This window comes from Moschus berezovskii, chromosome 10, assembly GCF_049115385.1.
Source record: "Moschus berezovskii isolate FMDL1 chromosome 10, NW_MosBer_1.0, whole genome shotgun sequence".
Classification (NCBI taxonomy): Eukaryota; Metazoa; Chordata; class Mammalia; order Artiodactyla; family Moschidae; genus Moschus; species Moschus berezovskii.
Window position 1 is genome coordinate 35367257 of NC_142469.1, and position 144179 is coordinate 35511435.

Here is a 144179-nt window from a genome sequence, read left to right on the forward strand (position 1 = left end):
CAGATTGATTCTATTCTTTGCAGCCAAAGATGGAGAAGCTGTATACAGTTAGCAAAAACAAGACCAGGAGCTGACTGTGGCTCAGATCATGAACTCCTTATTGCCAAATTCAGACTTAAATTGAAGAAAGTAGGGAAAACCACTAGACCATTCAGGTATGACCTAAATCAAATCCCTTATGATTATACAGTGGAAGTGAGAAATAGATTTAAGGGACTAGATCTGATAGATAGAGTGCCTGATGAACTCTGGACGGAGGTTCGTGACATTGTACAGGAGACAGGGACCAAGACCATCCCCATAGAAAAGAAATGCAAAAAAGCAAAATGGCTGTCTGAGGAGGCATTACAAATAGCTGTGAAAAGAAGAGACGCGAACAGCAAAGGAGAAAAGGAAAGATATAAGCATCTGAATGCAGAGTTCCAAAGAATAGCAAGGAGAGATAAGAAAGACTTCCTCAGTGATGAATGCAAAGAAATAGAGGAAAACAACAGAATAGAAAAAGCAAGAGAGCTCTTCAAAAAAATTAGAGATTCCAAGGGAACATTTCATGCAAAGATGGGCTCGATAAAGGACAGAGATGTTAGGGACCTAACAGAAGCAGAAGATATTAAGAAGAGGTGGCAAGAATACACAGAAGAACTGTACAAAAAAGATCTTCACGAGCAAGATAGTCATGATAACATGATCACTGACCTAGAGCCAGACATCTTGGAATGTGAAGTCAAGTGGGCCTTAGAAAGCATCACTACAAACAAAGCTAGTGGAGGGGATGGAATTCCAGTTGAGCTATTTCAAATCTTGAAAGACGATGCTGTGAAAGTGCTGCACTCAATATGCCAGCAGATTTGGAAAATTCAGCAGTGGCCACAGGACTGGAAAAGGTCAGTCTTCATTCCAATCCCAAAGAAAGGCAATGTCAAAGAATGCTCAAACTACCACACAGTTGCACTCATCTCACACGCTAGTAAAGTCATGGTCAAAATTCTCCAAGCCAGGCTTCAGCAATATGTGAACCGTGAACTTCCAGATGTTCAAGCAGGTTTTACAAAAGGCAAAGGCACCAGAGATCAAATTGCCAACATTCGCTGGATCATGGAGAAAGCAAGAGAGTTCTAGAAAAACATCTATTTCTGCTTCATTGACTATGTCAAAGCCTTTGACTGTGTAGATCACAATAAACTGTGGAACATTCTGAAAGAGATGAGAATACCAGACCACCTGACCTGCCTCTTGAGAAACCTGTATGCAGGTCAGGAAGCAACAGTCAGTACTGTACATGGGACAACCGACTGGTTCCAAATAGGAAAAGGAGTATGTCAAGGCTGTATATTGTCACCTTGCTTATTTAACTTATATGCAGAGTATATCATGAGGAACGCTGGGCTGGAAGAAGCACAAGCTGGAATCAAGATTGCCAGAAGAAATATCAATAACCTCAGATATGCAGATGACACTACCCTTATGGCAGAAAGTGAAGAGGAACTCAAAAGCTTCTTGATGAAAGTGAAAGAGGAGAGTGAAAATGTTGGCTTGAAGCTCAACATTCAGAAAACAAAGATCATGGCATCTGGTCCCCTCACTTCATGGGAAACAGATGGGAAAACTGTGGAAACAGTGTCAGACTTTATTTTTTTGGGCTCCAAAATCACTGCAGATGCTGATTGCAGCCAGGAAATTAAAAGATGTTTACTCCTTGGAAGGAAAGTTATGAACAACCTTGATAATATATTAAAAAGCAGAGACATTACTTTGCCAACAAAGGTCCGTCTAGTCAAGGCTATGGTTTTTCCCGTGGTCATGTATGGATGTGAGAGTTGGACTGTGAAGAAAGCTGATTGCTGAAGAATTGATGCTTTTGAACTGTGGTGCTGGAGAAGACTCTTGAGAGTCCCTTGGACTGCAAGGAGATCCAACCAGTCCATTCTAAGGGAGATCGATCCTGGGTGTTCATTGAAAGGACTGATGCTAAAGCTGAAACTGCAATACTTTGGCCACCTCATGCAACAAGTTGACTCACTGGAAAAGACTCTGAAGCTGGGAAAGGTTGGGGGCGGGAGGAGAAGGGGACGACAGAGAATGAGATGGCTGGATGGCATCATCGACTCTGTGGACATGAGGTTGAGTGAACTCAGGGTCTTGGTGATGGATAGGGAGGCCTTGCGTCCTGTGATTCATGGGGTCGCGGAGAGTCGGACACGACTGAGTGACTGAACTGAACTGAACTGATATTAACCACAGATTTATTCCCAATCATGAAAAAATTAATTATCATTTATTTATCATTCTTTCTTATCTTGGAGTAAAGCCCATGCAAGGATAACTCTGCCTTGGGCCAGCTTGATATTAAAATCCTTCCCTATGATTTGGCATTCTATAGCATCAGCTTTCTTTGTTTTAGTTGTCACAGACTTTTAATAAAAGTAAAGCTTTTAATTATAATTTCCCTCTAGACTGGTTTCCTTTTTTGGATAGAAGAGACATGAAATGTAGTGAGTCAGTAGCTGGGCCTCCCCTCCCACTGTTTTGTTATTGTTGTTATTGAAACAAATTTGATTTTAACTTTTGGGAAAGGGAATTGACAGGACCTCTTCTAATTCTCCCTTATTTTTTCTCTCAGGTTTACTTTTTTTGCTTGCTGTTTGTATAGTGAAATTAATGTTGAATTTTTCATCTTCTTTAGACACTATTTGCAACATCTTTTCTGATATAATTTGAAGTTATGAAAAGAAATTTACAGAGCAGTTTTTATTTTTCACACACAAATATTTTTTAGCCAATTATGAGGAAATTACTGCTTTGAATTTTTTTATGTTTGCTCTATTTTTCCATATTCAAGATATGATTTTAAGTCATGAAAAGAAAATGGCTGGTCCTTTTGAAAGCCATTGTATCAACAAAATAGTTAAATTGCAGAAAAAGCTAAAATTGTTCAGTTAACAATAGAAAGAAATGTTCAATACTAACAGGCTGTTAGTAAGATAATGAACTCAGTAGTGTAGACAGTGTAATGGAAGCTACATGTTACAAAGGTGCAATTTCATTTTAACTGGCAAGTGGAATTTACAGGTAACTTGTTCACAGCTGAAAGTTAAGATTCATGACATTGGGATTGAGAAAGTTGGATACTAAGAAGGTTTCTAATGCTAAGAACTCTTTCCTTGTGGATATGTAGTGGGTTTAAATGTAAAATGAATATTTTTGTTTTGTCTAATCTTTTAAGGTTAAACCTTGAAACAAGAAAAGAAAAAGAATGGCTTGAGTACTGTATGAAAAGTATAGCTGAAGATTAGCTTTAAGGGTATTCTGGAAGAAAAGACAGAAAATTAAATCCCAGAAAGTTTGACCCACAGAGATCTGTGGACTCCTTTTGAGTAGAGTTGACTTCACCCCACGATTCCCCCATGAACATGCCTTCTCTCTCTCTCATTCTCCCAAGAGAACAAGAAGGAAGAGAGTGGCTGCATGTTCTCATTACTCAGATTCTGAGAGTATGAGACAGAGGGCCAGCGAGACGTGTTGTACATACCTTACCTGGAGAACAGTGGTCTGCTGCATCCAAACTAAGGATGCCTTGGATTAGAGAACACACCACTTTCCAAAACCTGGGAGCTAAACTCCATTTAAGATGGAAACCAACAAAGTCTTTGGTCTGTGAACATACAGAGGAAAAAAGCATCACATTAAGGCTCCATCTGTTAGAGCGAGGAAGTTTAGGTAGAACAAACTGTGTACATCCAGTTAAATAAAGAAAAGATATTAGAATGACTTCTGTGTTTCCGATCCAAGTAGAATTAAAAGGTCTTTTAGGAACCTGAAACATAATTCCTTAAGAAACAACTAAATGAAATAGTTCAAGGTAAAGACAATTTTGAGTTCTGAAAAATCAAGTGCAAAACATATGATGACAAATATAGTGGAAAAGATAAGAAATCTGGATGGCAGATCCAGGATATCAGTGTTATGAAAAGAAGGAAATAAAAGCAAAAGTAAAAACGATCATATGAAGGTGTCAAATCCCAGAAACTTGAAAAATCAATACAATTGTATTTGATAAGAGTTTAATAGACATAGAAGAAGAGTTCATGAACTGGGAGCCTTCAGATAAGCAGTGGGATGAAGCTCAGAGGCATGTTGCTATAGGACAGCGTATACAGTGGAAATGTGAAGCCTCTTTAATCTTTGTAATGATTGGTTGTAGCATTAGGGTTTTTCCAATGACAGGAGTTTGGCTAAAAGGTTATGACATTTATGGAAAACAATTGAGGTGCTGTTTATAATTTTCAGAGGCATTTACAAGAAATAATACACATTAATTTTTGCTTATGTTGCAGGATAAGCTAAATTAGGTTTCTCCACTGATTTTGTGTGTTCAAGGAATTTTCAAGTTGGGTCTCCATTTTATATTTTATTTCAATGGAGATGATGATTAAACACATAATTAAGGTACTTTTCCCTATGCCAAATAAAATTCTAAGCCTGCGGTTTGAATGTGCATAGACATATATTGTTATATTCCTAAAGTACAATCATCATGATCACCTTCTTCCTATAAGCTGTAGAGGATTAAAAATATTTCTATAAATTATTTGGCATTCTCCTATTAAATAATGGAACCTAATTTCCCTCCTCCTGAATATAGGAATGTAGCCTGGCCTTAGAAACTTGCTGCTAATTATTAGCATGAGTTGAGAATGGCATTCATGGTACATGGTGAAAGGCACACACCTCTTTCTTGACCTCTCTGTCTCTTTCCTTGCCTTTCAGAACTTGTGCTTTTGAAAGTAAGCAATTCAGCTACCCTGAAGCAACCATTCTAAAGAGACCATATTGAAAATCTACACAAGAGAAAGATAACTAAAGAGGGACTTTATTCTAGACTCCAGTTGTTTGAGCTTTCTATTTATCAACACACCAACATCAGTAGGTGGGTGAATAAGTCTTTGGATGACTCCAACACTTTGCATGAAATCAGACTTCTCAACTTTTGGAAAAACTCAAATATTTTATTGTCCTCAGCTTCATTTTCTCTCACTCAAGGCATCAATCACCATTCTAAATGCTTCCCAATCATCAGGAAACATAGACTTTACCTCTGACAATTGTTATCTCTCTATTATACCCCTAGTCAGTGATTCAGTAAGACCAAGTTTGCTTGTTAAGCTATTCAAAGCTAGTTATTTTCTTGGGTGAAACATTAGTTGACATCTTAGTAATTCACCCTGTTGAATTTGAGTAGAATCAATGAATCTAATTTGTTCAGAAGGATGCTCTGCAGATACTTATGAACTGCATTAGAAGTTTTGGCATTTAGGGATGGTGTTTTCTATTGTTTTCTAATTCCCTGCAGAATATAATACGGTGGCACTTCAATGAATTGGAACATAGGAAGCATGGTAATTAGAAAATATCATTTTGAATTTAACATTTACTAAATGTTTTTCATTATTTTTTATTATCTTGATTTTAATTATAATTTTAATAAAAATGTATTTAATTTCTCCTCGATGTCTGAGGATACTATATAAATATCCTAAGAATTACTGCTCTTAATCTTAGAATTGAATGTGTACTGACTGCAAGATAGCCTTAAAAGTTACCTGTAGTATATTATTGCATTTCCCAGGTGGCTCAGTGGTAAAGCTTTTGCCTGCCAAGCAGGAGACATGGGTTCTATCCCTGTGTTGGGAAGTTCTCCTGGAGAAGGAAATGGCAACCCACTCCAGTATTCCTGCCTGGAGAATTCCATGGACAGAGGAACCTGGCAGGCTACAGTCCATGGATTCACAAAGGAGTCAGACACAAATTAGCAACAAAACATCTGCGGAGCAATATATTATTATCATTGGTTTGCAAAATATTTTTCTTTTAAATGAGGATAAGAATCCTGCAGAAATTACAGAAAGAATATTATGTGATTGGTTCAAAAATAGAGACTTCTGAGAAATGTTCTTAATAGGCTTTTTGTTGGTTTGTGACTCCTGAGAGATCCTAGAACCAGAGAAACTAAATTGATTTGGTAACCTTTTCTAAAAACGGGGCTTTGTTTTTGTATTTATTTATATTTTTCTTAAAATCATATAAAAAAACATATAAATAAATGCAAAAACAAAGCCCCGTTTTTAGAAAAGGTTACCAAATCAATTTAGTTTCTCTGGTTCTAGGATCTCTCAGGAGAAATCAAATTTTTTTTGTTTTGTTTTGCCAAGTTGTGCCTTTCCTTCTGGAATTGTAAGTGAACACAATGATAGTACCTGTTTACGCTGTGAAGCGGATATTGTTACAGACGATAGACCAGAGGCTTTCTCACTTGTTAAGCTCAATAATGCATTGTGAATGTATGATCTACGGAGAAACCCCTGTAGTTTTTACCTGCTGATGCTGTCTGTCTGTTGTAGAATAAATCTTGAATGGTTTTTTTTTTCACCAAAAAAAAAAAAAACAGTCTTTTTGTTTTCAGAAGAGACAGACCATTCTTACAAAATTGGGACTGCTCAACCCTCCTATTTTAATTCAAGGACTGGTAAGTGGTTGTCTCCCATTACTGAGCAGATGTGCTGGACTCTGTCAAGACATAGAAGGACTGGGAACAGCTGACAAAGGTAAGACAAAGGGTGCAGAGACAGCATGGTGAAGATGTATGACTCTTCTGTGCTTGTGGAAAACAATGCAAAAGGTTAAGGTTAAATAATTTGACTGGGGTTAAACAATCATGGTAATACTTAGTTTTAAAAGGAAGAGAACCGAGTCTTAAGGACAGGAATGACACCTTTAATAACCAAAGGTGACAGAAAAAATGTACAGAATCAGACTGAACTGTCAGTAAAGATGACTCCCATTGAGTAGAAAAGAGGTGAGCGATGGATAACAGACCAGAATCTGCAGAATTTATTGGAAAATAAAATTGTTCCATGTTTATAACCTGGTGAGTCAAGATTGTTCAGTCAAACTGAATATATTTATTTTCACCCTGTCTCTGGTGATTTGTCATTTTGTCCTAAAAATATGTCAAAACAACACTAATTAATTGTAGTCTGATAAGTTGGTTCTCTTCCCTAGAGGTTTTCTTGGTCATTAAATAGGGAAATGGCATCTTCAATATATAGGTTAATTGTTCTCATCACTCCTGAAATAAACTAAGAACAAGTGAGGCGGTGGTGGGGGATTACAATGCCAACAAACATAAAAATACTGCAGTGGGGAAAGAGTTTAAATTTGTAAAAGAAAAAGGGGGAATTAGACAAACATTATCGGTCCATATTTGTGTGTGTGTGTGTGTGTATGTGAGCCTGATATTTTAAAGCTATCTTCAAGATAAATGAGCTAAGTGAAAAACAGGTGTTTAGGACGTATTTATCAGCTAATATGGCAACAAATGACTCAATTTAAAACCTAACGTGAAAAGATGTATGTGTCTAAATTAGTAGTATCAGTTCAGTTCAGTCGCTCAGTCGTGTCCTATTCTTTGCGACCCCATGAATCACAGCACGCCAGGCCTCCCTGTCCATCACCAACTCCCGGAGTTCACTCAAACTCATGTCCATCGAGTCAGTGATGCCATCCAGCCATCTCATTCTCTGTCGTCCCCGTCTCCTCCCACCCCCAACCCCTCCTAGCATCAGACTCTTTTCCAGTATAGTACATCTATATTCTAGACCAGTTCTTTAGTATTTCACTATTTTTAAAATCTGAATTCAATACACATTTTTGAACCCATAAAAAAATTTATACTAGTACTATAAATCTTTGAAGGCTCAGGACATGTGATTTCAAGCCTTCTATTATGATGTCCCCATGAATTTACTCATTTCTGTTATTCCAGATATTTTTCAGGTAAAACTGCTTTCTAGCAAGATTTTTTAGCTAGATATTTTTAGCGATTATATTATTTTAGTATAAGATGTTCTCTATCAAATTCCCACCTGATAGCTAGTTTCACAAATCCTACCCTGGAAATGATTATTCATGTAAGGCACTAGTCATTAAAAAGGAGCAACTGAAACTGTTTCTGAATTCCATTATATCTTTTGGTGTACACTAATTTCTAAGTTATGAATTTCTTAGTGATATATACTTTTATATAAAAATGATTTTAAAAACCAAGTAAAAAACATAAAGATATAATGATTTACTGAAGGATAATGACTTGTACCTCATTCTTGGTAGGAAGAATCTGTACCTTAGAAATTAATTAAGTGTATACTAGTAATACTTATTATTTTCAAGATTAATTTCTACCAATATAGCACTTTATCTGAAAGATAACAAACATTATCTGCAGTATAAAGACATGTTCAAAAAAGGCCTCAAACGAATTCATTTTGGCTATTCTCTGGTCGCTTGATTTAAGTTCAATAAAGCTAATGAGAAAAATGAAACAATTTTCATAAATAATCAGAAATAACTCTCCAGAGTTCATTGAAATAAAACTATGCAACTTTGGGAGACCATACAAAATGAGATATTTTATGAATACTTTCTAAAAACTAATTTTCAAAATGGAGCAACTTGTATTTTTTTTTACATAATTCTAACTAGAATTGGGGATGAAGATAATGAGAACCAATATGATAATAAACATAATTGAGCTCTCAATATGACAGTACTGTATAGACAGTACAGTAAGTACTTTGCATGTATTTGAACATTCAATTTTGACTCCAGTTTGATTCCTGGGTCGGGAATATCCACTGGAGAAGGGATAGGCTACCTACTTCAGTATTCTTGGGTTTCCCTTGTGGCTCAGTTGGTAAAAGAATCTGCCTGCAATGTGGCAAACCTGGGTTCGATCCCTGGGTTGGAAAGATTCCCCTGGAGAAGGGAAAGGCTACCCACTCCAGTATTCTGGCCTGGAGAATTCCATGGACCATATGGTCCAAAGAGTGTGAAAGTGAAAGTCGCTCAGTTGTGTCTGACTCTTTGCGACCCCATGGACTATGCAGCCCACGGAATTCTCCAGGCCAGAATACTGGAGTGGGTAGTCTTTCCCTTCTACAATCGATCTTCCCAACCCAGGGATTGAACCCAAGTCTCCCACATTGCAGGTGGATTCTTTTGTCAGCTGAGCCACGAGGTAAATATAGAGATATGACAGAGCATATTTGTATTGGTTTATGAGAGCTAGTAGTTAAATTTCCAGAAATTTTATTATCTAGTTGATATCAAGTTGTAATAGCTTGAAAGTGGTCATAATGGAATAATTTATACTATGGAAATCAGTAAGCACTGCAAAGTATGATTACCCTTCCCATCCTCTACCCCAAGGGCCAGCTGTTAAATGTTTGCCAACACACCACTGGATAGATACTGTTGCTATTTCTAGTTTGCAAATGAGAAGACTGAGGCATAGAGAGGTTAAGTTTCTCAAAGACTCAACACTGAAACCACATGGTCCCCAGGTGATGCAGTGGTCCAGAATCTGCCTACCAATACAAGAGACACAAGAGACATAGGTTTGATTCCTTGGGTTGGGAAGATCCCCTGGAGTAGGAAATTGCAACCCACTCCAGTATTCTTGCCTGGAAAATTCCATGGACAGAGAAGCCTGGCGGGCTACAGTCCATGGGGTTGCAGAGAGTCAGACACAACTGAGCATGCATGCCATGCCACCCCTCTGTGTCTCAATCTTCTTGTGTGGTCTGATAGCCTTTATAAGGATATCAGCTTTAATAAGTATAAAACAGGAAATTCAGAGAAAAGATCCAGTCAGTTTAGTCTGTAGCTGACTCGTTCCACAGAAGCCTATTTTTCTATTCAGTATGATAGCTGTTGTTTCCAACACAAGATGGAAGACTTTCTGCCACTTAGGCTAAGATTCCACTGAAAAGTTTGTTGATTCATTTCATGGCTGAGCTGTCTACACAGGATTTCCTTCTCACTGTCAAGGTTCAGGGCATTATCCCCTCTCTGCTGAATGACGACAACGCCCTTCTCTAGGCTTACGTCCTCAAATCCATTCTTTTCCCTGAAGATAGAGGACCTTTCAAAACACAAATGCATTTCTGTCAGATGATTTTAAATACTTTAAGAGATTTTCCATTGTTCTCAGGATGAAGTCCAAATTTTGGGGGCACTGAGATTCTGTCTCCCACTTACCATCCCATTTTATTTCTTACAGTCCTATTTGCTATTATATGCACTTCAGTTCAGTCACTCAATCATGTCTGACTCCTTGCAACACCATGAACTGCAGCACACCAGGCCTCCCTGTCCATCAGCAACTCCCGGAATTCACCCAAACCTATGTCCATTGAGTCGGTGATGCCATCCAGCCATCTCATCCTCTGTCGTCTCCTTCTCCTCCTGCCCCTGGTCCCTCCCAGCATCAGGGTCTTTTCCAATGAGTCAACTCTTTGCATGAGGTGGCCAAAGTGTTGGAGTTTCAGCTTTAGCATCAGTCCTTCCAGTGAATACCCAGGACTGATCTCCTTTAGGATGAACTGGTTGGATCTCCTACACTTCATAATTCTTCTGATGTCTGCTTTTGCCGCTGCACCTCTTACTGTATCTCATGTTTCAGTAGCAGTTCTTAAGCTTTCCTAGTTTTCCAGGTAACACAGGAATTAGGATCATGGGAGCATTTTCTGCATATTAAAAATATAACTTGACAGGTCTTACACATTTTGTATATATATCATATAATTCATTTTCATTTAAAGTCATTTTCTTCTGTTGTATAATGATGTGATGATTTGACAAATAGTAGCCAGAACTTTTTCATTCATAAGTATTGATTCCTGTTTAGGTAATTTGCATTTATATATACTTGGTTCTTCCTCCCTGTCGACCCTCTACACCTCAATAAATTGAATTTCAGACAAATGTGGAAACATGCAATTCTAGGGGAAAATTATTTCCTCTTTCCTATGACTGCATTTCATTTTTAATATTGAAGCAAAAAAGTGGACCTTTGAGGCCAAGGTCCATTTTAACATTTCAACGTGACTAACCCTATTGTTCAGCAAATATCTATGGAATCAAATAAAAGCCTAAACTCCCATTCAGTCAGCTGGAGATTGTGTTAGCCTCTTCAATACGCTCAGTTTTTTACATTGCTGTCTAAAATGTCCAGATGTCTGAATGCTCCTATCTTAATAAATAGATGAAAAGAGATTAAAAGGAATTAATTTAAAAATTCATAGAAAATACCTACATGGCTGAAACATCTAATAAAAGTAAATACAGTGAGGCCATAGTTACTCCAGTTTGGTCACATTCACTGGTGAGAAATCTGATGTGCTGAGAAAAGGACCTGAAAGAATGGACATGCAAATGTGAGTCCTGACTATACCTGGGTTATGGGACTCTCAGGGATAGTAGTTTGCTTGGTGCTTTGCAAGAGCAGATATATTTACTGGTTTGTCATGTGTAAACGACTATAAGATGGGAGAAATCTAACTCACAAATACACAAAAAACAGTATTTTCAATTAAAGGAAAAATGAAAAAATTAGAAGACTGATTCCTCAGGTTAGTGCCCAATGCAATTTATATTAATCAGGCTTAAGCAATAAGTTAAACCTTTAACTCCAGTGCAAAGACTTTCTCTTAACTTTATAATTGTGGAATATAAGGATGTTAAAGAATCTTTGAAACATTTACCACTACTTACTTCAAGGTAGGAAATGTGAGTCTTGAGGACAGGGGACTGAAACACTGAGCTTAATGGTGGGAAAGGGAAAAAAGAAAAATGAAAGATGAGAAAAAAAAATACTTAGGATTGTTGGCAAGATTTATCCAGGCAGTACTCAGCCTGGAAGATAATTTCTCCCTCTAAATTCAAGAAAGTCTTTAATATTCCTTCCATTTCATCTGCAGAACAAAAGGTATTTGAAAAAGTTATTCAAAGACTGAAAGGATTTTTCAGAGCACATTTGAATCTAAGGTGGGTTTTGCATATCTTGAGATTTTGCCTTGCTGCAGGTGAACTAGCAAAATAGGAAAAGAACAGCTAAAGCCATAAAATACAGTTGATAAAATGCTATTCAAGATATAAAGTCTTTATATTTTAAAGAGTAGATATGAAGCAGTTTCCAAAAGTCTTTACAATTAGCATATCATTTTTGATATTGCCGTAGGGCAGTGTGATCCAACATAGAAAGGAGAAATGGGCAAGAAGGATTAGAGGGAGTATGGAGCCAGCACATAAAAAGAAAGATCTTGATTATTCTTGAGCCTTCACCATGACTGAAATTTGGCAAATGGTAAATTCTATTTAGGAAGTATTGACATATACATATATTTTTATTTTTGTATACACACACATATGTGTGTGTTTGTGCATAAGTGTATATATATAGAGAGATGATACTTATGCCTACGTCTAGAGACCTGTTTGGCTGTCAGTTCCCTCTGTTGCCAGAATAGCAGGCCAGTGTGCTCAATTTTATGATAGCTTGCTTATGCAACAAGTTTGTGGTAAAAGGTGATTTAGTGTTGAACCAAGACCATAATGGAAGTAAGGTTTCAAAAAGAATAATTTTGAGGTATTTAAGATGCAACAGAAATAGAATTGAATTACTGCTTCAGTGTGAATGCTGAAGATGCCTCCATGATTTACATATTCCATGTTTTAGAAGTGAATGATCTAGTAGATATTTGTCCCACATATTTATAAACCTGCCATTCTGAAATAATGATGAAATAGGTCCCAGAGAATAGGCAATGAGCTTATCATTCTAGATTGAATAGATGAATGTCCCTATTAAAGCATCAGGTTCTAGGATTGCTCTAAAATTATATCTTCATAAAATTATTAGTGAGACAGACGATATAAAGCAAAATTGACTGTCTCTATTCCTTAATTTTCTTCTGCGATTTCTGAATCTTGAGTTTACTTCTTAGCACTCTGAGTGCCAGAAATCATAGAATATACATGGAACACTGGAATATGGGGGTACGCCATATTCTCAATCCAAGGATCAAACCGAGGTCTCCTGCATTGTAGGCTGATTCTTTACCAGCTGAGCCACAAGAGAAGCCCAGAATTTACAAGGAGCACTGGAATATGGGAGTATGCCATATTTTTCTGTGACTGTCCAATGATCAGTAACAATATTATTTTTGTGGACCGAGAAGAAGCGGTTATTTTTCAATGTATTTTAAAACAGAATCTTCAGGTGAATAAGAGAATTATTATCCTTTTAAAATTGAGTCCACCTGTGTGTTAACATAATATAAACTCAAATTAAATGTGAACTATGATAGATATAAATGGTAAATATTTGGCTTGGTGAAGAAATTGCCATCAGTTCAGTTCAGTCACTCAGTCGTGTCCGACTCTTTGCGACCCCATGAATCACAGCACACCAGGCCTCCCTGTCCATCACCCACTCCCTGAGTTCACTCAAACCCATGTCCATCGAGTCGGTAATGCCATCCAGCCATCTCATTCTCCGTTGTCCCCTTCTCCACCCGCCCCCAATCCCTCCCAGCATCAGACTCTTTTCCAGTGAGTCAACTCGTTGCATGAGGTGGCCGGAGTATTGGAGTTTCAGCTTTAGCATCAGTCCTTCCAATGAACATCCAGGATTGATCTCCTCTAGAATGGACTGGTTGGATCTCCTTGCAGTCCAAGGGACTCTCAAGAGTCTTCTCCAGCACCACAGTTCAAAAGCATCAATTCTTCGGCGATCAGCTTTCTTCACAGTCCAACTCTCACATCCATACATGACCATGGGAAAAACCATAGCTTTGACTAGACGGACCTTTGTTGGCAAAGTAATATCTCTGCTTTTTATTATGCTGTCTATGTTGGTCATAACTTTCCTTCCAAGGAGTAAGCATCTTTTAATTTCCTGGCTGCAATCAGCATCTGCAGTGATTTTGGAGCCCCCAGAAATAAAGTCAGCCACTGTTTCCACTGTTTCCCCACCACTTGCTATGAAGTGATGGTACCAGATGCCATGATCTTAGTTTTCTGAATGTTGAGTTTTAAGCCAACTTTTTCACTCTCCTCTTTCACTTTCATCGAGACTCTTTAGCTCCTCTTCGTTTTCTGCCATAAGGATGGTGTCATCTGCATATCTGAGGTTACTGATATTTCTCCCAGCAATCTTGATTCCAGCTTGTGCTTCATCCAGCCCAGGATTCCTCATGATGTACTCTGCATATAAGTTAAATAAGCAGGGTGACAATATACAGCCTTGACGTACTCCTTTTCCTATTTGGAACCAGTCTGTTGTTCCATGTCCAGTTCTAACTGTTGCTTCCTGACCTGCATACAGGTTTCTCAAGAGGCAGGTCAGGTGGTCTGGTATTCCCATCTCTTTCATAATTTTCCACAGTATATTGTGATAGAATTACCTTATTTAAACAAATAGTCGACTGTTTAATCTGTGTTTATAGTATAACTTGTATGAAACAAGGAAAAATTGATTTATCAATATAAAAATAGGTTTGTATCCTTTTTTTGTGAAGTTCATCTATCTATTTTCTTTATGGGAAAGTACTCAACAGAATGGTAAATTGTTATTTTGTATTAAAATGATTAACATTTTATGGACTAAAATTTTATTAGCAGAGTTTAAAAAGGAAATTGTAGCTTAGGTTTAGTGGCCCAAATATTTTCTTTCTAATTGCTTCAAATCAAGCCAATAAAATAAAATTAGTAAAAAAGTTATGACATTTTCACAGCAACAGCAGATTTCTCAACAGCCCTAACTTTAATCTAGAAAACACACAAGCAAAATAGCATCTAGCACTCTTAAGCAATCAAGTCCTTATTAATCAAGACTGGAAAGATCACAGATATTTTAAGTCTATAGTTTAAAGGAATTTGATAAAGATTATATTAATAAAAAATAAACTAGGAATAATATGGGGGGAAATGCAATGAAACAATAAAAATAAGTAATGCTGCACTATGATAAACTAATTGATGTTTCCCTTGGCTATAATAATGTATAACTTAACTGTTATCTCTCCAAAGTCTATTCTTTGCTCTAATAACATCTCTTGTACGAAACTTTTTCTCTTTTCTTCAGCCTTCATCTCTCACTGTAAAGCCACAAAATAAAAATGCTAATGATGCACTACTGTGTATATTTGGAGAAGGAAATGGCAACCCACTCCAGTATTATTCCCTGGAGAATCCCATATAGAGAGGAACCTGGTGGGCTACAGTCCTTGGGGTTGCAAAGAGTCGAATATGACTGAAATGACTTAGCATGCAAGAATGCATTGTGTATAGTTCACTGTTTGAATTTTAGTGCTTTGTCCCAACCAGGTTTTAAACTCCTGCAGAACAAGGATGAAACTATTTATCATTCTTCTCCTCTGGGCTCATCAGAGTATTGAGCAAGAAATTGGTACTCAGTGAATCCTGTTGACTGTCATCTTTAATATAAAAGATTCATCAAAAATAATTGTTTTCTGATGCTAAAATACCACTGTCCTGTAACTCAGGAGGATAATATAAAGTTAGGAAGTAAAATATTAGAAGCAGATGAACTCTGAGTAGGGGATTTCTAAGGTAAAGCTTTACCAGATGTTCATGTATTAAAATAGGAAATGTTAATCAGGAAAATAACTTTCAAAGAGTATAGCAGGTGTTGAGATAAACCCCTGAGGGTTGACAGTAAGCAGTAAAAAAATGAAGCACATCTAGTAAGAAAAGCAAAAGATATCACTATAGAATATGCCCAAATTCAGATTAACAAATTAAATTTCTCAAAATAGCACTCTCAACAATCACTTTCTTTAAAAAACGAGCAGGTGTAACATGAGTCAAATTTCCTTGCCCCTATGATTTTAGTTTATGTCTGTCTACACGAATTGGGTAATTTATCTAATTAGCCCAAAATGAAGATTTTATTGTAGCCATTCTAGAGATTTTTTAAAAATTATATTCCATTAAATAAGACTATTTACCATCATTCATACTTTTTCCTGTCAGTTACTAAATAGCTTGGTTATATTCTTTGAACAGTCTTTACTACCATGCATTACTTTCTATTTCTACAGCCTTAACAATGGCTAGGACCTCTTTCTTGTTAACTTAAACTGCTGTCATTTCTTTGCACCCTATGTCACATAGTTTTTGCTGTCAATGATATTTCCAATTTATCTGCTTACAATAGAATTTTCATCCTGCTAATCCTGCTAGAACATATGTGACTCTTTCTTACCTACTGCATTCCTGTACTTTGACTTAGCTTGCAAAGATCTTGATAACATGGTACTATACTTGACTGTTGCAACTTCATTTTTCAACAGCGCTAAGGCGGTCCCTATCAGATAACCAATGACATTTTTCACAGAATTAGAACAAGGGTTTTTTTTTTTTTTTTTACAATTTGTATGGAAACGCAAAAGACCATTAATAGCCAAAGAAGCGATCTTGAGAAAGAAAAATGGAGCTGATGGAATCAGACTCCCTGACCTCAAACTATTTATAGTCATTGAAACAGTATGGTACTGGCACACACACACACAAAAAAAAACCCAGAAATATAGATCAGTGGAACAGGATAAAAAGTTCAGCGATAAACCTATACACCTATGGACTCGCAAGCTAGAATCAAGGTTGCCAGGAGAATTATCAACAACCTCAGACACACAGATAATACCACCCTAATGGCAGAAAGAGAAGAGGACCTAAAGAGCCTCTTGATGGGGGTGGAGTGAAAATACTCGCTTAAAACTCAGCATTCAAAAAATGGACATCTTGGCATCCAGTCCCATCACTTCATGGTAAATACATAGAGAAAAAGTGGAAACAATGACAGATTTTACTTTCCAGGGCTCCAAAATCACTGCATGGTGACTGGAGCCACACAATTAAAAAGACACTAGCTCCTTGGAAGAAAAGGCATGACAAACCTTGATAGCATATTAAAAAATGAGACCACTTTGCCAGCAAAAGTCCGTATAGGTAAAGCTATGGTTTTTCCAGTAGTCATGTATGGATGTGAGAGTTGGACCACAGAGAAGGTTGAGCGCCAAAGAACTGATGCTTTTGAATTGTAGTGTTGGAGAAGACTCTTGAGAGTCTCTTGGACAGCAAGAAAATCAAACTAGTCAATTGTAAAAGAAATCAACCCTGAATGTTCACTGGAAGAACTAATGCTTAAGCTAAAGCTCCCATACTTTGGCCACCTGTGAGAACTGACTCATTGGGAAAGATCTTGATGTTGGGAAAGACTGAAGGTGGGGGGAGAAAGGGGTGACAGAGGATGAGATGGCTAGATGGTGTCACTGACTCAATGGACATGAGTTTGAACAAACTCTGTGAGATAGTGAAGAACAGGGAAGCCTGGTATGCTATAGTTCATGGGGGTCACAAAGAGTTGGACACAGCTTAGAGACTGAACAACAAGATTAGTCACCTAATCTATGACCAAGGAGGAAAGAATATACAATGGGGAAAGACCGTCTCTTCAATAAATAGTGCTGGGAAAACTGGACAAGTAAATGTAAATGAATAAAATTAGAACACTCCCTAACACCATACACAAAAATAAACTCAAATGGATTAGAGACCTAAATGTACCACTTGATACTATAAAACTCTTAGAGGAAAATGTAGGCAGAATACTCTTTGACATAAATCGCAGCAAGTTCTTCTTTGACCCACCTCCTGGAGTAATGGAAATAAAAACAAAAATAAACAAATGAGATCTAATTAAGCTTAAAAAAATTTTCACAGCAAAGAAAACTATTAACAAATGAAAAGACAACCCTCAGAATGAGAGAAAATAATTGTTAGTGAAGCAACTGACAAAGAATTAATCTCCAAAATATGCAAGGAGCTCATGAAGTTCAGTATCTGAAACTAAACAACCCAATAAAAAAAAATGGGTGGAGGACCTAAACAGAAAATTTTCCAAGAAGACATTCAGATGGTCAACAACACACAAAAAGATACTCAGCATCACTCATTATTAGAGAAATGCAATCAAAATTGCAATAAGGTATCACCTCATATCAATCATAATGGCCATCATCAAAAAATCTACAAACAGTAAATGCTGGAGAGTGTGTGGAGAGAAGGGAACTCTCCTACACTGTTGGTGGGAATGTAAAATGGTGCAACCATTATGGAAAATAGGGTGGAGATTCCTTATAAAACTAAAAATAAAGCTACCACATGATCCAACAATCCCACTTCTGACCATATATCCAAAGAAAACTATAATTTGAAAAGATACATACACCTCAGTGTTCATTGCAGTACTGTTTACAATAACCAGGACTGTTGGCTAGAATGATGGTAACCATGGAAACAACCTAAATGTTCATCAACAGAGGAATGGATAAAGAAGATGTGGTGTGTATGCGTGTGTGTACAATGGAATATTCAGTTCAATTCAGTTCAGTTCAGTCGCTCAGTCATGTCCGACTCTCCGCGACCCCATGAATCACAGCACGCAAGGCCTCCCTGTCCATCACCAACTCCCAGAGTTCACTCAAACTCATTTCCACAGAGTCGGTGATGCCATCCAGCCATCTCATTCTCTGTCGTCCCCTTCTCCTCCCGCCCCCAACCTTTCCCAGCATCAGAGTCTTTTCCAGTGAGTCAACTCATCTCATGAGGTGGCCAAAGTATTGGAGTTTCAGCTTTAGCATCAGTCCTTCCAATGAACATCCAGGATCGATCTCCCTTAGAATGGACTGTTTGGACCTCCTTGCAGTCCAAGGGACTCTCAAGAGTCTTCTCCAGCACCACAGTTCAAAAGCATCAATTCTTCGGTGATCAGCTTTCTTCACAGTCCAACTCTCACATCCATACATGACCACGGGAAAAACCATAGCCTTGACCAGACGGACCTTGGTTGGCAAAGTAATGTCTCTGCTTTTTAATATATTATCAAGGTTGATCATAACTTTCCTTCCAAGGAGTAAGCGTCTTTTAATTTCCTGGCTGCAATCAGCATCTGCAGTGATTTTGGAGCCCAAAAAAATAAAGTCTGACACTGTTTCCACTGTTTTTCCATCTATTTCCCATGAAGTGATGGGACCAGATGCCAGGATCTTTGTTTTCTGAATGTTGAGCTTAAGCCAACCTTTTCACTCTCCTCTTTCACTTTCATCAAGAGGCTTTTGAGTTCCTCTTCACTTTCTGCCATTGGGTAGTGTCATCTACATATCTGAGGTTATTGATATTTCTCCTGGCAATCTTGATTCCAGCCTGTGCTTCTTCCAGCCCAGCGTTCCTCATGATGTACTCTGCATATAAGTTAAATAAACAAGGTGACAATATACAGCCTTGACGCACTCCTTTTCCTATTTGGAACCAGTCGGTTCCATGTACAGTTCTAACTGTTGCTTCCTGACCTGCATACAGGTTTCTCAAGAGGCAGGTCAGGTGGTCTGGGATTCCCATCTCTTTCAGAATGTTCCACAGTTTATTGTGATCCACACAGTCAAAGGCTTTGGCATAGTCAATGAAGCAGAAATAGATGTTTTTCTGGACTCTCTTGCTTTCTCCATGATCCAGCGGATGTTGGCAATTTGATCTCTGGTGCCTCTGCCTTTTCTAAAACCTGCCTGAACATCTGGGAGTTCACGGTTCACATATTGCTGAAGCCTGGCTTGGAGAATTTTGAGCATGACTTTACTAGCGTGTGAGATGATTGCAATTGTGTGGAAATTTGAGCATTCTTTGGCATTCCCTTTCTTTGGGATTGGAATGAAGACTGACCTCTTCCAGTCCTGTGGCCAGTACTGAGTTTTCCAAATGTGCTGGCATACTGAGTGCAGCACTTTCACAGCATCATGTTTCAAGATTTGAAATAGCTCATCTGGAATTCCATCACCTCCACTAGCTTTGTTCGTAGTGACGCTTTCTAAGGCCCACTTGACTTCACATTCCAAGATGTCTGGCTGTAGGTCAGTGATCGCGTTATCATGACTATCTTGGTCGTGAAGATCTTTCTTGTACAGTTCTTCTGTGTATTCTTGCCACCTCTTCTTAATATCTTCTGCTTCTGTTAGGTCCATATGATTTCTGTCCTTTATTACTCAGCCATAAAAATGAATTAATGTCATTTATAGAAAGACAAATGGACCTAGAGATTGTTATACTAAATGAAGTAAATCAGACATAGGAGGACAAATATCACTTATATGTGGAATCTATACAAAGAGTATAGATGAACTTATCTACAAAACAGAAACAGAGCTATACATGTAAAAAACAAACATGATTACCAATGAGTAAGGGGTTGCTGCTGCTGCTGCGAAGTCACTTCAGTTGTGTCCGACTCTGTGTGACCCCATAGACGGAAGCCCACCAGGCTCCCCCATCCCTGGGATTCTCCAGGCAAGAACACTGGAGTGGGTTGCCATTTCCTTCTCCAATGTGTGAAAGTGAAAAGTGAAAGTGAAGTCGCTCAGTCTCGTGGAACTGACATACACATTACTGTATATAAAATGGATAACTAATAGAGACATGCTATATGGCACGAAGAAATCTACTTGGTGCTCTGTGATGGCCTATGTGGGAGGGGAATCTGGAAGGGGGTGAATGTATGTGTGTATATGGCTGATTCACTTTGCTGTACGCCTGAGGCTGGCACAACATTGGGAGTCAAGTATACTCAAAATTAATAACACAGAAAAATCTGTAACTGATAGAACCACCAACTTGGTTGATAATTACATGAGCTCTCATGTTCATTTACTATATTCAGTATAGTAGAGAAATCTGTCTCTTGGTAGCTCAAATAAGAAGGATTTTGAAAAAATAGGACTGAATACCTATATTCAGACATCATCTATATATTTATATATATATGCACAGATACTTGAATATGCATTTACATCAATATATACATTTTATAGATATCTTTAGTTGAGTATTATATCATTGAACTCATACAGTTTTTAGTAAATTTGCATAGTTATGAATCCAATTTTATGTTCCATTTTTAAAAATACCTTTATTATTCCATATACCTCATAACAATTTGCAGTAAATCTCTATTTCCACTCTCAGGCAATCACTGATTTACTTTCTATCTGTATAGATTTCTCTTTTCTGAATATTTTCTAAATGCAATCATACAATTTGTGAATTTTGCACCTGAGAATTCATATAAAATAATGTTTTTGAGATTCATAAACATTATAGTATGTAATAATAAGTTTTGGTGAGTATGCAGAGAAGCTGGTACCTTCATATGTTTCCAGTGGGAATGTAAACTGGTAAAGCCACTTTGAAAAACACATTTTGACACTTTCTTAAAAGCTTAAAAACATGAAATTATCATATAAATGATTTCACTTCTGTGTAACTACTCTAGAGGAATATAAACAAACGTCCATACAAAGACTTATGTTTAAATATCCATAGCAGCATTTTTTATAATAATCAAAAGTAGAAAACAAATACCCATCAATGGCAAGTAGAGAAACAAATGTGGTATATTCATAAAATGAAATACTACTCAGCAATAAAATGAATATGTAGTTTAAAATCTACTTTTAAAATCTGCTGCCACAATCAGATCCTAAAAGTAGCATCCTAAAAGATCATGATCCTAAAATCGTGAATTATTTATTTTATTGATATTTATCCTGTAATGACACCCTTTTAGTTCTATCAAGTACACATATTTTATAGCCACATCCAGATATTTAAAAGACTTTATTAATTTAGAAATGGAAAACTACAAGCTTAAATTTATCACTAATTTTTCAGTAAGAAAAGAAGGTACTGGAGATTCATTTAGGCTTCTGTGGGAAAGTGAAGTCCAAAAAGTGAAACTTCTCTTATTTCTGAGTGTATAGGCGTAATAGCTAATATGAAAGTCTACAACCCTGTATTTTCATGTGGTGATACCATTATGCTGTTATTTCAGAGGAGAGCTTCTTACACCTGGCCACACATCAGAATCTCCTGGGGTGTTTATATATAGTATAATTTCTAGGGCCTCACCCCAGAGAAACTGGAGCGAGTTGAACATGGAGGCCAGCAAGCTGTGATGCTAATGATCACCACAGGTGATTCCAATTTAGGCAGTCTGTGGCATGTGCGAGCCACTGTTCTAAATGAAAAACCAGCAGATATGTGTTTCCAGTGAGGACTGACATCATGTAAAATTCCAACCACAAGACTCAGTCAAAAGCTATTTAAATTAGTCTACACAGAGTATGAAGGAAAGCTGATTACCTCCTAAAGGGTTTCTAATTATTTTTAAGCATCGTATACAGTGTATACTTGTAGAAGAAAAAGAATTGCATAGCAATTCAGGTTTATGAATTTTCTGCACAATAAGAGCTAATTACAGTTTTCCTGTTTTGGAAAGAAATACACTTGCAGACAAAGCTTCATTTTGAAAAAGTGTACTTTAATCAATGCAATCAGTCAAGTCAACAGATATTAATCGAATACCTTCTTTACACAGGAGATTGTGGAACATGATCAGAATAATATATTTTCATAGACTTTTAGAGAATTTTAGTCCCTTTATTGTTCAAAGGCATATATCCAAATAAATGTAATACTAAATAAATGTAAATTCTGCTGTGTTTGGAGTAATGAACACTTATTGAGTTCTTTGCCTATGATAGTAATCACTGTACCTGGGCATTTTTAACTTAAAAATGATGCTGCAGACATCAATTTTATTTTAACTTTATAAGTGAGGAAACAGAGATTTCCAGATAGTAAATGATGGAGTAAGGTGGGGGCAACTAGGTTTCCCTAGCTTCAGTACTTAAAGCACTCCTCTATATACAGAATATTTCAAAGTCCAAAGTAAATTCAGATTATAGTTCCTTAATAGGGGACAGAGAATAATGAGGAAAGAAGATAGGCTCCCTAAACTGAAATTTGCATTATTTGTAAAAGTAGAAGACATTTAAGAAAAAGAATGTTGAGAGTAAAGACATCCAGATAAGAAAACATTGGATGGATTTGACATGTTGGTTTAAAGAATGTTTAGAATAGATTTAGGAGAAAAAAGAGCCAAGTAAATATTTGATTGAACCTTAAATGCTGGCTAAGTAATTTGAAGTTTAATCTGAACTAATATTGGAAGCCATTTTCATTTTAACTTGGGGAACAAAATAATATACTTAAATAAAATTACTGGGCTTCTGTAGGCTCCAATCTGGATACTGGATGGATGATGAACTAACAGTGGGCCAGAGATTAAAAGATGGGCACAATCACTATTCTAATGAACTTGATATTATAAGAAGTAAAATACAAAAGAGTAAACAAGAAAAATGATCATGAATTATACTTAAAAGAAAAACAAAGTGTTGATATAGAAAGTAACTTAGAGAAGAAGAATAGTACATGCATTTCATTTTATTTGTATTGGAATATAGTTGTTTTACAATGCTGTGATAATTTTTGGTGTATAGTAAATGATTCAATCATATATTTTTCAGATTATTTTCCATTATAAATTATTAGAAGATATTGGATGATATTGAATATAGTTTCCTGTTCTATGCACCAGGACCTTGTTGTTTATCTATTTTATATATAGTAGTATATATCCCAAACTACTAATATATCCCTCCCCTCTGCCTTTCTCCTCTGGTAATGATAAGTTTACCATAAGTTTTCTATGTCTACATAGAATAATAGTAGAAGCTATAGTACAGAGTTTTTTAAGGATTTAGTGGAATAATATACATTTGACAAATTGCCTTTTGCTTTAGTAAAAGATTGGTAGTAAATGTTAACTAAGACTCAATGCTATATATTGATAATAGGAAGATAAAACATGGATAAGTTTTATTTCTTTTATGGATAAAATAATTATATATGCTTCCCTTTTGAGAGTATCAGGGCACTGAGTAAATACTTTTTCTTAGCAAAGTATGTGTCATGGTGCATAGCCCCAAATGGCTTTTTAGTCCCATTCTGGGAAACTCCAAACTGATTGTATCTTATATAAAAAGTGATCTGACAAGTATTTTCAAACCCAAATCTCAAAGTTTTCTGAAATACTATCCCTGTTGTTAAAATTTGAGGCTCACTTAATCATATTTTTCTTGCTTTAAGGAAATCTTAGTTTTATTTCTAGAAAAGCAGAAGAAGAGAACACATCTATGTATAAGCAAGGTGGTGGTATAGACAAGCAAGAGTCAGCCCTAGGTTTGCAACCTCTGTTTCCTAATCTTGTCATAGACTGGTGTCTCTTCTTTCCATAAGACAGAACCATCAGAGCCAGAGAGAAGGACACAGAATCATCACCACTAAATAGAAAGAATTTCCATTCTATTTTTTGACTTTCTAACTCAACTAGCACTAAATGAATATCTTGTGACCTAGGGCTCTGAGGAGGGACTAGAAACTGCACTGAATCAGATGTGGTTATCATTTGGATGAGTTGGAAGCAACAAGTTCCAGAAGCTGGTATTAGAAGAACAGCAACTGATATCCATAGCTGTTGTAACCCTCCATGGAGAAGTTCCTAGGAGAGCGGGAGAATTGTTCTTGGTGTCAGTTGCAAGTCTTAGGGGAAAGTTAGCTGATTGAAAAGTACAGGACTCAGGTTAACTTCAGTTCTTTTCCTTTTGAATACTGCCGTCTCCCTCTTTTTTCTCAGAGCAATCCCATTTATGCGGATCTATACCCTCAAGACCTCATGTCTAGTTAGAGTTGCCAAATTCTCCCTAACTTTGACTTTCTTGGTTGTTTAAACCTACAAAAGAAAGTAAAAAGCATAATTCAAAATTTCTTCTATTTCTTTAATCAGACATTGAGTATCTTCTATATGACCAGCACTGTTCTAGATTTAAGTGTTATTACAGAAGTAAAAATAAACAAAAATTCTTATCCTAATCAAAATTACATGCAAGGAAGGAACAGTACAGAGAATTAACAGGATAAATCTTTAAAACATATGATGTGAGTTAAAGAATAAGCGGGTGGGATCCATGAAGTTTGTAGGTAGTTAGTGGGTTTTTTTTTTTGAAATTTAGAGAGGGAAATCTGGAACAGCCTCATTGAGAAGAAGATTTTGAATTAAAGCTTGAATGGGAAGATGGGACAAGGATAATCCAGGCAGAGGAAACAGTGAGTGCAAAAATCTTGCAGAGGGAGTTTTCATGGTGTGGCCAGTCTGTGTGATTGGGGAAGAGTGAGGGGAAGACATTTTAGGAAAAAAGTCAGAGTGGTAAGTGACGTGAAGCTTTGTGGGTTGCTTGTCTTAATCTGTCTGGGCTGCTATAACAAGATATCACAGATTGGGTGGCTTAGAAACAACAGAAATTTATTTCTCACAGTCCTGTAGGCTGGAAGTCCAAGATGAGCGTGCTGGCATGATGGGATTCTGGTAAAGGGCCTGTTTCAGGTTGCAGATTGCTGACTTCTCACTGTATACTCACTTAGTGAAAGGGGGAAGCTAGCTTTCTTTTATAAGGCAGCAATGCCATTTATGGAGGAGCTACTCTCATAACTTAAGCATCTTTCAAAGGCCCTGCCTCCTAATATCATCATCTTGAGGGTTATGATGATGCATTTTGATGGGATACAATAATGCCATAAAAAGTTTGGCTTTTCCTTATGAGTCATTTGAAACTATCATTCCTGATTCCCATAGAGAAAAGATAAAACAGTAAAAACAGCAAATCTTTCAGAATCATCCCTTTATTGTCACTGTCCTTGTCAGTCTCCTGATTCCTAAGAGGTCTCCTCTTGTCCTATTTCTTGCTGAAGGATATGAAATAGAAACAAATCAGTAAATGTCAGTTCCTGTTCATTTAGGTATTCATGGCTCAGATGTGAAATATATAATATTGAAGTCCCTTGGATCAAGCGATTCCAATGCTGTCAATGTGTCCAATGACAAGATATTTTCTTATATTGTATATTTTGTTCTGTGGGATGGAAGCTGAAGCTTGAATTTCTTCATTGATTCTAACCCAGTTTTAGCTTTCCTCTACTGCCAGGCCTTTAGCTGTGTTATATAGTGGACAGATATAGGTGATAATTTTTTCAAGGTAGTGTATTCTGATGAGTATATTTCAGGTGGTTATTACATATTGATCTTCTGTCTGAAATTTTTTAATAGGCATAAGCTCTTTGCCAAGATATAATCTTTACACAAGACCTTCATGCTAATTAAGGGCAGTCCAAGTTTAAATACTGTATCTCTGTGAACTCTACCTTTGTGTGGCAATCAAATGCAACAAAACAGCTGCTCACAACAGCAGCATTTCCAAAGGTTTATGAGAGCCTTAATTTATGGAATTTTATTTTAAAAATTGCATTGTGTATGGAGACTATAAAGTCTGTTTCCAATATCCCAGTGGAAACATATAGTCACTGAGGTCTGAAATATCTTAATCTCAAAGAGCCATAAAATGCCTACAGCACCGGGACCTCCTGAAACAATACAGAGGCAAGAATTTCTGATATAATGAAAGTCATAATATTGACTTCAATAGAAAGTTTGAAAGAAGAACATAACAATTTTATGTCCTAGTTACTAGAACACCAAATTCAATGGGAAATCTTAGGTAATGCAGCCACAATTAAAATATAAATAAGATTTTCTTGAAGAAAATATACTTTTGAAAGAGTTTAATTTGGAAATATGGATTTTGTGGGAAAACTAAGCTATGTTGTATATTGAATTCACTAAATAGGCATTTTATATTAATGTAATGTTTTCAAGAGAAGATAGGGCATATTAAAGAACTGACAGTCTTCTAGTATTTATTTTTATTCATAACTACAACAGGATGGTAAATGAACTAAAGGCAAATGAAACTCTGTAGCTGAAGGTAAAATCATATAGCATCTAGCATAATGTGGGTAGAGAACTCCTCAGTTTATGAACTCCCTATGATTATGCTCTCATCTTTAAAAACAGGAAAAGATGAATAAATACATAAAACATTGGTGAGAAAATTAATTCATGTATTCAAGGTACCTGGAAAATTGTCTAGTAAATATGGTATAAGTAGATATTAATTAGTATTGTGATTATAGTGTTCATTTTGCAATTAATAAGTGGATTTTATACTATTTTTAGGTTCAGAGAAAGAGTTTATCAGTAATCTTTCATTGGCAGGCAGTATTTTATTATGTCTGATCCAAAGATTTCCAAACCTAAATGAAAATGAGAAACATTTAAGGGACTATTAAAATACACTGATGCCTAGATTCACCCCAAGTTGTTTGAAACAGAATCTTGGGGGCAGAGATTAGTGTCTGATTTTCCCAGTTGAATGTTAGGTGGTGAGGATTGAGAATCATTGGCCTAAACTATGTTGTTCTTCCTCCTGATTAAGTCCATTTTGTTCCACTTCAGTCATTAGTGGATGTAAATATTAATGATTTATCAACTTTTATAGAATACCCTTATACATATTTAAAACCCACTATATGAGTAGTCTCTCAGTTACCCCTGTATTCCTAATTAATATCATACTAAAATCTAAGACCTGCATGAGAACTATGAGATTATTTTCTAAATATTTTCATTGGACAAATGAGGACACTGAGGCTAAACGACATGAAATGTCTTGACTGTGGCCTCTGTGAACCAGTCACCTTGCTGTAAACTCAGGGGCACACCTGCCTTTACTCTCTGCTATTCTTTTCACTATATCACCTGAACTTGTTTATCATTTCTAAATGTTCTATTTTCTAATCCTTTTCAAAATTCAGCATCTGTGCTGAGCTTTAGATGAATAGTATAGTTAGAGAATTACCATGCTGTTTCTCTAATCCATGCAGTACATTTCCTTTCTTATCAGTCCTGCTGATTCAGATGACAGTCTGGACTGATCATCACATCGCTACTGTGTAGTCTTCCTTTTGTGTATAATTTCCACTTCTTTCTTCTTTAAATGTTACATTTCATTTCACCTTGTTGTATTTTTTCTACACATTGCTCTATACTTGGGAACTCACACCAAGTGTTATTTGATATTATAATCAATGATCTCTATAATTCCTATGCTAAACAATAAAGATCAGTTAATATTTTTTGATATCTAAATTTATGAAGTCATGTCATATGAAATATATTAGGTTTTAGCTTCTTATTTAAACCAATGGTCTTTCTATAAACCAGAGATTTAATAAAAACCTCTACTCATCATGGACTCTGAAGTACACATGAGATTTAACTTCTTTTAGAATTTAAAATCCTTTTTTTTTAAATGGAAAATTAACTTTATATTGTTTCACACTGTAATTTCAGTAATACTATATAATCTACCTCTGGTGATCAAAATAGTACCTGAAAATCCTATGTTTATTAAATCAAAGATACCAGAAGTACCTATGTACTTGTATAGTTGTTTCAGTGAAATTAAATACTAATAACATTTCTTGAAATAAGTTCACAACTTATATAAGTCAAAAGAATCTAAAATGTTTACATGATAATACTGGGTTTTTTGGCCAAATATTTATAGGTAAATAAAATACAATTTAAGGAATTAAAATTAATATTTAAAAAATATAATTACTTCAGGTTACTACTTCTGTAATTTAGAAGACAAAATTTTTGACTTTATTATTCAGAAAAATGAATGTCAGGATGCAGAGCAAATTCAACTATAAATCTATGATTTAGATTTGTGTACAAAAATTGAAGGTTTCAGAAAATAATTTATCAGTACTGATCAGTTCAGTTCAGTTCAGTTGCTCAGTCGTGTCCGACTCTCTGTGACCCCATGAATCACAGCACGCCAGGCCTCCTTGTCCATCACCAACTCCTGGAGTTCACTCAAACTCATGTCCATCGAGTCAGTGATGCCATTCAGCCATCTCATTCTCTGTCATCCCTGTCTCCTCCTGCCCCCAATCTCTCCCATCATCAACTCTTTTCCAGTGAGTCAAGTTGTTCCATGAGATAGCAGAAGTATTGGAGTTTCAACTTTAGCATCAGTCCTTAAAATGAACACCCAGGATTGATCTCCTCTAGAATAGACTGGTTGGATCTCCTTGCAGTCCAAGCAACTCTCAAGAGTCTTCTCCAACACCACAGTTCAAAAGCATCAATTCTTCTGCGATCAGTTTTCTTCACAGTCCAACTCTCACATCCATACATGACCACTGGAAAAACCATAGCCTTGACCAGATGGACCTTTGTTGGCAAAGTAATGTCTCTGCTTTTTAATATACTATCAAGGTTGGTCATAACTTTCCTTCCAAGGAGTAAGCGTCTTTTAATTTCATGGCTGCAATCAGCATCTGCAGTGATTTTGGAGCCCAAAAAAATAAAGTCTGACAGTGTTTCCACTGTTTCCCCATCTATTTCCCATGAAGTGATGGGACCAGATGCCACGATCTTTGTTTTCTGAATGTTGAGCTTCAAGCCAACCTTTTCACTCTCCTCTTTCACTTTCATCAAGAGGCTTCTTAGTTCCTTTTCACTTTCTGCCATAATGGTGGTGTCATCTGCATATCTGAGGTGATTGATATTACTCCCGGCAATCTTGATTCCAGCTTGTACTTCTTCCAGCCCAGCGTTCCTCATGATGTACTCTGCACATAATTTAAATAAGCAGGGTGACAATATACAAGCTTGATGTACTCCTTTTCCTATTTGGAACCAGTCTGTTGTTCCATGTCCAGTTCTAACTATTGCTTCCTGACCTGCATACAGGTTTCTCATGAGGCAGGTCAGGTGGTCTGGTATTCTCATCTTTTTGCAGAATTTTCCACAGTTTGTTGTGATCCACAGAGTCAAAGGCTTTGACATAATCAGTGAAGCAGAAATAGATGTTTTTCTGGAACTCTTGCTTTCTCCATGATCCAGCGGATGTTGGCTATTTGATCTCTGGTTCCTCTGCCTTTTCTAAAACCTGCTTGAACATCTGGAAGTTCACGGTTCATATATTGCTGAAGTCTGGCTTGGAGAATTTTGTGCATGACTTTACTAGCGTGTAAGATGAGTGCTATTGTGTGGTAGCTTGAGCATTGTTTGGCATTGACTTTCTTTGGAATTGGAATGATGACTGACGTTTTCCAGTCCTGTGGCCACTGCTGAGTTTTCCATATTTGCTGGCATATTGAGGGCAGCACTTTCACAGCATCATCTTTCAGGATTTGAAATAGCTCAACTGGAATTCACAGAAAGAAGCAGGGCAAGGCTAATAGAGTTTTGCCAAGAGAACGCACTGGTCATAGCAAACACCCTCTTCCAACAACACGAGAAGACTCTACACATGGACATCACCAGATGGTCAATACCAAAATCAGATTGATTATATTCTTTCCAACCAATGATGGAGAAGCTCTATACAGTTAGCAAAAACAAGACCAGGAGCTGACTGTGGCTCAGATCATGAACTCCTTATTGCCAAATTCAGACTGAAATTAAAAAAGTAGGGAAAACTACTAGACCATTCAGATATGACCTAAATCAAATCCCTTATGATTATACAGTGGAAGTGAGAAATAGATTTAAGGGACTAGATCTGATAGATAAGAGTGCCTGATGAACTCTGGACGGAGGTTTGTGACATTGTACAGGAGACAGGGACCAAGACCATCCCCATGGAAAAGAAATGCAAAAAAGCAAAATGGCTATCTGAGGAGGCTTTACAAATAGCTGTGAAAAGAAGAGAAGCGAAAAGCAAAGGAGAAAAGGAAAGATATAAGCATCTGAATGCAGAGTTCCAAAGAATAGCAAGGAGAGATAAGAAAGCCTTCCTCAGTGATCAATGCAAAGAAATAGAGGAAAACAACAGAATAGGAAACACAAGAGATCTCTTCAAGAAAATTAGAGATTCCAAGGGAACATTTCATGCAAAGATGGGCTCGATAAAGGACAGAAATGGTATGGACCTAACAGAAGCAGAAGATATTTAGAAGAGGTAGCAAGAATACACAGAAGAACTGTACAAAAAGATCTTCACAACCGAGATAATCACAATGGCATGATCACTGACCTAGAGCCAGACATCTTGGAATGTGAAGTCAAGTGGGCCTTAGGAAGCATCACTACGAACAAAGCTAGTGGAGATGATGGAATTCCAGTTGAGCTATTTCAAATCAGTATTGATAGGCCTTGCTAATTAAAGGAGTAAAGAAGCCCTACCTTAAGGATAGGTTCCTCTGATATCCACAAAACACAGAGGATAGAGAGAAGAGAACTTGTAGGAAAATAAAAAAATGAGAAGGCCAGGAAAAAGTGATCATTCCCATCAGAATCAGAAGACTGTAAAATACAAGAATGAAATGTGAAGCACAGAGCCTGTCAAAGAAGGCAGAGAGAGAAATCAGGAGATGAAGGCAAAAAGAATTTTGAGGAAATCCTAGACAGCCTAGGTAAAAGTCATTCACTCGTTTACATAAAGCACTTTATGATCATGTTTAAAAAAAAAAATCAGTATAAGAAGTATTATGACTCTGAAATATGAAATATTGAATGGATTTTATGGCTTTAATTTTTTTATTAAGTATATTCCATGTTCAGAAGAGTACATAAATCAGTGTAAAGCTTGATGGAGTTTCACAAATTGAACAAACCTTTATAACAAGGACTTTGCTAAAAACATAAGACACTACCAGTATTCTTGAATGCCTCCTTTTTCCCCCTTTTAGTTCCTCCCCATCCCCAAGCTAACCACTCTCCAGCCTCTCACATCATGATTCAGTTCTGTTTGAACTTTATGTAAATGGAATTCTCTTTTGTGTTTTTCTTCTGATTCTTAACATTATGAGAGTTGCTTATATTACCTGAATAATTTGTATTGTCTGAATAGTACTATTTTGAACATCCTAGATATTTTGTTAGGGGGGTTATATTATAGGAAGCGAAGTTAGATAGCACATTAAAAAGCAGAGATATTACTTTGTCAACAAAGGTCCATCTAGTCAAGGCTATGGTTTTTCCAGTGGTCATGTATGGATGTGAGAGTTGGACTGCGAAGAAAGCTGAACGCTGAAGAGTTGATGCTTTTGAACTGTGGTGATGGAGAAGACTCTTGAGAGTCCCTTGGACTGCAAGGAGATCCAACCAGTCCATTCTAAAGGAGATCAGTCCTGGGTGTTCATTGGAAGGACTGATGCTAAAGCTGAAGCTCCAATACTTTGCCCACCTCATGCGAAATGTTGACTCATTGGAAAAGACCCTGATGCTGGGAGGGATTGGGGGCAGGAGCAGAAGGGGATGACAGAGGATGAGATGGTTGGATGGCATCACCAACTTGATGGACATGAGTTTGGGTGAACTCTCGGAGTTGGTGATGCAGCCTGGCATGCTGTGATTCATGGGGTCGCAAAGAGTCAGACACGACTGAGCGACTGAACTGAACTGATATAGGAAGCGAAGTGAAGTGTAAATCAGTTGTTTCTGACTCTTCACAGCCCCATGGACTGTAGTCTGCCAGGCTCCTCTGTCCATGGAATTCTCCAGACAAGAATTTTGGAGTGGGTTGCCATACCCTTCTCCAGGGGATCTTCCTGACTCAGAGATGAAACCTAGGTCTCCTGCATTGTAGGCGGATTCTTTACCATCTGGTCACCAGGAAGCTGATCTTATATGCTTATATATGTATATATATCTTTTCACATATATATATATATATATATATACAAGAAAATTATCAGCTTGTAGTGATGAATATATTCAGATTTAATAGATAATGATAGTTCTAGTTGCTCCATATCTTCAGCAATAATATTGGTACTGTATTCATTCATTCATTATTCATTCACTAATCTTTGAAATTTTAGTCATTCTGTTGGTAGCGGTAACCCATTATGGAGTTAATTTGCATTTTTCTGATGACTAATGAAATTGGGTTCTGCTTTGTTTTGTTTCTGGTAATTTTATTAATCATTGTTCAATTCTCATTTTTAGATTGTATTTCAACTTTTTTCTATTGATTATGAGTTCTTTTTTTTTTAATGTATTCTGGAAACAACTTTCTCACAAGGTTTTACCCTATGAACTGTCTTTTTACCCTCTTGGTGATATATTTTGATGAACAGAAGTTCTTAATCTTAATATAGTTAACTTTATCCATGATAATAGTTTTTGTGTCCTGTCTTAGAAATCTTTGCCTTATTTGCTCTTATGATAGTCACTTATGTTTTTTTCTAAAATTTTATTTTTATTTTTTTGCCTTTCATATATTCCTTTCTATCCCTTTGGATTTGAATGTTCAAATGGCATGTGGTAGGAGTTTTAGGATTTAGTTTCTCTGAATGTATATCTAATTGTACCAATAACTATTTATTGAAGATATCATCAATTCCCCACTTCATTGCAGCATACATATGTCCTAAATCCTTGAATTGTTTTTGAACTTCATATTCTGTGCCATTTGCCTTTTTGTTTGTACTTGTAATGATTCCACATTGGTATAATTACTGTAGTTTTACAGTAGATCTAGATATTTGATGCTGTAAGTCCTCCAGTTTTTCCTTTCTTAAGATTACATCATGTATTATCTTCTTAACCTTTTGTATTTTCACATAAACTATGTGAAATTTTCACTAAATTAACTTGCTGGGATTTTAAAATACAATTGTGGTGATTCCAAAGATTGATTTGGAGATAATTAATTATGTCCAAATTAATCTTTGGAAACAGCACAATTGTATTTAAAATATGGAGATAATTAACATACTTAATGGGCTTCCCAGGTAGCAAATGGTAAAGAACCCACCTATCAATGCAAGAGACATGAGAGACTCAAGTTTGATCCCTGGGTCAGGATGATCCCCTGGAATAGGAAATGGCAACCTACTCTAGTATTCTTGCCTGGAGAATCCCCATGAATAGAGGAGCCTGGCAGGCTACAGTCCATAGGGTTGCAAAGAGTCTGACACAATTGAAGCAACTTAGTACGCATACACAACATACTTAATATTGAGTCTTTCAATTTACAAACATGACACCTCTCTCCATTTATTTATTTAGCTGCTGGCCCCATCAGGTAGGGGGATTACCCCTACTGCAGAGAGTTGCCTTGCCCAAGGTTATGATATCCTTTGCAGAGGCGGTATATGGCTAATAAGTGATCAGTGTGGGACTATAAAGGCCTGTTCATATCAGCCATCTCTGGGGTAATATCTGCTCCCTATGGAGTCAATCGAGGCTGTCGCTGTATTTACATTATAGCTGGACTTCTTTCTTTGCTTAATTTTGCTTCCCGCCTTGGTCATTATTGTAGGGCATCATGTTGCATGGAGTTTTGGCAGCCACTTTGTGATTGTAAAGAAGAGAGGGACAAACGGGGTGGTGGGGTTTGGAGGAGGGAAGGCAAGAGGAGGAGGAGACAGAGAGATAAAGAATGAATATGAATGAGAGCTGCAGAGTCCTAACACACTGAGCCACCGAGTTAATCATTGGTGCCATCTACTCCAGAAAGCCTGGTGGGTTAGATCCAGTAATTAACCCCTACTGTTTAAGCCATTTTAGTCATTCCATTACTTGTACTAGAACACTGTCTAAATGAACACTAACTTCTACGTCAGTCTTATTTCCAACTTCTACATTTAGGTCTTAAGGGGGAAACTTCCATAATTCTAACTGAAATTGTTCTTCCAGTTGAGTTTGCTTTTAAATAAAATTGGAATACTATGGTTTATTTTTTATTGAATTATTGACTAAGATTCCATGTCTACATTTTTTAGCTTTTATTTGTATATAAATTTAAAGTCATTTTAACAGAGAATGTTCTTTTAAATGTTAGTGTATTACTTTTTATTTTCAATAAGAGAAAGTTCCTTACTATCCAAATTCAGATCTAAAATTTATTAAGCATATACTCCTCTCTTTTTCACTAGTCCAGACTGCAAAATATTTGTCCAAGTTTGAAGAACAGTGATAATAGCAATTTGATCTTTGTTTATTTTGCTATTCAACAGGCAATGTAAAAGATATACAGGAAGTCAAGATTTCTATCACAGCGAGGCTCTCTATGGAAGGTAGTCTCAAAACAGTGGCCTATGAGTGAGGAATCTCTCAGATTAAGAGAGGGTTACACTTAGGCTTAATGCATTTTTACATTTACACATTTGTTAGCAGGAATGGAGTGGGGGAAAGCTACCAATATTCAGTGGTCTACTATCTTACTATATAAAGTTTTTTTCTACATCTTAAAGACATACTTCTTCATTTTATTTCTTACTGCATCGTCACTTAGCATTCCAGGTTTAATGCAGTTTGACTCACTGGAAAAGACTCTGATGCTGGGAAAGGTTGGGGGCGGGAGGAGAAGGGGACGACGGAGAATGAGATGGCTGGATGGCATCACCGACTCTGTGGACATGAGTTTGAGTGTACTCCGGGAGTTGGTGATGGACAGGGAGGCCTGGCGTGCTGTGATTCATGGGGTCGCGGAGAGTCGGACACGACTGAGCGACTGAACTGAACTGAACTGAACTGAATGTCCTGGAATGTGGCCAGTGATATTTCCTCTGTTAGGGAAAAATCCAGTAAGAAAAAGAAAATGTAACTTCTGCTTTGTAAAATGTAAGCTGGTGTCAATTGTAGATAATTTTGAGAGTGTCAGCCCCTCTGGTCTTTCCTATGCTGTTGTTCTTTGTGTATGAACCATCCCTTAAAATTTCATAGGCCATTGAAGAGCCAGGTTAAGAAAGCATTCTAGTTTTGCTTTTTAGTGTGCTTAGTTTTCTTCTACTATGAACTTTAAATGATATAGTCTTTTTTTCCCTCCTACTTTCATTTCACTAACAGATTCTTTCTTTTTGATCAAAGTATTACAGGGTGATAACATTATAAACCATTTAAGAATGTATTATATTCACTTAACTAATATTCAAGAAGATTTCTAAATGTTTAGACATTGCTAAGCAATGTTTTCGTCTCAGTTTAATTTAAATATTAAAAATCAAATAGCATTTTTAATAATGCTCACAGTGCCTGGCATTATGTAATATGCTATGGTTATGGTATAACAATGGGGGGTGGGAAACAATTATGGGAATATACTTCCAGGGAAAAAAAACAACCAAAATTGAAAAATTAAAGTAGGAAAAAAATCAACAAATATCACTAAAGTACAGAATACATCTATATTTTTATAAACACAATTAGTATTGCAATCTATGGAGTATCTTTTAAGGGCATTCAAAATATTATGATGCTGCTTTTGAGCTGTTTACAGAAGCTAAAGCTATTTGAAATACTAATCTCCATAGTGTCGAATTTATCTCTAAGATAGACCATAATTATTGAATAAACATAAAGTGGAAAGCAGTGAACAAATAGTTAATGTAGTTGAATAATGCCACTTTATTTGACATCGAGATGTGACTATATTGTGGCAGGCCATGCACAGGCTTGTGGGTGCACTTGGAGGCCTATGTGAGGGGTGAGCATTGAGAGGGGTAGAAATCTGTTGCAGCATGGTTCAACTAGGAGAGAGAATGCGCTGGCATAAGACCCTTTAAAGGGAAAAGTTAAAGTGAGACAGTCTCGAGGCAGAACACTTAAAAGGTACACACTTGCTGACCTAAAGGGATCTGAGTAAGACTATTTTTTGATAGAAAGAGCATAATAACAACATGCATTCTAGTAGCTGAGAGGTATACTAGTTAACACATGTTTTGGTTTTCTGAGTTTATAGGACCCATCTTAAAGTCTATAAAGACTCTGATTTTCTTCATGACTTGGAAATCTTGCACAAAGACGATTTTTTAAAAACCCATAAAATCAACCATATGCATATGCTGGTTCATGCAATAGAAATTCTTGATATAAGGATTTATCTCTCCTCAGAAATTTTGTGGAAGAACACTTAAACACAGCAGCTGTAAATACCTCATTTCCACTGTGAAACCCACACCAATACTCTTCCCTTCTAGTTCCTGCTGTGATTGTCAGTTGTTCAGTTCCTTTTGCTGTGCTGTGCTTAGTTGCTCAGTCATGTCTGACTCTTTGTGATTCCATGAACTGTAGACCACCAAGCTCTTCTCAGTTCCTTTTAAGTAATACTAATTACAGAGCAAAATTTGCAAATAACAATGTTAGAGGGTTTAATTTTTTTTTCTGGAATTTAATAACTAGAGTTCTAAAATTTAATAATTTTTTAAAATTTTATTTTCTTTTGTCATTGAAAAATATATAATGCCTTATTTTGCTGTAACAATGGGAAATTACAGTTCAGAAAGATAAATTATAAATACCCCCACTGGCAAAATTTCCTTAGAGTTTACAACTGTATTCATCTGTATAGCTGTGATTGAGACTAAGTTAGAATGGTAGCTTGTCTAAGTGTTGATGATTTGTGTCAAGGGCCTTATGCGGCAGGGAATTTCAAGTGGTTTTGTTACTCCCAGAGTTGTATTTGTGGTTGTTTCTCCCAGATTGTAGTTTCCTGGGACCTTCAATTAATGTGATAGGTTTTGGGGCCACAGACACATAGGGCATATAAATAAGAAATTTGCCCTTTTATTTTAGGTTATTTCATACCTTTTTTTTTTTTTTTTACCTCAGCTCACATTATTTCATCTCTCTCACCCCTAGCTGAAGATCTTGAGCTGCCTTATCTTTTGACTATAAAACTAGTCAATCCAGCAATATCTGCATCTTTAGTCTTTTGTTTGTTCTCCTTTTATGGGTGGATGTTCCTGTCCCTTACAAAGACCAGCCTATATACTTGCGCTCTGAGTCTGAATCTCTTTCACCTTTTGGAAAACTTTGTTTCTGCATAATTCACCTTCTCTCTGTTCTCTCATGAGTTTCTCTGTCCCTACGTAAACATGAAAGCACATTATTTTCTCATTTTATGTAAAAAAAAAAAAACAATCTCTTCCTGCCTCCTCTTCTGCTTATTCCACTGTATTCTCCTTCATGGTTGGTCAAGATTACAAATTAGAATATTATTAACATTACCCCAGTAATTACAGATGTACTATTTCTCATGTCCATTCCTTGGTCTCCCTACCACTGGGACAGCAGGAAAGGAAACTATCAGGAAACCACTTGCTATTTCTTGAGTCCACAAATCACTATCTAGATAACAGAAGAACATGATGATTACTGCCCATTCACATCATTTTTTGAAAATCTGTCAGTGATTGGTTACTGATATGTATTATTCAAATCATAACAGACAGCAAAGCATGTAGCTGTATTGCCTCCTTTTCTCTCAATGAAACCCATATGACATTTTACAAAAATGGAAGGTGCAGCAAAAAAGAAAAACTGATAATGCTCGAAATATAATTTGAATAGAAAATAAATAGAATGATAGAATAAAAAGCTGACTCTGGGAATGTTGACATTACCTCCACGCAACAGACTCTAGATATAAAGGCATATCTTAGTGAAGGTGAACTTATTGACATAAATTGTTTTGAAAAGTATGAGGATGTCCCAGAGGAAGTAAGGCTGAAGAAACTTCACATTAATAAGTCTCACAGAAGTAAAATTGAGATGAAATTAAGTTAAATTGTATTACATTTCACAACCTGTAAAAATGGCATAAGTGAATCATAGTTATTATTATATTTAGTACATTTTACTTGCCTTATAAAGAATTTAAACCTATTGGCAATTGTTACATTTAATATATCTTATTCTCAAGTCAGAGGAAAATTAAGAAATTATAAAAATACAAAATAACTAGAAAACATAATGCACAGGCTTTTACAAATAATCAAAAACAATTATTTATATTTTTTATATAATACACCAAGAAAAAAGAAAAAATTTCTGAAATGAAAAAGTTATGATTAATATTTTACATATGTAGTAAATATGGGCACATATGTTACCTGTGTTGTTATAATTGTCAAATGCAAATGACCAAAACATATGTTTATAACTAGGCAAAATGAAAGATATAGCCTTATTACAGTGACAATGGCATTGTCTATATAAAATTAATATAATCAGTTAAGACACTTCAATCAAACATACTTCTAAGAAAAATTGATCAGTGTCTTTAGTTGATTTCAGCTCTTGCTTTGCTAATAGGAGTCACTACTTTCAACTTTATTAAGCCTCCCTTTATGAATGGTCAACTGGAAGAGTGTGTTATTTTCAGAAAACATTATAAATAAGTAAATTATGTGATGATTTAAATAATTTCTACAGACATTTATTTATTTTGGATTAATTTACTACTGGCAATGTAGAAATTCAGAATGAAAATTTCCTCTTGAATGTTTTCAGTGGGTTGCTCCATAATTACCCATAATCTTGTTATAATGCAAAAAAAAAAACTAATATAAATACATCTCTTATTAAATGTAAGGGTCGTGATACTTCCTAAATATATCTCAGCACCCCATCTCATATAACACCTTCGTAGATACTTAGTTTCAAGCTAAAGACATAACAACCCCCTCTTGTTTTTTTTCTTCTCTTTCTAAAGTCATTCCATACAGAACTCATTGCAGTAGCTGCTGTGCCACAGGTTTCTATGCAGAGAGTGCAATGGCTCAAAAAAATATTTAAAGGCACAGCTGTTATTAGTGTCTTTGGAATGCTTAATTTATATCTGTTAATTTGACAACTTATAAACAGCTTCTGTTTTTCTATAAACTAGGCCACCATATTTAGCAACACAACAAATGTGCCCAGAATTATGAGCCAACAGTGCAAAATGTTTATATTTTTATCTTCTTTCATAACAGACAGACATACTAGTTTAAAGAATCATTGATGACCAAAGAAGAGATCCTCAAGGATTTTCACTGATCCAGTATAAACACAATGCATTTTATTTCACTTTATATTTTTAATCAAATGTGGTAAAGATTTTATTCAGCCATAGGGAGGGATATTTTTTTAATTGTATGGTGATTAAATACTAGTACTATTAGTAGTACTGCTAACTAGTAGTACTTACAAGTTTTTTTTTAAGGAATAGGAAAATCTAATGAGTAAACACTATGATTGATTCTATTAACTTGTTGAATTTTGTTAAAGATTCATTTAGTCTTTGAAGGCTATCACTTAAATAATTTTCACTCAAGAATTGTGCTAGGAGTTGCAAACAGTGTAAAAATCTTATTTTCTTGAATAACTAACAATTGTGTCCAGAAAGTAAAATTAAAAAATTAATTATAGCCAAGTGTATAATTTGCTTATCTCATATTGTATGTTGGTGCTATATAAGTGGAAATAATTTTTGTCATTAAGGAAACTATCAGAATAGAAAGGAACAGAAGAGGTTAAAAACAGCTAAAGTAATTGTGAAACCCCTAAAATTATTAGTATAAGCACATCTATATAAAATGCTGTGTGAGAGAAGTGGAGTCACTGAATAGCATAGACTAATGGAAGCATGAACTAGCAATGCAAACAAAATTAAACATCAAAGTCAGGGGGGAAACATTACAACAACAATGAGATATCCATATATACCATTAGAATGACTAAAATTTAAAAGATTGACCATACCAAGTGTTGGTGGTGTTGCAGAGGAGCTGACACCCCCACACACTGTTGGTGGGAATGTGGACTTGTACAACCACTTTAACAGATATACGACCACCATACCATCGAGCCATTTCACTTCTCATTTTCTACTCAAGGAAAATTGAAACATTACACTGAATTAAAGAAGCCAGACTAAAACTGGCTTATATTATATAATTCTATTTACATAAGGTTCTACAAAATATAATCTATTTTTTGTTGATACATAATAAATCACCACAAACTTAGTAGCATAAAACAACACATTAATACATTTGTTATCTCAGTTTCCATGTATCAGGAGTTCTAATATGGCTTAACTTGATCCTCTGCTGAGGGTATCACAAAATTGTAAACAAGGGATCAGTGTAGTCAGTGGCTCCTCTGGGGTTAGGGATCCTTTTCCAAGCTCACATGGTTGATGGCCAAATTTATTTCCTTATAGCTGTGAGACTGAAACTCTTCTATCTGGCCACTCTCAGATCTTAGAGCTCTCATCCTCTCCACCCTACCCCACCCCAAGTTTCTCATCATGTGGCCCTCTTAAAACACAACAGGAAACAGCTCACTTCTTCAAAGCTAGCAGAAGTCACTCTAGTCTGCTAAGATGGATAGTCTTACAAAACACAAAGTAATTAAGGGAGTGATTATCTTATCATCTTTTCTATATGTTATTGGCTAGAAGCAAGTCACAGGTTCTGCTCCCTTGCCAGGAGACAAGATTATAAAGAGGGTCACTCAGTAAGTTCATTTTAGTATCCTGTCCATCACATCTATCCTGAAAAGAAAAGTAAATCAGCTGTTGCCTTATGATGGTTAGTAAATGGGAAAGGTCAAAAGGGAGGCATTCTGAAGTCACATAAGGAAACTTTTGGAGGCAATGAACATATGTGTTATCTTGATCATGGTGATGATTTCATAAGTCAGGGTGCCAAATACAACAAATTTATGTCAAGCCAAGCTTACCAAATTTAAGCATATTTGTTGTATGAGAGTTATACTTGCCAATTATATCCCAAACTGTTCACAAATAAATATGTGCATTCTCTTATTTTTAGAAAAAGAAAATAATAGATAAACCAGGAACTAATTATATGTTCACACTATGCAGGATAGATGGGAATGAGGTAGAGGACATTGAGATGACAGTGAGACTTCTCTGTGCACAAGTTTCCATACATTTTTTTCTTTTATATTATAATGATATTTTAAATAGTTAAAAGTAGAATTAAATAAGATAAAATTATTTGCAAGCAGAAATAAATATGAACTAATTCAAATATCTTTTCAACCTGGTATTTTGATTGGATACACTATTTTATAGAACAAAAATGTACAAAAGTAATGAGTTTAACTTAGTAGGTTAGTTTTTATTTTTATTACAGATATAATTTCAAAACACATTTTGGTATCATAGGATGCAGCAGTGTGTAAAATTATTGATATTTAACCATTTTCAGTGCAAAGTTTAGTGCATCAAGTACATTCACATTGTTGTGCAGCCATCACAATCATCCATCTCCAGAACTTTTTCATCTTCCCAAACTAAAACTCCGTTGCTGTTGTTCAGTCACTAAGTCATGGCTGACTCTTTGCGACCCTGTGAACAGCAGTGTGCCAGGCTTCCCCATCCTTTATTTCTCCTGGAGTTTGCTTAGACTCATGTCCATTGAGTCAGTAATGCTATCTAGTCATCAAAGAGCCAAGTCATTGGAAAAGACCCTGATGCAGGGAAAGATTGAGGGTGAGAGGAGAAGAGAATGGCAGAGGATGAGATGAAACTCCATACTCATTGAATAACTACTCTTCATTCTACACTATCACCACCCACTGGCAACACTATTATAGTGTATATCTCTGTGAATTTAACTAACTCTGCTGCTGTTGCTGCTAAGTCGCTTCAGTTGTGTCCGACTCTGTGCGACCCCATAGACGGCAGCCCACCAGGCTCCCCACCCCTGGGATTCTCCAGGTAAGAACACTGGAGTGGGTTGGCATTTCCTTCTCCAATGCATGAAAGTGAAAAGTGAAAGTGAAGCTGCTCATTCGTGTCCGACTCTTAGCGACCCCATGGACTCCATGGGAGTTTCCAGGCAAGAGTACTAGAGTGAGTTGCCATTGCTTTCTCCTTGTAACTAACTCTAGGTACCTCATATAAGTTAAATCATACAGCATTTCTCCTTTTGTGACCAGTTTGCTTTATTTAGTGTAATGACTTTGAGGTTCATCCTCATATTGTAGAATGTGTCAGAATTTTCTTTCTTGTTAAGGCCGAATAATATTCGCATATATATATATAGGCATACTAAGTCGCATCAGTTGTGTTCGACTCTGTGAGAAACTATGGACTGTAGCCCAATATATAAATATATTGAGTTGGCCAAAAAGTTCGCTCAGGTTTTTCTGTAACATCATGTGGAAAAACTTGAATGAACTTTTTGGCCAACTCAATATATAACTTTAAAAAATCCATTCATTAATTGATTGATACTTGGGTTGCGTCCACATTTTGGCTATTGTGAATAATACTGCTTTGAACACAGGGGTTTGAGTCTCTACTTTCTGTTCATTTGAGTATTTTCCAGAAGTGGAATGGCTGCATCATATCATAATCCTCTCTTTAATTTTTGATGAACCACCATCCCATTTTCCACAGTGGCTGTCCCATTTTACATTCCTATCAGGAGCAGCACAAGAGTTCCAGTTTCTCAGCATCCTCGTCAATACTTGTCCATTCGTTCATTCTTTCTCTCTTTGATAATAGCCACCCTAATGGGTGTGACATAATATCTCAATTTGGTTTTGATTGCATTGCAGGTGGATTCTTTATTGTCTTAGCCACCAGGGATGACCCAATGATTAGTGATGGTTAGCTTCTTTTCATGTACTTATTTTGGAGAAGGAAATGGCAACCCACTCCAGTATTCTTGCCTGGAAAACCATATGGAGAGAGGAGCCTGGAGGCTTATAGTCCATAGGGTGGTAAAGAGTCAGACACGACTTAGCAACTGAACAACAGCATGCACTTATTTGCCATTTCTATATCTTCTCTGGAGAAATAACTATTGTTAATTTTGATGTTGTCTAATTTATCTATCTTTGATTTCATTGCCTGTGCTTTTGGTATTATATCCAGGAATGCATTGCCAAATCTAATGTCATGAAGCTTTCCCCCTATGCTTTCTTATAAGTGTTTCATTGTGGCATTGAATTTTTATTGTAGATATCATTATGAATCTGTGACTATGTGTGTCACATTGGTTAATCATAAAGAAATGATACTTTAGAGCATGTAGCCTTAATACTAAAATTTAATTAACAAATAACATTCTCCACTGAAAGGATACTGAAACTTGGTCAAGTGGCTAATTATGGATATGGGCAAGGAAAGCCAATGGTGATTCATGGTCATCTTATTCCAGAAACAAGGGATTTCTAAAGCAGATGGTCCCATAAAAAAGGGACAAAAGATTCAGCTTGAAGGGGCCACCACAAGGACAATGAGTCTATGAAGATGAAGGAAGTGTAAAAAAAAGTTGTAAGGAAATGATGTACAGGAAGATTCAGCTTGAAGGGGCCACCACAAGGACAATGAGTCTATGAAGATGAAGGAAGTGTAAAAAAAAGTTGTAAGGAAATGATGTACAGGAAGATATTAGTTAATATACATAGATGGCATCACCGACTCTGTGGACATGAGTTTGAGTGAACTCCGGGAGTTGGTGATGGACAGGGAGGCCTGGCGTGCTGTGATTCATGGGGTCGCGGAGAGTCAGACACGACTGAGAGACTGAACTGAACTGAACTGAAAGATCAAATGTGAAATTCATCATTTTGCAACCCCCAAATAATACTTGCTTAATGAAATGTTTATCAATATTTGTAAACATCTTGAGTAGGAAACAAAGCAGTCCTGCAAAATGTTGACACTTAATTACAAATGGTTACACAAACAGTGATACTTCCTGATGTGTCACAGTAAGAAGTACAGGTCATCATCTGAATAGTGTTCTCTCTATTAATGTTGGAATGATGCTTCCCTGGGGTCTCAGAGAGTAAAGACTCTGCCTGCAATGCAGCGAACATGGGTTTGATCCCTGAGTTAGGAAGATCCACTGGAGAAGGAAATAGCAACCCACTCAAGTATTCTTGCCTGGAAAATCCCATGGACAGGGGAACCTGTTGGGCTACTGTCCATGGGGTCACAAAGAGTTAGACACGACTGAATGACTAACAGTTTTAGAATGTTCGAATGAGGAAAAATTGGACAAGGTAAAATATAAGGCATTATAAAAGATAAATTGTCACAAATACAATAGTATAGGAAAAAATGAAAACATGATTATTCAAGATTAAAAGAAATTAAATATGCTAACAACTAAATTCAATGAGTGAAGTTTCATTCATCATGGATCTAAGGAAAAGATACTTACAAAAGAGATTTTTGGAGGAATAACTGGAGAAATTTAAATACGAGCTACATAGGAGATATTATTGAATGAATGTTAATTTTCTTAGGTGTGAAAATGACAATATATCAAGTGAGAGAATGTCCTTATTTTTATGTGTTGCACACTGAAGTATTATATTTTGCACAACTTTTGGATGGCTACTCAAAAACAAAGAGGTTAGATATACAGATAAGGCAAATGTTATGAGTACAAAAGTGTTTTGTGCTATTCTTCCAAGTTTTTTGACATTTTTTTTCTTCACTGAAGTAAGTTGATTTACAATGTGTTCATTTCTGATATATAGCAGAGTAATTCAGTTATGCATATTTATGCATTCTTTTTTATATTATTTTCCATTAAGGTTTATCACAGGATGTTGAATAAATGAATATAGTTCTCTTTGAATATTTTAAAACTGATCCAAAGTTGCATAAAAAGAAAGGGTGCAGACTAATTCTAGCCCACCAGACCTGTTACTCCATTGGTATGAGAACTTGGGAAAGCTATTGAACCTCTTTATGCCTCTGGACATCTCTAAAATACAGATAATAATAAAACTTACCCCAACAGGTGTTGGCAGAGATATAAATGACATACTACATTAAAACACATGGAATACTGCTTGGCACATAGTGAGTTCTCAGGAAATGTCCATTCATATTATTATACTTACTAATAATATTATTTGCAGATTGGGTTTTATTAGTGGAGAATTTATGGGTAAATGAGGCTTGAAAGTTACTTTTCTGAAATCAGCCTTTCATACTATAAATATGGATGGCTACCAATAGCACAGCTACAGAAGAAAATATAACAGCACAGAATCGATTTTACATATAAGTCTATAAATAAGTGACAGTATCTCATATAGGATTGCCAATGAAAGATTAAATCATTTCCAACCAGCCAGCTAAGTACTCCTCATAATCTTAATGTGAAATTTAATAATACAAGTGGCAAAAACCATTGCCATCGCCTTATCAGAATCTGTCAAGTGTAGAAGACTCTGTCAGCAACGGAAGAAACTACTTGCAGAAATAACCCTACCAGAGACCTTGAAGCCGAAGGGTAATTAAAGTTGGACTCTGAGCCACCTGTGAAAAGTCTTTTTCTTTTAATTAATGACTGCATTACTACCTCATCCTGCCGTGGCATGGGACCCCAGCGGAATTAGCACCACTATAAACTGCATTAAGATACATTTCCATCATCACTATGGCTAACACATAGTTAGTTTAACTTTACGAGGCAGTAAATACACACCATAATATTGTTGTGTATCAACATCGACATTTTCATTGCATAGCAAGGAAGCAGTTCACAAAACAAGTATTTAAAACAGGCTTGGAGGAACTTCATTTCCAAAGATGCTGATCATTAAGGAAGCCTCATGCTGTATACCACCTATTTTTTCAATTGCACAGATTCCAGGCAATTTAAATTTATGTCGCTGTAAAATTTGTCTATGCAAAATAAGGCTTTTTAGTATCGAAGGGTAAAATAGGTAATCTGGGATTTCTCTGTACATTTCATTTTTAGTGGTTCCATTTGATTGAAAACCATTCACTTTAGCACAGAAGTCTTCAGCATTATCGCTATGTATATAATTTAGGATTATGTTTGTCAGAATGTATTTTTTGTTGTTTTTTGTTATTTGGTTGTTTGATTTTATTTTTTTTGCTCCTTTCAAGCACATTTTATCCAACCAGTTCATGCAAATCTGGCATATATCTCTATCACTTTAGTTTGATTAAACTCAATATTATTTTTGAATTTCAAGATTAACTGACATTTAAGATCTAATGTTTTACTTGAAACTAAAACTTAGAATGATATTCTATAAAAGAAAAATTACAATGTACAGTCAGTTCATGATTGTCTTGAACATGTGAATTTGATCCTTCAGACTTGATATATTATAAATCAATTTAAGCATTACTGAATTTTCACTTGTTTATATGTCATTTCATTCAGAAAAAAACACTGGATGAATGCAGAAACCTTAGCTCAGATGAGCTGAGCTTTATATGAGTGCACAAAATGCACACACATGCATCTCAAACATCTTTCAGATACCTCAGTTTGCACCAAAAAGATGTGTATGTGTGTGTGTGTGTGTTGCTTGTTTAAGATGAAAAAGATTAGAGCATGTATGGATGCTTGTTTGAATGACAACAGTAAAGATTAAAAAGAAGTTGGAGAAAGAGAAGAGACATCCATTAGGGCATAGAAATTCAGAAAAATGACAAGGTACAGGATTCAGATCGTTCACACTGGAGTAATTAATCTATTGGAGGAAGGCGTTCAGTTCATTGTAATAGGAAAGGAGGCTGGGTAGGATTCAAGATGACTTGTCAGCTTGATGGGAAATGTGGTGGTATAGCTTGTTTTACATTTTTTACTATCTTTGTGGAATAAAAGTCAAATTTGTCTGTAAAAAAAAGTGACGAAGGGAGGGATCTGACTTTTGAAGATAGTGGAACAGATCTGAAACATTAAAAGTGATGGTTTGTAAGAGTGTATATACATATATGTGTGTATATATATAATTATACATCATTTTGAATGATACATATATATGTAAAATTCTAAATGATGATAATATATATTTATAAAAATTTTCCATGTCATTAAATATTATCTTCTAACATTATTTTTAAGGGCTGCATAAAATTCACTAACTGAAACTTTATTAGTGATATAAGTTGCCCTCCAGATTTTCCTGTTATAGACAGTTGAACATCTCTACCTTTATTCTCTCCTGGATTTTCCAGGCAAGAATACTGGAATGGGTTGCCATTTCCTTCTTCAGGGGATCTTCCTGACCCAGGGATCAAACCTTGGTCTCCCGCACTTCAGGCAGACTCTACCATCTGAGCCACCAGGGAAGTCCTAAACTTTATTCTCATTTGAAATGATCTATTTAGAATAAATTCCTAGAAGTAGAAATGCTGAGTCAAATATAATGTTAAAATTTGTATTTCTAAGTAAATATTATGTGTGCTTATTTTTTAAAAACATTCTAAAAGTATATTAAGACAGTATTTTAGGGTTTATAATGAAAACCAGTAATTCATTGCCCTCATACTCTATCTGAACTCACAGTTCCTAAGCTATAAAAAGACTTTACCTCTTTTTATTTTATTATTTTCTTCTCCATTGCTATATTATATTATACCTCTCTGTATTGATCTGTATTGACATTGCAATTTGGACATTACTTTTTGTTTCTTATAGAGAATAAGTATTCTCACTGGCTTTCTGCCAGTCCACATGTACTTATATATACATATATATTTATACAACTTCTTAAATCAATATTTAATGTTTATGCTGTTAATACAATAGCATATTGCTTTTAGTAACATATATTGTATACTACGTTTACATTTTCTGTAGTCACCTTTTTGCCCTATAATTAATTTAATGACCGCAATGCTAATTTTCCCAACGAACCTTCAAGATTCCCAATATGATCAAATATGTCATATTAGCTTGCTCACCTCCTCCTTTTTCTTCATTTTCTCCTTCTTTTTCTTTCCTTCTTGGAGGTTTTGCTTTCAGCAGCTTCCCACCCTGATTTGTTCTTCAGTGGATGATCTCTTAAGACTGCTTCACAACGAAAGACGTGGGACTTAGCATTCCATAGATTGCCTTTGTCTTTTTCTTCAGTTGGGAAAAAAGTCCTCTAGTTGCTTCCAGAGAAATGGTGCATGGGAAGAAACTATTTTGAGTCCTTTTATATATATAAAGATATAGATTCAGTTGACAGTTTGATTGACCCTTAGATGTGATTGACAGTTTATTTGTCAACATAATGCTTCATTTTAAAAAATAGATTTGGGTGTTGCTCTGGTGAAATCAGATAGCATTCTGAATACCAATACTTTGCATGTTACCTTTTTTCTCTGGCAGATTTTTGGATACTTATTTCACCTGAAATTTGTTTTCTTTTTTTTTTTTTTTGAAATTTCATGTTCTTATCTTTTTACATATATTGGGCTAAGCCACAGTAATTCCTTATAATGTGGTTGCTTGTTCCCTAAATTCCAATTTTTAAAATTATGGACATTGAATTGTTTTTGAACAATTTCCTCCCTTAATTTTCACAATGTCTCCTAATTATGAAATATGTATGTGTGTTTATCTGCTTAGATTCTGCTTTTCATGAGTTTTCAACTTTATCTTTCAAATCTTTGAATATAATTTTTATTTTAGCCTCTTGAATTTTCCTTTTTCTGCCCTGAATGCATTTTCTATTATTTTTTGTTTTATTTTCCTTCTTAAATTTTCTGAATTTCCTCCAAATATCTTCCTTTCTTTGTTGTAATCATTTTGATTTTTTTTTTAACTTTTATTTTACTTTGGAGTATAGCCAATTAATAATGTTGTGATAGATTCAGGTACACAGCAAATCTACTCAACCACTGTTGCTGAATTCGTATCTATTTGTCAAGGACTGCAGCATGCCATACTTTCCTGTCCTTCACCATCTCCCAGAGCTTGCTCATATTCATGTTCATCGAGTTGTGATGTCATCCAGCCATCTTGTCTTCTGTCTTTCAGTCTTTCCCAGCATCAGGGTCTTTTCTAATGCATCAGCTCTTCACATCAGGTGGCCAAAATATTGAGCTTCAGCTTCAGCATTAGTCCTTCCAATGAATATTCAGGGTTGATTTCCTTTTGGATTGACTGGATTGATCTCCTTCCAGTCCAAGGGACTCTCAAGAATCTTATCCAACACCACAGATCAAAAGGATCGATTTTTCAGTGCTCAGCTTTCTTTATGGTCCAACTCTCACATCCATACATAACTACTGGAAAAACCATAGCTTTGACTAGATGAACCTTTGTTGACAAAGTAATGTCTCTGCTTTTTAATGTGCTGTCTAGGTTGGCGGTCATAGCTTTTATTCCAAGGAGCAAATGTCTTTTGATTTCATGGCTTCATTTGCCATCTGCAGTGATTCTGGAGCCTAAAAAAATAAATCTGTCAGTGTTTCCATTGTTCCCATCTATGTGCCATGAAAAAAAAGCCTCTTGATGAAAGTGAAAGAGGAGAGTGAAAAGGTTGGCTTGAAGCTCAACATTCAGAAAACAAAGATCATGGCATCTGGTCCCATCACTTCATGGGAAATAGATGGGGAAACAGTGGAAGCAGTGTTAGACTTCATTTTTTTGGGCTCCAAAATCACTGCGGATGCTGATTGCAGCCATGAAATTAAAAGACGCTTACTCCTTGGAAGGAAAGTTATGACCAACCTAGATAGCATATTAAAAAGCAGAGACATTACTTTGCCAACGAAGGTCCGTCTGGTCAAGGCTATGGTTTTTCCCGTGGTCATGTATGGATGTGAGAGTTGGACTGTGAAGAAAGCTGATAGCAGAAGAATTGATGCTTTTGAACTGTGGTGTTGGAGAAGACTCTTGAGAGTCCCTTGGACTACAAGGAGATTCAACCAGTCCATTCTAGAGGAGATCAATCCTGGATGTTCATTGGAAGGACTGATGCTAAAGCTGAAACTCCAATACTTTGTCTACCTCATGCAACGAGTTGACTCACTGGAAAAGACTCTGATGCTGGTAGCGATTAGGGGTGGGAGGAGACAGGGACGACAGAGAATGAGATGGCTGGATGGCATCACTGACTCTGTGGACATGAGTTTGAGTGAACTCCGGGAGTTGGTGATGGACAGGGAGGCCTGGCTTGCTGTGATTCATGAGGTCGCAAAGAGTCAGACACAACTGAGCAACTGAACTGAACTGAATGGGACCAGATGCCATGATCTTAGTGTTTTGAATGTTGAGTTTTAAGTCAGCTTTTTCACTCTCTTCTTTTACCTTCATCAAGAGGTTCTTTAGTTTCTCTTCACTTTCTGCTATAAGGGTTGTGAAATCTGCATATATGAGGTTATTGATATTTCTCCCAGCAATCTTGATTCCAGCTTGTGCTTCATCCAGCCTGGCATTTCACATGATGTACTCTGGATATAAATTGAATAAGCAGGGTGACAATATACAGCCTTGACGTACTCCTTTCCCAATTTGAAACCAGTCTGTTGTTCCATGTCTGGTTCTGACTGTTGCTTCTTGACCTGCATACAGATTTCTCATGAGGCAGGTCAGGTGGTCTGGTATTCCCATCTCCTCAAGAATTTTCCACAGTATGTCGTGATCCACACAGTCAAAGGCTTTAACATAATCAATGAAGCAGATTTTTTTAAATTATTTTGCTTTTTCTATTATCCAACATATGCTGGCAATTTGATCTCTGGTTCCTCTACCTTTTCTAAATCCAGCTTGAACATCTGAAAGTTCTCAGCTCACGTACTTTGAAGCCTAACCTGGAGAATTTTGAGCATTACTTTGCTAGCGTATGGAATGAGTGCATTTGTGCAGTAGTTCGAACATTCTTTGTCATTGCCTTTCTTTGGGATTGAAATGAAAACTGATCTTTTCCAGTCCTGTGGCCCCTGCTGAGTTTTCCAAAATTGCTGGCCCAACTATATTTATGCATGTATCTGTTCTCTCCCAAACTCCCCTCCCATCCAGGCTGCCACATACCATTAAGCAAAGTTCCTTGTGCTATACAGTAAGACATTGTCAGTAATCCATTTTAAATATAGCCATGTGTACATGTCTATTGCAAACGCCTTATGTATCCATTTCCCCCATCCTTCCCCACTTGGCAACCTTAAGTTCATTCTCTACTTGAGTCTGTTTCTGTTTTGTAAATAAATTCCTTTATATCATTTCTTTTTATATTGCACATGTAATGATTGTTTTTGATTACTATCTTTAAAATTAGAAGTTTCCTTACAGTATCAAGTCAGTTTTAGTTGTCTGTCACATTTGAGTACAAGGCCCTAGCAACATGACTGGGGTTTATTGACTGAAGATATCTCAACATGCAATCTCTTGTTCAGTTGATGCAAATTTGGAGGCAGAGTCTGTTTCCTGATATTCAGTTATTGAGTAGATTCTATATAATTGCGTCATTTTGTACTGTTTTTTTTTTTAATCATTCCATATTTTTGTTCTGTTTTTATTATTTTGGGGAGCTAATTGAAGACTTTTTAGCATTTAATTTCCCGTTAAGCTTTTTAACATATATTTATTTGTATTACTTTTATTGGCTGCTCTATTGATCAAAATATGCTTTCATATCTTTCCAAAGTTATGTTAGATTTAATTTTGTACTACTACATATAAAATTTAAGAATATTATGACTTTATATATTGTCCTTAAAAACATCTTTTAGGCTGAAATATTATTACTATAAACCTCATATTATGACTATATGTTTTTCTTAAATTCATAGATTTTTTTTTAAAGAAATCAAGAGAGTAATTGTTTCTATTTCTTTATACATTTACCATTTCTGGTGCTCTCCATTCCTTTCTAAGAATCTGAGTTTTCATTTGGTCTTATTTCATTTTGTCCTAAAAATTTCCTTCAAATTTCTTATGATATAGCTCTGCTGACAACAAATTCTACTGGGCTTTGTAGTCCCTCATTTTTATTTTTTTAACTTTCTGGCCATGCTGGGTAGCATGGAGTATCTTAGTAGCCCAACCAGAGATCAAATCTATGTCTCTTAGAGTGGAAGCTTGGAGTCTTAACCTCTGGACCACCAGAGAAGTCCCTTTGTAGCCACATTTTTGAGGATGCCTTCACTGAATACAGAATTCAATTTTGACAGCTTGTTTTTGTTTTAAATTCAGCACTTTTAAGTAAATATTCCATTGCAGTCTGAAGTTCTTTGTATAATTTTTTTTCACTTGACATAACATCATTTTCTTCTGGACCGCTTTCAAGCTTTTCACTTTGTTTTTTGGTATGATGTCACTCAGTATGGCTTTCTTTCAATTTATCCATTCTTGGTTCAGTTCAGTTCAGTCGCTCAGTTGTGTCCGACTCTCTGCGACCCCATGAATCACAGCACGCCAGGCCTCCCTGTCCATCACCAACTCCCGGAGTTCACTCAAACTCATGTCCATCAAGTCGGTGATGCCATCCAGCCATCTCATTCTCGGTCGTCCCCTTCTCCTCCCACCCCCAACCTTTCCCAGCATCAGAGTCTTTTCCAGTGAGTCAACTCGTCGCATGAGGTGGCCAAAGTATTGCAGTTTCAGCTTTAGCATCAGTCCTTCCAATGAACACCCAGGATCAATCTCCCTGAGAATGGACTGGTTGGATCTCCTTGTGGTACAAGGGATGCTTAAGAGTCTTCTCCAACACCACAGTTCAAAAGCATCGATTCTTCAGTGATCAGCTTTCTTCACAGTCCAACTCTCACATCCATACATGACCACGGGAAAAACCATAGCCTTGACCAGACGGACCTTCGTTGGCAAAGTAATGTCTCTGCTTTTTAATATATTATCAAGGTTGGTCATAACTTTCCTTCCAAGGAGTAAGCGTCTTTTAATTTCCTGGCTGCAATCAGCATCTGCAGTGATTTTGGAGCCCAAAAAAATAAAGTCTGACACTGTTTCCACTGTTTTTCCATCTATTTCCCATGAAGTGATGGGACCAGATGCCATGATCTTTGTTTTCTGAATGTTGAGCTTCAAGCCAACCTTTTCACTCTCCTCTTTCACTTTCATCAAGAGACTTTCTAGTTCCTCTTCACTTTCTGCCATAAGGGTAGTATCATCTACATATCTGAGATTATTGATATTTCTCCCAGCAATCTTGATTCCAGCTTGTGCTTCTTCCAGCCCAGCGTTCCTCATGATGTACTCTGCATACTTGTATGTAAATGGTACTTTAATTTTCTTTCACCAAGTTTGGGATACTATCCGCTATTGTTCTTTTAGATATTTTTTCTGCCTTACTTTCTCTTTTATCATCCGCTAGAACTCTAATGTTTAAGTTAAAATAATTGATATTTTTAATGAGCTACCAAGACTCTGTTCATTTATTCTGTGGTTTTCTCTTTTTTCACATTTTAAAATTTCTATTGATTTCTTATCAAAGTATGTGACTCTTTCTTCTATCTCCAATGTTTTGTTAAACCCATTCAGTATATTTATATATTATATATATTTTTATCCATCCTAGAATTCCTATTTAGTCCTTTTTATAGTTTCTCGAAGGTGATTCCTCAGATTCCTTATCTATTCACTTGTTTTGCATGTGATTTCCTTTATGTTCCTGTTCATTCTTACAATAGCATCATTAGAACCACTCTACTACTTCAAAAATCTCATCTTAATCATCTCTAAGTCTCCTTAAATTGTACATTTTTATTTAGGTCATATTTCTTACTTCTCTTTAATTGTCTCTTGGATTTTTATCTCAGACATTGTGAATTATACATAGAAAGATCCTATATTCTCTTGTGTTTCTCTAAATATTGTTGTGATTTAAAATTTTTGTTTGGTTGGCAGTTAAGTTAGTTGAAGTCAAACTCTAAATTCTCTCTCTCTCTTGGCATCAGCTGAAACTTCTCTTGGCTCTTCAAGCTTTAGTGGGATGCTTTGAGTTCACCTCATTAACATTTAATTCAGGAATTTGATCTAGTTTTTTTCAGAACTCATAAACAGTCTATGAGATTGTCTCTTTGTGGCTATCTCTTATTATGGATGTCCTAATCCCCAGCTTCTCAGTTGTCCTGAAACTGTGTTTTCTGATTCATCAACCAATAGCTTCATGGCATTCTCTGAGTTTTGGCTGCCCCATAAGATACTGACTGGAGAGTATCTCCAAAAAGCCATGAAATTAGAAAAATCATTCTGTTCCATGTCTTCCAATTATCAATTGCCTTATACTTTTTTCTTTGTCTTTGTTCATGTTCCAGTACTTTCACATACTTGATTTTTAAAATTTTATCCAGAGTTATAATTATTTTCTAAAGAAGGGTTGACATGATATGAACTACTTCACCATTATCAGGAGTGAAACTTTCCCATTTTATGTGTGGCATCATCTCTACTCAATAGTTCAATCTCCAAACCTAAAAACTGTGCTTACCCTTTGGGTCTTGACCACCATCTCATAAAATCTGCTAGAAAATTATGTTGTCTCTGTCTCCAAAATATGTGTCAACTTTGACATATTAGGGCTTCCCTGGTAGCTCAACTGGTAAAGAATTCACCTGCAATTCAGGAGACTCTGGTTCAATTCCTGGGTCAGGAAGATCCCCTGGAGAAGGGATAGGCTACCCACTCCAGTGTTCTTGGGCTCCCCTGGTGACTCAGCTGGTAAAGAATCCACCTGCAATGTGGGAGATCTAGATTAGTTCCCTGGGTTGGGAAGATTCCCTGGAGAAGGGAATGGGGTTCACTGCAGTATCCTGGCCTGGAGAATTCCGTGGACTGTATAGTCCGTGAGGTCACAAAGAGTCAGACACGACTGAGCATCTTTCACTTTGACACTGTTATTTTCCTATTGTCTCTCCAGGCCAAACCACTATCATCTATTCTTTTGACAGACACAGTAGATTCTCAGTTGGTTTCAGTGATTGCCCAATACAGTTCGGTCATGTCTGTTAGCCAGAATGAAATTTTAAAAATCAAAAATTATATCGTCTTTCTGCTTACACCCTGCATTAATTTGCCATTGACATTTGAATAAAGCCCAGTTTCTACATCATACTTTTCAAGTCTTTATAGAATCAGCACTTAGCCATGTCTTTGATCAAAAGTCTTCTCTCCCCAACCTTCATTTTTGTTCCTCACATTAAGCCAATTTACACCTTCCCAGGACCTTTGTTTTTTGTCTACTTTACCTGGAACACTGTTCCACCAGATACTTACATAGCTGACTATCATTATTCCTCTCTTTGATTTTGGAGAAAAACTGAGCATGTTGGGGAAGTAGTTTTCTCCCATTTCCCTGTTTTATTTTTTCCTTCAAAGCAGAAATAATTTTCTGCCTTTATTTATTCACTTGTTTGTATTTGTAGATATGCTTATATTTACATATTAATTATTACTTTTGCACAACTGTATCACCAACACATTGACACAGCTTTGACACATGATTGGTACTTAACAGAGATTTGGTTATCAGTCACAAAACTGGTTTTAAGGCAATTTATAATTCTCATGAATTCTATTTAAACTGTAATTATCTTGGCATTTCTCCTTGAGAAAATCATAAAAGAATAAATTCTACAGGGTAAATAAAGAATCCAAAGACACATCAATCCTTTTTCCAAGTGGAAAAAAAATAATTAGGCATAATATAATTGCCTTACCTAGCTGGTAATCTGAAAGCAAATCATCAATATTAAATAAATTGATAATTTTATTTGTTCTTCACAGAGATTAGTGTGTTCCCAAGATTTGTCTCATCAGACATTAAAATGTGTTGAGAGTACTTTACAGTGACTGTGATAAATGTATTTACATTTCTACCTTGGTGATTTGATAGTGGTACTTGCCTGAACACATGCACATATATTTTGGTAATACAAAAATAATCAGTTACATTTATTGTGCTACCTTGTTGAGAATACTTCTTGAGAATATTTCCTTCAACTATTTTCATGTTATGAGTAGCTCAGTTCAGTCGCTCAGTCGTGTCCAACTCTTTGCGAACCCATGAACCACAGCACTCAGGCCTCCCTGTCCATCACCGACTCCCGGAATCCACCCAAACTCATGTCCATTGTGTCAGTTATGCCATCCAACCATCTCATCCTTTGTTGTCCCCTTCGCCTCCTGCCCTCAATCTTTCCCAGCATCAGGGTCTTGTCAAATGAGTCAGTTCTCCGCATCAGGTGGCCAAAGTGTTGGAGTTTCAGCTTCAACACCAGTCCTTCCAATGAACACCCAGGACTGATCTCCTTTAGGATGGACTGGTTGGATCTCCTTGCAATCCAAGGGACTCTGAAGAGTCTTCTCTAACACCACAGTTCAAAAGCATCAATTCTTAGGCACTCAGCTTTCTTTATAGTTCAACGCTCACATCCATACATGACCACTGGAAAAACCATAGCCTATGTGACAAGTTGACTCACTGGAAAAGACTCTGATGCTGGGAAAGGTTGGGGGCGGGAGGAGAAGGGGACGACAGAGAATGAGATGGCTGGATGGCATCACTGACTCTGTGGACAGGAGTTTGAGTGAACTCTGGGAGTTGGTGATGGACAGGGAGGCCTGGCGTGCTGTGATTCATGGGGTTGCAGAGAGTCGGACACGACTGAGCGACTGAACTGAACTGAACTGAACTGACTAGACAAACCTTTGCTGACAAAGTAATATCTCTTCGTTTTAATATGCTGTCTAGATTGGCCATAACTTTCCTTCCAAGGAGCAAGTGTCTTTTCATTTCATGGCTGCAATCACCATCCTCAGTGATTTTGGGTCCCAGAAAAAGAAAGTCAGCCACTGTTTTCACTGTTTCCCCATCTATTTGCCATGAAGTGATGGGACAGGATGCCATGATCTTAGTTTTCTGAATGTTGAACTTTAAGCCAACTTTTTCACTCTCCTCTTTCACTTTCATCAAGAGGCTCTTTAGTTCTTCTTCACTATCTGCCATAAGGGTGGTGTCATCTGCATATATGAGGTTATTGATATTTCTCCCAGCAATCTTGATTCCAGCTTGTGCTTCATCCAGCCCAGAATTTCTCATAATGTACTTTGCATATAAGTTAAATAAGCAAGGTGACAATATACAGCCTTGACGTACTCCTTTTCCTATTTGGAACCAGTCTGTTGTTCCATGTCCAGTTCTAACTGTTGCTTCCTGACCTGCATACAGGTTTCTCAAGAGGCAGGTCAGGTGGTCTGGTATTCCCATCTCTTTCAGAATTTTCCACAATTTATTGTGATCCACACAGTCAAAGGCTTTGGCATAGTAAATAAAGCAGAAATAGATGTTTATCAGAACTCTCTTGCTTTTTTGATGATCCAGCAGATGTTAGCAATTTGATCTCTGGTTCCTCTGCCTTTTCTAAAACCAACTTGAACATCTGGAAGTTCATGGTTCATGTATTGCTGAAGCCTGGCTTGGAGAATTTTGAGCATCTTTACTAGTGTGTGAGATGAATGCAATTGTGTGTTAGTTTGAGCATTCTCTGGCATTGCCTTTCTTTGGGATTGGGATGAAAACTGACCTTTCTCAGTCCTGTGGCCACTGCTGAGTTTTCCAAATTTGCTGGCATATTGAGTGCAGCACTTTCACAGCATCATCTTTTAGGATTTGAAATAGCTCAACTGGAATTCCATCACCTCCATTAGCTTTGTTTGTAGTGACGCTTCCTAAGGCCCATCTGACTTCATATTCCAGGATGTCCGGCTCTAGGTAAGTGTGAATGATCACACCTTCATGATTATCTGGGTCATGAAGATCTTTTTTGTACAGTTCTTCTGTGTTTTTGTCACCTCTTCTTAATATCTTCTGCTTCTGTTAGGTCAATACCATTTCTGTCCTTCATCAAACCTATCTTTGCATGAAATATTCCCTTGATATCTCTAGAAACTTTTTTTGCCTAGTTTTTAAATTTTTCAAGTTTTTTTTTTTTTTTGTACTTTAGAGAAAGCTCAGTTTAATGGCAGTTTGACAGCTTTTCTCCTGGTGACAAAATGAAATTGATCAGATGTACACCAGAGCTTTTAGATTCTGAAACATTCAGTGAAACTACAGGGAATTCTGCTTGAATACTATATGATTTATCAAAACTACTGCATGTAACAGCCAGATTGTTCGTACTAAAACTCCCAGCTTCCTAGATGACATATTTCTTCTTATTTTTCCAAAATGGTTTATAATGCCTCCAATGTGAGGTTTTTGTCTCTTGAGTATTTGTTTATATTATTCTCTGTGCAGATGCGAAAAGGACTGAAGGCAGGATCTTCAGACTCAGAAATCAGGTGGTTCAGTTCCACATAGTTCAGGTCTCTAGTAATTTCTCTTAGACTATGATAGGCATACACAGTTGTTACCCAGAGAGATAGAGGTAAAGAAAAACTATCCAGTTTTATCTGGTGATTTGCATTTGGCCATATTACTAGAGGATTGTATAAACTCACACAAATAACCTGTTTCATTCATGTAAGCTTTCCAGTTCTAGCATAATATGCATTTCATATTTCAATAATAAAAAGAGAAAGTGCTAACTGGATTAGAAACACTTTTGTCATTAGATACTCTTAACATCATTTTTAAACACTGTAGTTTCTGTGAAATTTTTGTGAACAAAGTATTATTGATGTGAAGTTGACAACAGTGTAGAAAGTTTTACAGGGTGTTTTTAATGACTTTACTGTTGTTGTTCAGCTGTTGTGTCTGACTCTTTGCAGACTGATGGACTGTAGCACACCAGGCTCTTCTGTCCTCCACAATCTCCTGGCGTTTGCTCAAATTCATGTGCACTGAGTTGATGATGCTATCTAACCATCTCACCCTCTGCCACCCCCTTCTCCCTTTTGCCTTCAATCTTTCCCAGCATCCCAGGATCTTTTCCAATGAGTTGGCCCTTCACATCAGGTGGCCAAAGTACTGGGGCTTCATCTTCAGCAACAGTCTTTCCAAGGCTTATTCAGTGTTGATTTCCTATGGATTGATTAGTTTGATCTCGTTGCTGTCCAAGGGACTCTCAAGAGTCTTCTCCAGCATGACAGTTTGAAAACATGTTTTTCAGCACTCAACCTTCTTTATGGTCCAACTCTCACATCCTTACATGGCTACTGGAAAAACTGTAGCTTTGGCTACACACAACTTTGTCGGCAATATGATATCTCTGATTTTTAATATGCTGTCTAGGTTTGTCATAGCTTTTCTTCCAAGGAGCAAGCATCTTTTAATTTCATGACTGCAGTCATACTCTGCAGTGATTTTAGAGACCAATAAAATAAAATCTGTCACTGCTTCCACTTTTTCCCATATATTTGCCATGATGTGATGTGGCCAGATGCCATAATCTTAGTTTTTTGAATGTTGAGTTTTAAGCCAGGTTTTTCACTCTCCTCTTTCACCCTCATTAAGAGACTCTTTAATTCCTCTTCACTTTCTGACATTAGAGTGGTATCTTCTGCATATATGAGGTTGTTGACGTTTCTCCTAGCAGTCTGGATTCCAGCTGGTGCTTCATCCAGCCAAGCATTTTGCATGATGTACTCTGTATATAAGTTGAATAATCAGGGTGACAATATACAGCTTTGATGTACTCCTTTCCAAATTTGGACCAGTCCAGTGTTCCATATCCAGTTCTAGCTATTGCATCTTGACCTGCATACAGGTTTCTTAGGAGACAGGTAAGGTGGTCTGGTAATCCCATCTCTTTAAGACTTTTACCTTTCTAATAAACACAGCATTTGAAACAGAAGGAAGATCTATTAGTTATGAAGATTTCCTCCACTTACACTGTCATCTTAGTATTTTCCCTTCCCATTATGCTGACAGAATTACCACATTAACACTACAGTCTGCATTATGGGGACACAATTATGGCATTCTATCAGTAGACCATAAAGAAATCCTTCTATTGGTAAAAATATTTACTTAAAGATGATACATCAATTGTCACATCATCGAAAGGACATGTTGTTCTATTGGTAAAAATATTTACTTACAAATTTAATTTCTTTACTACCTTATGTATAAAAAATCTACAAATTACTTCTAAATCTAATGTTTTTTACTGGTGTTTCACTGGGTGATTGTCTCCATCACAAGAATAATGATAATTTCACTTCATTATTTATAACTTTATAGTGCCATTTGTATACAGTTTAAAGATGATACATCAATTGTCACATCATCAAAAGAACATATTGTTATATTTTTTCCTCACCAATATCTCCTACTCTCCTCTAGAGAAATATTTAGTCACACTCAAATACAATAATCATGGATTCTATTGCATTGTGGTCCTTAGAGAAAGTATTGAAAGTATCTGATTTTTAAAAAAAATGATCCAGAGAGAGATAGTTTGAACTTTCCAATTTGAAAGTAAATAAAAAAGTGTCTCTTTTTTTTCCCCCAAAAAAGATAATCCTTAGTCATTAAACCGTGGTTCGTACAGTTGGGGTGCAACAATTCTTAAAAATCCAGATACACCACCTAAAGTGAAGATAGGTTAAGAGAGACTTCTTTCCTGTGATGATGGTAGCTTAATTTATTCAGTTTTCTATGTCTACAACTGCACTGAAAATGCTCTCTGTAGATGTTTTAGGTTGACAGAATTTCAGAAAAATAAATTTGAGAACATTTCACAGTTCATTAGGTGCCTATACTGGAAATTTCTCTCTTACTTTGGTCAGCCATCATGCAGCCCATGTTCTGGTAGATCAAACTGTGATCTAAACACAGATAAAACCACAACATGGTGACTATTACTCTTGATTTTTTTCTCATGTTGTTGGTATGGTGCTGATCATAATGCAATGTACCTTTTAAGACTGTGGGTTTTAAGTAAAAATTCACATAATTGGAAAATTACCTAGGAGTAAATGTGATTTGGGAAAACATGGTTTTATTGTAATGCAATATCTTTACAGTCAAAACTAAGAAATACAATTTTTTTTAAATATTTTTAATTTTATTAAGGTTTAGTGAACATTCTAAAGACATGCACATATTATAAATTCCTTTACTAATATTGACAATTGGATGCTCTGGAAGTTTCAGAATGGAATGTATTTGTTGTGGTCTAAATTGCTTCTAAATTATTCTATCCATTTCCAAGGCCTCTTATTAAAAAAGTATTTATCTTATTCTGAAAACAGTGGATGAGCAGAAATAGGATACTGCTGACTCTAGACTAGTTTTCTTTATAATTGCATTTACCACAAATATATGTAGTGTTTAGTACTTAACTAACTGTAATGTTGGGTATGTGGGTATACAGAGGTTCAAAAGACACGACTCTTAAACTCTAGGAGTTATAATTCAATGAGAGAGATACACATTTTAAAAACTTAATTTTAACATTATAATAATGGCCCTTACATAATATATGTGAAGGAAACACTTATTTCAGCAGAGGAAATGTACACAAATTTATTCAAGAATAACAGGTGAACTCTGAACTGGAAATCTAGGGAATAATAGACTGGAGGCATGGATAACTTAGCTGGAGAATACAATTTGGGTGAAGATTCCATGCATAGGAGATATTCAGGCAATCCATGCATAAGAGATGTGACTAACAAATACATCTGATAAGCAAGGTGTTATAGGAAACTAAGTTGGAAGGATAAATATAAATTTATGAAAGGCTTTAAATGCCATGCATTCCCTTTACATTGCAGACAGACTGAACTTTTCGGAGGCAGAGATTAATGATGTGATCACGTATCTCTTTTAGAACACTAATACTGAAATAGTTGGTCAAAGGAATTGTAGAGGGGAGAAACCATAGATGAGAAGACAAAGCTATGGTTTACAAGATATATCCTAAAACTCTGCTACAGTAGTAGAAATATGGGGCAATATATAAATAATAAGAAGAGTTTGATGATATAGGTAGAAGAATTTGGTGACTAAGAAAATCTAGCAGTGAAGGAAAGAGGGAAGAAAACAAAATAAGGATTATTTTTGAGCCAATGTACCTGGAAGGAAGGACATATTTACTGAGGTGAAAATTGGAAGTTGGATGTTATTCCTGAGAGTAGGGCCAGGGAAAAATACATCCTTGCTCGGAGTGACCATGTTTTTTTTTTTTTTTTTTTTAAAGATGACCATATAGCATGTACACAGACAACTCCAAATATAGGTTATCTGAGTGCTGATTTGAGGTTTATATATGAATCTTGCTCATTGGGTTCTTTATATATTCTAGATACAAATTCTATAAGATATAGTTTTCAATTTTCTTTCTTCAGTCTGTGTTTTTATCTTTCACTCTAATTTTTTTTAATTTCATTAACAATATCTTTTGAGAAGCATTAACTTTTAATTCTGACGAAGTCTCATTTATCTTTTTGTGTTTTTCTTTTATGAATTGTGTTTTGGTGTTGTCTTTGTGAAACCTTTCCCTAACCTAAAATTATAAAGCTTTCCTTCTATGTTTTTTCTATTATAGTTTTAGGTTTTACATTTACAGCTACAATCCATTAACAGTTACAAACAGTGTGAGGTATGGGTCTATGTTATATTTTTGCATATGAATATACAATAATTCCATTGTCATTTATTGAAAAGACAATGCTTTCTCTAGAATTGCTTCTGTATCTTTTAAGAAATTTACTTGTCCGTGTATGTGTAATTCTCCTTCTGGGCTCTCTATTCTGTTTGATCTATTTCTCAATCTTTATAGATGATACTGCATTCCTTCAAATAAGTAACCTTATATATAGCTTTGAAGTCAACCACTGTGAGCCATTCGACCTTTTTTTTTTTTAAGATGTTTTGGCTCTTCTAGGACTTTTGAATTTCCAGAAAAATTTTAGAAGCAGCCTGGCAATTTCTACAAAAAGCTTGCTGAGTTTTTGTTGTTGTTAACTAGGAGGAGATGCTTACTGGGTACCACGACAGATTATATATTTTTGACGAGAATGCGTCTTTCTTTGTGACAATGTGATCAGTAGGACCTCATAAAGTCTGGTTGTCTGATGCCTAGTGATCCATTGAGATAGAGCTCAAAGTTCAGTGGTTATCAGCCCTGTTCCTCCAATGTAAAGTTATATTTTCCTCTTTTAAACATTAAGTAGTAAAGAGATAAGACCTCAGCACTAAGGAAAAATTTCATTTCCCATCAGTGTTTCCTTTATTGGTTTAACCTTTAACAATGTTATTTTGAGTCAACAAAGAAGGCTAAAATTAACAGGTTAGTTTCATTTTGCTTTTTGATTATTTTTGACCTTCATCTTTCCCTCGTGAGGACTACAATTTATATGTTAAAGTCAAAAATAATAAGAGATTTTAAGTTATACTTATGAGGGTTGCACACTGACTTTGTCACTCTCCCAGTAGTGTTACAATGAACAAGTTACTTGGCATATCTAATCTTTAGTGTCTATATCAGGAGAATATATGAAAATATCATCTGATTAGGAGAATATCATTTGATTCCTTTTGTTGTTAGAGGACTAATTAAATGATCACTTTAAATTAATAATAGTAGCAATCTCATTCAAAACAAATATATAAAAATAAGTATGACTTCTCAAATCCTTACCAAAATCCTATGAGTTCAGTTCAGTTCAGTCGCTCAGCTGTGTCCGACTCTTAGCAACCCGATGAACCACAGCACACCAGGCCTCCCTGTCCATCACCAACTCCCGGAGTTCACTCAAACTCATGTCCATCGAGCCGGTGATGCCATCCAGCCACCTCATTCTCTGTCGTCCCCGTCTCCTCCTACCCCCAATCGTTCCCAGCATCAGAGTCTTTTCCAGTGAGTCAACTCGTCACATGAGGTGACCAAAGTATTGCAGTTTCAGCTTTAGCATAAGTCCTTCCAATGAACATCCAGGATTGATCTCCTCTAGAATGGACTGGTTGGATCTCCTTGCAGTATAAGGGACTCTCAAGAGTCTTCTCCAACACCACAGTTCAAAAGCATCGATTCTTCGGCGATCAGCTTTCTTCACAGTCCAACTCTCACATCCATACATGACCACGGGAAAGACCATAGCCTTGACTAGACGGACCTTGGTTGGCAAAGTAATGTCTCTGCTTTTTAATATGCTATCTAGTCTGGTCATAACTTTCCTTCCAAGGAGTAAGGGTCTTTTAATTTCATGGCTGCACTCAGCATCCGCAGTGATTTTGGAGCCCAAAAAAATAAAGTCTGACACTGTTTCGACTGTTTCCCCATCTATTTCCCAAGAAGTGATGGGACCAGATGCCATGATCTTCGTTTTCTGAATGTTAAGCTTCAAGCCAACTTTTTCACTCTCCTCTTTCACTTTCCTCAAGAGGCCTTTGAGTTCCTCTTCACTTTCTGCCATAAGGGTGGTGTCATCTGCATATCTGAGAGTATTGATATTTCTCCCAGCAATCTTGATTCCAGCTTGTGCTTCTTCCAGCCCAGCATTCCTCATGATGTACTCTGCATATAAGTTAAATAAGCAGGGTAACAAGATACAACCTTGACGTACTCCTTTTCCTATTTGGAACCAGTCTGTTGTTCCATGTCCACTTCTAACTGTTGCTTCCTGACCTGCATACAGGTTTCTCAAGAGGCAGGTCAGGTGGTCTGGGATTCCCATCTCTTTCAGAATTTTCCACAGTTTATTGTGATCCACACAGTCAAAGGCCTTGGCATAGTCAATGAAGCAGAAATAGATGTTTTTCTGGAACTCTCTTGCTTTCATAATCCAGCAGATGTTAGCAATTTGATCTCTGGTGCCTCTGCCTTTTCTAAAACCTGCTTGAACATCTGGGAGTTCACGGTTCACATGTTGCTGAAGCCTAGCTTGGAGAATTTTGAGCATGACTTTACTAGCGTGTGCGATGAGTGCAATTGTGCGGTAGTTTGAGCATTCTTTGGCATTGCCTTTCTTTGGGATTGGAATGAAGACTGATCTTTTCCAGTCCTGTGGCCATTGCTGAGTTTTCCAAATTTGCTGGCATATTGAGTGCAGCACTTTCACAGCATCATCTTTCAGGATTTGAAATAGCTCAATTGGAATTCCATCACCTCCACTAGCTTTCTTTGTAGTGATGCTCTCTAAGGCCCACTTGACTTCACATTCCAAGATGTCTGGTTCCAGGTGAGTGATCACACCATCGTGATTATCTTGTCGTGAAGATCTTTTTTGTACAGTTCTTCTGTGTATTCTTGCCACCTCTTAATATCTTCTGCTTCTGTTAGGTCCATACCATTTCTGTCCTTTATCGAGCCCATCTTTGCATGAAATGTTCCCTTGATATCTCTAATTTTCTTGAAAAGATCTCTTGTTTTTCCTATTCTGTTGTTTCCCTCTATTTCTTTGCATTGATCGCTGAGGAAGGCTTTCTTATCTCTCCTTGCTATTCCTTGGAACTCTGCATTCAGATGCTTACATCTTTCCTTTCCTCCTTTGCTTTTTGCTTCTCTTCTTTTCACAGCTATTTGTAAGGCCTCCTCAGACAGCCATTTTGCTTTTTTGCATTTCTTTTCCATGGGGATGGTCTTGGTCCCTGTCTCCTGTACAATGTCACGAACCTCCGTCCAGAGTTCATCAGGCACTCTATCTATCAGATCTAGACCCTTAAATCTATTTCTTACTTCCACTGTATAATCATAAGGGATTTGATTTAGGTCATATCTGAAAGGTCTAGTTGTTTTCCCTACTTTCTTTAATTTAAGTCTGAATTTGGCAATAAGGAGTTCATGATCTGATCCACAGTCAGCTCCTGGTCTTGTTTTTGCTAACTGTATAGAGCTTCTCCATCTTTGGCTGCAATGAATATAATCACATGATAGGATAGTGAATGAGGAATTCCCTACTTCGGTAGGTGCCCAGTATGCTACTGGAGATCAGTGGGGAAATAACTCCAGAAAGAATGAAGGGATGGAGCCAAAGCAAAATAAATACCCAGTTGTGGATGTGACTGATGCTAGAAGCAAGGTCGATGCTATAAAGAGCAATATTGCATAGGAACCTGGAATGTTAGGTCCATGAATCAATCAAATTTGAAGTGGTCAAACAGGAGATGGCAAGAGTGAACATCGACATTCTAGGAATCAGTGAACTAAAATGGACTGGAATGGGTGAATTTAACTCAGATGACCATTATATGTACTACTGTGGGCAGGAATCCCTTAGAAGAAATGGAGTAGCCATCATGGTCAACAAAAGAGTCCGAAATGCAGTACTTGGATGCAATCTTAAAAACGACAGAATGATTTCTGTTCGTTTCCAAGGCAAACCATTCAATATTACAGTAATCCAAGTCTATGCCCCAACCAGTAATGCTGAAGAAGCTGAAGTTGAACAGTTCTATGAAGACCTACAAGACCTTTTAGAACTAACACCCAAAAAACATGTCCTTTTCATTATAGGGGACTGGAATACAAAAGTAGGAAGTCAAGAAACACCTGGAGTAACAGGCAAATTTGGCCTTGGAGCACGGAATGAAGCAGGGCAAAGGCTAATAGAGTTTTGCCAAGAGAACGCACTGGTCATAGCAAACACCCTCTTCCAACAACACAAGAGAAGACTCTACACATGGACATCACCAGATGGTCAATACTGAAAATCCTATGAAGGCAGGCCTTAATAAGCCTATTTTGCCAAACAGAGGCTCAGAGAGATTAAACAACTTGATGAACAATACATAGCTGCTAAAGTGCTGTGCTGGAGTTCAAGGCAAATTCAGTGCCAGGGAGAATGCTATTTCCTTTCTTTAATGTTGTCTGTAATGGCCACTTATGAGGCTGAGCTTCCCTCACAGGGTCTAGAGTTTGGACCTAAAATATGGTCATGTAGTCTATTGCCTTAATTGTTTCTGGGAAATTCGGGCTGGAGGAGAGGAAATGTCATGGTACCTGGACAGTGGAACATTGGGTGTTTGTCACTGATTTATATTTTATTATAAAATCACTTGAAGTTTTGAGATTTCTTTCTGTCAAAGGAGTAATATTTTGCCCTTTATACTTCAGGGACCTGTAACTGTTCACTAGGTAATACACTATAATGTAGGGCTTCCCTTATAGCTCTTTGCAAATTTATGATCGTGTCATTTTAATTCATATACCTACTTTGAAACTTATGTCCTTACAAAATTCAGGTGATATCTGTAATAATGGGAGACTGCAGCTATACTCCGGATAAGGCAATGGCACCCCACTCCAGTACTCTTACCTAGAAAATCCCATGGATGGAGGAGCCTGGTAGGCTGCAGTCCGTGGGGTCGCTAAGGGTCGGACAGACTGAGCGACTTCACTTTTACTTTTCACTTTCACACATTGGAGAAGGAAATGGCAACCCACTCCGGTGTTCTCGCCTGGAGAATCCCAGGGATGGGGTATCCTGGTGGGCTGCCCTCTATGGGGTCACACAGAGTCGGACACGACCAAAGTGACTTAGCAGCAGCATCAACTATACTCATGTAATATGTTCCATAGGACACTTGCAGTAATAGCGTCATCAGATATCTTGTGACCTTGACATCATGATTTATCAGTTAATGGGAAATTGAAATTAATGTTATTTCTTTAGTACAGGTCGTCCTGACTCCTTTACATTTCCATGTGACCTCAGAATATGCAGGATATACTTGTTCACTTAGCCATTTTTGTTTTGATATTTCCTTTTAGGTATCTTTTCTTAGAGAGATTTCTTTATTTGTAATTCTCAAGTTTTGTTTGTGAAGTTTTCATTCACAGTTACTAAACAACAAAAGGTAAATCGAAAATGACTATATATGTAAAGTTTAAATATAAATAACCATTGATAATTTGGTCTCTTGAATAGATAGCCATATCTTCTTAACACGTATGTGTGGCCTGACTGCTCTTCCTGAGTAGTACAGAAGAAAGAATGAGGAGAGGGAAGAAGAAAGAAAGGCTGCTGGTATGCCTAAGCTATTTAATTTGTGACTTATAAGATGGTTCATGTTATATTAGAATGTACTTAATATTTTACAGGTGAATAAAAAATGTTACCATAAATCTTACCACATACCCAGACCTCCTCTTAAAATAAAATTGCAGCTCCCATCATTTTACATTTGTAATTTACTTTCTATGTTTTCTAAAAAAATTTGGATTTGTGATTCAGTTCTTTCTTACTCACAGTGTGGCATATAGGCCAGTCAACATAATCATACACACTAAATTAAACTTTTAATTTTGGATTAAGTTCAAGATAGAGATAGCTAATCTGAAGATGACGTGCTTTTCAAGTAGATCAATTGTATAGTAGTTTTAGTCACTCAATTGTGTCCAACTCACTGCTACCTCATGGACTGTAACCTGTTAGGCTCCTCTGTCCATGGAATTCTCCAGGTAAGAATACTGGAGTGGCTTGCCATTTCCTTCTCCAGGGGATTTTCCTGACCCAGGGATTGAATGTGAGCCTCTCACATTGCAATCATAGGGCAGAATATACATTTGAAAATCAAATAATATGTAAATTTGGAAAAGTACAGATAATAGAAAATACAAGAAATAGTAAAATGAAAAAGTGCTATTTAATCATCTAATTCGAAATTTTGAGAAAACCACTGCGAAAGTGAAAGGTGGCTTTAGGAGAAAAAAGGAAACATTTTGTAAATGGCAATGTGTTAATCCCAGGATGAATGCTGGGACTTGCTTCATTTCAAAAGTACTTATCAACTATATGAATTGAAAAGGTAATTTTTTTTTATGATTAGAACTCCGCTAAACACCAATACTGTAGGGAAAAAAACACAAATAAGAACCGATAAGAGAGAAATAATTTTTTTTGAGACACAAATAGTTCTAGACATAGAGGTCGACAGCTTGTGAAAGAAAATCATTTGGGCTCTCAACGAGTGCCACAGATTTGCTTCAAACATTTTCCTTTTATGCGTATATGGCTCATCTTCTAACATTTATATAGTCCATCCAAATAGAAAGTAAACTATCTCCTTTCCTCCAAGAACATTTTATAAGAAAGAGTAAAACACAGAAAATGCTATCTCAAATAAATCCATGAACAAAATCTTCTAATATTACACGGTTTGATTGACTGACTCTGTAAATTGTTTGAGCAAATATCCTAAAATTTCTTCTGTATTTCTGTACTTCAGTACTTCTATAATTATGGAAAATTGATAAGAATAATACCATGGCTTATTGAAGTTATGGTTTACCCAAATAATAAAAATGAAGGAAGCATACTTCATGTTCTATGAGGTAGCATATTGCCTTCACTATCTTATTACTTGGATAAACCTTACTTTAATCAGTCAGTATATGAGCATATTACTCACTGGATCTTTTTATCCCCAAGGGAAAAATATTGGGATTGCCAGAAAGTGTATCTGAGTTTTTCTTTAACATCTTATGGGAAAACCAGAACGAACTTTTTGGCCAACCCAACATTACTCTACCAGCACTCTATTTAGATTATTGCAATAAGTAAAACATCTGACTGCTTATAAAAAAGGTTCAACAGCTACTGTCATGAAATTCAAAGTCCCACACAGTCTAAACTTAGACTTCTGTCCCAAATTATGTTCTACATCCACATATTCCATCTTTATCCCTTGTTCTCTTCTTCCCATATACATTTCTAGTCCGCTAGAAGACACTATAGCTTTCTCACTGTACCTTTCACAGAAATGTACTTCTCCCCACAGTCTCCTATAGAAATCCTTATCCTTCAGTTCAGTTCAGTTGCTCAGTTGTGTCTGACTCTTTGTGACCCCATGAATCGCAGCATGCCAGGCCTCCCTGTCCATCACCAAGTCCCGGAGTTCACTCAGACTCATGAACATCAAGTCGGTGATGCCATCCAGCCATCTCATTCTCTGTCGTCCCCTTCTCCTCCTGCCCCCAATCCCTCCCAGCATCAGGGTCTTTTCCAGTGAGTCAACTCTTCCCACAAGGTGGCCAAAGTATTGGAGTTTCAGTTTGAGCATCAGTCCTTCCAATGAACACCCAGGACTGATCTCCCTTAGAACGGACTGGTTGGATCTCCTTGCAGTCCAAGGGACTCTCAAGAGTCTTCTCCAACACCACAGTTCAAAAGCATCAATTCTTCGATGATCAGCTTTCTTCACAGTCCAACTCTCACATCCATACATGACCACTGGAAAAACCATAGCCTTGACTAGATGGACTTTTGTTGGCAAAGTAATGTCTCTGCTTTTTAATATGCTATCTAGGTTGGTCATAACTTTCCTTCCAAGGAGTGTCTTTTAATTTCATGGCTGCAATCACGATCTGCAGTGATTTTGGAGCCCAAAAAAATAAAGTCTGACACTGTTTCCACATTTCCCCATCTATTTGCCATGAAGTGATGGGACCAGATGCCATGATCTTTGTTTTCTGAATGTTGAGCTTTAAGCCAACTTTTTCAATCTCCTCTTTCACTTTCATCAAGAGGCCTTTGAGTTCCTCTTCACTTTCTGCCATAAGGGTGGTGTCATCTGCATATCTGAGGTTATTGATATTTCTCCCAGCAATCTTGTTTCCAGCTTGTGCTTCCTCCAGCCCAGCGTTTCTCATGGTGTACTCTTCATATAAGTTAAATAAGCAGGGTGACAATATACAGCCTTGACATAATCCTTTTCCTATTTGGAACCAGTCTGTTGTTCCATGTCCAGTTCTAACTGTTGCTTCCTGACCTGCATATAGGTTTCTCAAGATCCTCACTCAAATTTAACTGCCTTTGTGCTATTACCTCAGTGCAATCTTTTCTTTCATATTTCTGTTTCAGAGTCCTTTGCACTTGTACCAGAGTGCTTTAATGTGGTCTTTCTGTATTTGGTTACTTATGCTTGTTTCCATTAGTATAATAGAATGGGCACCATTTGAGGGTAGAGAATATCATTTGTGTGAATCTCTCTCCAGTATTTAGCTCAATGCCTGGACCATAGGAGACAGTCAATAACTGAATTTATTGTTACATATAATTATTCAGATGTTGAATATTTAGTCTTCAAGAAATCCTCTTTCTCAGCATGACAGTTCTGTTTTACACCTTTCTCTAATGGAAACATCTTCATTTGAAAATATGTTAAAAGAACTGAGAAGAATCCCAATGATGAGCAAGAAACATGTTGTTGTTCAGTCACTAAGTTGTGTCCGACTCTTTGCGACACCGTGGACTGTAGCACAGCAGGCTGCTCTGTCCTCCACTATCTCCTGGAGTTTGCTCAAGTTCATGTTCATTGAGTTAGTGAAAATATAGAAGACTGCAAAGAAAAGTTTATTTGGAGTCTTAGGAATTGCAATTCAGGAGACAGATAGGTAAAACCAAAAGAATATTTCAGGGAAGATAAAGAGTAAGGGACTTAAAAAGGCAAAAATCATAAGCTTGTTAAAGCTGTCTGACAAGAATTCTGATTGACTCTGACACAAGAAAAGAAATATTTGTCTTTAAGGGATGGATTGTCAGGAATTATTTCGGGTAAAGGTCCAATAAATACCTGGAGTTTCTGAAACATTGGGCAGACAGATGTTCTGGATGCCTGCATTAATACAAAAAATGGTCAAAGGTCAGATTTCATCCAGACTGATGTGGAGTCACACTGTCTCAACAGCCTCCTGGCTCCATTTTAGAGGACTCTCTTAGCAATATAAACTCTATTTTGATTTTCTTTCACACCATGAAAATAATAATAATTTTAGTTACATTCACAAATAAAATGTTTAATTAAAGATTAGATTTGACAAGTTATAGAATGAAAAATCAGATTATCTATAAAGTACATATAATTCTGGGTTATAATTTAGTCTTGCTGGAAGAGAGTTGCCTTTGTTTACAGCTCCTAGGAGGTAACCTGCTTTTAGCTCATGGGAAGTAACCCAAATGATAGGAGTATCTTTGTTATTCCCATTGTTCATCAAGGGGCCACACCTGCTCAAAAGATGACTCATAGTGGGGCCATACACAATCAATAGTCTTAGGCAGGTGGCTATTCCAAAATCACCCATCATGTGTTTAGAGATGTTGGGATTTGTGCCATGTGAAGTTAACCTAGGTCTTCTGGAGGAGTTGAAGGTGTGGTTCTAGAGATTGAGTCCAGCCTCATGAATCAGTCACTCAATACAGGTTCCAGACATAAGCATGGACATCTAGAAATTCTTGAGTTGGTAATAATTCATACGTATTATCACGTACACATGTGGTTTCTTGACAAAAGCTTCATGTTTGGAATCCTCCCAGATTCTAGCCTATGAATCTCTTCCAATGTCTGATTCTAATTTATGTCTTTTTCCTGTGATCAATGTTTCCTTAACACTCAATTTGGCAAACTACAGGTAAATTCTGTAACAACAGAGCATCTCTAAATTTTAAAGATACTAGATTTTATCGTTTGTTCCCCCTATTCTGCTCTTTTCTTAGGACCTTGTTCTCTGATTTATCTGTTGATACACACACATGTCCATCTCACTAATGTTCATTTCCTTATCAAATGCCTAACTCAAAGTAGGGTCAATAAATGTTTACTAAAATGAATGAATTATCGAATATCTGAAATGGCACAATTTTAAATCAACTTAATCAAGACTGCTGCACTTAGGCTCTATCATTAGCATAGGATGTTGAGATCTTGTGAATTTCACTCCCAAAATGCTCTCTCTTAAATAAATAAAATTATTTTGTGTAATACTACTATAGGGATAATTATCATCTTTTAATTAAGAGGACACTGATTTGGGATTTAGAATAATAGGGAATATACTGAGCTCTGTTTAGCTGTGCAGCTTTGAGGAAATTACTTTTCTCATTTAAATTCTTGTTTCCTTATCTGGAGAAAGAGGAATTAAGCTTTAGTTTCCTGTTGTTATAATATATAATCTTTTTAAAATTTGAGAGATATTAATATTCCATTTCATTTCTCCTAATTACTAACAGAGTAATTATAATATATGCACTAATGAATATGTATCTTTAATGTATGTATGTATGTACAAACATTTAATGCATATGCATTTATACAAAAATAATTTATTTCTTGTGTATGTTCAGTTGCTCAATCGTGTCCTACTCTTTGGGGCTCTGGGCTGTAGCCAGCCAGGCTCCTCTGTCTTTGGGATTTCCCAGGCAAGAATACTGGAGTGAGTTGCCATTTCCTCCTCCAGGGATCTTCCCAACCCAGGGATTGAGCCCTCATCTTCTGTGTCTCCTGCTTTGGCAGGCAGGTTCTTTAACACTGAGCTAAGAAGCCCTGGTTTATTTCTTGGTATTGTTTAAATACTGTAGTGAGGGTAGGTAATGGGTGGAATATTTATCAGATCTGATTAAGGGTGATTAAACATAACTTTTCTGATGACCTCTTTAAAAAGTATATGAAACTTGAGGGAAAATTTCTCCACCCAAAAAAAAAATATATGACTAAGGCCTTTTATTAAAGACAAATTAAATTCAGCTGTAGATGAATTAAAGATCCTAGTAATGTAAACTTTGAATATATTTGAGAGCAGAACACCTAGTTTCTATTCCTATGGGTTATAATACCTATTCACTTACTTGTTCATAAGTTTATTTATTCATACATTCAACAAAAATATATCAAGCATCTGTTGTACCTCAGGTGTTATGCTAGGTAGTGAGGTTACAGAGATAAATTAGATAGTCTCTAGCTTCAGGAAGTAACCAAGTTGCAGCTCACTTTGTTGACTAGTATTATGTTTAGATACGTAAAGGATAGTCTGCACAAATGCAAATAAACCCACTTTAGAATCTGTAACCTCTGTGAGCAGTTTTTGGGAGGAAAGACTGAGAGGAAATGTACAGAATAACAAAGTTGACTTCCCAACGCAAGACCCAGAAATAGAGTCTCTTTAAGGTTGTTGAAACCTTTAGTCATTAATAAATATTACATATGTGGACAGTATCTGTAGGAGACCAAGTTAAAATGCAAGTATATTGCTTATGTATATATAATATACGAGAGTAGTTCTCCAAATGACCTTTAGTAAAATCTAATGAATTAAGCTAATTTACCAGCTGAGTTTTAGACCCTGAATGTATGCTGTAGGATGGATAAGCTCCAGCCAAGGAGCAAATAAAAGCACAGACAGAGACTATCTGAAGCAGATGTGAGGCAGTGGAGCTGCCTGAGTGGGCATGTGGGACGGCAATGACCCCCCAAAACATCTACTTCTCTTTACCTAAGGCCTCCCCTCACGACTGGTATCAATCTGTATAGTTAGGGAAGTGAATGACACATAGCAGAAACAAATGTTGAATTTTAATAGCATTCGATTTTTTCACCTTCTCTCTTAGAGATACCTGGATTCTAGTTTCTAAGTTAAATATGTATGACACTTTTTTTTTTAAACAAACCCTATTTGGTCAGTAGTGATGCTCATGTTGTGTGAGTCATGCTAAGTCTCTTCAGTAATGTCCAGCTCTTTGTAACTCTCTGGACTGAGCCCACCAGGCTTATCTGTCCATGGGATTCTCCAGGCAAGATTACTGGAGTGAGCTGCCATGCTTTTCAACAAGTTGAAAGTCGGTATATGACAAAATGTTTTCTAGAATTTTATATGTATTATAGCACTCCAAGCCCAAAACACATAGCTAAAGACTTTGAAAAATATTTGAGTTATGTGAAAAGATTTGGCTAACTGTTATTTGAATGGCCATGAAGTCAAATATTAGCAAATTACAAAACATATATGGAAAATTTTTTTTAAAGAAGGAAAGAAAAGTATAGGGTGTAAAGGGTAACCAGATACATACTTTTCAAAAGCTTTGTGAAAGTTTTAAAGTTGTTATCAAATGTTCCACAAATATAATTACATAACGAGAATATATTAACAATATTTCAGTTCAGTTCAGTCGCTCAGTCGTGTCCGACTCTTTGTGACCCCATGAATCACAGCACACCAGGCCTCCCTGTCCATCACCAACTCCCAGAGTTCACTCAAACTCATGTCCATAGAGTCAGTGATGCCATCCAGCCATCTCATTCTCTGTAGTCCCCTTCTCCTCCTGCCCCCAATCCTTCCCATCAGAGTCTTTTCCAGTGAGTCAACTCATCGCGTGAGGTGGCCAAAGTATTGCAGTTTCAACTTTAGCATCAGTCCTTAAAATGAACACCCAGGATTGATCTCCTCTAGAACGGACTGGTTGGATCTCCTTGCAGTCCAAGGGACTCTCAAGAGTCTTCTCCAGCACCACAGTTCAAAAGCATCAATTCTTCAGCAATCAGCTTTCTTCACAGTCCAACTCTCACATCCATACATGACCACGGGAAAAACCATATCCTTGACTAGACAGACCTTTGCTGGCAAAGTAATGTTTCTGCTTTTTAATATACTATCTAGGTTGGTCATAATTTTCCTTCCAAGGAGTAAGCGTCTTTTAATTTCATGGCTGCAATCAGCATCTGCAGTGATAAACTATAAATGTTTTTATAAGAAGATGACACAAGAAGATAAGCCCTCTTTTATCTCATTTAATATGTAGTATGGGAGCATAAATACCCTGACTTGCTTTGGACTAGGAAATGCTGAAGGGAAAAAAGTCAGTTTCTTCCCTAGCGCAGAAAGGATTTTCAATTGTCTCAACATGAATCAGTCATCTGTAACTGCTTGGGGGTTAAAGACAGGTTTACCCAAATCCAGAAATATTCACTCCTTGATTAGAGGAAATAATCACGCTTTGGTTGCCTTTACTGAACCAAATATTTAGAAGCAGCTCCATGATCACAGAACATAATTCCTTTTATTTACCACACAGAAATATATATGGTATACTGGAAAATGGAATGGCTACCCACTCCAGTATTCTTACCTGGAGAATTCTATGGACAGAGGAGCCTGGCGGGCTACAGTTGGACATGACTGAGCAGCTAACACTCACTTTCATACCAAATAATATTCAAGTCATTAGTCCCTTTTTTTATAGCACAATAAAATTTAAAGTTTGTCGCTTTTGAAATTTTTTTAAAAAGTATTTTATTATTTATTTTTGGCTATGCTGGGTCTTCATTGCTGTGCAGGCTTTTCTCTAGTTGTGGAAGCTAGTTAGAGCTACACTCTAGTAAATGGTGCATGGGCTTCTCTTTGCAGTGCCTTCTCTTGTTGTAGAACATGGCACCAGGGTTCTTGAGCTTCTGTAGTTGCAGGACATGGGTTCAGTAGACGTAGCTCCTGGGCTCTAGAGCACAGGCTTAACGGTTGTGGTAAGAGGGAGTAGTTGCTCTGCAGCACATGGAATCTTCCCAGACCAGAGATCCAAGCCATGTCTTTTGCATTGGCAGGCAGATTCTTTACCACTGAACCACCAGAGAAAGTCTGAAGTTTGTTTTTCTAAAACTATAGGTTTTAGAAATTTGACAAAATAGAAAGTACTTGATAATTATTTTCATCATCTAGATTCCAGATACACACAATGTATTTCAATAATTTTATTTCTCTAGTTGGACTAATTAAATAAGAAGTAAAAACTTTATATAGTCATTGAATTGGATTCCATTAGGCTACAAAATAAAAACTTGCAAATAAAAATTGAGAGAACTTGACATCTCAGATATTTTTGTTGACATGTATAATGATAAGTTTTATTCTAAAACATCTTCTGTTTTGATTTTAATATTGATATTATTATGTGAAATCTAGAGAAACAGGATGTTAAGAGATTTCATTACCCGCTATTACTGAGTGAGCTGCTGCTGCTGCTGCTGCTAAGTCACTTCAGTCGTGTCCGACTCTGTGCGACCCCATAGAGGGCAGCCCACGAGGCTCCCCCTTCCCTGGGATTCTCCAGGCAAGAACACTGGAGTGGGTGAGCTAAGACAAGTCATTTAAACTCTCTGAATTTATCTATGAAAATGTCTACCTGACAGGTTTATTATGAGTAGCATAAGAAATAAATAAATGGAAAATAACTTAAAAATATAACAAAACAGAAACAGACTTACATATACAGAGAACAAACTAATGGTTGCCACAGAGTAGTGGGGATGGACAAAATGGGTAAAGGGGGTTGAGAGGTACAATCTACAAGTTACATATTAATAATAAGTCACAGGAATGTGACAGGGAATATAGTCAGTAATGTTATAATAACCTTGGTGCATAATCTGTAAATCATTGAACCAGTGTGTTGTACTCTTGAAAATAATATAATATTGTATTATACTGAAACTTCAATAAAAACAAACAAAAAACACTCAATTGAAGAGTTTCTGTAGAAATTAAGATGATAAACTCCAGGCAGGCCATGTTCCTGTTCTAATTTGATGGAAGAATGTTACGTACATACCTGTCTATGCCTGTTGAACAAACGTTAACTATTTATTCTGTCAGTCACGATTTGACAAGAATTCTGTCTTAGAAAATTCAAGTTTAATCTCTCTGCTGAGCTCCTGTTCACTGACATATCTCCATAATTTACAGTGCTTTTAATGTTGCTTTCTGCCTTCCTTTTTACTGGAAATGAAATAAATAGAAATGCAATAAATATCTAAAAGGTACGATAAGGAAAAAAGGATAAAATGGTAACATACTATCAGGCAAATGCAGAGTCTGAGTTAGCAACGTCTTTTAAGTCGAAGTAACTATGTAAGTGGCTATGAGATTTCCTCTGAACTGGAGGGAGAGGCTGTGGTTGAAATAGTAAAGATCCTAGGCATCAAGGCAGCCAGCTCTTACCCATCCACTCACAAATAGCCTGAGGCTCTCCAATATGTGTTAAATACCCACAGAGGGGTGGAGTCTAAGCTGCTTAGGCAGGTCCCATTGAGACTTCCTTAGCGTTCTAACAATTCAAAGACATTTCCAAAAGTACCTTTTGCATGAAACAGGCACAGTGGAAAAACGTAAGATATATCAGTTCAGTTCAGTTAAGTTCAGTTGCTCAGTCGTGTCCGACTCTTTGCGACCCCATGAATCACAGCACGCCAGGCCTCCCTGTCCATCACCAACTCCCGGAGTTCACTCAATCTCATGTCCACAGAGTCGGTGATGCCATCCAGCCATCTCATTCTCGGTCGTCCCCTTCTCCTCTCGCCCCCAATCCCTCCCAGCATCAGAGTCTTTTCCAGTGAGTCAATTCGTCGCATGAGGTGGCCAAAGTATTGCAGTTTTAGCTTTAGCATCAGTTCTTCCAATGAACACCCAGGATTGATCTCCTCTAGAATGGACTGGTTGGATCTCCTTGCAGTCCAAGGGACCCTCAAGAGTCTTCAGCACCACAGTTCAAAAGCATCAATTCTTCGGTGATCAGCTTTCTTCACAGTCCAACTTTCACATCCATACATGACCATGGGAAAAACCATAGCCTTGACTAGACGGACCTTTGGTGGCAAAGTAGTGTCTCTGCTTTTTAATATATTATCAAGGTTGGTAATAACTTTCCTTCCAAGGAGTAAGCGTCTTTTAATTTCATGGCTGCAATCAGCATCTGCAGTGATTTTGGAGCCCAAAAAAATAAAGTCTGACACTGTTTCCACTGTTTTTCCATCTATTTCCCATGAAGTGATGGGACCAGATGCCATGATCTTTGTTTTCTGAATGTTGAACTTCAAGCCAACCTTTTCACTCTCCTCTTTCACTTTCATCAAGAGGCTTTTGAGTTCCTCTTCACTTTCTGCCATAAGGGTAGTGTTATCTGCATATCTGAGGTTATTAATATTTCTCCCAGCAATCTTGATTCCAGTTTGTGCTTCTTCCAGCCCAGCGTTCCTCATGATGTACTCTGCATAGAAGTTAAAAAAGCAGGGTGACAATATACAGCCTTGACGCACTCCTTTTCCTATTTGGAACCAGTCTGTTGTTCCATGTACAGTTCTGACTGTTGCTTCCTGACCTGCATACAGGTTTCTCAAGAGGCAGGTCAGGTGGTCTGGTATTCTCATCTCTTTCAGAATTTTCCACAGTTTATTGTGATCCACACAGTCAGAGGCTTTGGCATAGTCAATGAAGCAGAAATAGATGTTTTTCTGGAACTCTCTTGCTTTCTCCATGATCCAGAGGATGTTGGCAATTTGGTGGTGCCTCTGCCTTTTCTAAAACCTGCTTGAACATCTGGAAGTTCACGGTTCACATATTGCTGAAGCCTGGCTTGGAGAATTTTGAGCATGACTTGACTAGCGTGTGAGATGAGTGCAATTGTACGGTAATTTGAACATTCTTTGGCATTGCCTTTCTTTGGGATTGGAATGAAGACTGACCTTTTCCAGTCCTGTGGCCACTGCTGAGTTTTCCAAATTACTGGCATATTGAGTGCAACACTTTCACAGCATCATCTTTCAAGATTTGAAATAGCTCAACTAGACTTCCATCACCTCCACTAGCTTTGTTTGTAGTGATGCTTTCTAAGGCCCACTTGACTTCACATTCCAAGATGTCTGGCTCTAGGTTAGTGATCACATTATCGTGACTATCTTGCTCGTGAAGATCTTTTTTGTACAGTTCTTCTGTATCTTGCCATCTCTTCTTAATATCTTCTGCTTCTGTTAGGTCCATACCATTTCTGTCCTTTATCGAGCCCATCTTTGCATGAAATGTTCCCTTGGAATCTCTAATTTTCTTGAAGAGATCTCTTGTGTTTCCTATTCTGATGTTTTCCTCTATTTCTTTGCATTGATCGTTAAGGAAGGCTTTCTTATCTTTCCTTGCTATTCTTTGGAACTCTGCATTAAGATGCTTATATCTTTCCTTTTCTCCTTTGCTTTTCGCTTCTCTTCTTTTCACAGCTATTTGTAAAGCCTCCTCAGACAGCCATTTTGCTTTTTTGCATTTCTTTTCCATGGGGATGGTCTTGGTCCCTGTCTCCTGTACAATGTCACGAACCTCCATCCAGAGTTCATCAGGCACTCTATCAGATCTAGTCCCTTAAATCTGTTTCTCACTTCCATTGTATAATCTTAAGGGATTTGATTTAGGTCATATCTGAATGGTCTAGTGGTTTTCTCTACTTTGTTCAATTTAAGTCTGAATTTGGCAATAAGGAGTTCATGATCTGAGCCACAGTCAGCTCCTGGTCTTGTTTTTGCTAACTGTATACAGCTTCTCCATCTTTAGCTGCAAAGGATATAAGGGCACCCAGACGCGAGAGATGCCGGCCCTGGCGCAACCGACCACGCAAAGAGGCACGGCGGTGAGGAGCTACCCAACGGCTGAGGCCAGGGCCGGCAGCCCAGAGGAGCTACCCCACGTCCAATAGGCGTTGGCTGTGTGGGCGCAGGAGGGCCAGAGGAGCTACTCCACGTTCAAGGTCACGAGGGGCGGCCTTGAGGAGATACCCCTCATCCAAGGTAAGGTTCAGCGGCTGCGCTTTCTTGGAGCAGCTGTGAAGAGATATCCCACGCCAAAGGTAAGAGGAACCCAAATAAGACGGTAGGTATTACGAGGGGGCATCAGAGGGCAGACACACTGAAATCATAATCACAGGAAACTAGTCGATCTGATCACATAGACCACAGCCGAATGTGGTCCACTGGAGAAGGGAATGGCAAACCACTTCAGTATACTTGCCTTGAGAACCCCATGAACAGTATTAAAGGGCAAAATGATAGGATACTGAATGAGGAATTCCCCAGGTCGGTAGGTGCCCAGTATGCTACTGGAGATCAGTGGAGAAATAACTCTAGAAGGAATGAACGGATGGAGCACAAGCAAAACCAATACCCAGTTGTAAGATATATATATATATATAAATACATATTTTTTTCTTTTTTTTGTGGGGAAAATTTTAGAGTAGGCTGAGGTAAGTTATTAGAATAAAAATATATTATTCTTTAATTTTCAAGGAAAAAAGAATGTAGGAAAAGTACAACAGTTGGACAAACTGCAGAATCTGCCTGAATCTGCATGTAGAATACAGAATATGCTCATCCATGTACAGAGTAAAAGTACACAGTCTCTAACCACTGTGTCAGACTCCTATATGTTTGAATGTTGACATCAATATATGTCCATGCCCCTATATTCATGTTCCCACCCAGGAGTCCCAGTCCGCTGCCTAGTGATGGTCCTTATAACCAGGAGCTGGAAGGAGCTCTTTCCTGCCCTGAGTGAACTGGATCTGCTGAAACGGGAAAAGCAAAGCTCTACTCAGTCCCAGATCTGAACCCATCTGCAAGACAGAGCCCACAGACTTCCCAAGAAGCCCAGGTCAGTGTATTTACATACACTCACTTCCCTTTTTCTAGCTCAGGATTTCTAGTTTGTCCTCCCTAAACTAGACCATCAAAGATGAAGGGGAAGGGGAGTACCACAATTGTCTGATTGTTGGCAGAACCCAGTCTGGGATCCATCATTTGATGATTTTGAGAACCAACTTTATGTTTTCCAGGGTAGAAGGTTGTGGTCTTTCTCTCCACACACCACACCCTAGCCTTTAGGTACTCACACTTGCATTCTCTGGCCTTGGGGCTCACTCTTGGAGTAATCCTCTCAATCTACTAGCCAGTTACATAACCAGACACACCATCCCTAAAACAACAAACAAAAATACACTTGTAAGATTGAGTAAAAATGTCTCTAGGTGCTTTGTCTTTGTGATTTGCGGGTATTCTGTAGTGAAGGGCACAGAAGGAGCCCTTCTTGTCCAGATCTAAGGTCAGTGGTATTGCAGCAAAGCATTCATCTTAGTTTCATTTTGTTTTTTTGCCTTGTCTTATAATGCTGATTTATTTTCAAGAAGCCTTGTCATGAAAATGAAGAATGTATTTGGTCCCCTGAAAAAAGTTGCTTTATTCTAAACATTCTCTTACAAGGCAAGCCTGCAGATTTAATGCCCTTGCTTTTTGTTATTTGAGGTCAACAAGAAACTGCTATAAGAAAGTGGGACTAAGCAATGTCAAACTGTTATCAAATCCTAATTCCATGTTTGAGTTTGGAGATCTTAGATAACAAATGGTAATAGAAAGGAAACTATCCTGTCCATTTATAATAGTGAGTATTCTAAATACAGCATTTTAATATCATTGCTCATCTTTTCCCCTTGTTTCTACCAGTACAGAAGAAAGACTTATAAAGAAGGAAATATTTGTGAACACCTACCATAATTTTTATAATAAGTTATTTTTAGAGCTTTTACCACTATTTCATAACAGAATTTATTTCCATAAAATTTATAGTTTCACATAAATATAAGGGAAAAGGTAAGTAGAATGCTCTTTCTTGAGCTTTTTGTTCCTAAATTCTATTACTTCATGGTGAATTTCGCTGTATTTTAGTTTTGACAATTTTGTTTTTTTTTATTGTGAAAAGGACATTTAACATGAGATCTACTCTCACCAATTTTTTAAATGCACAATACCCAATTGTTAAATATAGGTACAGTGTGGTATAGCAGATTTCTAGAGTTTATTCGTGTTGCATAACTGAAACTTTATATCTTTAGAACAACGCCCCATTTCTTCTTCCCACTTGCCCCTGTAGAGGAGCAACATACTCTGTTTCTATGAGTTTGACTATTTAAGATACCTCACCTAAGTAGAACAATGATGTATTTGTTCTTCTGTGATTGACTTACTTCATTTAGTATACTGTCTTCCAGGTTCATCCATGTTGTTGCAAATGGCAGGCTCTCCTTTTTTAAAGGCTGAGTAATATTCCATTCTGTGTATATGTATATATATATATACATATATGCAATTTTGTATTAATCCATTCATCCTTCAAAGGACATTTAAGTAACTTCCAAATCTTGGCTCTTGTGAATAATGCTGTAATGAATGTGGGTATGCAGATATCTCTTTGAGATCCTGATTTTGACTCCTTTGTATATATACCCAGAAGTAAGATTTCAGGATGATATGGCAGTTCTGTTTCTCGTTATTGAGTAACTTCTATACTGTTTTCTATAGCGGCTTGATTATTTTATATTTCCACCAAAAATGTACAATGGTTTCCTTTTCTCCACATCCTTTTCAGTATTTGCTATGCTTAGATTTTTCAATAAGAGACATCCTGTCAGGTATGAGATGATATATCATTGTAGCTTTGATGTCCATTTCTTTGATGAGTAGTGATGTTTAGCATCTTTCATATACCTCTTGGCTATTTGTGTGTCTTTGGAGAAATATCTGCTTAACTTTTTCACCCATTATTAAATTAGTTTTTTAATTTCTTTCTATTATTGAGTTTTTGGAGTTCCTTATATGTTCTGCATGGTGGTGGTGGTTTAGTCACTAAGTCATATCTGACTTGCACCCCATGGACTGTAGCCTGCCAGGCTCCTCTGTCCATGGGATTTCCCAGGCGAGAATACTGGATTGGGTTGCCTTTTCCTTCTCTGGGAATCTTCCTAGATGAGGGGTCAAACCTACATCTCCTGCATTGCGGGTAGCCTCCTGCATTACAGGCAGATTCTTTACCTCTGAGCTACCTGGGAAGCCCATGTTTTGCATAGGAAGCCCTGATTAGATATATGGTGCACAAATATTTTCTCCCATTCTCTTAATTATGTTGATCATTTCCTTTGTTGTGCAGAAGATTTTTGTTTTTTTGTAGTCCTACCTGTCCATATTTGCTTTTATTGCCAGTGCTTTTGTTGTCATAGCCGAAACATCATTGCCAAGATCAACGTCATAAAGTTTCCCTCTCACATTTTCTTCTGTGAGTCTTACAGTTTCAAGTCTTGAGTTTAATCTTTAACCCATTTTGAATTAATTTTTATGTCTGGTGTATAATATGGGTCGAATTTCATTCTTTTTCATGTGACTGTCCAGTTTTAACAGCACCTTTTGTTGTAGAGACTGTCCTTTCCTTATTGTATGTTTTTGGCACCTTGTGGAAGATCAGTTAGCGATATATGTGTGGGTTTGGTTCTGGGTTCTTTATTCTGTTCCATTGGTCTAAATGTCTATTTTTATGCAAATGCTATGCTGCTTTAATTACTGTAGCTTTGTAATAAAATTTGAGATTGGGAATAACAAAGTTGGAGGCACCATACTTCCTGATTTCAAGATAAGATTTATAATTTATGTAGGCAAATATACAAATTCTCTGGGATTTACTAACACTGAGAAGGTCTACAGAGTTTTAAACTAAATATTGGAAAGAGTAGAATAGAATAGCAGTTGTTTTCAAAATAGTCATTCTAAGTTCAACCTTTTTTCTTATCACCAATTTCTCAAGATTTCCCAAATGTATAATGAAACAAATGGTGGACTTTATAAATTTACTCTTTATGTGCTCTTTTCATAGTAAGTTGTGTTTATTCTAAGACTGTGGTGTTAGGGACTTCCTTGGTAGTCCCATGGTTAAGACCCTGCTTCCAAGGCAGGGGGCATGGGTTCAATCTCTGGGGGTACCTAAGATCCCACATACTGTGTGGTATGGCCAAAAAATTTTTAAAAACATAAGCATGTTTAAAGTATCTTTTATAAACAGTGCTGCAATGAACATTGGAGTACATGTGCTTCTTTCAATTCTGATTTCCTTGGTGTGTATGCCCAGGAGTGCGATTGCTGGATCATATGGCAGTTCTATTTCCAATTTTTTGAGGAATCTCCACACTGTTCTCCATAGTGGCTGTACTAGTTTGCATTCCCACCAACAGTGTAAGAGGATTCCCTTCTCTCCACACCCTCTCCAGCATTTATTGCATGTAGACTTTTGGATAGCAGCCATTCTGACTGGTGTGAAATGGTATCTCATTGTGGTTTTGATTTGCATTTCTCTGATTATGAGGGATGTTGAGCATTTTTTCATGTGTTTGTTAGCCATCTGTATGTCTTCTTTGGAGAAATGTCTGTTTAGTTCTTTGGCCCATTTTTTGATTGGGTTGTTTATTTTTCTGGAATTGAGCTTCAGGAGCTGCTTGTATATTTTGGAGATTAATCCTTTATCAGCTGTTTCATTTGCTATTAATTTCTCCCATTCTGAAGGCTGCCTTTTCACCTTGCTTATAGTTTCCTTTGCTGTGCAGAAGCTTTTGATTTTAATTAGGTCCCACCTGTTTATAATAGCGAGGACATGGAAGCAACCTAGATGTCCATCTGCAGATGAATGGATAAGAAAGCTTTAGTACATACACAATGGAGTATTTTTCAGCCATCAAAAAGAATACATTTGAATCAGTTCTAATGAGGTGGATGAAATTGGAGCCTATTATACAGAGTGAAGTAAGCCAGAAAAAAAAAACATCAATACAGTATGCTGCTGCTCGTCGCATGAGGTGGCCAAAGTATTGGAGTTTCAGCTTCAGCATCAGTCCTTCCAATGAACACCCAGGACTGATCTCCTTTAGAATGGACTGGTTGGATCTCCTTGCAGTCCAAGGGACTCTCAAGAGTCTTCTCCAACACCACAGTTCAAAAGCATCAATTCTTCAGTGCTCAGCTTTCTTCACAGTCCAACTCTCACATCCATACATGACCACGGGAAAAACCATAGCCTTGACTAGATGGACCTTTGTTGGCAAAGTAATGTCTCTGCTTTTTAATATGCTATCAAGGTTGGCCATAACTTTCCTTCCAAGGAGTACGCGTCTTTTAATTTCCTGGCTGCAATCAGCATCTGCTGTGATTTTGGAGCCCAAAAAAATAAAGTCTGACAGTGTTTCCACTGTTTCCCCATCTATTTCCCATGAAGTGACGGGACCAGATGCCATGATCTTTGTTTTCTGAATGTTGAGCTTCAAGCCAACCTTTTCACTCTCCTCTTTCACTTTCATCAAGAGGCCTTTGAGTTCCTCTTCACTTTCTGCCATAAGGGTGGTGTCATCTGCATATCTGAGGTGTGGCAAAACCAACCAATATATTATTGTAAAGTAATTAGCCTCCAATAAAAAAAAAGGAAAAAAAAATAAAGTATCTTTTAAAAAATGACTGAGGTTTTCCTTTGGGGCAATGCATAAATGGGAAGGCTCTATCCCATATATTGGGTTATGTTAATGGTTTATAGCCACATTAATCTCATTAATCTTTAAGTTGAGTTCTGAATTTTGTCATTTGGAAGTAAATGCTCTCTAGAGAGATCATCATCAAGAAATAACAGCAATTGTTAGAACTGAAGGCTGTTTTCTGAAGCAATGAAGCACCTTTCATTATGAACAATCTAAAAATTGTAGACTATTTCATATTTACCTGTTGACACATGTTAATAAGTGTAATTTGAGCAATAGGAGGCCTTTAAACGTATACATTTAACTGAAATCTTGACCACAATATACAATGTTATATGAATATAGTGTTTTAAATAAATCTTTCTACAATTTAAACCTGTCATTTTCTCGGGTTTATATTTGTTGTTATATAAGTTGCTCCTATCTTGTTAACATGAGTCAGTTCCTCTGCCTGCTAACTGCCAGTATTAGAACTTGAGTGTTCGGGTCTTTTTGTTTGTTTGTTTTTTTAAGGCACCAGTTTATGTCATTGTAAAACTGAGTATACATATGTACTATAGTAATGAGTATTTCTTTCTATAAATATGTGCTGTGTCTCGGAGATCTTTCCATTTACCCCAAAGTATTCACTTATCTGAGGTGATTACCTTTCTTCCTTTACAGATCTACCCTACCATCTTCTGCTTTCAAATTCAGATTATCTTTTTCAGTTTTCATAATCAGAGACAAAAAAACACTTTAGCTTTCTGTTGCAATTCCACTTTTTCATTTTATTTTTCTGGCAATGACTAACATTTATTAAAATGTCTATCTGCAGTTCTTTCACTTTCTACTGATAAGAATATATATGTATTAAAACAGTTATGGAAAAACCACAAAAATTTCCCCCAAGTTTGAAATTAATTGTTAAACAGTTTATAAGTTAATTAAACATTTTTAAATGTATTGATATGAAGATTCCGTTTCAGTGTTCCTGACATTGTTTTGCTCTCTCCTTTGGCACATCATTCTACTAAAATTCTTCCATGTATCTTTCTTTGTTTCTAAATTTGGTCCAAGCTTTTCACTGAAATCCTGAGATTTCTTTATCAAAACTACATATTAATGCTCTGAATTTTTTTCATAATTTCTGTGGAAAACTTTTTTACACTTAATCAAAAGTGACCACTGACCATCATGTTCCTATATGACTCTATATGAGCAACAGTGTTGTCTCATGAGGATGCTCTAGGTTCTAACAAATAAATTTAAAGATGTACTATTTATAGCTAATTCCTTCTTTTAGCCTCATCTTTATCCCACTGAGATTATGGATCATCTTTGCAGAACCTCTGTAGATTTTTAGTTTCTTCCCCCATGTAGCATATAGAATTTGTTATAGTCATTTTGCCCGACTCTGAATTCCATTTTGCAGTTGTAAACTGATCAGCAATATGCATCTTAGAATTCTGTTGTTTTTGATTAAACAGATAAACACATCGAGTGTGACAGAAATTAAATTATGAGAAATGTATTTTTTTTCTTTTCTAGGTTCATCATAAGGAAATGTAGTAGTTCATAAAATAGAAAAAGCAAGAAAAAGTTCAGCGCTTTGAGCTTAATGTAGTGATTGAAATGGAAAGCCATGTAAAACCTCCAAGGATGTGTTCTTCCAAGAAAGGCAGAGAATTGTGGAGACACTTTACATGATGGGATGTATAAGTAGGGCCCTGGAGGTCCAGATGTGAAAGCAAACTACTGGAGTTAAGCACTTAGCTGAAAATTGCTTTCTGCCATCTGAGCTGGAAGCAATCAGAAGCCAGGAATGAAGGATTAAAGTGAAATACTTTAGATGTATACTTGGCTTCTAAAAGTTGGAATTTTATTTTTCTTCTTTTAATGCCCAGGCTAACACCTGACTCTCTTCACAATATGCAGAATTAAAGTATTCCCATGATAACTTACTTTTAAAAATCAGGAAAAAAGAATGTATTAACACTAAAAAGCAACTCTCCAGAACTTTTTGGGCTGCTGTAGAATATATAGGGTAATGCTGGAAAATTTTTATTTGAAGGATCATACCCCTAAAAGATTTCTGGGAATATTTGTTCCCAAATGGTGATAGATAAGAAAAAATGAGGCGTGGAAAAGGGAATTAACATCCCTGATATCAGAGGCTCTTTCATTAATCTTCTGTCATTGCCTTTAATTCTGTGGCCATCCTATTCAGATAATATTATTAGGGGAGAAAAACAATCACTGGATCAGATGTCCCGGTTATCATTAAGGTTGTGATTTATAGTTTGAAAACAAGTCATTTTACTCTTAAATAACTGTGACCAGATGATATTGATTTAAATAATTTCACCTTATCAACGATTTGTCCTTGTTCAGTCATTCAGTTGTGTCTGACTCTTTGCAACAGCATGGACTGCAGCATGCCAGGCTTCCCTTTCCCTCACCAACTCCTGGAGTTTACTCAAACTCATGTCCATTGAGTTGGTGATGCCCTCCAACCATCTTAACCTCTGTTTTCCCCTTCTCCTCCTGCCTCCAATCTTTCCCAGCATCAGGGTCTTTTCTAATGCATTGGCTCTTTGAACCTGATGGCCAAGGTATTGGAGCTTCAGCATCAGTCCTTCCAATGAATATTCAGGACTGATTTCCTTTAGAATAGACTGGGTTTGATCTCCTTGAATTCCAAGGGCCTCTCAAGAATCTTCTCCAACACCGCAGGTCAAAAGCATCAATTCTTTGGCACTCAGTCTTCTTTATGGTCCATAGCTTTGACTAGACAGACCTTTGTTGGCAAAGTAATGTCTCTGCTTTTTAACATGCTGTCTATGTTGGTCATAGTTTTCCTTCCAAGGAGCAAGTATCTTTTAATTTTATGGCTGCAGTCACCATCTGCAGTGATTTTGGAACCCAAGAAAATAAAGTCTGTCACTCTTTCCATTGTTTCCCCATCTGTTTGCCATGAAGTGATGGGACTGGATGCCATGATCTTCATTTTTTGAATGTTGAGCTTTAAGCTGGTTATCATTCTTTTTTATCAGTTTTTTCACTCTCCTCTTTCACTTTCATCAAGAAGCTCTTTATTTGCTCTTCACTTTCTGCCATAAGGGTGGTGTCATCTGTATATCTGAGCTTGTTGATGTTTCTCCTGGCAATCTTGATTCTAGCTTCTGCTTCATCTAGCCTGGCATTTCTCATGATGTACTCTGCATATAAGTTAAATAAGCAGGGTGACAATATATAGCCTTGACTTACTCCTTTCCCAGTTTTTAACCTATCAACAATAGATTCTTTCTCCTGAAGCTTTTAGTTTTTCAGATCTCATTTTATCTTGTCAATATACAATAAAAAATCTACATAATTGGACAGTTGAAATTCTCTTATTAATGCTTTGTTGTATGTATTAGACTTTCCAAAGACATCTGTCACTAATTTATAATAGGAATGAGTATCATTTAGTGGACATTAATGGAAAGCACTTTGCTAACATTTTCTAATTTGTTTCAATAATCAAATGAAGTGGGCATGATATTTTCCAGTTTCCTGGTGAGGACACTGAGGCTTAGAGAGATGATGTACAATAACTTATTTATGGCCACACAGTATTGGTAAGCCTCTATCTTTTGGGAACCCTGTACTCCTTTCTTTTAAGGGATACTATACTACTGTTCCATGTGATTTGGATGAAATTGTCATTGAAATGATCCAAGTCTCCCACTGTGGAGCTGTGCACAAGACCCTACCTAGACCATTGGAGCCTTTTGAGGAGAACATGCATGCATACATACTAGGAGAGGAAAGTCTTTCCTTCCAAAGTTGCTCATGCTAAGAAATATGTGAGCTCTGGGGTTACTGGGGTCTCTCTCTCTCATATATATGACTTGAGGAGAGAAATAGCCAACTGAGAAAGTAGAGCCAAGAACAGGAAAAAAAAGAAAATCCTGATAATAGCATTTTAATCCTTGGCATACATCCCATTACCAACCTGAGACATCAGAGTCAAATGTAAATAAAAGCGAAGTCCTAACAGTATCTTAATATATCTCAGCCAAAGTATTATTTTATAGTCACATGGGAGTAAATGCCTAAGTATGGCAGTGGTTTACTTCACCTCACAGTGTGGTTGACTATAAACTCAGCTCTGGTCCTCCTCACTTACCCTATCATGCTGATTCTACTGTGCCTCCACTATACCAGACCTACTCTTGACACAGGGACTTTGCACTGCCTATTCACTGCATGAGATAATCTTTTGCAGGAAGTCTCATTGCTCACTCTCTAGACATCATCATATTCAGATATCATCTTCTCTGTTGGCTTTCCCTAACAACCATCCTTAATTCTCTCTAGCCTCTACCATTAACCCCTTTTCTGTTTTATTTTTCCTCAAACACTTATCATCATGTCTTAACATACCTATTGATCCCTTCCTCACCACCATCTAGTGTAATGCAAGCTTTAAGAGGGCATAGAAGTTTTTTCTCTGATAAACCCTCAGCATCTGGTACATTGCCTGAAACATAGTGTGTGCTCACTAAAAAATTGCAGAATGAATAAATGGTAGTCAGTAAATTCTGTTTTAAAATCGTTTCCAAGGCAAACCATTCAATATTACAGTAATCCAGGCCTATGCCCCAACCAGTAATGCTGAAGAAGCTGAAGTTAATCGGTTCTATGAAGACCTACAAGACCTTTTAGAACTAACACCCAAAAAAGATGTCCTTTTCATTATACGGGACTGGAATGCAAAAGTAGGAAGTCAAGAAACACCTGGAGTAACTGGCAAATTTCGCCTTGGAGTACAGAATGAAGCAGGGCAAAGGCTAATAGAGTTTTGTCAAGAGAACACACTGGTCATAGCAAAGACCCTCTTCCAACAACACAAGAGAAGACTCTACACATGGACATCACCAGATGGTCAACACCGAAATCAGATTGATTATGTTCTTTGCAGCCAAAGATGGAGAAGCTGTATACAGTTAGCGAAAACAAGACCAGGAGCTGACTGTGGCTCTGATCATGAACTCCTTATTGCCAAATTCAGACTTAAATTGAAGAAAGTAGGGAAAACCACTAGACCATTCAGATATGACCTCAATCAAATCCCTTATGATTATACAGTGGAAGTGAGAAATAGATTTAAGGGACTAGATCTGATTGATAGAGTGCCTGATGAACTCTGGACAGAGGTTCCTGACATTGTACAGGAGACAGGGACCAAGACCATCCCCATGGAAAAGAAATGCAAAAGAGCGAAATGGCTGTCTGAGGAGGCCTTACAAATAGCTGTAAAAAGAAGAGAGGCGAAAAGCAAAGGAGAAAAAGAAAGATATAAGCATCTGAATGCAGAGTTCCAAAGAATAGCAAGGAGAGATAAGAAAGACTTCCTCAGTGATCAATGCAAAGAAATAGAGGAAAACAACAGAATAGGAAAAACAAGAGACCTCTTCAAGAAAATTAGAGATTCCAAGGGAACATTTCATGCAAAGATGGGCTCGATAAAGGACAGAAATGGTATGGACCTAACAGAAGCAGAAGATATTAAGAAGATGTGGCAGGAATACACAGAAGAACTGTACAAAAAAGATCTTCACGACCAAGATAGTCACTATAACGTGATCACTGACCTGGAGCTTGACATCTTGGAATTTGAAGTCAAGTGGGCCTTAGAAAGCATCACTACTAACAAAGCTAGTGGAGGTGATGGAATTCCAGTTGAGCTATTTCAAGTCTTGAAAGATGATGCTGTGAAAGTGCTGCCCTCAATATGCCAGCAGATTTGGAAAACTCAGCAGTGGCCACAGGACTGGAAGAGGTCAGTCTTCATTCCAATCCCAAAGAAAGGCAATGCCAAAGAATGCTCAAACTACCACACAATTGCACTCATCTCACATGCTAGTAAAGTCATGCTCAAAATTCTCCAAGCCAGGCTTCAGCAGTATGTAAACCGTGAACTCCCAGATGTTCAAGCAGGTTTTAGGAAAGGCAGAGGCACCAGAGATCAAATTGCCAACATCCGCTGGATCATGGAGAAAGCAAGAGAGTTCCAGAAAAACATCTATTTCTGCTTCATTGACTATGCCAAAGCCTTTGACTGTGTGGATCACAATAAACTGTGGAACATTCTGAAAGAGATGGGAATCCCAGACCACCTGACCTGCCTCTTGAGAAACCTGTATGCAGGTCAGGAAGCAACAGTTAGAAGTGGACATGGAACAACAGACTGGTTCCAAATAGGAAAAGGTGTACGTCAAGGTTGTATATTGTCACCTTGCTTATTTAACTTATATGCAGAGTACATCATGAGGAACGCTGGGCTGGAAGAAGCACAAGCTGGAATCAAGATTGCCAGGAGAAATATCAATAACCTCAGATATGCAGATGACACTACCCTTATGGCAGAAAGTGAAGAGGAACTCAAAAGCCTCTTGATGAAAGTGAAAGAGGAGAGTGAAAAGGTTGGCTTGAAGCTCAACATTCAGAAAACAAAGATAATGGCATCTGGTCCCATCACTTCATGGGAAATAGATGGAAAAACAGTGGAAACAGTGTCAGACTTTGTTTTTTTGGGCTCCAAAATCACTGCAGATGCTGATTGCAGCCATGAAATTAAAAGACGCTTGCTCCTTGGAAGGAAAGTTATTACCAACCTTGATAGTATATTAAAAAGCAGAGACATTACTTTGCCAACCAAGGTCCATCTAGTCAAGGCTATGGTTTTTCCCGTGGTCATGTATGGATGTGAGAGTTGGACTGTGAAGAAAGCTGATCGCTGAAGAATCGATGCTTTTGAACTGTGGTGTTGGTGAAGACTCTTGAGAGTCCCTTATACTGCAAGGAGATCCAACCAGTCCATTCTAAAGGAGATCGATCCTGGGTGTTCATTGGAGGGACTGATGCTAAAGCTGAAACTGCAATACTTTGGCCACCTAATGCAACGAGTTGACTCACTGGAAAAGACTCTGATGCTGGGAAAGGTTGGGGGCGGGAGGAGAAGAGGACGACGGAGAATGAGATGGCTGGATGGCATCACCAACTCTGTGGACATGAGTTTGAGTGAACTCCGGGAGTTGGTGATGGACAGGGAGGCCTGGTGTGCTGTGATTCATGGGGTTGCGGAGAGTTGGACACAACTGAGCAACTGATCTGATCTGATCTGATCTGAAATTCTGTTTTGACTGAGAGTAGGGTAGGTTGGTTAAGATGGCTTGAAAAGGATTCCTGTCATTTGCAGCTTAAAGATTCCTGACTATAAATAGGTGTGAGTGGTGGATCCAGGATTCAAAAAAATGTTTGATTATAAGATTATATTTTTCTCTACCAATGCTAATAATTTTTGAAAATGTATTTGTTAAATGAACTGAACAAATTGGGGTTACTTGGAAGCCTTAAAAAGCTAGAGAGCATTTAAATATAATTACATATTTATTATTGCTGATAACATGAGGGCTGTTATACCATAAAGATTACACATAATATGTACTTATTTATTGACTAAAATGCTGCTGAAAAATGAAATAATTGCTTAAAAATACATTAATGTTTTCCTAAAGCAAGTTCTCCTTGAGAGTTCTAAGCTTATGATAAATAAACAATATTTATAGGCATGAGAATATTGGCTTCAGTAAGAGCAAACTGTGAGTTGTTCCTCTTGAAATTATTTAGAGAACTTGTGTGTTGAGAACAGAAAAGGAAAATATTGTGAATGTTAAGTAATAATTTTTTTCCCATTGGAGCTTTGAAGAAGTGATAAAGAAAATAAACCTAGAGGTTAGAAGTATCCCCTAGGGGTCTAAAGGAGCTATTTGGGAATGGGGCTCCCAGCAGACATTCTAGGATGAAATTACTCATCAGGGATCATCTAAAGTCTCTATATTTTGAGTGCTGACAAGGAAGACTGTCTTGGTCTGCTTTTTATTTCTAAAAAAAAAAAAAAAATCTGGATCCTGGAAGTCTAAGATCATGGTTCCAGCATAGTCAGGTAAGGACTCTCTTTCAGGGTGCAGACTTTTCATTTTATCTTCACATGGTAGAAGGAGGAAGGATCTCTTTAGAACCTCTTTTATAAGATGCTAATTCGATTCATGAGGGTTCCACCTCTGAAAATCCCACTTACTGTGTTTCAATACAGAAACCTTAGGGAGACATAAACGTTCAGGCCATAGCAAAGATGGAAAGATGTGATGCCCCATGCTCCTAACATCTAAGCTACTTTAATATCTGAAGATGTGGTAGAAGCTGTAATGGAGAAGCTATCCTGTAAGAAGGCCCCAGAAAATACAGAGAAGCAGGAGTCAATAATTCAAGCAAAATGAAGTTGATATTAACTTCAGCTTGCTAATTTTCTTTTTTAAAAAATGGAGTGGGTATTAAAATATTACAAAAATGCATATGAAAAATTTCACTTCATTTCCCATTCCCATTTGTTCTAAAAAGTCTTAAACCTGTCTTATTTAACTCTCAGTAGTTTTAAATAAGCAAATCAAGGTGGCTCAAGGGGACAGAGAAGAGGGCTATTACTATAATGCTACCTGATTATGCCTTGGAATCCCAGAATCCAGAGGAGGAACATTCCCAGGGCCCAGGATGAAAAGGTGATAGGATCCGGGAAATGATTAGGAACAGGGGATAGCCAAAATGTTTTTACTTCTTTCCCATATTTTCTCTTTCAACACACTGGCTTTCTCCTCTGCTTTTCATCTTCACAGTACAATATAGCTGTCTTACAGCTCCCCAAACTACATGTTAAACTTGTAGCCACAAGCAAAGAATAACCATCTGTTTGAATCATTTTCCCAAGTTTAATGGAAATTAATCCCCTGTAGCTGAGAAAATGGCATTGCAAAGTACATGAGTGACTGTCAGAAATTCAGAGCAAAGAATGCATGGGTAGTCATCATGGCAAAATATTTCAGATTTTCTTTAATAGGGCGTTTCAGCCACCTGATCCTTCCTGATTCGTCAGGTCTACTTACTGTAGCAATGCTCCTTGGAACAGAAGACACTTAATAGTGACATCTTTTCAACTGAAGCAATAGAAATTTCAATTCATAGAGTGAGTTGAGAAAAGAACGATCAAAATTGAAGTTTTCATTGAGTAATTTATCTTGAAACTATAAGACAAAGACTTTTTTCAAAACCGCACATGTGTTAAATATAGATAATATTACTTTCACTTGATGAGGTAATATTTTTATGTGTAACATGTTAGGCACTCGGTTAAAGAATATGCCTGTGTTTTAACTAAAGTATTTTAAGTACTTATTAATAATAATGGCTATTTATGTGTAGTATATGGAATTGGAGAAGGAAATGGCAACCCACTCCAGTGTCCTTGCCTGGAGAATCCCAGGGACGGGGAGCCTGGTGGGCTTCCATCTATGGGGACGCACAGAGTCGGACACGACAGAAGTGACTTAGCAGCAGCAGCAGCAGAAGTGCTTAACCCACATTCCAGAATGTGAATTTTGAAAGCTGTCTATCTAGCTATGGGAAAAAAAAACTTACCAGAAGCTAAGGGTCTTTTTAAGTTGCACTAACATACATTACCTATACGTGTCATATATTGAGACACAATTCCCTTACTCAACTACTGGTTCTGACTGTGCATTACCATACAGAACTTAGTACTCTGTTCCTCTCTGATTTTTCATGTTAAAGATCTGTTTGTTGTTGTTGTTTTTTTAAATTAATTTGTTTTGTTAAGGTAGATCTTAACTTTACAACTACTACATAATTAATGAAAATGTATGTGTGAGAGGCTTCCTGTTTTCTAAAGAAAAATTATGCGTCAATTAAATATTGCATATGCTTCATTAGATCTTGAAATGATCTTATTTAAATATTGAACATCTTTTAAGAATATTGAGATGATAATTTTTCCATGATTAAAAAATGCTCTCTCCGTTCTTAAAACTTTAATTTCAATCATCATGCTGTTAGCTTGTCTCTCTTCAGGGAACAGCGAAAGTTTATGAACAACTTGTCAGATAAAGCTGTGAATACATCAGGTCATTGTGTGGAACAGTGCTGCTTTAGTGAGTGTTCATAATTTTCAGTATTTTCTTTCAGGAGAAAATGTTCTGTGAGCAAGATCTTGAGTACACTGGCCATGGGTACTCGATTCTATCACTGGCAATGTGCATAAAGAGGGGACTCAGATATGAGTTTATTTATAAATCAAATGGAAAATTTCATTCTGACCCCAGGGCAATATGGCCTGATAATGCTGATGATGAGTAATGTGTTCTCAGCCCAAGGGTACTTTGAGTAAGCATGAGATACAAATAAATAAATATATATATATATATATACAAAAAATATATATATTAAGCTATTTAGAGGAAGTAAGTTTAACTTAGGGCTTCCCTGGTGGCTCATTTGGTAGTCTGCCTGAAATGTGGGAGACTTGGGTTCAATCCCTGGGTGGGGAAGATTCCTTGGAGAAGGAAATGGGAACTCACTCCAGTATTCTTGCCTGGAGAATTCCATGGACAGAGGAAGCTGGTGGGCTACAGTCCATGGGGTCACATCGAGTCGGACATGACTGAATGACTTAACACTTTCACAAGGTTAGTTTATTTTTATTTATTTTTCTAAAAAGACAGTTCCTTCTGTCAGTTTATTACTCAAGTACTGTCCCTAGGCTTTCCCTGAGGGCTCCTACACTGGTACAACTCCATGTCCTGAGGCACTTGGACAGACTAGGGGTGATGGAATCTTTCTGACAATGGAACCTTTGAGTACCAATGCCAACATTTCCATTTGAACCTTCTTTCTACCCCTTGCAAATCCCTTAATAATCAAAAAAGTCTTTTCCTACGCAGTTAGATGCAGTGTTTTAAATCATACTATCATAAGAGAGTCAACTTTTGAGCCAAGGTATGCATGATTGGTAAAAACTTTTTACTTGGGACTCAGGAACACTGTGTTTAATTGATCAAGGTGCCCTAGCTCTGTTTGAAGGCTAATGAAACTCAGATGCTGTGAAACCATATTTTATATATATATATATATATATATATGATGGAGATGAGTTTGAGTGAACTCCGGGAGTTGGTGATGGGCAGGGAGGCCTGGCATGCTGTGATTCATGGGGTCGCAAAGAGTCGGACACGACTGAGCGACTGAACTGAACTGATATATATATATATATATTCCCATTATAGGCAAATGAATGGTTTCTTTGCTTGAAGTCTCTCCAGAAAAATCAGCAACTTCTCATGGGCCATTTGACTGCTTTTAAACTATTGAAATCACCAAACATAGGCTACAAGGCCTTGTTTGGAGAGCAGAAGCACAGGTCACCAATTGAAGTTATCACCACAAGACAGTGCTTTGGCTTATAGTTGACTGAGAGAAGGGCTTTAAATAGAGAAACCAAAGAGCACTGCTAGTTCTGGCAATTAGATATGCTCAGCTCCAATCTCTTTGAATCTCAGTACCTTTATTTTAAAACAGAGGTAATAACATTTACTTTCTTATCTTATAGATTTGATTGCAATCATGTGAAGGCAGTCTAAATCATGTGAAGGCAGTCTAAAAAATAAAGTTTATTTAAGGAGGGGAATAGTTAAAGCAGCTGGACAGAAATGAATTTACTAACTTTACTGTAAGGATGCCCAGGAGAAAACAAAAGAAGACAGGTAACTTGGTCTAATTTTCTTATCTATAGGCCCTCTGGGTAAATCGACTAATCATCTTTGCTAGACAGAAGAGGCCTCATCTTTGAAATGCCCCTGGCAGAAGTCTCTGGATAAGATTACCCATAGTAAACAGAACACAAAGACTACCAGGCATAGCTCCCTGGAGAATGCCATGTAGACTACACAATTCTCTGGGGAGTATAAAACAGAGATGTTACATAAGGTAAATGTCCTCTACTGTGTGAGGAGCCTTACAAACCTCACTGAGACATTTCATTTGTTCTGGGTCATAGGTGTCAGCTCCTGCAGAAAGGGTCAAGGAGAAGCTTGCAATGTCCCAGATGACTCTCTACTTCTGAGCCATTTGAATACTTGTGTCCATAAAATCAGGCTTTCCAGCTGGCACTAGTGGTGAAGAACCCACCTGCTAATGCAGGGAGTTTCCCTGGTAGCTCAGAAGGTAAAGAACCCACCTGCAATGCAGGAGATGTAAGAGATGTGAGTCCAATCCCTGGGTCAGGAAGAATCTCCTGGCAGAGGGTATGACAACCCACTCCAGTATTCTTGCCTAGAGAATCCCCATGGACAGAGGAGCCTGGAATGCGATGATCCATAGGGTCTCAAAGAGTTGGACATAACTGAAGTGACTTAGTATGCACATCCTTAAAATCATTTAGTAAAGCTTAATGAGTAAAATCTCTGATTTTTGTGTGAACTATTCCGAGTTTGCCAGATATATTATATTTCTATAGTGGTAATAATATAATAATCTATGTATATAGGATTTTTTCTTTTGTAAATATAATAATTTAAAATTTTATGCAGGTGAAGTATTTAAAAATAAGTTGAATTTTGACCTAACGCTCCAAACTTAGGGTTATTAGTGGGGTTTCTTTTAGAAAAACAGTTTATGGCATCTTCAATCTGTCTTATATTTAATATATTTTACAGAAATTTCTTGAAATTCCTGTATGTAATAATTGTCTTCTTCTTTAATTCAGTGTTTTGATTCATATTATTTCTACTTTTATAATTTATTGTAATTTTAGTGAACATTCTTGTGAGTGGGAATCTCAAAGAGAAGTATGTCCAGTTAAACATGTAATCTCAGTTCACTATTTTGAATTAAAACATTTAAATTCCATTTTATTGACCAGAAAAATAAAGCTCAAAAAAACGCAAAGTAGTGGAGTAAAGAATCAAACCCCTATATTGGCTACAAAATACATGTCCTTTCCATTATATGACATGATTTACTTCTAGCTTTAAAAAATCTAGGGAATTGTGTATATGTGTATTAGTCACTCATTCATGTCTGACTTTTTGCGACCCCAGGGAATGTAGTCCGCTAGGCTCCTCCATCCGTAGGATTTTCCAGGCAAGACAAGTGGGGTGGGTTGCCATTTCCTTCTTATTCTTAAAAGAGTAATAATTGTTGATAAGTTAAAAGGGAGGAGGGCCATGTGAGAATATATTAGCATATAATACAAATAAAATAATAAACATGATTATTTGATATTTTCAGAGAAAATATATCAATATCTATATTGATATCTATCAATATAGATATAAAGCATCACTATGAACAAAGCTAGTGGAGATGATGGAATTCCAGTTGAGCTATTTCAAATCTTGAAAGATGATGCTGTGAAAGTGCTGCACTCAATATGCCAGCAAATTTGGAAAACTCAGCAGTGGCCACAGGACTGGAAAAGATCAGTCTTCATTCCAATCCCAAAGAAAGGGAATGCCAAAGAATGCTCAAACTACCACACAATTGCACTCATCTCACACGCTAGTCAAGTCATGCTCAAAATTTTCCAAACCAGGCTTCAGCAATATGTGAACCGTGAACTCCCAGATGTTCAAGCAGGTTTTAGAAAAGGCAGAGGCACCAGAGATCAAATTGCCAACATCCGCTGGATCATGGAGAAAGCAAAAGAGTTCCAGAAGAGCATCTATTTCTGCTTCATTGACTATGCCAAAGCCTTTGACTGTGTGGATCACAATAAACTGTGGAAAATTCTGAAAGAGATGGGAATCCCAGACCACCTGACCTGCCTCTTGAGAAAGCTGTATGCAGGTCAGGAAGCAACAGTCAGAACTGGACATGGAACAACAGACTGGTTCCAAATAGGAAAAGGAGTACGTCAAGGCTGTATATTGTCACCTTGCTTATTTAAGTTATATGCAGAGTACATCATGAGGAACGCTGGGCTGCAAGAAGCACAAGCTGGAATCAAGATTGCTGGGAGAAATATCAATACTCTCAGATATGCAGATGACACCACCCTTATGGCAGAAAGTGAAGAGGAACTCAAAAGCCTCTTGATGAAAGTGCGAGTGAAAAGGTTGGCTTGAAGCTCAACATTCAGAAAACAAAGATCATGGCATCTGGTCCCATCACTTCATGGGAAATAGATGGAAAAACAGCAGAAATAGTGTCAGACTATTTTTTTGGGCTCCAAAATCACTGCAGATGCTGATTGCAGCCATGAAATTAAAAGACGCTTACTCCTTGGAAGGAAAGTTATGACCAACCTTGATAATATATTAAAAAGCAGAGACATTAGTTTGCCAACCAAGGTCCGTCTAGTCAAGGCTATGGTCTTTCCCGTGGTCATGTATGGATGTGAGAGTTGGACTGTGAAGAAAGCTGATCGCCGAAGAATTGATGCTTTTTGAACTGTGGTGCTGGAGAAGACTCTTGAGAGTCCCTTGTACCGCAAGGAGATCCAACCAGTCCATTCTAAGGGAGATCGATCCTGGGTGTTCATTGGAGGGACTGATGCTAAAGCTGAAGCTGCAATACTTTGGCCACCTCATGCGATGAGTTGACTCACTGGAAAAGACTCTGATGCTGGGAAAGGTTGGGGGCGGGAGGAGAAGGGAACGACCGAGAATGAGACGGCTGGATGGCATCACCAACTCTGTGGACATGAGTTTGAGTGAATTCCGGGAGTTGGTGATGGACAGGGAGGCCTGGCGTGCTGTGATTCACGGGGTCGTGGAGAGTCGGACACGACTGAACGACTGAACTGAACTGATATTGATAGATATAGATATTGACCAAACCAGAGATTTTTGACTTAATTTTCAATAACATCAGACCCATTTCTTGGCATTTGAAAATCTTATGTCACAAAGAACAAATGAACCACAATGAGATTCTGTTTGTGTTTCAGACTCTGCATTCAAGATTTTGCCATTGTAGAACTGTAGGTTATACTTTTAATACCTTGATAAATTGAGTAATTAGTAAAATACTATACCCTAAAGAGATCTTTGACCATTTTTCAGTTATTTTGGGCGTTTTTAGCATGGGAGAAGCAATGTTATCAGAGACATATAGCAGAATGCTCAAATTTAGTCAATAATATTTGGAGCAATATCTCTCTGCATACTATCCTTCGGCAAGTGTCAATTACTCTCGGTCTATCCTGAATAACCTGAGGGGTCTGCAATGTCCTCAGGTAGTGTGTTCCCAGCTTAATTCCTAGGAGAACAGAATGTAGTTGAATATTTTAAAGCTTGTGGCTTGATAGGAGCTGGAAAGTGCTATTTAAATAATGCCTGCTCCACTTAGTCTTCTCCTTCTCCGATGCCTCTCTTTTCTGCCTTCTTTTCTTTACCTTACCTTCCCCTCATGGATCCTTTTACGTAAATCTGACCATTTATCTCCTAATAAGATGCAGAGGCCATTTCCCCCCACCTCCAGAGTTATTTCTTCTGAGTCTTTATAAATGACCTAAATTCAAAGACTTGAACTGTAATACCGTGTAAACCAGACTCCGTCTTCTATCTCCCCTCACTTCTTAGCATAATGACTTACATGAAGAAAGCACAAAATAATTTTCACATATATTTTGGGTAACTCTGGTAGGATTTTTATGAATCAAATCAATACTTTCTATTTATTTAGTGGTACAACTGTCATTAAGGCAAAACAGTCTATGATTTTTGTACAGAACATATAGATGCATTAAAATTCAACCATTTCTTGGCCTTTACAAATGAATTACTTTAAAAAATGAAAAGTTTTCTTCCTAATGCAGCCAGAAAACAGGAAAACCATAGACTGCCTTAAGGGAAGCAGTAACTATTTATTCCTACACTGGGGTTCATTCATTCTAAAATCTGCCACTGAGATGGCACATCATTGTCTAATCATAGATTTCCTTTGTATTTTTATTTCCTTCACATGAAGTAAGTTATCCCATCTGGTAAACTTTTATTCATCCTCTAAAAACAAGAGTAAACACTGTCTAATACTTTGAACCCTGAAAGAACGAGGAGTATCCTTTTCAATTCCCCCACAGCATTTTCAAGCCAATTAAACTAGTTGAATAATAACTATTATTATACATCATTCACTTATAATTCAGCATTCCCTGGAGAGTAGTAGATAGTCCAAAATGAAGTAATAGTGAATAATAGGAGAATATTATATTATTTACAAAGTATAGATTGCCATTGTTTGGTAAATCTCTTATACTAGGAAACAACTTAACACATCTTTGTTAAAATCTGGGCTTGATCTATTCATCCTGATATGTCCTGGGGCTAAATATCCTGAAATAACTAAGAATCCTGGGTTTACATGGATTTTCTTTAAAAAGGCTTTGAGCTATACTTACATACTACAAAGTTCACCCTTTGAAAATGACAATTAAGTGGTTTTTAGTGTATTCCAAAAGTTGGACAATCTTCACCACTACATAATTCCAGAATATTTAATCATCAAAAAAGAAACCCTGTACTCATTAACAACTACCCTGCACTTCCCTTGTTACTCAGACTCTAGCCAACACTAATTTCTATCTCTGTGGATTTTTTTGTTCTGTTGTTGTTGCCATTCCCTTATCTACCAGACCATGTTTTTTCAGAACCGTCCACTATGTCCCATCCATCCTGGGTGGCCCTGCACTGAATGGCTCATATCTTCATTGAATTATGCAAGACCCTTCCCATGACAAGGCTGTGATCCATGAAAGAGATATTTATAAACACACATACATTTATTTATTTATATATCATTGTTCTGTCACTAAGTCATGTCCAACTCTTTGTAACCTGATGGACTGTAGCCGGTCAGGCTCCTCAGTCCTCCGCCATCTCCAGGAGTTTGCTCATACTCATGTCCATTGAGTTGGTGATACTATCTAACCATCCCAGACTCTGTCACCCCCTTATCCTTTTGCTTTCAGTCTTTCCCAGAATCAGGGGCTTTTCCAGTGAGTCAGCTCTTCACATCAGGTGGCCAAAGTATTGGAGCTTCAGCTTCAGCAACAGTCCTTCCAGTGAATATTCAGGGTTGATTTCCTTCAGGATGACTGGTTTCATTTCCCTGCAGTCCATGACTCTGAAGAGTCTTCTCCAGAACTTCTTATGGTCCAACTCTCACATCCATAGATGACTACTGGAAAAAACATAGCTTTGACTAAACAGAACTCTGTTAGCAAAGTGATGTCTGTCTCTGCTTTTTAATATGCTGTCTAGGCTTGTCATAGCTTTCCTTCCAAGGAGCAAGCATCTTTCAGTTTCATGGCTGCAGTTAATGTCTGCAGTGATTTTGGAGACAAAAAATAAAATCTATCATTGTTCCCACTTTTTCCTCTTCTATTTGCCATGAAATGATGGGGCCAGATGCTATGGTCTTCATTCTTTTAATGTTGATTTTCAAGACAGCTTTTTCACTTTTCTCTTTCACCCTCATCAAGAGGCTCTTCAGTTCCTCTTCACTTTCTGCCATTAGAATGGTTCATCTGCATATCTGTGTTGATGTTTCTCCTGGCAATCTTGATTTCAGTTTGTGATTCATCCAGCCCAGCATCTCACATGATATCCTCTGCATAGAAGTTAAATAGGTAGAGTGGCAATATACAGCCTTGAAATACTCCTTTCCCAATTTCGAACCAGTCAGTTCTTCCATATAAGGTCCTGACTGTTGCTTCTTGACCTGCATACAAGTTTCTCAGAAGACAGGTAAGTGCACTGGTATTCTAATCTCTTAAAAAAATTTCCAGTTTGTTTTGATCCATACAAAGGCTTCAGAGTAGTCAATGAAGCAGATATTTCTCTTGTATTCCCTTGCTTTCTCTATGATCCAGTGAATGTTTTTACCTCTTCAAAACCCAGTTTATGTATCTATAAATTCTCACTTCACATACCATTGAAGGCTTCCTTGAAGGATTTTGAGTATAACCTTGCTAGCTTGTGAAATGAGTGCAACTGTACAGTAGATTTGCAACTGTACAGTGGATTGATGGGATTTTTGGCGTTGGCCTCTTTTGGGATTAGAACAGAGTCATGCCTGCATTGTCTTCATATGTGGCTTCTTTCAAGTAGCACAGTGCTTTCAAGGTTCATTAGCGCTATGGCATGTGTCAGTAATTAATTCCTTTTATGGCTAAATGATATTCCATTGTGTGTGTGTGTGTGTACCATATTTGGTTTACCCATTCATAAGTTTTTGGGAATTAGAGTTGTTTCCATTTTTTTGGAAACTACACTGGCTAGGAATACAACTACAAGCATTCATATACAGGTTTTTGTGTAGACATGTGTTTTTCTCTTAGAATAGATTGATGGAATTTTTACCTTTGGAATAAAAAGTTATAATAATATGATACCTGATTTTTTGACATGTTTAAGAAAATACATAATCTTAATAAAATATAATTATTTGCAAAAAAAATGCTAAAACCACAAGTTGATCTTAACTGAACTACATTAATATGGAAGTTTGAAAACATAATCAGAATTTCTACATACTAAGGATATCAATGAAAATATATCTTCTTTACATATATATTTATATAAAATACCAAATTATCCTAAAATATATATAAAGACAGAAAGAGAAAGTATAACTAATTTTTCAACATGGCATGCTTCCATGTTGGAATAAAGTGGTCATATATCCATTCAGACACTTATTCAATTCATATTTATATAAGACTTATATAGGTGGAGAGTAATTAGAAAGAAACAAGATGATCTCAAGGAGTTTAAGCAGAGATAAATCATCAGTGCAAGCAGCAGTTGTAGATTGTGGTTTAACTATAGAAATTCAGAGGAAGGAGAGAATACTTCAACTTTTAGTGACTGAAGGCAGAATCAAATTTCAGTTGTGTATTCGGTGAGAAGTATCAGTTGTAAGGTTGGAGAAGCAAGTGGCAACCCACTCCAGTATTCTTGCATGGACGATCCTATGGATGGAGGAGCCTGGCAGGCTACAGTCCGTGGGGTTGGAAAGATGCGGACATGAATGAGCTACTGAGCGCCAGTTGCAAAGTAGTTGGGCATGTCTGATAGATATGCAGGGTAGAAACCAGACTGGGAGTCACAATATAGTGGTCATTTTTGCATAAGTAAGTGAGTCATAGTGGATATGATCTTCAGGGAAGCGAACAGAGTAGCAAAGGCACATAAAACCAAAGACAAAGCTTTCTGAATATCTACAAAGAGGCCATAGAAAGAGAAGGAGCAGGAAGTAATACAGAAGAATTAGTCTAAGGAAGAATGTGCTCAGTCGCTCAGTCATGTCCGATTCTTTGCAACCCCATGGACTTTAGCCCGCCAGGTTCCTCTGTCTGTGGAATTTTTCAGGCAAGAATACTGGAGTGGGTTGCCATTTCCTTCTCCACTAAGGAAAAATAAAACATGGCAAAGGACCGTGTTATAGAAGAATTGTGATAGAGTTTTGAGTTTAAGGCAAGAAAGGCAACATAAACCCACATGCCCACACAATTTATTTTTTCCTAATATAATGAGCTTCCCCTGAGCTAGCATTGTATAAGGCATAGGGGAAAGCACAGGGAGAATAAAACAGTGCTTCCACATTCAAACAGATGGCAATTTAGTCCAGGAGATATATAAAAACTAATGCCAGGCAATACAGTTGCCATATAATTTAATACTAAATTATGTATAGTTACTCCAAATGCTATGGAAGTACAGAGAAGATCAATGAAGGTTGATGTACTTGGGTAATGTCTATTAGTTAAGATTGTTTTCTTCAGTATCTTGTAGAAAACTGACAAACTGGAGAGCTTAAATAATAAAAATATTCATCATAAGGAAAAGTCTATTTAGACAAGCAAGGGGTTGTTAAACAGTGTGGCTTTTTATAAAAATATTAAAAGTTATGTTTCTCTTCTGGTGGCAAAATGGCTGGAAAATGCATTCATAATGTCCTATAACCTAATCCCTCTATGAAAAAAAGGAAAGTCCTGAGTGACTTATTTCTTGAGTAAAGACAAAGGAATGAATCTTTCCAGAAGATTATCAGAGAAGTTCTTCTGATTTGGCCATGCACATGGCATCCTAGGATCAAAGGCGCCCGTGACAGTGAATACTCGGTAAAGAGGATGCCATGCTTCGCTTTCACAAATTATAACCTTCCCCTGAGCAGGAGGACCCTGTTTTCCCAGACATGAGGCCAGATCTGCAGGGTTATCTAAATGTAAAATGAGGCGTCTATCAGTAGTGAAGGAAAGGTGATCTTTGGGAAAGATGTGAATACTGTTTCTATTTTAAAAGCAGCCATTTTTTTGATCATGTTCTATAAAAAAGTGATTGAATTTTAATAAGAATCTCTTAGTAATATTCACAACAAAAATATCTATAATTTTAATCAATATTTACAAAACAGTATTAATATTGTACAATAATTATAAACTTTATAAAAGGGAAACTGACCTATTTTAAGAGAAGATGAACAACTGCTTAGGAAAAAAAACCCAAAAGGTCCAACAAAATAGAACAGCCATTGCAAATTTGATTTTTGTCAATTAAACAAAGTTAAAAGTAGATTTTATTTTTGAAAAAGACTAAAACTATCAATGGTATAGTTTTCCCAATAGAAAAAAATTAGGTGGACAGGTTGCTAGTCCAAAATGGCAATATTTCAACTAAGTAAAAATATGGCACACAATGAAAATCTTCAGTAATTCACAGTAAAGGCGAATCAGTCAAAAAGAATAAAATTTTAAAAACTTTTGACTCTTATGGCTTTTATAGTAGAACAGTAAGCATAATATTTTTGTAGACGTTTTCAAAAAAACTGCTTCCCGTTGAGCCATCCTGGTATTTACTAAAAGACTAGCACTGCATTTATTATTAATTTGTCTCCATGGCTCAGGGGGTAAGCCTGCAGAGACTGGAACCAAGTCTAGAGAGAGAACAATAAATAATAAATAACAACAATAATAATTTGCATTTCTTCAACATCCTCCAGCTGTGGAAGTCAAAGTGGTTCACAAACATTAATTAAGCTTCACAAGATTCCAACAAGGGATGCAAATAATGTTGTCCAGATGGGAGAAATAAAGAACTGGAAAGTTAAGAAATGAGGTGAAGGTCACACATAAGTTAATAACGGATTGAGAGGTATTCCCCATGGTTTCTCACATCCAAAATCTACTTTGCAAGCTCCCTAAGTTTTGATTGTATCTTTTTTCCCCTCAAATATTGAAGGAAAAAATTCTCTAAACTTATTTGGCTGTTGCAGTCACTGAGATACAAATTTGGGGACTTATTCTTAAAATTGTATTTGTTTATAATGTGCTAAGTACCTGTTTCCATGGCTACTGAAATGTGTAATATCATTATTCTCTAGTCTGTAGGTGGTTAACTCTAAACTAAGAAGGAAACTAATTTTAGGAAGGATTGGTCATGTTTGCTATGTTACCATCACCAATAAGCTCAGCAGTTGTAAAGGTGCTGAAACTGACAGAAACATAACTAAGTTAACCTTAAATAATCTGAGGAAATATTGAATAATCTGAATATTCACTTATCTGCTGACTCTGCCAGTATATCAACCAACAGCATAGATTTTATGCTTTTTGTACATTTCATACTCAGGCATTAGTCTTCTGAATTGGTTGCATGTCAATCCATTTATAATATTTCAGAATGCCACTTATTTGGGATGGAAAAAGTCCTTATTTATCAGATTAAAAAAATTATTTTATCTTAAATAATGGGATTCATCTTTAAATAAGAAATTAGATGTTTATGTACACTTGTGTATACTTAAATGTAAGAAACTATGATTCAGGAAGTAAGAAATGTGGATATCTTTCATTATGCAATCTACACTTGCAGATACATTAAATGTTAAATAACAACAAATAAAACAAAAAAATCTAAAAACTTCAGATAGTATCTTTTATGTTTTAGTGTTTTATAATCTAGTTAGTGAGCTAACTTAGGCAGAACTGATTATTAAGCTTATGCTTAGTAATTGGCCCATGATTACTATATGGGCCAATTCTCTTCTATAACCAGGATCCCCATAAGCACATCCATTGATGTGAGACATTTATTGCTGAGAGAGGCTAATCACATGAGGGGCTTTCATAAGGCATTTCCCACAATTGTGTTGAGTCAGCCTGTACATCTCCCTGTGTCTGAAATGTCTCTATATTCTTCAAAGTAGAAAGTTAGGATCACAGATAAAGAAAATGTACACTTTTTAAAGATTTATTCCTCCAAGGACAAAGGTTTCAGAATTAAGTGGGCTTTGGGAAAAGTGATAATGTTTGTTATCAAGAGCAGAGGTCAAGATAATGCAAAATCAAGGACAGTGAAATGGATAAGAGAATAGCAGACAAAGAAGGAAAAATAAAAGAAGTCAGCAAAAGAAGTTAAACAGAGTTCCATACAGCTCCCAAAAGCCATTTCTATTGTTTTCAGCTCTTGTGATAATGCTGGAATCTCAAAGTAAATTTCAGAGTAAAATACCTCTTGAGACTTAAATAACTTTTTTCCTTCAAATATATGCTAAATAAATCAAAAAAATTAATTTGAATTTGAAAAAGAAGATACATGAGTAAAGTACAGATTTTTTTTTTCTTTTTTTTGCTCAAAAAGTTTGACTGGGGACAGCAGGCCTGAAATTGTGTTTTACTCATTCTTGTCAATGGAGGCAAATACAGGATGGAATTCTCTAGATACTTTCCTGAGACTAAAAACAAGGAAACAGAACAGTATTCTATTATGACTATATGTACACACAAACATATCCTCACAGCTTTATCTGTTAATGCATATCTAATTAAGAAGATTGAAATCCAAAAATAAACACCTGTCAAATGAGATTGTAAGATCTTTATAAAAACATTTTGTGTTATTCTAAAAGGTGTCATAATATTTTCTAAATGGGTTTTAGCACTAATGTGTCTAATAGTTCCCAGAAAATTTGACTAATTTCTGTAGACATCACTGAATGCAGTTATCTAGGAATATTTCATATACCTGGAATATTTCCCACTAAATGACAACATATAGTATCATTGATATAACTTAGGCTCCAGTTTGAAAGTTATCATCATTTTCACTCCAGGTCAAACTCTTGCATACCTGTTTCAAAGGTGAAAGTCTCTGACTTAGAATGTTTTTAGTCATGCATTGTCACACATGTAACTTAAAGCGATAAACTAACCAAATGTTGAAATTCATGAAATGCTGCACTTTGAAGCACACTATTCTTAATGTACTTACAACATTTGATGATGGAAAATATATAGATAGATAGGCAGATATATAGATTATAAATAACAAATATAAATTAATATAATAAAGATATAAAATTTTGAAAAGTAAAAGGGAGATATAGCCTAAAGAAGTCAGCACCTCTACAATTCAGTTTTTGGAAAGTATTTTTCTAATTTTAATGCTCAGAAAAATTTAAGTGCAACACTATATTTTATCTAAAATTTTCATAATACTCATCAGATATCTTTGCATACCTGTTAATTGAACACATTCAGTAGATTTCACTTCCTTTTCTGTGTTTATGCCTCAAATTCTAAATGTTAGGGATGTTTTTCTGGCCATTTGAAAGCATGTTTTCTCCCCTGGTCACAGTGGTCTCACATTGATGACCAGAGCAGCTGTCCACTGATGTTATCTCTTCTTGGCTATTTTTTCTAGTGCACCATGTCCAATTAAGAGTACAGAAAGCATGCCAAGTTTTATGCTGATCTCCTCAATATCCATCCCTTTATATATATATATGAATCCAGTTGCCTTAATATTTATACATTGTCTTGACAAATCATTGACTGCTTTACTGGATATATACAAATCAACATGTTATCTTAAAATTTTTTATTTTAAAAGTAAAAGAATCTCATGATTCTGTTCAGTCACTAAGTTATGTCTCACTCTCTGCAAACCCATAGACTAGAGCATGCCAGGCTCCCTGTCCTTCACTATCCCCCAGAGTTTACTCAGACTCATGTCCATTGAGTTGATGCCATCCAAACATTTCATCCTCTGTTACACCCTTCTCCTCTTACCTTCAATCTTTCCCAGCATCGTGGTCTTTTCCAGTTTGCTCACTAGAAAAAAACAAAGGATTTGAGCTTCAGCTTCAGCATCAGTCATGCCAATGAATATTCAGGTTTGATTTCCTATAGGCTTGACTGGTTTGATCTCCTTGCTGTCCAGTGAACTCTCAAGAATTTTCTCCAGCACCAGAGTTTGAAAGCATCAATTCTTGGTGCTCTTTTTGGTCCTTCTTTATGGACCTTCTTTATGGTCCAACTTTCACATCCATACATATATATATGGACCTTTGTAGGCAAAGTGATGTCTCTGCTTTTTAACACATTCTCTAGGTTTGTCATAGCTTTCCTTCCAAGGAGCAATAGTCTTTTAATGTCATGGCTATAGTCATCATCTGCAGTGATTTTGGAGCCCAAGAAAATAAAGTCTGTCACTGTTTCCATTTTTACCCCTCTATTTGACATGAAGTGATAGGACTGGATGCTATTAAGTTTTAAGTCAGCTTTTTCACTCTGCTCTTTCACCTTCAAGAGGCTCTTTAGTTCCTTTTCACTTTCTGCCATTAGAGTGGTATCATATGCATACCTGAGGTTATGGATATTTCTCCCAGCAATTTTCATTCCAGCTTGTGATTCACCCAGTCCAGCATTTCACATGCATAGAAGATAAATAAGCAGGGTGACTATATACAGCCTTGATATACTCCTTTCCCAATTTGGAACTTGTCTGTCATTACATGTCCAGTTTTAAGTGTTGCTTCTTGACCTGCACACAGGTTTCTCAGGAGGCAGGTAAGGTGGCCTAGTTTTCCATCTCTAAGAATTTTCCACAGTCTGTTGTGATCCACACAGTCAAAGGTTTTAGCGTAGTCAATGAAGCAGAGGTAGATGTTCTTCTGGAATTCCCTTTCTTTTTCTATGATCCAATGTATGTTGGCAATTTGATCTCTGATCTGCCTTTTCTAAATCCAGCTGGTACATCTGAAAGTTCTTGGTTCATGTACCGTTGAAACCTAGTTGAAGGATTTTGAGCATTACCTAGCTAGCATTTGAATGGTCGTTTGAACATTCTTTGAGATTAGAATGAAAGTCTTTCTTTGGGATTAGAATGAAAACTGACCTTTTTCAGTCCTGTGGGCACTGCTGAGTTTTCCAAATTTGCTGACATATTGAGTGCAGCACTTTAACAGCTTCATCTTTTAGGGTTTGAAATAGCTCAGCTTGAAATCCATCACCTCCACTAGCTTTATTTTGTAGTGATGCTTCCTAAGGCCCACTTGGTTCACAGTCCAGGATGTTTTGCTCTAGGTGAGTGACCGTACATTTTCATCATTATCTGAGTCATTAAGACTTTTTTTTGTTCAGTTCTATGTATTCTTGCCACCTCTTCTTAAATTCTTTTGCTTCTTTTAGATCCTTACCATCTCTGGCCTTTTGTTCCCATCTTTGCATGAAATATTTCTGTGATATCTCTAATTTTCTTGAAGAGATCTCTGGTCTTTCCCATTCTATTGCTTTCCTCTATCTCTGTGCATTGTTCACTTAAGAAGGCTTTCTTATCTCTCCTTGTTATTTTTTTTGGAACTCTGCATTCAGTTGGGTTTATCTTTCAGTTTTTTCTTTTCCTTTTGCTTTTCTTTTCTCAGCTATTTGTAAGTCTTCCTTAGAAAACATTTTCCTAGTTGCAGTTCTTTTTCTTGGAGATGGTTTTGGTCACTGCCTCCTGTACAATGTTATGAACCTCTGTCCATAGTTCTTCTGGCACTCTGTCAGATCTAATCCCTTGAATCTATTTGTCACTTCCACTGTATAATCATGAGGGGTTTGATTAGGTCATACCTGAATGACCTAGTGGTTTTCCCTACTTTCTTCAATTTAAGCCTGAATTTTGCAATAAGGAGCTCATTATCTGAGCCACAGTCGGCTCTAGGTCTTATTTTTACTCAGTGAATAGAGCGTCTTCATCTTATATGCAAAGGATATAATCAATCTGATTTTGGTATTGACCATCTGGTGATGTCTATGTGTAGTCATCTCTTGTTTTTGTTGGAACCTTGTGTAGGTTCTTGTTAGGTACCTATTTTACATATGTTGTTTCGTCGCTAAGTCATGTCTGAGTCTTTGCAACTCTAGTATTTGCACTCCAGGTTTCCCTGTCCTTCACTATCTCCCAGAGTTTGCTCAGATTCCTGTCCACTGAGTTTGTGATTTTGTGTATAGTAGTATGTATATGTCAATAGCAGTCTCCCAATTTATCCCTCCCCTTATCTCCTGGTAACCATAAGTTTGTTTTCTACATCTGTGACTATTTCTGTTCTGCCAAAGTTTGTTTGTATACACCCCGCTTTTATTTTTAGATTCCAAAAATAAGCATTATCATATGGTATTTGTCCTTCTGAATCTAACTTACTTCACTCAGGATGACAGTTTGTAGGTCCATCCATGTTGTGGAAAATGGTATTACTTTGTTCTTTTCAGGGAGGCCTGGCGTGCTGTGAGTCATGGGGTCACGGAGAGTTGGACACGACTGAGCGACTGAACTGAACTGAACTGAACTGAATGTCCCACATATATAGTATATATATACCATATCTTCTTTTTTTGCTTTTTTTATTTTTTTAAATTTATCTTTGGCTGCTTCAGGTTTAAGTTGCTGTGCTCAGGCTCTCTCTAGTTGTGGCAAGTGGAGGCTACTCTTCACTGTTACACAGGCTGGTCCTTGTGGTGATGTGGGCTCCAGGTGCACAGGCTTCACAGGCTTAGCTTGTCCCCAAAATGTGGGATCTTCCTGGACCAGGATTCAAATCGTGTACCCTTCAATGCAAGGTGGATTCTCAATCACTGAACCACCAGGGAAGTGTCTATATTACATCTTCTTAATTTGTTTCTATGGTAATAGACATCTATATTGCTTCCATGTCCTAGCTATTATAAAGAGTGCTGCAATGGACATTGGGACTATGCCAAAGCCGTTTACTGTGTGGATCACAATAAACTGTGGAAAATTCTGAAAGAGATGGGAATACCAGACCACCTGACCTGCCTCTTGAGAAAACTGTATACAGGTCAGGAAGCAACAGTTAGAACTGGACATGGAACAACAGACTGGTTTCAAATAGGAAAAGGAGTATGTCAAGGTTGTATATCGTCACCCTGCTTATTTAACTTATATGCAGAGTACATCATGAGGAAGATGGGCTGGAAGAAGCACAAGCTGGAATCAAGATTTCCAGGAGAAATATCAATAACCTCAGATATGCAGATGACACCACCCTTATGGCAGAAAGTGAAGAGGAACTCAAAAGCCTCTTGATGAAAGTGAAAGAGGAGAGTGAAAAGGTTGGCTTGAAGCTCAACATTCAGAAAACAAAGATCCTGGCATCTGGTCCCATCACTTCATGAGAAATAGATGGGGAAACAGTGGAAACAATGTCAGACTACTTTTGGGGGGCTCCAAAATCACTGCAGATGCTGATTGCAGCCAGGAAATTAAAAGACACTTACTCCTTGAAAGAAAAGTTATGACCAACCTAGATAGCATATTAAAAAGCAGAAACATTACTTTTCCAACAAAGGTCCGTCTAGTCAAGGCTATGGTTTTTCCAGTGGTCATGTGTGGATGTGAGAGTTGGACTGTGAAGAAAGCTGATCACCGAAGAATTGATGCTTTTGAACTGTGGTGTTGGAGAAGACTCTTGAGAGTCCCTTGGACTCAAGGAGATCCAACCAGTCCATTCTAAAGGAGATCAACCCTGGGTGTTCATTGGAAGGACTGATGCTAATGCTGAAACTCCAATACTTTGGTCACCTCATGTGACGAGTTCACTCACTGGAAAAGACTCTGATGCTAGGAAGGATTGAGGGCGGGAGGAGAAGGGGACGACAGAGGATGAGATGGCTGGATGGCATCACCGACTCAATGGACATGAAATTGAGTGAACTCTGGGAGTTGGTGATGGACAGGGAGGCATGGTGTGCTGCGATTCATGGGGTCGCAAAGAGTCGGACATGGCTGAGTGACTGAACTGAACTGAACTGATGACCCATAAATCCAACTTCTGGGCATACACTCTTCCTTTGAATCTGAGAGAGAAATGCTGAGAGAATCAATCAAAGAGGGAAGGCAAGAAGGGGCATCACTATCTGGACCTTTGTTAGCAAAGAAATGTCTGTTTTTTAACATGCTGTCTAGGTTTGTCATAACTTTTCTTCCAAGGAACACGCGTCTTTTAACTTCATGGCTTCAGTCATCATCTGCAGTTGTTTTGGAGCCCCAAAACATAAATTCTGTCACTGTTTCCCCATCTACATACCATGACGTGATGGAACAGGATGCCAAGATCTTTGTTTTTTGAATGCTGAATTTAAGTCAGCTTTTTCTCTCCTCTTTTACCTTCATCAAGAGGCTCTTTAGTTCCTCTTAACTTTCTGCTATAAGGATATTGTCAGCCGCATATCTGAGGTCATTGATATTTCTCCCACCAACTTGATTCAAGCTCGAACTTCATCCTGCCTGGCATTTCGCATGACGTACTCTGCATAGAAATTAAATAAGCAGGGCGAAAATGTTCAGCTTTGATGTACTCCTTTCCCGATTTGGAACCAGTTGTTGTTCCATGTCCTCTTCTCACTGTTGCTTCTTGACCTGCATACATGTTTTTCAGGAGACAGGTCAGGTGGTCTTGGTATTCCCATCCTTTGAAGAATTTTCCACTGTTTTTTTTTTTTTATCCACACAAAGGCTTTAGCGTAGTCAATGAAGCAAAAGTAGATGTTCTTCTGGATTTCTCTTCCTTATTCTATGATCCAATGGATGTTGGCAATTTGATCTCTGGTTTCTCTACCTTTTCTAAATCCTATTTGTACATGTGGAAGTTCTCGGTACACATACTGTTGAAACCTCACTTGGAGAATTTTGAGCATTACTGTGCTAGCGTGTGAAATGAGTGCAATTGTGCGGTAGTTTGAACATTCTTTGGCATTGCCTTTCTTTGGGATTAGAATGAAAACTGATCTTTTCCAGATCTGTGGCCACTGCTGAGTTTTCCAAATTTGCTGGCATATTGAGTGTGGCACTTTCACAGCATCATCTTTTAGGATTTGAAATAGCTCAACTGGAATTCTATCACCTCCACTAGCTTTGTTAATAGTGTTGCTTCCTGAGACCCACTTGACTTTGCACTGCAGCATGTATGGCTCTAGGTGAGTAATCACTCCATTGCGGTTATCTGGGTTATTAAGATCTGTTTTTTGTATAGTTCTTTTGTGTATTCTTGCCACCTCTTCTTAATATCTTCTGCTTCTGTTAGGTCCATACTGTCTTTCTCCTTTATTGTGCCCATCTTTGCATGAAAAGTTTCTTTGGTATCTCTAATTTTCTTTTTCTTTTTTATTTTTTTGGAGACAGGGTCTTTATTTATATTTTTTTTTTCAAAAACAATTTTAGGAATCTTTACTTAAAAACAACCTTATTTTAAACTGGAGTAACTTTGGTTTTAGAAGCAGCAAGCAAAGTACAGAAGCAAAAATGCATCACAGGAGCATTAAGTTCTACATTAGGTCACAGTGTCTAATCTGAAATCACACCCATAATATCATTTTTCAGGATATCTGGGAAATAGTTATTTCTCAGGATGTCTGAACCATAGCTACTCTATTTTGACTTTTAATTGTAAAAAAAAAATTTTTTTTGTATAGCCAAAGCAGATTTCACCATTAATGCAATCAATGTTTTTCTAGGTATGAGAAGATGCAAGAATTGGAACTCATAAAACCTTTTTCTGAAAAGATCTAACTATCTGAAGGCCTGTTCTGCCAGTTTTCTTTTTTTTTTTTTTTTTCAGAGCACAAAGTGCCTCATTCCTGATTTTCACACTGAACTTCTTTCAGGGGGTGTTGAAGGTCAGCAGCTTGCAATGGTCATGATGTAATCTTTGTAGAGGCAGCTGACAAGTACCAACTTCCAGTCAGCAGGGTCCTTTCATAGCCACATATCTGACCATGTGACACCATTTCATGGCCATTATGTCCCGCGGTGCTGGGAAGGCTCATTCCCAGGTCTAGGGAAGTGATGGGCCACTCAGTGTGCTAAAATTGGACCATCTGATTTTCATCCAAAGACAGATCACTGAGATAAGCTTCAGAAAAAAACTTTCGTTGTTCTTTAAGAATTCAATTAAATTTTACATTAATATTATATAACAGCAAGGAACTATACAAGAAATGAGTCTTACTACCTTCATTGGTAGACCACCATTAACAAACTGGGATTTGACATTTATTGAAACATCCTTTTCTCCCTAAAATCACCCTCATTTTTACCAAATATAACCAAATTAAGACTTGTTTAAAAAATAGATCTGTTCTCAAAACTTGACCTGATTATTTATATAACCATAGACTCCCCCCCCCTTTTTTTTTTTTGCTGAGACTTTTATGGAGTCTCAAACTTTATTTTTTTTTATTGGAGGCAAAATATTTTACAATATTATATTGGTTGGGTTTGCCATACATTGACATGAATCCACCCCGAGTGTACATGAGTTCTCCGTCCTGAAACCCCCTCCCACCTCCCTCCTCCCTTTATCCTCCCTCTGGGTCATGCCCACACACCAGCCCCGAGCATCCTGTAACATACATCAACCCTGAACTGGTGATTCGTTTCATATATGACAACATACATGTTTCAATGCCATTCTCCCAAATCGTCCCACCCTCACCCTCTCCCACAGAGTCCCAAAGACTATTCTATACATCTGTGTCTCTATTGCTGCCTTGTCTGTGGTGTTGGAGAAGACTCTTGAGAGTCCCTTGTACTGCAAGGGGATCCAACCAGTCCATTCTAAAGGAGATCAATCCTGGGTGTTCATTGGAAGGACTGATGCTACAGCTGAAACTGCAATACTTTGGCCACCTCATGCGACGAGTTGACTCACTGGAAAAGACTCTGATGCGAGGAAAGGTTGGGGGCGGGAGGAGAAGGGGACGACAGAGAATGGGATGGCTGGATGGCATCACCAACTCTGTGGACATGAGTTTGAGTGAACTCCGGGAGATGGTGATGGACAGGGAGGCCTGGTGTGCTGTGATTCATGGGGTCGCGGAGAGTTGGACACGACTGAGAGACTGAACTGAACTGAATACAGGGTTATCATTTGCATTTTTCTAAATTCCATATATATGTATTAGTATACTGTATTGCTGTTTTTCTTTCTGGCTTACTTCACTCTGTATAATAGGCTCCAGTTTCATCCACCTCATTAGAACTGATTCAAATGCATTCTTTTTAATGGCTGAGTAATACTCCATTGTGTATATGTACCAAAGCTTTCTTATCCATTCATCTGCAGATGGACATCTAGGTTGTTTCCATGTCCTGGCTATTATAAACAGTGCAGCAATGAACATTGGAGTATATGTGTCTCTTTCAATTCTGGTTTCCTTGATGTGTATGCCCAGGAGTGCGATTGCTGGATCATATGGCAGTTCTATTTCCAGTTTTTTGAGGAATCTCCACACTGTTCTCCATAGTGGCTGTACTAGTTTGCATTCCCACCAACAGTGTAAGAGGGTTCCCTTCTCTCCACACCCTCTCCAGCATTTATTACATGTAGACTTTTGGATAGCAGCCATTCTGACTGGTATGAAATGGTATCTCATTGTGGTTTTGATTTGCATTTCTCTGATTATGAGGGATGTTGAGCATTTTTTCATGTGTTTGTTAGCCATCTTTATGTCTTCTTTGGAGAAATCTCTGTTTAGTTCTTTGGTCCATTTTTTGATTGGGTCATTTATTTTTCTGGAATTGAGCTGCAAGAGCTGCTTATATATTTTGGAGATTAATCCTTTATCAGTTGCTTCATTTGCTATTATTTTCTCCCATTCTGAAGGCTGTCTTTTCACCTTGCTTAGAGTTTCCTTTGCTGTGCAGAAGCTTTTGATTTTAATTAGGTCCCATTTCTTTATTTTTGCTTTTATTTCCAATATTCTAGGAGGTGGGTCTTGGAGGATCCTGCTATGATTTATGTTTGAGAGTGTTTTGCCTACGTTCTCCTCTAGCAGTTTTATAGTTTCTGGTCTTCCATTTAGCTCTCTAATATATTTTGAGTTTATTTTGGTGTATGGTGTTAGGAAGTGTTCTAGTTTCATTCTTTTGCACGTGGCTGACCAGTTGTCCCAGCACCACTTCTTAAAGAGGCTATCTTTTCTCCATTTTATATTCTTGCCTCCTTTGTCAAAGATAAGGTGTCCATAGGCGCATGGATTTATCTCTGGGCTTTCTATTTTGTTCCATTGATCTATATTTCTGACTTTATGCCAGTACCAAACTGTCTTGATTACTGTGGCTTTGTAGTAGAGCCTGAAGTCTGGCAGGTTAATTCCCCCAGTTCCATTCTTCTTCCTCAAGATTGCGTTGGCTATTCAAGGTTTTTTGTATTTCCATACAAATGGTGAGATTATATGTTCTAGTTCTGTGAAAAATATTGTTGGTAGCTTGATAGGGATTGCATTGAATGTATAAATTACTTTGGGTAGTATACTCATTTTTACAATATTTATTCTTCCAATCCACGAACATGGTATATTTCTCCATCTATGAGTGTCCTCTTTGATTACTTTCACTAGTGTTTTATACTTTTCTATGTACAAGTCTTTTGTTTCCTTAGGTAGATATATTCCTAAGTATTTAATTATTTTCGTTGCAACAGCGAATGGAATAGTTTCCTTAATTTCTCTTTCTATTTTCTCATTATTAGTGTATAGGAATGCAAGGGATTTCTGTGTGTTGATTTTATATCCTTCAAATTTACTGTAATCATTGATTAGCTCTAGTAGTTTTCTGGTAGATTCTTTAGGGTTTTCTGTGTAGAGGATCATGTCATCAGCGAACAGTGAAAGTTTTATTTCTTCTTTTCCAATTTGTATTCCTTTTATGTCTTTTTCTGCTCTGATTGCTGTAGCCAAAACTTCCAGAACTATGTTGAATAGTATTGGTGAGAGTGGGCACCCTTGTCTTGTTCCTGACGTTAGGGGAAATGCTTTCAGTTTTTCACTGTTGAGGATAATGTTTGCTGTGGGTTTGTCATATATAGCTTTTATTATGTTGAGGTATGTCCCTTCTATTCCCACTTTCTGGAGGGCTTTTATCATAAATGGATGTTGCATTTTGTCGAAGGCTTTCTCTGCATCTATTGAGATAATCATATGATTTTTATTTTTCAGTTTGTTAATGTGGTGAATTACGTTGATTGATTTGCAGATATTGAAGAATCCTTGCATTCCTAGAATAAAGCCCACTTGGTCATGATGTATGATCGTCTTAATGTGTTGTTGGATTCTGATTACTAGAATTTTGTTAAGGATTTTTGCATCATTGTTCATCAGTGATATTGGCCTGTAGTTTTCTTTTTTTGTGGGATCTATGTACAATGAATAATGCAATAGATGAGATCAGAAACACTCTGGAGGGAACAAACAGTAGAATAACAGAGGCAGAAGACAGGATAAGTGAGCTAGAAGATAGAATTGTAGAAATCAATGAAACAGGGAGGAAAAAAGAAAAACGAATTAAAAGAAATGAGGACGATAGACCTCTGGGACAATGTTAAACGCTCCAACATTCGAATCATAGGAGTCCCAGAAGAAGAAGACAAAAAGAAAGACCATGAGAGAATACTTGAGGAGATAATAGTTGAAAACTTCCCTAAAATGGGGAAAGAAATAATCACCCAAGTCCAAGAAACCCAGAGAGTCCCCAACAGGATAAACCCAAGGCGAAATACTCCAAGACACATATTAATCAAATTAACAAAGATCAAACACAAAGAACAAATATTAAAAGCAGCAAGGGAAAAGCAGCAAATAACACACAAGGGGATTCCCATAAGGATAACAGCTGATCTTTCAACAGAAACTCTTCAGGCCAGGAGGGAATGGCAAGACATACTTAAAATGATGAAAGAAAATAACCTACAGCCCAGATTACTGTACCCAGCAAGGATCTCATTCAAATCTGAAGGAGAAATCAAAAGCTTTACAGACAAGCAAAAGCTGAGAGAATTCAGCATCACCAAACCAGCTCTCCAACAAATGCTAAAGGATCTTCTCTAGACAGGAATTACAGAAAGGGTGCATAAACTCGAACCCAAAGCAATAAAGAAAATGGCTACGGGATCATACTTATCAATAATTACCTTAAACATGAATGAGTTGAATGCCCCAACCAAAAGACAAAGGCTGGCTGAATGGATACAAAAACAAGACCCCCATATATGTTGTCTACAAGAGACCCACCTCAAAATGAGGGACACATACAGACTGAAAGTGAAGGGCTGGCAAAAAGATATTCCATGCAAATAGAGACCAAAAGAAAGCAGGAGTAGCAATACTCATATCAGATAAAATAGACTTTAAAACAAAGGCTGTGAAAAGAGACAAAGAAGGAAACTACATAATGATCAAAGGATCGATCCAAGAAGAAGATATAACAATTATAAATATTTATGCACCCAACATAGGAGCTCCGCAATATGTAAGACAATTACTAACAAGTATGAAAGGGGAAATTAACAACAATGCAATAATAGTAGGAGATTTTAATATCCCACTTACGTCTATGGATAGATCAACTAAACAGAAAATTAACAAGGAAACACAAACTTTAAATGATACAATAGCCCATTTAGACCTAATAGATATCTGTAGGACATTTCACCCCAAAACAATGAATTTCACCATTTTCTCAAGCGCACATGGAACCTTTTCTAGGATAGATCACATCCTGGGCCATAAATCTAGCCTTGGTAAATTTAAAAAAATTGAAATCATTCCAAGCATCTTTTCTGACCACAATGCAGTAAGATTAGATCTCAATTATGGGAGAAAAACTATTAAAAATGCCAACATATGGAGGCTGAACAACACGCTGCTGAATAATGAACAAATCATAGAAGAAATCAAAATATGCATAGAAATGAATGAAAATGAAAACACAACAACCCAAAACCTCTGGGACACTGTAAAAGCAGTGCTAAGGGGGAAGTTCATAGCAATACAGGCACACCTCAAGAAACAAGAAAAAAGTCAACTAAATAACCTAACTCTACATCTAAAGAAACTAGAAAAGGAAGAAATGAAGAACCCCAGGGTTAGTAGAAGGAAAGAAATCGTAAAAATTAGGGCAGAGGTAAATGCAAAAGAAACAAGAAACCATAGCAAAAATCATCAAAGCCAAAAGCTGGTTTGTTCAGAAGGTAAATAAAATTGACAAACCACTCACCAGACTCATCAAGAAACAAAGGGAGAAGAACCAAATCAATAAAATTAGAAATGAAAATGGAGAGATCACAACTGACAACACAGAAATACAAAGGATTATTAGAGAATACTATCAGCAATTATATGGCAATAAAATGAATAACTTGGAAGAAATGGACAAATTCCTAGAAAAGTACACCTTTCCAAAACTGAACCAGGAAGAAATAGAAAATCTGAACAGATCCATCACAAGCACGGAACTAGAGGCTGTAATCAGAAATCTTCCAGCAAACAAAAGCCCAGGTTCAGACGGCTTCACAGCTGAATTCTACCAAAAATTTAGAGGATAGCTAACACCTATTCTACTCAAACTCTTCCAGAAAATTGCTGAGGAAGGGAAACTTCCAAACTATGAGGCCACCATCACCCTAATCTCTAATTTTCTTGAAGAGTTCTCTAGTCCTTCTCATTCTATTGCTTTCTTCTACTTCTTTTCATTGTTCACTTAGCAAGGCTTTCTTAAATCTCCTTGCTATTCTTTGGAACTATGCATTCAGATGGATATATCTTTCCTTTTCTCCCTTGCCTTTCACTTCTCTTATTTTCTCAGCTATTTGTAAGGCCTCCTTAGTCAATCATTTTGCCTTTTTGCATTTCTTCTTCTTGGGATGATTTTGATCACCGCCTCCCGTACAATGTTACAAACCTCTGTCCATAGTTCTTCAGGTACTCTATCATATCTAATCCTTTGAATCTATCTGCCACTTCCACTGTATAATAGTAAGAGATTTGATTAGGTCATACATGAATGGTCTAGTGGTTTTCCCTACTTTTTTAAATTTAAGCCTGAATTTTGCAATTAGGAGTTCATGATCTGAGCCACAGCCAGCTCCAGGTCTTGTTTTTGCGGACTGTATAAAAGCTTCTCCATCTTTGGCTGCAAAGTGTATAATCAATCTGATTTCAGTACTGACCATCTAGTAATGTATAGAGTCATCTCTTGTGTTGTTGGCAGAGGTTGTTTGATAAAACGTTGATGTTTACTCTTGCCATCTCCTGTTTGACCACTTCCAACTGACCTTGATTCATGGACCTAACAATCCAGGTTCCTATGCAGTACTGTTCTTTACAGCATCGGACTTTACTTTCACCACTAAACACATCCACAACTGGGTGTTGTTTCTGCTTTGGCTCAGCCTCTTCATTCCTTCTGTAGCTATTTGTCTGCTTTCCTCCAGCAGTATATTGGACACCTACTGACCTGGGGAGTTCATCTTTCAGTGTCATATCTTTTTGCCTTTTCATACTGTTCATGGGTGTCTCAAGGAAAAAATGCTGAAATGGTTTGCCATTCCAATCTCCGGGGACCACATTTTGTAAAAACTCTCCATCATGACCCTATAGGTCAAGGCATATAGTTTATAGACAAGGCTGCTATCCATGTGGGTTTGTTTTCTGGGATTGTGGTTTTAATTCTGCCTGCCCTCTGATGGATGAAGATAAGAGGCTTGTGGAATGCTTCTTGTTGGCAGGGACTAGCTGTGGGGAAAACTGGGTCTTGCTCTGGTGGGCAAGGCTATGCTCAGTTCAGTTCAGTTCAGTTGCTCAGTCGTGTCAGACTCTCTGCAACCCCATGAATCACAGCACGCCAGGCCTCACTGTCCATCACCAACTCCTGGAGTTCACTTAAACTCATGTCCATCAAGTTGGTGATGCCATCCAGTCATCTCATTCTCTGTCGTCCCCTTCTCCTCCCGCCCCCAATCCTTCCCAGCATCACAGACTTTTCCAGTGAGTCAACTCATCACATGAGGTGGCCAGAGTATTGGAGTTTCAGGCTTAGTATCAGTCCTTCCAATTAACACCCAGGATCGATCTCCTTTAGAATGGACTGGTTGGATCTCCTTGCAGTCCAGGGGACTCTTGAGAGCCTTCTGCAGCACCACAGTTCAAAAGCATCAATTCTTCGGTGATCAGCTTTCTTCACAGTCCAACTATCACATCCATACATGACCACGGGAAAAACCATAGCCTTGACTATACGGACCTTGGTTGGCAAAGTAATGTCTCTTCTTTTCAATATACTATCAAGGTTGGTCATAACTTTCCTTCCAAGGAGTAAGCGTCTTTTAATTTCATGGCTGCAATCACCATCTGCAGTGATTTTGGAGCCCCCAAAAATAAAGTCTGACACTGTTTCCACTGTTTTCCCATCTGTTTCCCATGAAGTGATGGGACCAGATGCCATGATCTTCGTTTTCTGAATGTTGAGCTTCAAGCCAACATTTTCACTCTCCTCTTTCACTTTCATCAAGAGACTTTTGTGTTCCTGTTCACTTTCTGCCATAAGGGTAGAGTCATCTGCATATCTGAGGTTATTGATATTTCTCCCAGCAATCTTGATTCCAGCTTGTGCTTCTTCCAGCCCAGCGTTTCTCATGATGTACTCTGCATACAAGTTAAATAAGCAAGCTGACAATATACAGCCTTGACATACTCCTTTTCCTATTTGGAACCAGTCTATTGTTCCATGTACAGTTCTGACTGTTGCTTCCTGACCTGCATACAGGTTTCTCAAGAGGCAGGTCAGGTGGTCTGGTATTCTCATCTCTTTCAGAATGTTCCACAGTTGATTGTGATCCACACAGTCAAAGGCTTTGGCATAGTCAATGAAGCAGAAATAGATGTTTTTCTGGAACTCTCTTGCTTTCTGCATGATCCATCAGATGTTAGCAATTTGATCTCTGGTGCCTCTGCCTTTTCTAAAACCTACTTGTACATCTGGGAGTTCACAGTTCACATATTGCTGAAGCCTGGCTTGGAGAATTTTGAGCATGACTTTACTAGCGTGTGAGATGAGTGCAATTGTGTGGTAGTTTGAGCATTCTTTTGCATTGCCTTTCTTTGGGATTGGAATGAAGACTGACCTTTTCCAGTCCTGTGGCCACTGCTGAGTTTTTCAAATTTGCTGGCATATTGAGTGCAGCACTTTCACAGCATCATCTTTCAAGATTTGAAATAACTCAACTCGAATTCCATCACCTCCACTAGCTTTGTTCATAGTGATGCTTTCTAAAGCCCACTTGACTTCACATTCCAAGATGTCTGGCTCTAGGTTAGTGATCACGTTATTGTGATTATCTTGGTCGTGAAGATCTTCTTTGTACAGTTCTTCTGTGTATTCTTGCCTCCTCTTCTTAATATCTTCTTCTTCTGTTAGGTCCATACCATTTCTGTCCTTTATCGAGCCCATCTTTGCATGAAATGTTTCCTTGGAATCTTTAATTTTCTTGAAAAGATCTCTTGTTTTTCCTATTCTGTTGTTTTCCTCTATTTCTTTGCATTGATCGCTAAGGAAGGCTTTCTTATCTCTCCTTGCTATTCTTTGAAACTCTGCATTCAGATGCTTATATCTTTCCTTTTCTCCTTTGCTTTTCGCTTCTCTTCTTTTCACAGCTATTTGTAAGGCCTCCTCAGACAGCCATTTTGCTTTTTTGCATTTCTTTTCCATGGGGATGGTCTTAGTCCCTGTCTCCTGTACAATGTCAGGAACCTCTGTCCAGAGTTCATCAGGCACTCTATCAGATCTAGTCCCTTAAATCTATTTCTCCCTTCCACTGTATAATCATAAGGGATTTGATTTAGGTCATATCTGAATGGTATTGTGAGGGGGCATCAGAGGGCAGACACACTGAAATCATAATCAGAGGAAACTAGTCAATCTGAATACACGGATCACAGCTGAATGTGGTCCACTGGAGAAGGGAATGGCAAGCCACTTCAGTATACTTGCCTTGAGAACCCCATGAACAGTATCAAAGGGCAAAATGATAGGATACTGAATGAGGAATTCCCCAGGTCGGTAGGTGCCCAGTATGCTACTGGGGATCAGTGGAGAAATAACTCTAGAAGGAATGAAGGGATGGAGCCAAAGCAAAACCAATACCCAGTTGTGGATGTGACTGGTGATAGAAGCAAGGTCCGATGCTGTAAAGAGCAATATTGCATAGGAACCTGGAATGTTAGCTCCATGAATCAAGGCAAATTGGAAGTGGTCAAACAGGAGACTGCAAAAGTGAACATAGACATTCTAGGAATCAGTGAACTAAAATGGACTGGAATGGGTGAATTTAACTCAGATGACCATTATATTTACTACTGTGGGCAGGAATCCCTTAGAAGAAATGGAATAGCCATCATGGTCAACAAAAGAGTCTGAAATGCAGTACTTGGATGCAATCTTAAAAATGACAGAATGTTTTCTGTTCGTTTCCAAGGCAAGCCATTCAATATTACTGTAATCCAGGCCTATGCCCCAACCAGTAATGCTGAAGAAGCCGAAGTTGAACGGTTCTATGAAGACCTACAAGACCTTTTAGAACTAACACCCAAAAAAGATCTCCTTTTCATTATAGGGGACTGGAATGCAAAAGTAGGAAGTCAAGAAACACCTGGAGTAATAGGCAAATTTGGCCTTGGAACACGGAATGAAGCAGGGAAAAGGCTAATAGAGTTTTGCCAAGAGAATGCACTGGTCATAGCAAACACCCTCTTCCAACAACACAGGAGAAGACTCTACACAGGGACATGACCAGATTGTGAACACCGAAATCAGATTGATTATATTCTTTGCAGCCAAAGATGGAGAAGATGTATACAGTTAGCAAAAACAAGACCAGGAGCTGACTGTGGCTCAGATCATGAACTCGTTATTGCCAAATTCAGACTTAAATTGAAGAAAGTAGGGAAAACCACTAGGCTATGCTCAGTAAATCTTTAATCCAATTTGCTGCTGATGGGTGGGGCTGTGTTCCCTCCTTCAACAGGACTTATGCCAGTTCCCTGAGGCTCCCAGGAGTGTTGTAGCCAGTGCCCTGACCCCACGGCAGGTCACTGTTGACCCATGCCTCCACTGGAGACTCCTGGACACTCACAGGCAGGTCTGGCTCAGTCTTTTGCGGGGTCTCTGCTCCTTTCTCCTGGGTCCTGGTGCACACAAAGTTTTGTTGTGCCCTCCAAGAGTCTGTTTCCCCAGTCCTATGGAAGTTCTGTAATCAAATCCCTCTGGCCTTCAAGTGAAATTCCAGGAAATTCTGTCCTTTTGCCACATCCCCAGGTTGGGAAATCTGTTGTGGACACTAGAACTTTTGTAACAGTGTGAGAACATTTTTGATAGAATCGTTCTTCAGTCTGTGGGTTGTCTGCTCAGAGGCTGTATATGGGGCTGATGGCAGCCTCCTCTGAGAGGACTAAGGCCACACTCCGTGCCTCCCAGGTCTGCTGTAGCGAGAGTCCCTGTCCCTGCCTCTGGCCCCTGCTGACCTGTGTCTCCACAGGAGACATTCAAACACTCACAGGCAAGTCTGGCTCAGTCTCTTCTTAAGGTCACTGCTTCTTTCCCTCTCTCCTGGTCCATGCAAGGTTTTGTTTGCACCCTCTGAGCATCTCTGGCTGGTCTGAGATTTGATTTTAAATGTGATTCGCCCCTCCTACTGTCTTGCTGGGGCTTCTCCTTTGCCCTTGGATGTGGGGTATCTTTTTTTGGTGGGATCCAACATTCTCCTGTCGAGGGTTGTTCAGCAGCTAGTTGCGATTTTGATGTTCTTACAGGAGAAGATGAGCACCTGTCCTTCTACTCTGTCATCTGGGTCTCCCCAGTTGCAGGCATTTTCTTTTCTTTCAGGGCCACCAGGGACTCATTGTTTATATGTGAAATCTCAATATAGGCAAGTGGGTACGTTCACTCCTCGTCCTGGAAATGTGCATTGAAAGCATACCTTTCAGTAACCTCTCAGGTATTCGGGTAGATACCTGACTTATCTTCACTTGATTTACGTTCAAGGATGTTCAGGGAAGAATTATTTGTGCTGAGTCAGAGTCCCAGAACCAAAGTTGGTGACCTGTCATTAGCTACTGTGGTGGGTGGCTCCTGAGTCTGGCGATCTGATGGAATACCATATATTAGGTCCACAAATTTATTCATCTAATAACTAGAAATTTATACACTTTGACCAACATCTCCCCATTTCTCCCATACCTCAGCCACTGGTAAAAACCGTTCTACTCTCTATTTCTATGAGTTTGGTTTGGTTTTTTTAGATTCCACATATAAGTGAGAATATTTGTCTTTCTGATAACTTACTTCAAGGTGCCTGCAAGGTCTTTCCATGTTTTCAGAATGGGCAGGATTTTCTTTTTATGGTTGAATAATCTTCTGTTGTTTATATGAGTATAATCTCTTATGAATATAACAGATTCTCTTCCTCTGCCTTACTCAGTGTCTCCAGTTTTTCAGTAGACCTGTCGACCTGTCTTAGACATAATTGTACCTATTTTTCCCTCTTCATTATCCTCCTCTAGAGAGGAACATAATTTGATTCTGTGGTAAAACCTCATTTATCATTTTAATCAGCTCAATGATTATGTATATTTGGCTTAAATGTCCTGTTCATCTCAGGGAAAATAATACTAAACTGAACACAGTCCTTCCCTTTAGAATGTGAGACACACCCAATCCTGTTTCTCTGACAATGATTAATAACAACTTTGTAGCATTTCCTTTGAAATATCCAGCCTGGAGGAAATCATTATGAAATATTTAACTATTCAGTACATAATTTTCTTTTTCCAACTCCTGTTCATGAAGTTTCAGTTTCAAATATTTTCCCTAATTTACGATGCACAAGTCCTCTCTGGCTTATTTATCTACTTTCCCATTCTTCTCTTAAATATCCTCTGCTTTTATTATTTTCCTCCATTTCTAGCCACTCAAGAACTATTTTTCCTGGTATAACCTCATTTTTAGTTAACATGCATAAGATAGGTTCTGCTTAGAGACAGGAGAAATTTTAACAACTGGAAATTTTCTTTTTTAATAGAGAAAAATAGTTAAAAGGCCCTGTGTCCATTTGGCATGTAGGTTTATTTGAGCTAGGAGCAGTTCATGACAATTTAATATGTTGTGCTGGTGTCTTAAAGTCTGATGTCAGAATAAATGCTAGATCAGTGACAGAGACCTTTGCATGAGGATGCTGACGTCCTTTCATTGATATCTGAACATTTCTAGCCCATGCTTTTGTAAAACCATGTTTAGAGATACTGGGATCACATTATGATAATTATGTCAGCATTGCACTTTTCAGTTGAATGTAAAATGCATGCTTATACTCCCACATAGATATTCTTTACAGCAAAACAATAGTGTTTAATGAATTTTAGTCCCAGTTCTCAGAAACACCAAATTATAATCAACTAAAATAATATAGAAATATACCATTTTGAAAATAAAAATAGTTTTTAAACAACTAAGGAAATCTTTAGACACAGTTACTGAGTGAATGCTATGACAAAGTTGGCATTTATCTCAGGGCACAGGTCTTCCAAATACTTTTTAAAAATGTTAGTGACTGCTTTCTCTGTATCAGTATTAAACAGTATATTTAAGCATCATGAGAACACAATAAAACACCTTAAATATTTTCTGAATAAAGGTTGAAAAATAAGCAGATGACATAAATAATACTTACCAAGGAGAACTTTCCATCAACAACATCACTATCTGAGTTTTCTACTTATTACCTATGAAATAATATTAAGTTAAATGCCCAATGAGAAAGTGAGAAATAATGATCTCTTAATGCTTAAATCACATAAACCAGATAGAACTTTGTCTTCCAAGTTATGAGTCTTACTATCTTACTATCATTGATCGTTTCTCACACACCAGTATGAGCACTTAAGAATTTGTGCCATTAAGGTGATTTAACTTAGGGAATTCTTCAGTAAGAGAATACTCAGACTATAACAAACTATGCTTTGCACTGTTTTTATACAAACACACAGAAATTTAAATTATGATTTCTCTCTCTCTCATGATCCTTTTAACTCATCTGTGGAGTCATGAGATCCTTTCAAAGGATTCTTCTTTCTATGCTAACTCTTTAAATGCAAAATGAATATATTATTGCTCCCTTTTCTTCTCTTCTATAATAATCTCTCTACCAATTTCATCCACAAAAGAGCCTTCAATTACTGCCAATGTATCTATCTTCTTGAACCCTCTTCTGAAAAATAGACTTCATTTCTGATCACCTCCAGGCTTTTTCACCTCTGTGGCTGGTTTGTATCTTAAAATTATGAAGTCAGCTTGACCTAATTTTTTCCCTGCCTGCAAGACTTAAACTGGCTCCTATTCCTCCTGGTTAATCTATTTTAGTTAATGTCACTAACATTCATCCAGTTATTCAGTTGTCAACCTGGAAGTTATTCTGACTTCTCCTCCTTCAGATTCAATTAGTGACAAATTCCGTATCTTTTTTGTCTCAAATATCTCTAAATCATCTCTCCTTTTTCCTGTGTTCATCACCATTGTCTTGGTGCAGTTTTATTTGGGGGTCAGGGTACAGTTTTTTATTCTCTATCACCTGCATTACTGCAGTTGAAAGGAAACTAAAACTGAGCCAGTTCGTTCATGTATATATACATATCAAATATTCATGGAATGCCTATGCTGTTTCAGATTAGAACAAAGTCTGAGAATAAAATAAGGACACATCCCTGTACCTATTGTCAATACTAGAGTATTCTATCTGAAAAATAACTAGAATTTACTGTCCATGCAATATAACCCAGTAATATTGCTATTTATTATCGTTACTCATCACAGTGATCATACAAGATTGGCATGATTATTAATTCCTTTCTAGGAGGAGATTAAGTAATGTTCTGTGTTTCAGAGATAATACTAAAACCTTGTCTGTCTCCAGTGTTTTTTACTTTTCCACTACACCACTCAATTCAAATTCCAATGCTTTCTATGGGTTTGTACATTTAAACAAACCATCCAGGCATCCTGGAATATTTTCATCATATTGGTTACCTGATGAACTGTGATTTGCCTCCAAAGCTCAGCTGATGGGTTATGTGCCCCAATTAGCCTTCCATGATGGCACCATGAATGAAAATGACACACATTCTTCTAAGTGTGCCCTAGCAACTTGAGCGTATACCTAGGAAAAAACATATTGCAATGCCTTACAGTTAAGACAACTGAACTAGCTTTCCTCATTGCCTAAATGCCTTTTTCCTATTTGTGGAAGGAGGGCATATTTTCTTTTTTAATTTTTTAATTGAAGTGTACTTTACTTACAATGTTTTGGTTATGCAGCAAAGTGATTCTGATTTTCAGATTCTTTCCCATTGAATATTATTATAAGATATTGAATATAGTCGTGTGTGTGTGCTTAGTTGCTCAATCACGTCTGACTCTATGTGACCCCATAGACTGTAGCCCTCCAGACTTCACTGTCCATGGGATTCTCCAGGCAAGAATACTGGAATGGGGAGCCATTCCCTTCTGCAGGGAATCTTCCTGTTTTATACGATAATTCTTTGTTGTTTATCTGTTTTACATGTAGTAGTGTGTATCTGTTAATTCCAAGTTCCTAATGTATTCCCTCATTAAATCCTACTCATGCCTGTCCCTTTCACCCTTATCTGGCTGTAATTTTGTACCTTCAGCTTATTATCATTTAATAAGTGGCATATTTATTTTTGACTTATTCTCTGCCTTTTTAAATGGAATGTAAGCCCCATGAACCAGGGCATTGCTTCTTTGTTGTTCCTCTTACCTCCATAGTGTAGAACAGAGCCTGGCATGTAGTAGGCCTTCAGTAATATTTGCTGATTGAATGCTGAATAAACATGCATGATATTAAGACAGTGAGCACACATTATATCACACACAGAGTGTATGGAGGGTACCACTCCCTTCATCAGCTGGCGTTATAGTGCCTCCTTGCACATGTCCCTGTTTCATGGATAATTCCGTATCTGCTCTCACTGATTCATGAACTGTATGACAACACACCTCCAAGAGATACATATTTAGCTGGCAGGTTCAGGAAAACTTTCCTATAAAACCAAACATGTGCATAATATCATGGTCTATGAAAATTGGCTTTTAAAAATATTACTGAAAAAAAAACTGATTTAATGGGAATTTCAGAGGAGGTGAAACATTAATAAAAGTCTTTGAGGAAACATCTGAAGGAGAGTAAGTCACACACCTCCCTTGTATTAACCAGATATCATACTAGAAGTAGCATTAACTTGAGAGAAATTAGATATGGGGGAAGACTCTTGGGTCTTAATGTCACCCTCTGGTCCTTGCTGATCATCCAATGACACATTGGCCTCAGACTATGGGTCCAGACAGAGAAGGCAATGGCAAGCCACTCCGGTACTCTTGCCTAGAAAATCCCATGGATGGAGGAGCCTGGTAGGCTGCAGTCTGTGGGGTCGCTAAGGGTCGGACACGACTGAGCGACTTCACTTTCACTTTTCACTTTCACACATTGGAGAAGGAAATGGCAACCCACTCCAGTGTTCTTGCCTGGAGAATCCCAGGGACAGGGGAGCCTGGTGAGCTTCCGTCTATGGGATCACACAGAGTCAGACACGACTGAAGTGACTTAGCAGCATCAGCAGCATGGGTCCAGAGCCCTTGAAAGTACAAGAATTCTGAGATCCAAAGGAGTGCTTTTAAATTTTAATTTGATTTGAGTTGTGTTAGTTTCAAGTGTTTCAGTTCAGTTCAGTTGCTCAGTCATGTCCAACTATTTGCAACCCCATAGACTGCAGCACGCCAGACCTCCCTGTCCATCACCAACTCACAGAGTCTACTCAAAGCCATGTCCATTGAGTTGTGATGCCATCCAACCATCTCATCCTCTGTCATCCCCTTCTCCCACCTTCAATCTTTCCCAGTATCAGGGTCTTTTCAAATGAGTCAGTTCTTCACATCAGGTATTGGAGTTCACAAAGTATTGGAATTTCAGCTTCAGCATCAGTCCTTCCAATTCAGGACTAATTTCCTTTAGGATGGACTGGTTGGATCTGCTTGCAGTCCAAGGGACTCTCAAGAGTCTTCTCCAGCACCACTCCAGAACCATCAATTGTTCAGTTCTCAGCTTTCTTTATAGTCCAACTCTCACATCCATACATGACTACTGGAAAAATCATAGCTTTGACTAGATGGACCTTTGTTGACCAAGTAATCTCTCTGCTTTTTAATATGCTGTCTGCTGCTGCTGCTGCTGCTAAGTCACTTCAGTCATGTCCGACTCTGTACGACCCCATAGACGGCAGCCCACCAGGCTCCCCCGTCCCTGGGATTCTCGAGGCAAGAACACTGGAGTGGGTTGCCATTTCCTTCTCCAATGTGTAAAAGTGAAAAGTGAAAGTGAAGTCGCTCAGTCATGTCTGACTTGTAGCGACCCCATGGACTGCAGCCTACCAGGGATTTTGTAGGCAAGAGTACCGGAGTGGCTTGCCGTTGCCTTCTCCGAATATGCTGTCTAGGTTGTTCATAACTCTTCTTCCAAGGAGCAAGTGTCTTTTAATTTCATGGCTGCAGTCACCATCTGCAGTGATTTTGGAGCCCCAAAATTAAAGTCAGCCACTGCTTCCCCATCTATTTGCCATGAAGTGATGGGACGAGATGCCATTATCTTAGTTTTCTGAATGTTGAGTTAAAGTGTATAGCAAAGTGATTGTTTTATTTACACACACACACACACACGTATTCATTTCTTTTTCAGATTCTTTTTTTATTTAAGTTTTCACAGAATATTGAGTAGAATTCTCTGTGCTGTACAGTAAGTCACTGTTGGTTATCTCTCTTGTATATAGTAGTATGTGTATGGCCATCCCAAGCAAAGCAGTGCTTTTTAAATATATGTATATGACCTAGGGTGATGTTAGTGGTAAAGAACTTGCCTGCAAATGCAGGTGACATAAGAGACGAGGGTTCAGTCCCTCTGTCTGGAAGATCCCCTGGAGGAAGGCATCATCTGGAAGATGGCACAGTAACCCACTCCAGTATTCTTGCCTGAAGAATCCCATGGTCAGAGGAGCCTGGCAGGTTACAGTCCATAGAGTTTCAAAGAGTCGGACATGATAAGAACTGGAGCTTTGATAGCCTTTAAATAAAAAAAAGCAAACAACAACAAAAAAGGACCTTTCCAATTCTAAATGCCATAGCATTTATAGTTCACAATTCCCAAATACAGCTATTGTACTATTTTGTTACATTTTTAGTTTATGTCTTATTTACTTCACTATATTATAAACTCCAGGTGGGGAAAATGTGGCTTAAACCTCCTTGCCAGATGCTCTAAATGCCAACAAACGCAGTGACACTTTCCCTCACGTGCTGCTCCCAGTTGTTTTCTAGTTGTACTTCGGGCATAAATGAGTGGGCAGGAGAGTGTATGAATACAACCTAGGACTGAAAACATATCTTAGTTCTGGAAAAGTCTATATATTACTGCTTTTAAAGGAAATATTTATAGCAAAACTATAATTAGTTTAGTTACCTTTCTTAACAATTATATATAATCCTCGTTTAATCCCACATTGTTCAATCTTTTCTTAGTTGGTTGTAAACAAATTTTGCTGATCAATTATTTGTTTAAAATGATGTTTAGTTATATCATTATTTAGAGTGGACGTAATTGGAAGACACTTAGGCAGTGTCACAGAACAGTTAGCTTTTTCACTAATCTTTCCAGGAAAACAAGGCCTATTCTGAGCTCAAAGTTCAAAGTGAAGTCAGTTTTGTCCGACTCTTTGCAACCCCAAGGACTGTAGCTTACCGGGGATTTTCTGGGCAAGAATACTGGATTGGGTTGCCATTTCATTCTCCAGGGGATCTTCCTGACCCAGGCATCGAACCCATGTCTCTCGTACTGCAGACAGATTCTTTACTGTCTGAGCCAGCTGCTGCTGCTGCTGCTGCGTCGCTTCAGTCTTGTCCGACTCTGTGCGACCCCATAGAAGGCAGCCTACCAGGCTCCGCCGTACCTGGGGTTCTTTCTCCAGGCAAGAACACTGGAGTGGGTTGCCATTTCCTTCTCCAATGCATGAAAGTGAAAAGTGAAAGTGAAGTCCCTCAGTCGTGTCCTACTCTTAGCGACCCCATGGACCTCAGCCTACCAGGCTCTTCTGTCCATGGGATTTTCCAGGCAAGAGTACTGGAGTGGGGTGCCATTACCTTCTCCGCTGAGCCAGCTAGCCCCAAATACATACCCTGTGGCACAAAATTACCTTTGGCACCTTATTCTAATCCAAGTGTAGACCTCTAATAATTATAAAGACATCAGTACATTTCTTCACATCTTCTACAGCATTCTTCATTGCTTACTGCAACACAGATTAGTTATTAATAATGATTTCTATAGTGCTCTTTCAACTGGCTTTGTTGGAACAACTAAAGAGATGTTCCGTTCCGTTCCGTCGCTCAGTCGTGTCCGACTCTGCGACCCCGTGGACTGTAGCCTACCAGGCTTCTCCGTCCATGGGATTCTCCAGGCAAGAGTACTGGAGTGGGTTACCACTTGGCAATATAGTTTCATTCACCCTCCTATCAAAAGCACTGTGTATACAGTGTCGAGATCCATTTTCCTCAGCTCTAAAATGCTGAGTGAGATAAAGGAAGCCTGATGGAGCTTTCTTGTAATAAAACAAATGCAACACATACATCCTCCATAATAAATTCAAAAGATCTAACGGATTGAAAGCAAATATGAATAGCCCACATCCGTGTCTCCATCTCCAATATATCTCCCGCTACAATGCAGTGCCGTGATGGAGAGACTTCAGTTCAGTTCAGAAAAACGGTGGCCCATTGTCTGTGATAACATCCCCTGGTGTCGAGTGGCGCTTGTGTGAGGAGACTTTCCTCTGAAACACAGCACCTTCTCTTTGCAGCTAGAGGAGAGCAATGATCATGCTGGGTTGGAAAGCATTCACACTGGCTGCTTTCTTCATGCTCTTGAAAGTGCTATTCGTTTTACTCCACAAAAGATGAATTCCCTTGACTTGATTTTTAAAGAAAATGTGAGTGCCTAAAAATGCATATGCACACATATACACAAAAAATCGAGTAAGAGTAACTTATCTTCTCTAATTTCAAAATATCTTTTACTTGGCTTTTTTTTTTTTAAGCCTTGAAAATCTGTTTCATTTGTCAAGGGTGGATGCAGTTTTTAGACGTTTCAAAACAGCTGTTTCCGTCTTCTTTGTTTAAAAAAAGAAAAGACTTAATCATGGAGGCCTGATGCAACAGAGGCAAACCAGGTGAGAGTTTATCATCACTCCTTGCTTCTCACTATTGTGCCTGCACACCTGTGTTTTCTGGGGGAGCTGTTAGAGACTTGACATAAAAGTCTAAGTTGCAAATAGCACATATAGACAAACTCCTCTAATATCTTGTTTACCACTCCTCAGTTCCCTACGATGGATCCAGATATTTACACTTTATGGAACCACTTTTATGGACATTTAGGCAAAAGTTGGGTGATCTGGATATATGGCCTGCATTTTATAGTCTTGCTGACCATGTTTTATATGATGACGAATCATTTTTTAGAAGATATTCTGTACCATAATGACTATTTTTTATCTACAATAAATATCACATATTACCTGTATGGAAAAATAGTATTATAAATTAAAATCAATAACAACAACAAATGTTCTATAAACAATAGTGACACATTAAGAGTGATATCATGAGGCTGGTCCACCAGAAGCATAAGCAGTAAGGGGATGGATTAAATGTAGAGAATTTTAAAACAATAATAAAATTAATAAAGCAATATTTTAACACAATTAGCATTCACAAACAATGCTAAGCAATATCATTGATAAAATTCTTGTTCTTCCAGAGTTTTGTTGGTGACAGTAGTCTAAGTTCTAAGCAGTTGCCAACACCCAGAATAGACTACTCCTACTGCCCTATTCCACTCTTGAGAAAGCCTGGCTAAACCACTGAAAAAGGATTGAGTTATTAAGGTTACTCTCACTTTTCAACTTTTGAACTTTGAACAGAGGTCTGCATTTTTCAGATTTTAAAGTGCATATAAGTATATGTTGTTTCAATATTCAGTTTCTGATTTAGTTGGACTGGGTGGGCACAAGGGGTTGTATCTCAAACAAGCGTACTGTTGTTGCTGCTGCTAGTCCATGGACCACAGTTTGAGTAGTCAGGGTGTAGAAAACATTCACTAGGAACATTAGTGGAGCAACCATTTAAAATTTTCAAAAAATGATGAAAGCAACAACAACAACAAGATACCAATATTCTCACAGTTCATTTACTTTTTGAATGAAATGTATATTATTACTGGTTCTTTCAAAACCAGCATGCTAACTTAATATTGTGTATTCGATTACATCGACATATGGGATTTTCCTTTATGTAAGAGATAAAGACAGTGACAGAGAAATAGAGAGGTAGACAGACTGAAGTTTTAATCTCTTATCAAATTCCAAGTATACAACACTATTTTGTTAATTATAGTCTTCCATGTTGTACATTAGATTCCCTGAAGGTATTCTTGCTCTTACTGAGGGTATATATCCTTTTTGTGTTATATGTCCTATATGCTGTGGGGCTTCCCTGATAACTCAGTGGGTACAGAATCCACCTGCAATGCAGGAGACGCTGGTTTGATTCCTGAGTCGGGAAGATCCCCTGGAGAAAGGACAGACTATCCACTCCAGTATTCTGGCCTGGAGAATTCCATGGACTGTATAGTTCATGGGCTTGCAAAGAGTCAGACATGACTGAGCAACTTTAACTTTCTTTTCTTTTCTTATGCTATATTTTTACAATAAAGTGAGCTAGAAGAAGGAGTTAAGAAAATCATATGAAAGAATACATTTACAGTCTGTATTGCATTTATCAATACCATGTTTATGCCATCTGTTTTTAAGAAGAATAGTCTATCGGTACCTATATTTATATTGCCTTATATGATACAAAACGTAGTTGTGTGTACTAACACTAGACATCAAAAGGTATAACAATTCATGCACGGATAATGAAGAAATAGCAATATGATTGCTTTATGGTGGGTGCTGTGCTTAGTCGCTCAGTTGTGTCCAACTCTTTGTGACTCCATGGACCAGAGCCCACCAGGTTCCTCTGTCCATGGGGATTCTCCAGGCAATAATACTGGATTGGGTTGCCATACCCTCCTCCAGGGGATCTTCCCAACCCAGGGCTTGAACCCAGGTCTCCCACATTGCAAGTGGGTTCTTCATCTCCTGAGCCATCAGGGAAGCCCAACACTAGACATCAAAAGGTATAACAACTCATGCACTGAAAATGAAGAGATAGCAATATGATTGCTTTATGGTAGCCTAGTGTAATCAATAGGATTGTTTCATGGTAGCCTATTCTGTACACTAATGAATCAATCATTATAAAATTTTATGGAATTCAGTAGCACATTTACATTCATTATATAGCATTGGAAGCTTTTTTAAAAAACATTTAGCCTGTGATGACAGGCTGAAACAATTTCTCCAGTGATGAGACAGCGAGGCATATTGTACAATCACATAATTCATTGAAAGCAAGATTATACTACACAAGGAAGCTAACACATTATTAATTTTAATATCATTCATCTTATGCCTATGTAAGGATAGGCTATCCATCTTAGTATCTTTCACAGGACATTTTACACATATATTTTGTATCTATTGAAAAAAATCCACAAATAATGATTTGATTGGATACACATTTGAGCAGGACCACTCTGGCTGCTCTTTAAGGTAAATTGTTCGGGAGTGGGGAGGTCCAAGAAGAAGTTATTACAATGTTCTTGGCAAAAGAAACCTCCTAAGAAGATTCTAATATCATTGCCATTCTGAGAATGTTTCCTTTGTTACTAATATTTCCAACAGAAAAGATATCTGCAAGCTCTACTTTTTTTTTTTTTTGTCACAGTAAGAGATGTAATTGAATGACATCTTTACATGTCTCACCTCTACTAATGAGAAAAGAAAATCAAACTCAGGAATGTTTCTCCAATGAATTTATATAGCAAAAATACGCAAAAATAAAACTGGAAGCCTTGTTTACAATCTCTACCTCTTATAATGTGGAAGCCATGTGTCTGCTCTGCCACACAGAGAAAAATAAAACTTGGGCTTTTATAATTTTGCATGAAGATGTGGTATTATCAAAATGACATAGGTGTAAACTTACTTTGGGAAATTAATCAGAAGAACTTACATGTAGAATGTTGATAAAATTAACTAGAAATATATTATCAATAAATCAATCTCAGTTCATTTTTTCATTTAGTGTATTTTTCAACCATTATTGAGAATCTGCTATTTTCTGGCCATTGCACTGAATATATGGGAATAAAACTAAATGAGTAATTTATCCAAAGAACTAACTGCTAAAGATAGCAAACAGATGTTGTCAATACAGCAATTATGGTAGTAGTAATATTAAGCTTGGGGTGCCAGTAGATCATGTGGTATAATGTCTAACCAAAGAACTCCATTATGGAAGACTTCTCTGACTTGAAAAATATAGGATCTAGTCTGAGCAATAAATAAGGATGAAGTAAAGGAGAGTGGAAACCAGGGCGTTCTAGGTTGAACTAGCAACATGTATACAGCAAGTGAGGCCATAGTAGCACACTGCAGTACAGGGTACAGGAGCGTTTTAATGAGTATGAAGCTGGAAATACAGGCAAAGGTAGATTTAATGGTCTTTATGTGTCATCATAGAGAGCCTTGGATTTCCTACTGAAAAGAGTCCAGAAACATTGGTGATGTGAATGTGGATTGGGTGGTGTGTGAGATTACCTGCAGGGACACCAAGAAGCTCTGTAAGAAAGTAAAACAAATAATAGTAGTAGCCTGAACTGAAGTATTAGCATGAAGATAATGAGCAATATTGAATTCAAGAGGTGGTAAAACTTACAGGATTTGAGGCGTGGAAAGTAAAGGAGAGGAAACAGCATACAGGAATTGTTTTGGTTGCAAATAACAGGAAATACAACTAAAAGTTTCAAAAAGAAATAAGTTTCTTTTCCTCACATAATATGCCCAGAGGTAAGGATTGTAGAAGCTCAGCCTTGTCATGAGGGATTCGTTGTCTCTAGCTGTCTGCTTCGTGGACCTTGATGTGTTTCCTTTTTGCTCTTGCATGTGACCTCATAGTCAAGGGCCTACTGTATTCTAGGCCTCACATCTACCTTCCAGGTGGCACTTTGGAAATCTATATCTGATTGGGCAGAACTGTGTCACATGATCAACCATATCTTACAGGAGGCTAGGAAATGAAGCTTTTGATTTTTTTGGCTGAGCCGGATCCTATTGTCTTTGTTGTACATTTGGGATGAGGGGTCTTTGCTTGCAACATGTGGGATTTAGTTCCCTGAGGAGGGGTCGAACCTGGGCCCCATGCATTGGGAGTGTGTAGTCTTAACCACTGGGACCACTAAGAAAGACCCACAAATCAGGTGTTTTTAAAGCTTGTATACCCTTTAGAGGAGAGACAGATAAGAGAGAAGAGAAATGGGTAGGTGATGGGATTTATCAACCTATGGCATCGGTTCCAGAGACACACAGGAAAGTGGATAATCACTAAAATGGAGCTCTTGAACAAGTGAGAAGAGACATGGGAAAGATAACCAGAAAAATTTGTCTTATAATGTGGAACATATAGTCCGTCAACGTGCAGGGTGGTAGGTATGTGGGTGAATACAGCCTAAAGCAAAGAAACTATACTATTAGTATAGTACATTAAGGCAATACAATTTTTCTTCACTTTGTTATACATGTATAGATAATTCTAATGTATAGCATTTGGTTTTCATAAAATCAACTGTGTGCAACTTGTTGCACAAAGCACATTAAATTAAGGTAGAGATGTAAGAAATGTTTGCATTATGAAAGGAAAATAAAGTCAAAAGAATATAAGCTGAATGCACTGTGAATCACGTCCTCTGGCAATGTGCAACCTGGTGGCTCTGGGCGCAGCGCACAAAAGGCTATGCAGAGGAAAAACACTCTTGCTTTTAATTTCAAGATTTTCTGTGTTTCGTATTGGTTCAGCTCATATCATTATAGTATTATTTGTGTCATTTGTTTCCTGCGTAGTAATTAGAGCTAGACATGTAAAAGATTACATGTCTGTTCAAACACCTAAAAGAAGGCATAGTCATGTTAATAATACAATGTTTGTGGAGGGCCATGGGTTATTCTAAAGAATTGGCTCATGCCAATTTCATAAAAATGTAGAGTTGCTGCTAGTGCCAATGTTTAGGTGATGTGTATTTCTGAAGTTCACATCTCTGAAAATATCTTTCAGTCACTTTCTTACATAATAAATATTGCTTCATTTTAGGAAACCAGATAGTATTTTAGGCCACAAAGAAACTTAAAACATTTTTTTAATTTAAGAATCAATAAGACATAGTCTCTATACAGAATGAGATGGCTGGATGGCATCACCAACTCGATGGACATGAGTTTGGGTGAACTCCAGGAGTTGGTGATGGACAGGGAGGCCTGGCGTGCTGTGATTCATGGGGTCACAAAGAATTGGACATGACTGAGTGACTGAACTGAACTGAGTCTCTATACAATGAATTTTTTTTAATGTACATAAAATTTGACCTTACATAAATACCTTACATAAGATATCTTCAAAGAGGAAATAAAAATACACAATTAAGGGCTGAAAGCATAAGGGACAATTATTTGAAAAAAAAAATGTATAACAAAATTAAAGTCAATAGAATCATATTATTTCATTTTAATTTTATATTATTGTTTTAAATGTTCCTGATCTGCCATATACTGTTAGGAGTAAGTAGTTATCCAATCTTTTTATAATATGTACATATAGCTTTATAAGCTTTATTTGATCACAGTTCTGAGGCTAGTATAAAGTTCATGAGCAATCATCATTGCTATTTTTCATTTATTCATTTAGCAGTTTTTTAGATCTCTTTTGGGTTTGGATTCCTGGAGAATGCTCTGAGATGGAGATTTCTGTGCAGAAAGTTACTGAGGACTTATCTCAGGTGCGGTACCTATTGAGGGATGAAGGCCATGAAATTGGACAGAGAAGGAATTTTGGCATGCATTTGCATCTACAACCTCAGTTGATCCTGTGACGATTCTGTACGGTGGCAGCCTTTCAGTGTTGTCCTGCACTGAGATGAAGTAATAGGGCCCTAAATTCTCAGCTCAACTGGTTATCATTCAGGAATGCCCCAGAGTAGGGAGCAGGACCTTGGATAAAGTGATTCTCTTTGGCTGAAGGCTAGTGTTGAGGAGGAAATCAGCTGTGCTGCCAGTACTCCCAGGGTTTCCCTGGTGGTGCAGAGGGTAAAGCGTCTGCCTGCAATGAGGGAAACCTGGGTTGGATCCCTGGGTCGGGAAGGTCCCCTGGAGAAGGAAATGGCAACTCACTCTGGTAGTCTTGCCTGGAAAATCCTATGGATGGAGAAGCCTGACAGGCAACAGCCCATAGGGTTGCAAAGAGTCGGACACTACTGAGTGACTTCGCTTTCACCAGTACTCCCAGCAGCCAGAAGATGAGGACCTAGTCTAGGGTTAGGCTCTGGGATCGGGGGACACACCACAACACTCAGTGTAGGACCACTTTTGTGTCAGAAACACTTTTAAACACTAACCAATTTTGGTTAGTCAGTGAACAAAGCCAACATAGATTCCTGCCCTTATGGAGCCTGCACTCTTAGGCTTTTCACTTTCTTGATATAAACTGCCCTTATTTACTCTTGGGTTCTTTTTTATTTTTCTTTTGTATATTGACACCATGGCTTGGTTGCTCAGTTAATTAGTTGATCAATTAATTAATTAATTAGCATTAGTTATATTTATGGGATATTGTTTTTGTTTTCCCACTTTTACATTCAGGATTATTTTGTTGCCAGTTTTTTTAGAGTAAGATGAGGTAAAATTTGATTTAAATAAGTATATTCCATATAGAGTTACTTTTTTAAAAAAACTTTTTGCATTTAAGCCTATACACTTATACTTAATATGACTTCCTAGTCCTGTTTTAGGAAATTTTATCTAAGCTTTTGGTGGACCCAAATAAGGGTAGACCGAAATTTTCATTTGTTCTTTGAAGAAAAGTAAATTACATAAACATACTTTTTAATGTTTGAGAAGGAAATGGCAACCCACTCTTAGTATTCTTGCCTGGAGAATCCCGTGGACAGAGAAGCCTGGTGGGCTACAGTCCATGGGGTCACAAAGAGTCAGACATGACTGAGCGACTTCACTTACTTACTTACTTTTTAATGTATCACTATATCATTGTATTTTCTTTATGCTGCACACTTTTTTGGAGACTTACAATTTTTTGTTTGTTTCAGTTTGGTGTTTTTGGTTTTTGAGGGGAGCTAGTTTGTTTAGTCAGCTTGAATGGAGAGAGATATATTAAAATGGTATGGCTTTTAAATTACAATGTCTAATAGTCATTTATACACTATACACACACACACACACAAACACTATGGTCAGTTATTTTCTAGCTAAACTGTAGAGTTGCTAGAGATACAGTTTTATATCTCTCTATGAAGACAAAGTAATGCTTTTTTTGTATCTATCCTGATTTGAACACATTTCCTTAAGCAAGGTGGCAACATAAGGTGTAATGTTATGAGTAGTTATGAATTGAATGGAGGTATGTTTAGGGTGAGGAATGATCAAACAGGGCTCCCATCCTTGCTTAATGAGATTAGAGAATATAGCGATTCCTTTTCTGAGAGTGAAAGAAAAGAATGCCTGTTTTCTAAGCATAGATCAAGATACTGGGTGAGTTAAAGTCAACTTTTGTTTTTGTTTTTAAGCATTACTTGCTTTGTTCTGATTCAGGACTTCAAGTGTATAGTACATAATCCAGATATGATTCTCTTTACATCATATCAACAGTGTTCAGTTCAGTTCAGTAGCTCAGTCACGTCCGACTCTTTATGACCCCATGAACCGCAGCACACCAGGCCTTCCTGTCCATCACCAAATCCTGGAGTCTACCCAAACCCATGTCCATTTTGTCAGTGATGCCATCCAACCATCTCATCCTCTGTTGTCACCTTCTCCACCTGCCCTCAATCTTTCCCAGCATCAGGGTCTTTTCCAATGAGTCAGCTCTTCTCATGAGGTGGCCGAAGTATTGGAGTTTCACCTTCAGCATCAGTCCTTCCAATAAATATTCAGGATTGATCTCCTTTAGAATGGACTGGTTAGATCTCCTTGCAGTCCAGAGGACTCTCAAGAGTCTTCTCCAATACCACAGTTCAAAAGCATCAATTCTTTGGCGATCAGCTTTCTTTATAGTGCAACTCTCACATCCATACATGACTACAGGGAAAACCATAGCCTTAACTAGATGGACCTTTGTTGACTAAGTAATGTCTCTGTTTTTAATATGCTGTCTAGGTTGGTCTTAACCTTCCTTCCAAAGAGTGAGCGTCTTTTAATTTCATGGCTGCAGTCAACATCCTCAGTGATTTTGGAGCCCATAAAAATAAAGTCAGCCACTGTTTCCACTGTTTCCCCATCTATTTCCCATGAAGTGATGGGACCGGATGCCATGATCTTTGTGTTCTAAATGTTGGGCTTTAAGCCAACTCTTTCACTCTCCTCTTTCACTTTCATCAAGAGGCCCTTTAGTTCTTCTTCACTTTCGGCCATAATGGTGGTGTCATCTGCGTATCTGAGGTTATTGATATTTCTCCCAGCAATCATGATTCCAGCTTGTGCTTCATCCAGCCCAGAATTTCTCATGATGTACTTTGCATATAAGTTAAATAAGCAGGGTGACAATATACAGCCTTGACATACTCTTTCCTATGTGGAACCAGTCTGTTCCATGTACAGTTCTGACTGTTGCTTCCTGACCTGCATGGAAGGGTTCTCAAGAGGCAGGTCAGGTGGTCTGGTATTCTCATCTCTTTCAGAATTTTCCAGTTTATTATGATGCACACAGTCAAAGGCTTTGACATAGTCAATAAAGCAGACATAGATGTTTTTCTGGAACTCTCTTGCTTTTTCCATGATCCAGCAGATGTTGGCAATTTGATCTCTGGTTCCTCTGCCTTTTCTAAAACCAGCT